General features: G+C 41.2%; 3 protein-coding genes across 7 annotated transcripts; all 3 read right to left on the bottom strand.

The window, feature by feature from the left end:
• Nucleotides 1-20,270: 20,270 nt before the first annotated feature.
• Nucleotides 20,271-22,940, bottom strand: LOC146711516 (peripheral myelin protein 22-like). Its single transcript, XM_085454368.1, has 5 exons — nt 22,781-22,940; nt 21,959-22,052; nt 21,691-21,784; nt 21,442-21,582; nt 20,271-21,316 (listed from the first exon to the last, which is right to left on the bottom strand). The coding sequence occupies exons 2-5, from the start codon at nt 22,034-22,036 to the stop codon at nt 21,159-21,161; spliced, it is 471 nt and encodes a 156-aa protein (XP_085310494.1). The 5' UTR covers nt 22,037-22,052; nt 22,781-22,940; the 3' UTR covers nt 20,271-21,158.
• Nucleotides 22,941-38,028: 15,088 nt separating this feature from the next.
• cdc42ep4a (CDC42 effector protein (Rho GTPase binding) 4a) lies at nt 38,029-50,707 on the bottom strand. Its single transcript, XM_085454366.1, has 2 exons — nt 50,445-50,707; nt 38,029-41,081 (listed from the first exon to the last, which is right to left on the bottom strand). Exon 2 carries the CDS (start codon nt 40,943-40,945, stop codon nt 39,899-39,901), a length of 1,047 nt encoding a protein of 348 aa, XP_085310492.1. The 5' UTR covers nt 40,946-41,081; nt 50,445-50,707; the 3' UTR covers nt 38,029-39,898.
• A 5,118-nt stretch (nt 50,708-55,825) lies between these two features.
• On the bottom strand, nt 55,826-142,756 carry LOC146711514 (protein sidekick-2-like). Of its 5 annotated transcripts, XM_085454365.1 has the most exons (46): nt 142,332-142,756; nt 94,838-94,997; nt 93,285-93,391; nt 92,872-93,019; nt 88,995-89,128; nt 85,247-85,358; nt 84,644-84,834; nt 84,305-84,388; nt 83,973-84,167; nt 83,394-83,510; nt 82,944-83,111; nt 82,329-82,431; nt 81,196-81,372; nt 80,773-80,909; nt 79,911-80,058; nt 78,598-78,738; nt 77,243-77,424; nt 72,305-72,420; nt 71,935-72,130; nt 71,734-71,832; nt 71,419-71,610; nt 71,148-71,269; nt 70,914-71,023; nt 70,493-70,643; nt 68,852-69,089; nt 68,650-68,765; nt 68,338-68,527; nt 68,053-68,151; nt 67,330-67,524; nt 67,029-67,230; nt 66,833-66,936; nt 66,510-66,580; nt 66,265-66,400; nt 66,045-66,101; nt 65,516-65,617; nt 65,281-65,396; nt 65,009-65,195; nt 63,565-63,702; nt 62,877-63,059; nt 62,656-62,781; nt 62,398-62,562; nt 62,178-62,318; nt 60,992-61,160; nt 58,397-58,526; nt 57,282-57,328; nt 55,826-56,993 (listed from the first exon to the last, which is right to left on the bottom strand). In XM_085454365.1, exons 1-46 carry the CDS (start codon nt 142,477-142,479, stop codon nt 56,552-56,554), a joined length of 6,792 nt encoding a protein of 2,263 aa, XP_085310491.1. In that variant the 5' UTR covers nt 142,480-142,756; the 3' UTR covers nt 55,826-56,551. The 5 variants fall into 5 exon arrangements, with proteins under 5 accessions (XP_085310491.1, XP_085310487.1, XP_085310489.1 ...); XM_085454361.1 differs by lacking the exon at nt 57,282-57,328; XM_085454363.1 differs by lacking the exon at nt 57,282-57,328 and having other exon boundaries at nt 60,992-61,136.
• Between the last annotated feature and the right edge of the window lie 1,423 nt (nt 142,757-144,179).

Genomic DNA, 144,179 nt, shown 5'->3' with positions numbered 1-144,179 from the left:
GTTACCTTTATGTTCAGCATTTAAACCTGGGGGTACATTTGTGTCTTCACGGATGGCTCTGGACTTTTACCGTACCCTTTTTTCTGAGAGTGTATCTCAGCAAAACCAGTCCTGACTGGAATACCATTTTGATATTGGAATTGTACCCTAAATTTTCTGAAAGGCAATGTACTATACAATGTACAGCAATGTACTAGAACAACCCTTAGCATGCTTGGCTAATCTAATTCAACCCCACGTCTTTAAAGAAAGAGCTTTTTCCCCCCTCGCTTGTTCAGACTTCACCACCTGTGACCTCGCCCAGCTCAGACATGTCTATGTTTTTTCAGTCTTATCCTGCTTTCTCTGTAATGAGGTGTGTATAGCTCTACTCTCCATGCACCAATGTCACCTTCATAATCCAAGATTTGGACCCAGAGGGATATATAGGACCCTCAGTGGGATTACAAACTGGACTGTCTGTTGCATGGTCTGTTGTCTGTCTGAAATTTGAAGAAAGAGCAGGAGGATATTTATCTTATTGCTAATCTGGAGTGAGAGGCATTGTCTGAGAATTGGCTGGATGTATTTATCTGTACATAAGTGTGTAATGGATAGGAATAATTTTTAAAACAGAGCTCTTAAATATAGAAATGTTCCTTCTGGCAGCAGCAGAGACAAGTCCATGAGGCACTATATTCAATAAAGTTATATTGCAAAACATATTTCAGTATCGTCCTGGACAAGGATAAGCAGTGGGAATTCATGATTTAAAGACTTGTTGGCTTCTACCAGAGAAGCCACAATAAAAATTGCCTAGGGACAATAATATGTCTGCCTTGAGCATCTGAGAAGCACTTCACACAGAGATAATTTTAAGGCTTTTAGGGATTTAATCTGATTTTGCAATTAACTGGTTTGTTAAACTCCTGCTCCTGGGATTAAACAGAAATTAAAGTAATTCGGGAATAGAACAGGGAATTTCCCAAGACGGTCTCTCCAACGCACTCTGGTAATCTTCCATCCACACAATTGCAATCAGTCAATAAGTGTTTTTGGTGCTTATTTTCAGCAGGCCATGTGTTTCTTCTTGGTAAGTCCCTGAAGCAGGCTAAGCACTGCGAATCTGAAATCTCGATTGTTTTTTTATTTCTCATATTCTGATCACATTGAATGCCTAATTAAATGAAAACAATACTTTAGTCGTTGGATCATATTTTTTGATCATTTATACCTCTGGTGGATCCAAGAACGTGAGAGAGAAGTATCAACAGTTTGAACAGAGGGTAACACATCACAAACTCAACATAGTCATTATGAGGCAATACAAACTAAATGGTCATTTTCTGTATTTACAGAAATAATATACAACACCCACGCCATGTGTATAATAACTTTTCTTGATGTACTTTTTTAGATGTTCATAATTCATGATACTGAGCATTTAATTGATTCCCAGTGAGGAGGAAATCCACTCCGGCGATCATATTTCATTGCCTCTATAAAGCTGGTGACCTATTCCTGATCTGAATGAGTTCTGCCCTTGATCTCCCTCCCCCTGTTGTCCTCACTTGGTAAGCAGTGAACATCAAGGTCCTGATTCGTCATGGGTTCTATTGAGCAGAACTGCTTATGTTGCCATGGTATCAGGGGAGCGCTGTCGGTCATTGTCAATAAGATGACAAGCTCTCATTTCTTTTTCCTGTTGCCACATTTGCCCTTTTGAGACATTGGTGCTTCAACTTCAAGCAAAAATGCAAACTATAACATGAGAGGAGCACAGATTTCTGCTACCAATCAAATGGTAATCATTAATTAGCCAAATGTGGCTATCAAACTTGTTTGTAAACAGATCTACCAAACTTCCCCGTACCCTCTGGATCCCATTCTTTCTTTTCATATGGTTGTGATTGTAAGCGTAGGAGAATTACACAACATCAGCATCTTTGCAGCAATTAGCACATTCTAGGTGTCAAACACCTTAATGCTGAATCTGTCCCCTGAGACAGCTGCTCGCCTTGGATTGTGCGTCGCTTATTGCCTTCATGGAGATGCAAGACCTGTGCATCATGTATTTGCCACATTGATACCAAATACTCTCCTTACTTATTACGCAACACAGGTCCAATGTAGCCAACTGCATGACTGAGAAAAAATATGTAAATTGCGGAGGAGTCATTCATAACTCCAGTTTTCCAACACCAAACTATTCCTAGTGTGGTGTAGATGGTCTAAAAAACAAACAAACAACCCTGTTATTTATTTTTAGGACCAAATTATTCCTGATGTCAGGGTTTGCACCTTTAAAGATTTTGTATTCAGCCATGGTTTTACTGCCCCTCCCATAAGATGTTTATGAATCACTACAATGGTAGACGGATGAAGCTAAATGTCTGACCTACAAATGAACTTTTGTCACATATATAATATTGAAATAATTTCAGCAAGTCCCAGGAAACCTTAAACAGACAGCAAAGACTAATGTGGGAATGGAAAGCACCAACTCACAGAAAACAGGCATTTTTCTGAACATAATTGTCATTACAATCATAACAATTGTATCACAGCAGAAATAATTAAATTAGTCTGCCTTGTCTCTCCTAATACAGAGCGTGTCCTAGTCCTCTGAGCTATGGGTCACTGGCTGGTGGAAAGGCTTTACTGAAAAGGAATGCAAAGTGTTTAATGGCGTGAACTTAATAATTTCATGTTGCAGGGTTAATATCTCTGTACTGTAAATTTTACGTGACATTAGCTAGACAGTCTTGCGTGTCAGTATTTAAGCAGTCACGAAGATGAGCCATTCACCCACCCACATCATCATCACCTAGATTTTTTTTTCTTTCTTCCGTGTGCTATAGAAGGTTGAAGCGGTGGCTAAGTCAGGAGAGAAAGAGCCGAACAGAGAGAAGCATTGAGTGGGTGGTCGCCTGCAAGCTCACATAAAACTCTCTGTACTTGAGGTTAGGAAATGTTTTTTGGCCTTCTGTTGAAGGTTTCCATTAAATGTAATATTTCTCAAACATATCCGACTACTCTGCTTGTTTGTTTTAAATCCTGATTGTTGTTTTATGATGCATTTAATATGCCCACTTTAACCATGCAGCACACTTTAGTTCTTCTCATAAACCAGCAGCATTAGCGGCCCTTTGTTTTGTTTATTCAACTTTTTTTTCCACGTCCTTTCAAATGAATTATTTCACAATACCAAACTCCAGGTTAAATAGAAATGCATGTCAAGCAGAAACAGGGTACAAATAAAGTCGCATATTCAGATCAAGCGGCAAATTCAATGAATAAAAAACAAAGCTAGGAAGACTCCACAACTCTCATGTGAAATAAGCAGACCAACAGCTTGATATGAAAAAAGAAATTCGGTCTCTACGTCTAATATTTGCATTTATAACAAAATGGTAGTGGTGAAGCTTTTTTTCTTTTTCTTTCTTTAAAGAAATCACCTCTTCATCTTACCCGGCTGCTTTTAATGACGGGTAGGTTTCCCCAGTTGCCTGCTAAACTTGATCTGCACCAATCTGAGTCACTGAACCTAAATCTGTTAATTGTGTGTGTAGTGTTGACTATATAGAATTAATTAATACACTCATTTCTGACAATTAATATAGCTTGCTGTGTGCCACAAACTATCCAAGAAACGTGCATTTTAATTTGAGTAAATAACATATTTTTTATTTATTTATATGTTATAATTAGTCAGGCAATCCATGTATGCAGGTTATAGCTGCATCCTCGCTTGGGTGGTTTGCCACCCTTTCATCCAAAATTGGGCACTTCTGATTCGTAGTCTTCTTATATTAACAGTCAGTGCTTCAGACACTGAAATATACTCTGTCTATAATGGATACTGACCACTTGCGATCCATACATGTGTGAACCCACGCACACATCTGATTGTCAGCTGCAACATTCATACTGAGCACTAAGATGTTTATGAATCACTTATGGGATTGTAATATCTCTGAATAAAAGAAATACCAGGCTGGGGGTATTTGACTTAAACAAATCTTGATGGGTCTGCAGGCTCACCTTCTAAGACTTGCACAGCAGCCTGGTGTAAATGTGCTCCAAAGACACTCACTAACCCGAAATCTAAATAGGAAGTGACACGTGAAGGAACACAACACAGGAAAAATAGATCGTCTCTATCCTTTACGTAAGATGGATGACCTAGATAAAGATTTGTCCTGCAACTAAAAGCTGAAATTAACACATTTAAATCCACACTGTGACAGGTCTTTTGCCCCATTTGTAAGGCATTGGCTGAAAGAGAGATGTGTTGTAGTCCAATGGCTGTAAAACTGTAGCAGAATTTCTTCTCTGTGCTGCATTGGAGGAAAAAGAAAGCAGATTTGAAGAGCTTCTATAATAGTTTCCCAACATAACTTGGACCAGCTGGTGCACACCCACAGAATGGAACAACTGGCCTTTGGGGTTCAGCCCGTTGTCTCACATAGTGATTTAATGAAAGTCATCAAAGAGAAACACAGGAGAGTAAGGTTTGGATGAATAACCGAATAATTGCTGAGGCTTTTCGATGTGGTGTGATACAGCCAGACTCCGGAAACATAAAGAAAAGAGGGAAGAGAAGAAGGTTTTCCTCAGCATGATTGCCCTCACTCTACATGATGGCGAATGGAGCTGAAAAATTTAAGGAAAACACCTTGACGTGTTTAGCCAGGACCTAATTTCCTTCACCATCATAGGCAAACATCTTTCCTTTGAGTACATTCAGCGCTTGCCTGGATTGATTTGAAGATGGAAAATCTGAACGTGGTATAATTCTCCTTTCAGATCACAGACCATATTTACATTTCTAGACTTTTTTTTCTCAGTTTTATTTCAAACAATCTGCTCATGTTCACTTATCAGTAACACCAGACCCAGGATTGAGGAAGCTCACCTTCCTATTATTATTTCAGTCACTGCTGGAAACACTGAAAAAGCACTGAAATGGCTCTTGTTAAAGGACTCACAACTTTTGAACAATGATTACACTAAACAGATGCTAAACTGGTGCTGCATTTTATTATTTAGACAATTTCCTCGCTCGTTCTTAATATATTTAGAAAGCTTCCACTCAGTCAGTGACAGTGCATATGTGACGTTCCAGGTGTTATACTGATCATGTTTCCAAAGGGTTTAAAAGGACGACCTTTAACTGCAGGTATCACAGTAGTGTAGCACTAAGGTAGATGTGGTGCACTGATTAGTGCTGTTACCGTGGCGCAAGAAAGTCCTGGATTCAAATCCAGTGGTCAGCTGAGACATTTTGATTTTGCATGTTTTCCCTATGCTTGTGTGGGTTCTCTACAGACACTCCAGCTTTCTCCGAAAGTCCAAAGACATATGTGCGCATGGATTAGGTTAATTGGAAAAAACAAGTTTATCCAGGCTATACTATGCCTGTTACTCCATGACAGCTGAAACAGGCTGGATAGATGGATGGACTTCAACTGCATCTCTCAACAACTTCAAGTCTGAAGAATTCCACATTTTCTGAGGTGTTTCATGGGAGTCATCCCTTTGTCCACTGTTATTCAGTCTTTTCGCTTTCTTGGAACCATCATACTGAAACACAATAAATCCCACTATCAATCTGACATACAGCTACATGTGTTACTTTGCTTAGACAACCTGAAAAGCTTGAAAGATGCACTGATGATCTCAAGCACTCAATATTTCAAAACTTTCTCCAACTCCAAGAAATAAATAAATAAATAAAAAAAACTCATGCCGAAAAAGTACAAAGGCAGAAACCTGAGTGTTTTTATTGATGTCCAACTGTACTCACAGCACTCCACCACTGCTATTATGGCAGGGCTCAGTAATCTTTAAAAAAAAAAAAGAATCTAAACATAAGAGTTTCCTGACTCACAAAAAGTGATCCATGTATTCACCTCACAATTAGATTACTGTAATGCACTTTTTGCTCCCCTTGAAGATTATATTTAGGGTCCAATTCATCTTCAGCTGGATGGGTCGAGTATAATAAAGCATATTATAACTCTACTGAGCGCTTTGCTAGCTGCCAGTGCAGAATTTGCCTCAGTATGATAGTGTAGTAGTCAGGATAAGGACATGATATTTTTAAACTATATGTTTATGTGTGTGTGTGTTTCTGTGTGGGTGCTTTAGTGCCTTTCAAACCTGTATATGAATTGTGCTATAGCTATAAATTGACTTTACGATGTTTAGAGTGTATTGTTTTCTGTTTTTGCCATCATCAGCCTGGCTAGCACCAACAGTTGGATAATGGACGGATGCCACTTTCAGGTCAGGATTAGAAGTGCTGTCTTACAACATTTGTCGACTTCCTTCAAACTGAGACAAAGAGGGTATGAAGTTCAGCTGTCTGCTGCAGTTAAAGATACAGAGGGCGCTCACAAAAGTGTTGACAGTTTTATTTTCTTTGCCCTGCAGGCATGGATTTTATTTCTAAAAGCAAATAAAATTAAAGATAATGTTTCCCCATTTCACCTGGAACTTCCTCTGTTTACTGTGGCCTGGTTTGAACTGCAAGGTATTTTGTACACTGCAGTAAATTCTTATGGAAAACACTTCCCAGGAGTATGATAGTCACAAATCACTTATTTAACAAATTCTTTCCCTATTTCTTTATTTTATTTTTTTTTAATCTCTAAAATCTTGGGGGGTAATTTTTCTTTACTTGGTCTTCAAACACATGAAACTAGAGGAAAACAAGTCGTGTTCCCTACTGCACTGGGATGCATTTTTTTTTCTTTTGGAATCGGCTGCATGTTGACGTCTCTCACATTTGGTCTGTCAGCGCTGTGTGACTGTGTAGAGGCAGAATACGAATTCAGGATCAGTGCACATGTATGCGTGTGCGCATCTGTGTGTTTGTGTGTGCGTGGGACGTATCCGCATGAATGAAGGACCAAATTCCACATTAATCAGAAACGAATCATGGCAAACCACAGGATCAAAGACCTGTCAGCTTTAAAGATGGCTTCATGCCCTACAAACTTTGAAAAATTGCTTTTAGCTCATCAGGAACTCCGCTTCCACCCAGAAACAGCATGCCTATGGCTCAGACCGTTCAGTACTTTACTCCTTTCAAAGAGCTTTCTCTCTTTTCACCCTATCTCCTCTTCTCCTCTCTCCTGCTCCATGTCTTTTATCCTCATACAAATAACGAACAAACTAAAATAAAGCCTGATATCTGACCTACATTATAAGAGCCTGGTGTGAAGCAATTCATCTTTTTTTTTTCTTTTTTTTTAAAGAAGCTTTATAATACTTTGATATAATAGCTCTAATAGCTCTAAAAAACATTGAATGTCATGTTTCTTACTAACTTTCCAACACTAAAATTCTCTCTACTCTACCCTCTACTTAATCTCAATCCTAAAACCTTAACTATAAGACACGATTCATTCCAGATATTTAAAAGCCTGACACGAAATCACTCCTACTTCATTGTGAGGTCCTTCCCCGGGTACACGCACTGGAGTTTCCACATTAAATGCTACTTGTTTCCAGAATGGATAAGGACAGTTTTAAGCTTTATAAACGCAAAAAACAGATTTAAGGTGGCCACAGAGAAATGTTCCTCATAAAAGTAAGTCAAACTCTTTGCAAGACAATGAAAAACTTTAGATATGTGCACATCATTTTGGCTGATGAACTCATTCCTTACCATTGGGATGAACTAAAGGGACTCAACTGGCACCTTCCAGGCGTGCAAACTTGATGAGAACATTTCCGATTTGCTAATTTACCATGTTTTAAATTGTCAACACTTATTTCACATCACCCACAAGAGACATGCTGCGACATCATGCCTTGCAGTGTTTTCAGCAGGCTGATCCCTGATCAAACAGAATTTGGTGAGCCACAGTTGTCAGGGTTAGTCAGCTCCACTCACGACTCAAGTTTAACAGTGTCTGAATGGGACCTGTGAACTCTCGCAAGCTTAAGATGAGGCTGCTATGATCTGGTTGCCTGGCTAGGAAATAGCCGCAAGCACTAGACGTGAGCGAAGCAGCTGACTTGGGAGTATTTCTGTTCACTTCACAAGTTATTGTACAGCTCCACGCTTGTTTTTAATTAGAAAGTTATGACGAACATTTCTAAGCAGTTGTATGAGTCGTTTAATTTATAGTCATCTCAGCATGTCACGGTGGAACCGTACAAACAAATACAGATAAAATTGAAAAGGCAAACTAGTGCAAAGGGCTCAAAACTCCTTTCTCAGTTGAGGTGACGTTTTACAGCCAGATTAGATATATGACGCCTCTGTCCTGTGGGAAATAGGATTAGAGGTATGAGCATGTGACATACAGTCCCTTCCTTGCACAGGACTGTATCACACACTGAGGATTAAGAGACCTTTCTGATCGATATTGAAAGAGAAATGACTGCTAATCAATAACATCAACATGTTGTTCTACTTTTTGTCCTTTTTTAAAAAAAAAACTCAATTGTTCAGTGTTTATACGTTTATACATAATGGTAGCATTACTGTGGCGATTATTCATGTCACGCTACAGTGACATGAATAATGGCAACGTGCACCTTTTGAACAAAATCAGAACTTTGATATGCGCCAAGCTCCTAGTGCTTGTAATAGCTCACTGTGATGATGTACAGCTTTGGGTTCCATGTCAAGGCAGTGCTGTGCTCCACCTCCAGCTTTGCATTGAACAAATCCTCATCTTACCCCTGGCTAACCCAGAACTTCTCCTCATGAATCCTGCGTTTTATGATCCAGAGGTTTAGTGTTGACGTTTGCTCTGCTGCTGGTCATATGTCGAGGGTGGGGGATAAACTTGACAAAATGAACATGGTGTGAACTTCAGCACTGTCGAAAGGCTTCTTGACACGCTGACAGGCCCAGACGGAAAAGTCTTGTTAGAGTGCATAAACACACTTGAGGTGTCAATGTAGCTGTAAAAAACACTTGTTACTTCTGTCGAAGACAATATGATATCTACTAGAATAGAGCCTTTTCTGACAGCAAGTTTAGCATATTTGTTTTTCTTTTCCCTTTGAGCTTTTCTATATAATCTTTTTTATTTAGAGCATGGATAAATGCATGGAGGTGTTGTATACTGATGGTTAATTGAAGACATTAATGCCATATAACGTGGCGCTGAGTCATACTGCATCTGCACTGCACAAAGAGCACAGAAAGGTAGCATTTTTCTTGGATAAATCAATAGAAGGTATGCAGACTATTCTTCCTTCAAATGCAGCTAGCGAAAAAGGTCAAGGCTCTGACAGCAATTATTTTCTGCTACTAGCTCAGAAAGAAACAATTACCAAGTTTACCACTGGACAGTTTTCCATACAACCACAGAGAGCTCAAGATGCGTAGTGTAGTAAAGGCTGAGAGGGAAGAATTTCAAAAGCTAGAGGTTTGTCTGTGGTCCAGCCATCAGAAAATCCAAAACAATACCTGAATAGTGCTTCAATAGCACTGCTATTGAAGAAATAACGCAGGTTTCTACGATATTGTGTAATGCCATGCACACACTGAAAGTATACACATATTGTATTTGTGCTTCCTAAATGAATACTTAGTAACAGCATCAAAACAAATCACACATCTCTCCACACAGCTTTGGAAATCTGGTTTGATGGAGGCACCTCAAATTTTCACGCTTGACTTCCCCCCGCTAAGCAGAGGACCTCTGTATACAGGCTGAAAGGTTACCGGGATCATTAGCTGATGCTCTTTATGATACAGCTAATGATCACCATTGTTTGCCTTTACCACTCGAGGCTTTGTGAGAGATCCAGGGAATGAACATTCAAGCTTAGCATGTTTTTGACTTTATGGATTTCATTTATAGAATTTAATTTTTTATGCCTTTTCTTTGATGGATTTATAAACAACGATGCAGATTTAACTTTAAGCCAGTGGTGAATCACAGCTGTGCAAAGTGTGCCCCTGTGTTTGTGAAAGCAACGTGTTGCTGGAAATTTTTTCCTTGCTTAAGCACAACTCACTCATCAGTTCAGACTTTTCCAAAACACATTTAAAGGGTTCACAGCCTTGTGTGTGCCTGGGGCACTTTTGTTTGCCTGACACCATAAATGAGGAATTAAATCAGGGGCACTTTCATAGACATTTCACTCAACCAGGCTTATCATAGATAACTGGTGCTTTCATACAAGAAAGACAACAGAAAGACACTTCTCCAGGGCAAAGAACATTTTTTATTCATTTATTGGAAGCCTTGAACCAGGGTGGATTATAAGCCTAAATAACTTTTGATTATTTTAATAACATATTCATTCTCAATTTTCAAACATACAACATTTATCCGAGATAAAGAGGGAAAATATCATAGACTAGCAGTCTGCATAAGAATGGCCTCTAACATGTTCTGTAAGACCAAAACATCAGTTTATTCAATAGAATTGATTTACATTATCGTCAGATAACATTACATGAGACACTGTATATATTTATCCTCCTGTGTATTCAAGGTCCAGTCTCCAGGTCACTTGTAGTCAGCATGTTGGGATGGACTTTGGATTCAAAATTGTCAAAATTAACAAAGCAACAGATATACAAATACTGTTACAGCTCAGTATGAGCTGCTAACAACAAAGAACCACCTTTCTTTGGAAGACCTGCCTTTCAGTTAGCTACACTGCAGTATACTTGACTGAACAGACTGAATAAACACTGAGAGGCCTGATTGTTTGATGCTGGTGTCTTGGGTTCATCTCCTCTGGATTAATGTGAATGCACCATTGAATAGCTGTGTGTATCTATATAGCTATATTACATATAAACTTCTCTCTACCTGCCTGTGGTGGAATCTGAAAGGGATAGTGAGCCAATACATCACTCCCTTACCAAATTATTTACAAGTGAAGCTTAAATATAAACAGGTTTAATTGCTACCTGAAATGTGAGCCTGATTGAGAGACATAACAGCATTTCACATCTTATATTTATTGTTCATTTGCTCACATGTTTATACCTGCTACCCAATTAGGCTGTGGTCAAACTGAGATTGCATTATTGAAATTATTTATAATATCCCTCCCTGGATGTAATTTCATTACCTTTCAAAGGGATTTAATAGGAGGGCATATTACTACACATATCAAATGATGCATGATAAATGATTATATCTTTACTTTTGCTATTGGGAGTGAACGACTGGCATGAGTCTGGAATACTGCTTAGGCTTATGTTTCAGCTGTGGGCAACCTGGGTAATCATTAGTGATATGGCTCTTTGTACACTGAGACCTGGATTTTCTCATTGTCCAAGTAAGCAATCACAGAACAGCTGTTTGTACTCTGCGGCTGCAAGCAACAAGAAAAGAGGAGAGATCTTCCACGAAGCAGGTCATTACATGAGAACATGGAGTCACTGTCAATATTTGCACTACACAGACATTTAGGGGAACCTATTAACCCCATCTGAACCAGAGGTTCAGTTCGGGTTCTCTCTCTCACTGTTTAGGTATGTGAAGATTCTCACTGGCAGGGTTAACTGTGGGATGACAATATTTAGACTAATCTCTTACGACTGGGGTTCCTTCGTGTTTACAGACATCTTTAAAAAGGTTTTCTGGTCTCTCTGCTGCTTACATCGTCTGGTCTCCATCATATCAACACTCTTTACAACCCTAATTGGGCTTTCTTACTCATACATCCTTGTCTTGGATTTATAAATAAGGATAAATTCCTTCTACGACTGTGGATGTTAAAAATGTTAAACCAGTCAATCAGCCAATCATAATCAGTCATCAGACAGAGGCTATTGAAACAGAGTGTACAAAGCTGGTAGCTTATAGGCCTGATCATTAACATACTTGCAGCTGTAGCATAGCAACAACAGACTTGACCCAAGCTTGTAAAAATACAGTTGTAACAAATGTAGGTGAATTCACACAAACATAACGTAACTTGAAGTTGAAGAACAAGAGGGAGATTATCTTACTTCTATTCAGAGCATGCCGACTATGACTGGGATTTTACTACTATCTGTATGAGCATCATCATTTCGGAACCAGCAACCTCTGAACTCACCTGAGTGAATAGGTCTGAGTATGTGGCGCTTTTATCTGGTGTAAGCGACCGTGCTATCCACCCTTCTATGAACTCTGAGAGGTGAAGTGTTTGCTAAAGGTGTAATTCAAGCTTTCCTTGCTCGAGACCTCAGCAGACATCGAGGCTCAGGTGATCAGTCACTATAGAGAAAAGCGTTCAGATTGGGGAGACAAACAAAGACGCCCACTCCAAACACCTCTAGCTGCTCTGGTCTCAACTCCTCATCCACTCTCAAATCCGCTGGGAAGGCTTAAGCCACTGGCCAGGGTCACTGAGGTTGAAATAACACAGCTACTTCAGTTTGACCCACCAGATCAGGCCATGACTGCCATCCTTCATTTGATCTGCCAGCAGATATCACATCTATGGGCTTATTTAGTCCACTGACCGATTAATGGTTGTAACTGGATCTACCTATGTATGCTTACTATCTGTGTCTGTCTGTCTATTAGTGGCTTTTGGGTATTTTCAAAAGGTGCAAGGTCAGTTGTGAAAATAACTATAACCTAAGTGGCAATACTACGGAAGACTGTTATGTGTAATTCATTGTTTGCTTCAGTAAGGCTTGATAATGAATGACTGGTGTACAACAGGTCACCAGCAGTGAAATACATGTAGGCATCAATTATGGGTTTTGTTTCTTTGTGTATAACCACCCTCTGACTGTCACAGCCAAACATTTCATGGGTGAAATGATCAAATGTGACAAATTCTGTCTTCATGATGAAGATCACCCATTTGTTTCTGTATGAAGAGATTTGAATCTCTTTGGTCTCAACTGTATCATGGTTTCAAATCAATTTTTGTGCCACTTTGTGCGTAATTATCTTCACATGTGCAAGCACTCACAAGCGCTCTCAAATTATCCACATATTTTCATCTACGACTCAAATGTGGGAAGCGCATTTGAAGCACATAAATGGATCAGCAGCCGTCTAACCGCTGTACCATGTTTCCCAACAGCGATGCATCTCGGCACTGTCACACCGCTCTTTAATTTGGAGGATCTCTGCTCAGGCCTGAAACACCAGAAAGCAGCAAACACTCTCCAACTTGCTGCCGTATAATTAAAGAAGACATGTTTGCCTCACTAGTCTTGTCACACCAGTATAGAAACCCTTGTTAGCCACCAGCACTGAATTACAAGGTCTTTGTAGCTGGCCATATAACATTTGAAACTGAATTAAGTGTATGAGTTGTATCTGTGAGAGAAGGACACACACGCAGAAATATGAAGGGAAATTTGACGTATAGGAACCAAATGTAACATCACCCCCCCAAATTCTATTTATGGAGACAATTCCAATGTGCATAAAAATAGCATTCGATAATTGATTTTTTTTTTCCCCCACCACATGTAATCACATCTCTTCTTACACAATGATTATGAATCTTGCTTCTGGGACTAAGTTATTAACAAGATGCTGGTTTAATTAAGTCTCGAGTTGCAGAAGCAATGTTTTGAATCAAATACTATTCTATGTCACTTGAGATTGGTGAACGCACACTGTGACAATTTTTTGAGGCTTAAATACAAAACAGCACTTAAAATGGATTTTTTTATTAAATTCATGATGTTATAGTGTTGCATTTAGTACCTCCGACCCTTTTGCTTCCACACAGCTGACTGCTATTGGAAACAAACCTATAAAGAGCTTGAATGATGGGCAATTTTGTGTTCAAGCTCACAGTTTAGATAGAATATGTTAATGTTTAATGTACTTTACGGATGTGTTTGTATGCTTCACTGTAAGTGTTTGTGTGGGCGTGTGCATCCACATAGTATTTGTAGCCATGAGCATTTGTGGCAATGAGCTTTTTACAGTGCATCTGGAAAATATTCACAGCACTTCACTTTTTCTACATTTTGTCATGTTACAGGCTTATTACAAAATTATACACACAATACACCATGCAGATCAAGTGAAAAAAAATTGTGTCTTTTAGATTTATTTATTTATACAAATAAAAAGCAAAAATATAATATACGTACGTATTCACAGCCTTTGTTTAATACTTGAAGTGCCTTTGGCAGCAATTACAGCGTACAGTGTATAGCACACCTTAAATTGGTGTTCCATCAGGTTGGATGGAGAGCATTGGAGTCCACTTGTAGTAAATTAAGTTAATAGGATATGATTTGGAAAGGGTCACACCTATAAAGGTCCCATACCTGACTATGCAGGTCAGAGCATAAACCAAGTCATGAAATCCAAGGAATTTGAGATAGGAGGTATTGAGGCACAGGTCGAGGGAAGAGTGCAGAAAATCTCTGCAGTACTGAAGGCCTGAATGCACACAGTGGGCTCCATCATCTGTAGATGGAAGACATTTGGAAGTATCAGGACTCTTCCTTGAGCTATCAGGTTAGAAGGGCCTCAGCCAGGGAGGTAACCAAGAACCCAGCACTCCCTTTGACAGAGCTCTAGCATTGCTCTTTGGAAAGAAGAAGACTGTCCAACCATTTCTGTAACGCCCCACCAATCATGTACGGTAGAGTGGCCAGACAGAAACCAGTCCTCAGCAAAAGACACATGACAGCCCGCTTGTCCATGAAAACTATGAAAATATCACAGAAAACAAAATTCTCTGTTCTGATGAAACAAAGATTGAACTCTTTGGCCTGAATGCTAACCATACCTGGCCAATGTCATCCCTACAGTCAAGCAAGGTCGGGGCAGCATCATGCATTGTGAATATTTTTGGCAGCAGGAACTGTGAGACTGAAGTCAATTCAGCAATCTGCAGAGACATCCTTGATGATAACTTGTTTCAGAACACTCTCGACCTCAGACTGGAGCAAAGGCTCTGCACTGACACTCTCCACCCAACCTGATGGAGCGTGAGAGGTTTTGTAAAGAAGAATGAAAGAAACATCCCAAAATAGGTATGCCTAGCTTGTTGCATTATATTCATAAAGCAAACAAAACAAAACAAAACAAAAACTTGAGGCGGTAATTGCTGCTCAAGTTGTGCCAGCAAAATATTGAGCAATACTCAGTGAATACTTGTGTACATATTATATTTTTGTTTTTTATTTTTAATAAATTTGACAGAATTTCAAGCAAACTTCTTTCACTTTTTCATTAAAGGGATTGTATATAGAACTTTGATAGAACTTTGAGGGGGGAAATCTATTTTGGAATATGGCTGTAACATGGCACATGGCACAATGTGGAACAGTTAAAGCCCTGTGAATATTTTCTGGATGCACAGTGTTATATTATATTGCCATATTTGGAATACTGTGTGGAAATTTGGGGAAACACATATAAAACTGCACTTCAACCAATATGTAAAATTCAAAAAAAAGCAATCAGGATGATTAATAAAGCAGGATTTAGAGACCATACTAACATCATGTTTTTGAAATTAAAAATACTGAAGTTTATGGATCTTATAAAATATAAAACTGCAAAAATTATGTACAAGGCCAGATACAATATGTTACCAGGAAATATACAGAGGATGTTCTATGACAGAGAAGGAGACTATGAATTGAGGGGGAAATTGAATCTAAGGATTCTTAAAGCACGGTCAAAGGTTAAAACCTTTTGTGTCACTATTTATGGGGTAAAACTGTGGAATAGTTTTACTATAGATCTACAGCAATGCTCAGGAATTAGTAAGTTCATGAAAATACTTCGAAAACTGATTTTGGAAGAATATGATACCGATAAAGATGATCACCCATTGTATGTATAAAAATATCAAATTATATCCAAATTATATCAGTCACGGTAGCCAAGTTTATATAGGTTCTCCTCGTGTATCGTGTGAAGTATGTGATGATGGGAATTAGGTGAATTAGGTGGGATCAATAAGATGTTGAGCAGGGGTAGGAATTAATAAGTATGTTCATACTTCTTCCTACTCCTTTTCAGACCAAACATTGTTACATTATGTCAGACGATTTTGTTTTATTTCATTATATATTTTTTGTTTATCTGAACACATACGTGTGTGTGTGTGTATATCTACATATATATTCGTATCTGTAAATGAAAATATATGTAGTGTGTATATATTGTTTTTTGTTTTATATGTCTGAAACAAATAAAGATACAATACAATACAATACAGTGTAAAGAAATCAGAAAACTATTATTTTCATCTTTATTCATTGTATCTTCATGCATCCAAGGACAGACATGGCTGGGAGATTGCTGTGCATTTTGAGGGTCTTGTTGCAGGATGTAGCGTCAGAGGTCATGGGCCAAAGGGGAATTTCAGGTTCCACATCTACAACTTTGCCCAGACTGTCAGGGCCGCTGTCAAAGTGGGCAGCCAGCCGCGCTCTAATGTGAATTAGCAAGACAATGGGGGAGTTGAGGGGCGGGTTTAAGATGGGCTTTGATTTCTCAGAGATTTATAGGCGTGATGAAATCAGCTTTGAATAAACAGGGTTTGGCCATTTTCTCTATCGTTTAACTACATCTGAAGGCTCCAGGGTTTGTTACGGGGGACAAATACTTTGGATAAAATGGCAGAAAATCTAAAGAGAAAGAAGAAAGGCGGGCTGCAGCTTCTTCTGAAGTCCACACATGTCCCATTCGGGGACCCATCAGCTGGCTGAGGCCCATTGTATGTTCTGCTTCACGACTATTACTGCCTTTCCAGAGAAATTCCCAACTAAAGACTTAGGGAAATTATTCTGATGTGTTCCTGGGATACCAAGAAAACATTTGGCTGCCAACATGTAAAGGTCCTTGGCTGCTGTTAAACAGTTTAACGCTAAAAAGAGTGAAGAGTGAAGCATCCTGGTCTTTATCAACCAGTTAAACAATTTTGATGTATGTATACCTCAACCACATTACCCAGTGTATAGTGATAAGGGTTGCTTCCTCTCAATCCCCTCTCCTCTATCCTCCATGTCCTGCAGTAAATACTAAGTGCCCCCAGTGACCCTAACAGTGATAAATAACCATTAAGGTTAACTACGTTTCAAATGGAGCAGTGAGGCCATTATAGGCCTCCAGAGTTTTCTTGACATCCTCAATATGTTATCTGTATGCCCAGGGACCTTTACCAGAGTAACATTAACTGAGCTCTCTTTTGTGTCCTGATGAAGTTGGAAGAGCTCTTTTAACCCAAAAACCTGAGAAGAAGTTTTCAATCTTCCGTCTAGATGTTTTTACACATTCTGTAAGCATAATAAGTCTTGGTATAAAACGCATGCATTGTGTGTTGAACGTGACACGTTTTGTGTGTTGTGAATTGACCTGCATTTATTACTGAAGGAGCACACGTGCATACAAGTGTCTGCAGAGATAGTGCTGGGTAATGAATTCATGATAACTGCAAATTGATGTCTTGAAAGCAGCTTTGCATTTATCTTTCTCGGTTACCGAAGTTATCTTTGAAAACGTCTGGAGACTGGAGATGTTGTGATTCATGTCAGAAGTAACATGACATAAAGTGTCACTTCTCCTGTAAATGCTGATGGAAAAAAAAAAAAGACAAATAGACAGCGACGATCAACCACATTAGTCGGGGGGAAAGTGGCTGTCAGGAAGTTCAGCAATCATTTTGTATAAACACCATCTGCACACTGTAGTTTTATGCAATTTAGAGCTTTCACCCATAAACTGATGTGAAGTGCAAGATATCTACAGACTCTTCTAGATCAAAGACAGGAGCCTGTCTCAATACACTGCGGTGGCAACTTCTGAGAGCAAGCACGAGAGAAGATTAGCGTCATATTACCCCAGTACATATGCTTTAAACAGGAAACAGAGTGTCTTCTTCATGATTCGAAAAGCCAGTAATATAACCTACGCCGTATGTATAAAACAATGTACGAACTTCCAGCTACAGCTTTGTTATTTTCTGAAAGCCGTAAAAATAAATCTGGATTATCCTACACCAGGGACATTAAACTCTTTGTAGTCCAACACCTCCAAATTCATCGTCTGCCATTTGTTGGAAAATATATGTACTGAAAATGTGTGTATTGAACCGCTCATTTGCAAAGCAGACAATTAACACCCTGAGTTCTCTCAACACTTGCAATTTCAACAGTATGTCACAGTGAAGCTACAAAAGCACAAAAGCTCCATATGTTACAACTTTGAATAGAAAAAAAAAGATTTGAATTTCCACATATTTACACTTACTGTGTCCTCACAGCAGAAATGGCTGTGAATCTTATTAGATGATGATGAAGAAGAAGCTATTTATGAGTTCACTGAGACACTTTTTACCCTCTGCACATTTAACACCCATGACCTAATGGACAACAAAAGTGTGTTGCAGTCACCACCTAGTGGCATGGCATCATTGTCTGCTGACAGCTTTCTCTTTTTTTGACCATGTTACATTTGTGACAGGTTCTGTCATACACAGCTCTATTGCTAACTATGGACAATGCATGTCTAAGTGCACTTTTGCATCATACGCTGATATGAAATAACTGAGTTCCACCAGCAAAAATCATTAAATATGTCAAGATTTATTTAGAAGTAGTGGTATTTTTTTAATCTGATCAATCTTACAAAACCTGGGAAAATTCTGACCACCCTTGAGACAGTCAACTTTTTTGTGTTATTTTACACAAAGCAGTTAAGCACCCAGACAATTAATGATCATGGAAAAAGAAAAATGTTCTGACCACTGCTTATGATTCCACTAGGTGGTGACTGCAACACACTTTGTTTGTTGGGTCCTTTATTTTTGCTCCTTCAGACTTGTTTTTATGGTAAAATGATTCATTAAGCTTTGGTACTCTTTAGTTTTGTGTTAGCATACAATTTAAAAACAAATGTTGAGACAAAATTAGAGAGGCAAGGCTGAGATGGTGGCTATATCGGACAAAGGATGCTAAAGATGGAGCTGTCAGACACCAGGAACAGAGGAAGACCACAGAAAAGATTTATAAAAAAGTGAGGGGAGACATGCAGTGGATAGTAAAGACAAGGTGAGACAGAGGCAGGCAGTTAGTGTGGCGACCCCTTGAAGCAACCAGGTGAAAGAAGACGAAAAAAGCAATAAAAATGATGATCAATCACATAATTTGTTAATAATTGGCTTATCAATAAATGGCACTCAGACCATTAAATTAATGTAGTAAGCAATGCTATTTGGTTAGGTTTAGGGAAAAAATGTGGGCTTGGGGGTAAAATACATCCATTCATGAGATTAACTCTGTATGTATTTAATAATCTACAACAGAATCACTGATCAGTAATAAAATCTTTATTACAATTGTTTATCATTAGCAAAAAATATATTGCTGTTTAATTGTTTTATGTGCCTCAGTATCATCAGAGTGTAATGTTATCTTATCAGCTCATAAGGACTACAATAAAATACTAATCATAAAGCAATGTGTTGCCCAAACAAACAAAAGTAAATAAAATCATAACTGATCATTTGACATGGTCAAATCATGTTAATAAGTAAAAAGAATCTTAAACTTATTCTTAGCCAAATTGAATTTTTAAAAAAAGATATAGCATATGTAAATCTACTAGTATGCTTTCAATATGTCACATTAAATAGAAATGATGCTGGGGAGAAACTGTCTAAGCAAATTCTAAACAGATCAATGTCTTTTTCTGAGGCACTTTGCACTATTACATTTTTCTTGTATTTTCCCCCTTTTTTTTATTTTGGTTTATCCTCAGAGATGCTGTTGAGACATTCTTTCCTTAACCGCGTTTTAGTGGGATCTTTGATTTATGCTGTTTTGCTGAAATAATGTCTGCATATGGTGCCAAGTTTCCAGAATTTGATAAGCACGTCCTCGAAATGTAGCCAGGTGGAGCTATTTGCATTCATAAAATTGCTTGTTCTCATTTCACCCATACTTGACAATCAATGGAAATTAAATGAAAGCTACATGAAAAACTGCAGATCAGCAGTTTACCTCCATAGAGTTTACTTCCAACTCTATGAATGAACAAGAGAGAGACTCCTAACTTTTCAAAACCTTTGATTTACATGATCGTTTAATCTGCACCATTCTTGCCACACACCATGTAAATATAATGTAGCACCATGCTTACATAGTGAAAGTATTTATCACGGTAGTTTGTGGCTATGGTGAACACTCTTATTCGCAGGCATTTACGTGTTTTGTGTGTCATAGCGCCACCAAGAGGTACAAAAATATGGTGTAAAGACACAATAGTGCCATTTCCTAGTATTCCCTATACTACTAAAAGAGTGCAGATAGCCCATCCTACGGACTTCTGTGAAGCGTGCACATGATTAAACCTTTCAGCGACAAGCAGATTTATTTTCAAAAGGTTTATTTAGAATATTGACAAAAAAAAAGGCAAACTCGAGTTTGTACAAAAGCAAATTAATCACAGGACATGACACACTTGCAACACAAAGTAGGCTATACAGTTCAAGCATAATAATAAAAAAAAAGAAAAGAAAAAAAGCACCATTTTTAAAACTAGGTTACAAAATGCAAAACATTTTTATTTGGTATATCAAGTACAATGATAAGTCAGGAAACAAAACTTCATGAGTATTAACACTTATTTTCAATTTTGAGGGTTTTCTTACTTCCTTCAAGAATTAAACAGATTAAGTAAGGCACATGGATCAAAGCATCTGACAGTTAAGACATAAAAACAATGTTAAAAAAAATAAGAAGCTTGATATTCTGGCTTTTGAAGCGACATCTCTTTGGCACAGCTGCATGACTTGTGAAAGACACAAACTCTATCACATAATTGAGCATGACAATGTTAACTTGACAACATTATGTACACAATGTATGAAAAAATGTTATAAATATGTCTAAAAACCACAGACACTATGTACATCTTTGTACTGAAGCAATGCAATGTTATTCATCTCATCACCGATGATGGATTTGTTGAAATCAAGTGCCAGCATGCATCAAAAATCAATATGTCACCAATGCATTTCCAAACACACACTGATAACACAGCTGTGGTGTTGAAAGAAAAAAAACCTGATGTGATGTTTTCAGAGAAATAATGGATACTGAAATACAGCAACAAAAACAAATTATTTTGTGTTGGTGACACATGCACTTTTGTTGGGATGTCAGTCTATGGTCTGTGGGTAGTAAGCACAGTGCGCTGTTGTAGTAAAGGGCCTCCTAACTACCCTTCCTTATTTCTCCTCCCCTGATTCTTTCATTCTTTCTTCCTCAGGACAATATAAATTAGGCCACTCATGAGACACATAGGGAAAGCCACCCAAGCCAGCACATACGCATACCCGAAGTTTGTATGGGTGCCATCATCTGGACGCATCACAGTGTAGATGATTGCCCCGCACATCACAAACACACCTAGGAAAGATGAGAAGAGAGTTGAGGGGAATCTGAAGGAAATTGGCATGAATGTAGATGATCTCACCACTCCACCCATTTCTTCTCAGGGTGTGACTGTCAGCATGTGATGAAGTCATACTCACTTGCTAAGATCTGGAAGATGGCAGTGAAGAAGAAGCGTCCGCCCTTAACTAGTCTGAACAGCTGATATAAAAACGCAATGAGGGAGAAGAAGCAGAAGAGCACTGACAGGATCATGAGAGCTTGCACTGCTTGGATCCAGTCTAGGAGGCAGACAGAAGAGATGAATAGCATGAAATTTAACTTGTGCATCACTTTTCAGTAACAAAGCACGCTGCATTTTGTTTGTTTTTCTATAAACATGAACAAACCTTCATTGCTGGATGGTTGGCAATGGTAACCTCCATTGTTTGTTGAGCATTTGTACCATAGATCTTTGCCACTGTTGTCAGCTACAGACCAGGCCTGATAAACACAACAACACGGAACCATTTAACCTGTTACTGCTGTACGTCCAGTAGCAATATTACAAAGTAATCAATCACTGAAACAACTCCTTGTCTATTCAGATCACATCCTCATGCTCCATTCTGTATTTTTCGCAATTTAAAAGTTGACAAAAGGTCTCACAGAACTTACACTGGCAGCTGTCGACACGATGAGGAGAATGAGAATGATTACGTGCAAGATAAGCACTCCAAGCAGGATGAGCAGCATTTTTTTTCAAGTAGGTCTGCAGAAAAGAGAAGACATTTCACGTGAATTTGCCATTACACCAACTCTCTTCTAGGTGTGTTCACTAGCCTATCTCCACGCCAGAGGGCGGCATTACCTCACTTATGCATCGACCGCAATGTTTACCTCAATGTGAAAGTATTCCCTTACATTCAAACACAGGGCGAAGAAGGGAGGACCATTGACTATTTCCCGAAGTTAATAATTAATGTCGAGTTTAACGTCGAGCTGCACAAATTAATCTATTTTTGTCAAAGTGAATCAAAGTATTGAACTTTCGATCTATTTAAATATCCAAACGACGTAACTAACTGATGAAAGCAATACGGGTTTGCATAAAAAAAAGTCGTTGGCTAAAAACCTGACCATGAATCAGCTGTCTGTGTGAGTAAGGGAGACGGTTTCTCGACTAATCGGGAGCAGGCTGCTGGAAAACAAACTCAACCCATCTCTATGAAAAACATTCCAGAAAAGTACCGCCATGCGCGAGCCACAACTTTCCCTGTTTGGTAATGTCAAGTACAAAGCACCTAACTTTAAAACTGGGAGAGACGAGCGAGACTCTCAGGCAAAGTCACAGCTTCAAACGGTTTAACGGGTTTTGCGTCATAAAAGTAAAATCCATGGTCGAGTCCTGCTGTATGAGGGTAAAACTCAGTGGGGGAAAAATGAGATCACTGACTATAACAAGAGCATGGAAAAAGCAAATATATTAATCCCACTTACAAAAAAAGGCCAATCAAAAGTTGTTGGAGTTTTTTCTCCGTTTAACGGATCGAGCTGAAGAGAAGAGCTGGGAAAGTATCACCTTGCTTCTGCTTCGCGACTCTCTCTAGATACTATTCCAGATGTAGCTCACACACCCCAGTCTGTGTCTTTCTCCGCCTGAACACCGCCCTGCAGGCCCTGCACGTCACCAGAGGCCTACTCCTTTCTTTTCCCCCTCTGTCTCTCTCTTTCTCTTTCCTCCCGTGGAGGCCCATCAACGAAAGTGAAATCTACAGGACTGTAGTATAACCTGTGGCGCTGCTGAGCAAACCTAAAGACTTCCACAGACACACAAACAGAATTCCACACTTTCCAAAACATTAACATAACCTGCTGATATAAAACTATGTAGAGTTGGTTTATGATCTAATGAGTCATTCATTACATCCACAGTGCTCATTCATTTTCTTATTTGTACAATGACAGTCATGATTCTTGACTTTGTTGCATTTGATTGCAAACAAAACTCATTGATCGTCATAAAACACACGTGTACACGTGTGTGTATGTGTGTGTTTGCACGTGAACCAGCGAGGTGCTCTGGGGGCCCAGAATGCCTGTGTGTGTGTGTTTGTGTGAACTGAGCCTCATGTGTTGTCTCTCCAAGTCTTGGTTTGTCCAGTGCCAAAGGGAATTAAAACAGTGCAGTGTTTTGGTCATGCTACACTGATGGAACGGCTTGACTCGAGGTCCATCGATGGGTTACTAAGATTGCAGATCAAAGCCCGTCAGAGTTCTGTATCGCTCATTACACTGCGGTCTCGTGCCATTTCCTCACAGTGACAGAGCTGTAAACCCAAATTAAGAATGGCAGTGAAAACAGCGATAAAAGAACAAGCGCACACTGCTGCTTTGAAACCATCACAGTCCAAACGTGATAGTCATCACCTGCTGCAGTCAGAGAACACAGCGCGTGCCTGCCCTCTTTCCTCTCCCTTGCTGTTCTTGGCCCATCAGGTGGATTCCTGTGGTCTGTGTTTGTAAACACGCAAAGGGATGAACTGTGGGCTGCTGTACAGCCTCCCTGTGGGATGCCCAGTGAGGCAGCACTGTGTGTCCTGGCAGAGCTGGAGAGGCAAAAAAGAAAAGAAAAAAAAAAGAGACAGCTCTTTGACAACCGCCCAGACCACTGGATGGACGTGCCACTGTTTATGAAGATGTAATTGGTGCAGTGGTCAGTGGGGGCAGGCTTTGCCAGAAGCAGGAGAAGCAGGAGGAAAAGATGAACCTGGCAGTGCAGCTGGAGCAGGTGTGAGAGAAGCTTACAAATCTCACTGGTGTAACACTAGTCTGTGGTCAGGGAGAATTCACAGGCAATACAGTTTTGTTACTTATAAAGAGGATACAGAGCAGGAAGGATAACGCTGGATCTGACTAAAAATAGAGAAAACTTCAAACAATAATAGGACATGAATTATAAAGTTAGATTGTTGCTGCTGCTGTTGTGAAATCTCCTAATGCAGTATAGGTGATGCATTCCTTAGCAAATGAAGCATTATTGCAGTGAGCCTTAATGTGCCCCACCCTTTACTTTTGATTTAATAACCTCTAATAAGAATGCAATAAACATTTCATTAATGAAGCTGTCGGATTTTTAATCATATTTATAAAAACGGACAAAAATTGGTTTTCTAATGAAATTTTTATGTGGCTGTTTGATGTTTTAGTGATGAATATTTTAGTGTGAAACACACACTTGGACTACAACAGAAGAAGAAAAAATCCTCACATACTCTGGAATGCTGTAAAAGCTACTGCTGCTCGCTTTGACTGATTACTTGGTTCGCTCAGTGATGACTCAACTGTAACCCTGTTGAGTTGTGATCTCTGTTACATGGCTGATAGCAAACCCAAAGCCATCACCCCCCCCCCCCCCCCCCCCCCCACACACACACCACCCCCACCCCAAAAAAGAACCAAAACAAAACACAAGGCTCGTCCTTTTGTAGAGAGTGATTACAAAGCAAACAGGCAGAAGCAGCTCAAAACCAGCGACAACAGTGCGAGGTTATTGCGGCTCGGCCGTAGCTGAGTTTAAAACTGGCACACCCTTTTAATTAAGACTTTCACTAAAAGTGAGATATGTTAGATGGCTGTTTAAAATGTCAAAATTGCAAGGTTTTTGGCCATTTACTGCGCATGCTCAGATTTATTCTCTTAAATAAACCTCACTTATTTGTGAGACCTACTCACTTCAGGCAAAACAGCTGACCTGAAACCAAACCACAAAGGCGTCACAATGACTCTACTGTTTGGTTTGTATTTAGTTTTAATACAAGATTAAAGTAACCTCACCACAACATGCAGCATCCCCAGTATGAATGACTTTATTTGCATTGCTGCTGACATCTTTATCTGCATGTATTTAACAATTTCCCCTACCTACCTACCTACCTACCTACCTACCTACCTACCATTTTCTGGATCCAGTGTTAATCTCAGAGCTAGGTGAGCACATTCTGCGTTTTCTTTCATGATGTTACTTTCATTTTCGTTCTTATATTCTCAAAGCAGACATATTGAGACTCAAGTTTAGACTTGTGATGAGCTGGATTAACTGGAACAGTTTGCTATTTTGTGATAAAAATGACTCAGCCTCAGCTCAAGCCCAACCCAGTTTTACAGCACTGGTCTCCACCTGCAGGAGTGGCCAGGGGGCTTTTGGGGCTGCTTCATCTCCAACAGGAAACATATGAGTGAAGGAACAGTGACACAACTGGGGATTAGGGTTTGGTTTTGGATGTGACCATGAATTGGCTGCCTTGAGGACACATTAGTGGGACAGCTAATAATTTTACATGTGGGAATATGAAGGAATGAAGGAAGCCTCTCCACCTACAGTGGGGCAAAAAAGTATTTAGTCAGCCACCGATTGTGCAAGTTCCCCCACCTAAAATGATGACAGAGGTCAGTAATTTGCACCAGAGGTACACTTCAACTGTGAGAGACAGAATGTGAAAAAAAAAATCCATGAATCCACATGGTAGGATTTGTAAAGAATTTATTCGTAAATCAGGGTGGAAAATAAGTATTTGGTCAATAACAAAAATACAACTCAATACTTTGTAACATAACCTTTGTTGGCAATAACAGAGGTCAAACGTTTACTATAGGTCTTTACCAGGTTTGCACACACAGTAGCTGGTATTTTGGCCCATTCCTCCATGCAGATCTTCTCGAGAGCAGTGATGTTTTGGGGCTGTCGCCGAGCAACACGGACTTTCAACTCCCGCCACAGATTTTCTATGGGGTTGAGGTCTGGAGACTGGCTAGGCCACTCCAGGACTTTCAAATGCTTCTTACGGAGCCACTCCTTTGTTGCCCGGGCGGTGTGTTTTGGATCATTGTCATGTTGGAAGACCCAGCCTCGTTTCATCTTCAAAGTTCTCACTGATGGAAGGAGGTTTTGGCTCAAAATCTCACGATACATGGCCCCATTCATTCTGTCCTTAACACGGATCAGTCGTCCTGTCCCCTTGGCAGAAAAACAGCCCCATAGCATGATGTTTCCACCCCCATGCTTCACAGTGGTGTTCTTGGGATGCAACTCAGTATTCTTCTTCCTCCAAACACGACGAGTTGAGTTTATACCAAAAAGTTCTACTTTGGTTTCATCTGACCACATGACATTCTCCCAATCCTCTGCTGTATCATCCATGTGCTCTCTGGCAAACTTCAGACGGGCCTGGACATGCACTGGCTTCAGCAGAGGAACACGTCTGGCACTGCGGGATTTGATTCCCTGCCGTTGTAGTGTGTTACTGATGGTGACCTTTGTTACTTTGGTCCCAGCTCTCTGCAGGTCATTCACCAGGTCCCCCCGTGTGGTTCTGGGATCTTTGCTCACCGTTCTCATGATCATTTTGACCCCACGGGATGAGATCTTGCGTGGAGCCCCAGATCGAGGGAGATTATCAGTGGTCTTGTATGTCTTCCATTTTCTGATGATTGCTCCCACAGTTGATTTTTTCACACCAAGCTGCTTGCCTATTGTAGATTCACTCTTCCCAGTCTGGTGCAGGTCTACAATACTTTTCCTGGTGTCCTTCGAAAGCTCTTTGGTCTTGGCCATGGCGGAGTTTGGAGTCTGACTGTTTGAGGCTGTGGACAGGTGTCTTTTATACAGATGATGAGTTCAAACAGGTGCCATTCATACAGGTAACGAGTGGGGGACAGAAAAGCGTCTTACAGAAGACGTTACAGGTCTGTGAGAGCCAGAGATCTTCCTTGTTTGAGGTGACCAAATACTTATTTTCCACCCTAATTTACGAATAAATTCTTTACAAATCCTACCATGTGAATTCATGGATTTTTTTTTCACATTCTGTCTCTCACAGTTGAAGTGTACCTCTGGTGCAAATTACTGACCTCTGTCATCATTTTAAGTGGGGGAACTTGCACAATCGGTGGCTGACTAAATACTTTTTTGCCCCACTGTATGGGACGTTGAGGAAAAGAAAAAGGGAAAAAAAATCACATCTTTGGCTCATCACAGCTGGAAATCATTGGATGCTTTTCTGCACTATTCACAGAACGTTTTGTTCATTTTCACTGCTCGTTCTGTTGCCTGCTTTAATCGAGATTCATTTCCAAACATATGATACTATGTGAATCCGCTGACAGTGACATTCCTCTTACAGATGCTGTTTATGTTTTCCAGGATGTTCATGACACTTTCTTGTGTTTCTTAACCCTCAGGGCTGAACTGGTCTTACCCTGTGTTCGCTGTTTATGTTTTACACCGCTGAGTGACTATCAAATGACATCCCATAGACAGAAAGAGCTGAAACGGAACGACAAGTTGACCTGTGTTAAAGGTTTGCATGGTAATGTGTTGACACCCAGTGACACCAACAGCAGAATGCATGTTGACAATGATCCTAAATACGCACGTTGAAAATATGGCCAGGCTCTATAATACACACCCCTTGTCGTCTCTTTTGTTTTAAATTTCAAAACTCCAGGAAGACCCATAACTGAGCTGAAGAGATCCATTGGCCGGGTGTTAAATCAGATAAAACAGGCCATGTTTAAAAGTGATTAGGGCTGTTGTTTCCTTCCCTTTAGAAAAGGCTCTGTCCTTCCCTATCAAGAATCAACAACCAAATAAATGAGAGACATACGGCATGACAAAATCCAGATTGTGGCACCCTAGTGATCCTAAACATGTGGTAATCATTAGCCCCTGGCTTCCTGTTGGAGTCGATGTCATCAGGACACACATCCCAACAGGCAAGACTGTAACACAGACTGTTGCTTGGAATCAGAGTGCGACTGGCCTCCGGGGGTTTAGAATGAAGCAATAAAAACTATGAAAGAATTCAATTTGAATTGCTTTGCTCTCCTTTCTACTCGGTTCTCACAGCTCTGATATCTGTGGATAAGAATTTAAGTTGCGTCAGACATGCTCTATTGCTATTTTTTTTAATTACAATCAAATATGTTGCAATAAGCAGCCGTGATCATATGATCCAACTGCTCTGAGATCTGCAGATCTGTAGCTAGAATCCACTACAACTCTCAGAGAAGAAACTAATTCCTGTGTACTTGCTATCAGAAGTTTACTCATTCCAGTTGCTGTGTTATCTTTTCGAAACTGTAGCTGTCCTTCTTTGACAGCTAACATTGCAGCATTTCTTTCACAAGCTGCCAACTGAGATTTTATGAGAATAAAGGTGCTTAGAAGGAAATATTTTCTTTCCTGAAATGCTGCCAGCACTTTTGAAGCTTTTGTAAATCGGGTTTTCCTGGAAGAAGTTGCATCTAACTGGCTATTATCTCACTATTTGTTGCAGCTTTGTAGGAATTATCCGCAGAACTGCTTCTGAGGTCAAATGCCGTGATATACCAGTGTAGAAACTAGAGTTCATTTACTTCTGAAGGAAGATGTGTTTACATAGTTCATCAGACAGGTTTCACACACCCTTACTCTTGGCCGTGACTTTTAATGAATTCTTTACACAAAACAGCAGAGCTCTTTATAGGACAGTTAACAAAGGCCAAGCTATCAACTTGTGTGGAAGAAATGAGGAAAAAGAAAAAAATTCAAGAATACAATCCTCAGCATGCTGTTAAACAGGTATCTCTCCAGATCAGATTCACTGCCTAAGCTATGAGTCATGCCTGCTGAAACATGAAACCAAACTTGATAGTGGAATCCACAATGCACATGGTGCTCAGTTCAGTCTCGGTTTAGAGAGTAGTCTGTCTGATCGAATGTTAGCGAATGCGGTGATACCCATACATATGTGTTGGGTAGCCTAGAGACTGTGGCCTGGCCAAAGGAAACTGTGGCCTTGCTGTAAAGCCTGGCTTGAAGCGGAGATGGTGTATGTGTGTGTTCATCTGTCTGCATCAGTCTGGGCGGCAGCCCAGAGCAGCCACTCATAGAATATCTGCGCCAAACCCACTGACAGCTCCTCTCAGTGGTTGAGTGAATGAGGAGGTGAGGATGGCCTGATAAACTCTGGCAGACACCTCAGTGCATCAGCATGTTCTACAAACATACAATCCACATACTTAAAAACATCAACAAACTCACAGCCAGTCTAGCATTTTTTTCACTTCTTCCCTGACCCCAATATGCCTCACTTTGAACTTGCTACCAGGATAACGCTCAGTCTGCTGGTCAGTTCATCTGTCATTTTATGTAAACGTATTTTAGTCATTTTTCTCTGAATTAAAGTCCCGGATGGACAAATCCTATCATTTTAACCAGAAGGCTCACATTTGTAGCTTTGAGTGAATTGTGCCAATAATAATAAATTGTTTTATAATAGTACATCAAGAAGGCGTTTATGTCGTTTACTGATTATTGTATCTTTCTAACATCAAATAAAACTGCTATATTGGTTTATGCGTGGGAAAATTATTACTTTGGGGCCACAAGTTGGAAGAAATGAAATTGTGACCAAATCTTAACAGGGTACAAGATATTGAATTTGACTTTGGTGAGTATTGGGAACTTACAATAATCTCAAAGCAGCCCTGAGCCTATGCTGCCACATAGGCTCCCTGTAGGATCGATATTTTCAGTGCTGTTTTTCCACAACCAATTCAATCTATGCTGGAAATTGAAAGTATAGTTTTACTAGTGGTGAGTAGTTTAGACCATAACATAATATTGAATTAATATGTGACATGAAAAGCTTACAGGCTATCCACGGGATAGCCCCTGTGTTGTTCTCCAGGACTATTTTGATGGCCAACACACAGATTCACAATATGCCAAACCTTTAATGAGGTTTTAATGAAACCACAAGATTACTTTAAAGAAAAATAATGTCCTCTCCCTGAACTCTGTATGCCTTGCAAATATGTGAAGAAAGTCAGAAAGAACATCTTGATCTATACAGCCTACACCATCATCCTATACTGCTCTGGGAGGATTTAAGTCATAACAGTTCCCGCCCACTCTGTGGGATGTATTGTTGTGCTTTACGCATTCCAGATGAGACCATAGCTTATCCCCCCCCCCCACCCCACCCCACACCCATTTGAGAGTTTCAAAACATCTGTTCTTTCGAGTTCCTCTAAGAAATGAATTTTACCCTTTAAAGACTAAAAGTAGGGTGTGGTCAAGAAAAATGATGCAGAGCTGTGAAGAAAAGTGATTCAGCTTTCCATTTTTAAAAAAACATTTATTTTATTCAATAAAAAATGGAAATGAATGACTGAAAATGTAAACTCAGGCAGTTTCCATGACCCCAAAACTGTGGTTCCGAATGTGCAGCCGGAAAAATTACATTAAATCCCATACTTGGTTATACGGAGCAGGCAAATGGTGAACGGCAGAGAAGAAAATATACATGGCAGCTTGGACGGAACTCCTCACTTTTTCGGGGTTGTGGGGGATGGGGTGGAAAGGCTTAATTGAAGCCAGGGCTTGTTTTTATATTTTTCCATTATAAAGTTACCCTTTCAAAACAATCACCTGGGCTCCCATTACACTGAGCCCACAATGCAGCTTCAGCCTTGTTAAATAAGCTCTGCTCCTGCAAGACAGTCTTTTTAATAACTTGTGTGCTGTACAAATACCACAAGTACAAACATATGTTCACTATATAAACAACAGCAGAGAGATGCAGGCTCGTGGAAAATAGTTCTGTATTTGAAGTTGCAAACAAAATCTCTTTTTTCTCTCGCTCTTTTTGCTCTTTCTTACACTCACACATGGAAAAACTACACATACAATGCAGCTGACAAGCCCGAAATGCCACTTTGGGGATACGGGGGTTTTCCACTGAGAATATTTAATTCTCTGAGGTCATGGTTAGGTTTGTAGATCTCAAGTCTGTAAAAACTACACACATGGTTGTGGGAGGAGGGAGTAGGCAGTGCTAGCCAACCTCTGAGGATCACCGTTGTGCAATGCATAACTTGAAACTTCATGGAAAACTGGAAAACTGTTCCGCTCGCACGATCACTTCCAGTAATTACAGTTAAATATCCTTCATTTTCATTAATGAATACAACTTCAGTGAAGTTCAATGTGAGAAGATCAGTGAAAGTTTAAAAATGACCCATGGATCGTTTTCAAGCAAAATTTCTGGTGACCAGGAAATTCCAAACAATGTGTACAGCTCTTTCCATTGACTAATTCATCCTCTGTGTGCGTGTGTGTGTCTGCTTGAGTCACTGTCTGGCTGGCTCTGCTCCTTAAGTGAGAACCGATGGGACAAGCTGGAGACGACAGGCAGCTGGAGCAACGTTACTACACATACACAAACACATACACGCAAACACACATGGCCACTCTGGTCACACCCAAGGCATTCCAAGCATGCAGGGCCAGGCGCTCACATAGCGGTCTCTAAATACGCCTGGGCCTCTGTGGGTGACTCACTTTCACTACGCACATGTGTGTGTACATGGCTCCACATGTGAAAGAGAGGGTCAGTGTTTGATAGTGTTCAAAATGGCAGCTCTGTGTGGAGTACTGTGTGAAAGAGTCTGAGTATTTCTGATGAACGGTTCAATTAACAGTGCGATCGAAAACAGTTGCAACACTGAGCCAAGTGTCTCCTCTTTCCCCACAGACATCCGTCCAGCCTAGGTCCAACAACAGTGTGACCTCACCCTGCCTCCACCCTGTATCCTGCTCCAACACTTCCTTGCTGGCCTAAAGCTGCAACACAGCTGGATCATGCACCAAGAGAATACATAAATATATATTTATATATATATATATATTTTTTTTTTTTAAAGGAGTGGGGGAGAGATTAATGATCCATTCCCTCCCTATCTGATCCACCCTGCTCTGATTCGCTTTATGACTCTCATCCATATAGCTCACCAAGTCGGTCAAACACCCACATAAGCATTCTTCCATTCCTAAATACACAGAGATATACAAGTCCCACTCACATAAAGATTGATGCGTTTGCTGTCAACACGAGATTTTTCCTGGGATGGCGGTGTGCGAAAGCCAGTGTTTCGCTTGAGATGAATCCTGAACAACTTCCTTTGAGCACTGCAGAGCGGTGCCAATCAAAGTAAACAGCTACAGATGGAGAGGGCGGAGGGAGCTTGAACCAGGCTTAACCATGCTAGCTACTCTGCCAGAAGGCAGTTGTTTGATACAGGAATTTTAGGAGATGGCCTCATGCTCAGCTGGATCTTTTGAGCTGAGAGCCAGACACGCCTCTACATCACATGCAAAGCGTCACGCTGAGTGTTTATGTTTAAAATAAACACTGCCGATTTAAATTTCAAGGCTAAATCTTCCCAGAAAAATAAAGAAAAAAAGTCTCATGACAGATGTGAGAATGTTAAGGTTGTTTAAAAGATCAAATAATTGCACAGTGGTTTTTATCCAGCATTTACATTTATAGCATGAATGCCCGTAGGATCGTAGCGGATGTTTGCCACTGCTGCTTAAGGTTTTTGTGTGACTTCTGTAATTCAGCATAAGGCAGAAATTGTATATGTGTGAATTGAATGCGTGCAAGAGATGATGCACATTATTCCGGGATGCTGAACTCAGATAACATCCTCCTCCTGAGTCAGTATGATGCCTGTTTTGAATTCAAAGTCACACCTTTAATTGCTTTACCAAAGTAAAAAGTAACCCAAGCCTAATTCAATGATCAAATCATAAAAAAAAATAAAATAAACTCAAGTCAACCCAACCCAACAGAGAACACACTAGTACACACAATACATCTGTTTATGGGCTGTCAGCTCTGATTGGCCATGTGAACTTGGAGGAGGAGAGTTAAATCCTGGCCAGTAAGACGATAAAAAGATCCAGCATCTGTTGAAGTTTTCCCCCTCTCCTCTCCAGCTCAATCCTGAGGGGACCATGGCCAAAGGGAGTAGTGCATAAACTGGATGACGAAGTTGTTAAATGGAGGACCAACACCCAGTACAGTGTGTTTTAAAAATCATCTCTACACATGGAGCTCTGGGATTCTTCACCCTAGTGTTGTTTTCTATCTCCAGGCACGCCTTGATTTATAATGCTGCTGAGATTTGAGGAAAGCGAATGAGGCTTTAGGTTGCGGCAGTATTTCCACAAGCAAAAGTAGAGCTTGCGTATAAAGTCGCATGAAAACAGGAAGGTGATTGCTGTGACTGTAATGGAAAGTCTGTCTGGTTGCCCCTGCCAGTGCTGATATTAGTAAGAGCAGTATGAAATGAACAGTGGGCTCTGTGTTTTCTAACTACAGAAGCCTGAACACATCCCCATCCATCCGACCGAGTGATGTGAATGAGAATTAGTTTAAATATCTTTCATCTTAGCTGGGAAATCAAACATTTTTTGAAGCAATACCACAGCTATTGAGCTGCATATTTTTTTTCCACTTCATTGGCCGAAAAGGGAGAAAAAAAACATTAAACATCAAAATCTGCTCATGCAGACTTTAATTTTGAAGTACAGAGATTGATGTGACGGACTGGAATTACTTAGATGCTTATAAATGTGCTTTATGCGGGCTAATAAATATTCAAAATAACTTTAGATTGTTGAATAGAAGAGATGTTTAATGAATGAAATGTGGTGCATGAAAGGATCCATTTATTTCCAGATTAGCGTCAGGCATCAATCTCTGTCGGCCCTTCAGCTCTCTCTGCCCTCGCTGTGAAAGCTGGACAATTATTACTCATATTGTCAGGAGAAAAAAGAAGGGCCGGAAGGTCAAAGTTTAAAGTTGGACAACAGGAAGTGACCCTTTGTGTTCAATTTCCAGGTCAGTTTTTGCCCCACTGTGGACATGCTGTCGCTACCAAACAAGGGGTGCATTGTGTAGACACAGTGCCTCAGTAGAAATGGCGCCAAGTCTCACTGTGTGATCAACACCTGAAGGCTTGTTTTATCAGTCGTAGGTTCCCAGTATATATACATGTATATATTTAAATCTATTAACTTTACATTTAAAGAAGCTGATGAATTGCAAATGTGTGTTGTTTTGCCAATAACTGTCCAAAACTTTATGTGCAAAAGCTTTACATTTGACAGAGACCGAATGTGTGGGTGTCCGGAGGAGTGCAGGAGCCGAGGTATACAGAGTGCTCGCCTTCCTCCAGTTTCAACCAGCTGTAGATGACTGGCATTGGAAGGAAAGCGGCCTCTGGCAGAAATAAGTGTAGAGATCAGCAGAGCCTCCAGCTCTATCTATTGTGGTCATGGGTGCATGAGTGCAGACTAGGCCAGACCTCCTGGGGACACACTCGGCTGCAGGACCTGTGCTCTGCAGCAGAATGAGATGGGGTGAAGGCAGTACCACACAGACAGAAGCAAAGCATGGAAAATGAAGGGTTGAATCATATTTTTTTTTCATCCTGATGGCAAAAATTAGTCCTCCATGTTGAAGTTTAAGTACTACATGTTGGATGCAGAATAAAAATTTAACCACGTATCCTTGTGTTAAATTGTTCCAGTTATTTGATTGTCAACTGATTGCTATAACAGTTATAAAACATAGTGAACAAGTGAGCTACGTCTACAGTGATTTCAGCAAACGTGGTTCGGCTAAAGGGGAAAAACCACATTTTTACCATGAAGATTTGAGCCCAGTCCAAGGAGGCTGTGACAAAGTCTCCACATTTATAACGGAAACTGCTCATTGCACAACAACAGGAGGAGAACGAAAGAGACAGAAGCGGCTTCCTTTCAAATAACCTTTCCATATGGGGAAGCCATACCTACATTCTGAAAAACCTGCAAAAATCCATGACTGGGAAAGCCACACAGATGTCTGGAGTATGGTTTAATTTTTCACAGTCCTCAGTTAAGGCATGTGAAGCTCTTTACAGCAAGAACACCAGAGACTTTTTGCATCCTCTGTACTCCTCCCCCCAGCACGTGTGTGTGGTCTCCTGCTGCTGGTCGTGGAGAGCCAGGTTTTAGAGGTCAAGAGGTCAGTACTGGGTACTGGAGTGTTTATGTTAGCAGCTCCTGTTAATGCCAATATCCCTAGTGCTCCATCTCGCTCTCCTGAAGGGACAACTCAGCTTAAAAAAAAAAAAAAAAGTATTTATGATAATAAATAAGATTGCGATTCTATACATTTTTTTAAAAGCAGATCTTCTCAGCAGAGTTTAGCACACCCTTCTGTACATTGTGTATATATTTGCTCACAGATGTTCGTATCAAAGCATGGGAAAGGATGTCTGGATAGCATCCAGTTTTTTTTTTTTTCATTCTCGCTACCAACCACAAACACACAGTTGGGGCTTTTCAGCCCTGGCACTAGCCTTCCACTTGTGTTCCAGCAAACATCTCCACACACACTCTCTCTCACACACACACACACACACACCACAGTACAGCTATACTGGAGAAACGGCTGTTTGTTTATGACCCATTTAAAAAAAAAAAAAAAGGAATTGCGAAATACTGCTGCAGATATGAAAAAAAATGTTGCATATGTAGCTTCTTGGGGAGTGGTCTGGATTTTTTGGGGGGAGGGGAATGTAGCAGAGACAGGCAAAAGACGGTATATGAGCAATTTTTTATTCTGTTCCTATTTTCCCCCACCTCCCCATTTTTTTTTTTGATTCCCCTCTCTCTTACTCCTTTAGCCACCCCCCACCTCCCCTTCCTCAATCCCCTTCACCAGCAGGTTGTTTAATACTTTCCAGATTTCAGCATGCCTTCAGCCTCCTGGAAGAGTTGCAAGTCTGCTGATGGAATTTGGCGGAAAAGGGCTGTGGGTCCAGGCCGAGGCTCCTAACCTAATAAACCTAAAGGCAATGAGCGCCTCCCATTGGTGGCCCAAGTAAGAAAATACAGCTTTCAAAGAAAGTTGAAAGCGAAGGGGAAATGACATTTGACAGCCTCCGAAGCAGATGAAAAGCTGCATAATGGGCGCTTGAGAGAGGGTAACAGCTGCAAGGCAAGACTCAAATTACAATGATTTTCTATGGGGGAGGGAGGTGGCTTGAGCCCCCTGAACAAATCAGCAGTCTCCAGTGTGGGACAAACAATTGTGCTCACGTCCAAAAGATTACCCACAAGAAAACTCATTTGAATGTTTTCCTTTTGGACTTTGGTTTCTGAATGCATTTTTAAAAACAAGAGCAACATCAGCTAATACGTTCTTGGGTTTACAGTGCCACACAGGTATTTACAACCCTCAAAGTCAAACCAGCCCTTGTCCTGACACACCCATTTTTGCATGAGTTTCGAACAACCATTAGATGGCAGTAAATAACAGCTTTTCGGCTTACAGCAGGCAGCTGTATCGTAATAATAAAACAGATGGGAAACAAATTAAAGGAAAAAAACCTGAGCCCTTGACCCATACAGTAAGGGAAACTGGGGCTCCATTATACTGTGCGGACCTAAACCTGTCATCATTTAGGTGCATCTGTCCACTGTGAGAGAATGGTCTCTTCAAAAAGATCCACCTTTAACCTATGATGGAACATTTATATCCCAATGTGATTTGTCTATTTTAAGCTTTAAAAAAAAGGCTCTGATCCACGAGCCATAAAAGAGTTACTTACTGGCTCAATGAGTATCAAAATTATGCTAAACATATGTGATGGTGTGTACTGCAACTCCTTTTTTGGAAATGACTCTAGATAGAGTCACTATCATCATCATGAAAACGTCAAATGAGCGATTATCCGTCAACGTCCAGTAGAGCTCCAGGGTCTTGGGGAATCAGTGGCAAGGTACACTGAGGTAGTTCTTGGTGACCCCTAAACTTCATTCCAATGCGATTTTCCCTTTACTGTCACCCATTTATATAACCCAGTTATATGAAGTAATTCAAATTGAGATTTTCAGAATCAAATGCCAAAGTGGTGCACAGGGAAGATTTAGTCTCTCTCAAAGAAAAATCCCAACAATCTGAGAGAAGAATAATGACTTTATAAAGGCAGAGAAAAGAAGGATCAATACCACTACTGGTTTGTATTGACCACAACAATCAATATAAATGGGCTGCTTTACCACAAGTGTAAGAATAATGACTTTTTCTAGCCCTCTGGCAGATTGGACACTGGCATAATGTGACTATGAAAAACTCTAAGTGGAAAGAGATTAAACATTCCCTGAAGTGGAGATGAAAGAGTAGAATCGAAATGAGACACCAAAGAGAAGCAGAGCGCTGCTTTCTGAATGCAGTTTTAATGCAGAGGGATGCAGGATAAGACCTTGAACAGTCTGCAGCGAGCGTTAACAAAACAGCGCGCCGGACTTTGCCCGTGCTGCGAGGGGGCTCACCAGGGCAGGAAAAGCCAAAACACTGCCTTTAAAATCAAAAGTGACAGAGCAGCTTTGAGTCAGCGATGATGAGCAGGATCCCGGTCTCAGGTGAGTAAAAAGCTCATCCATCCTCCAATCACCAAGGTAAGAGAAATTGCCCGTCTTCGCTATTTGTCAATGCAGCACTCCTCGGTGATAAACTTTCCCCCCTGAATCCATCTTTCACCCCTCTCACACCTGCACGATCTTTAAAAAAAACTAACCAAAACATTTTTTAAACTAAGCCTTTAAGTTAAGATGCTTTTCTCCTCCACATGCACTGCTTTACTCAAAACTCTTTTTTTATTGTATATTTAAGAAAAGTGTACAACTAAGGCCAATAAGGTCTGAATTGCTTCCTTCCTTCCTCTGCTTGGAGAGATGGTGAATGGCAGGAAACACGAGGCACTCAAGGAATTCCTTTGTTAATGCTGCTGAGTGGATAGCACTTAACACACGCTGCTTTTTGATGTACTCACATAAAAACAAACAATCAAATATGAAACCGTGAAAGTATTCAAGCTTTTATTGAAAAATATAGGTTATTTTGAGCAGTACAGAAAAGAGGCTGTAAATATACAGTGGGGACAAAAATATGGTGTAATATCACACAGAAAACACAAACAACTTCTCATTCGCACCCAATTAACAGTTGGATTTACTTGCGTGTATTTTGTAGTGCATGAGTGATATACATCCAGTTATGCAACCTCTTCAGTTTCAGGACATCACACCTTATAGCACTTATCTTAATTTGCATGCTGAAACTTACACAGTGAATACTGGTAGAGAGAAGGAAGTGAAATGTAAGTGGCAGACTCTCCCAAAAGCAAAGAGAGAGAAAAGAAGAAGAAAAAAAAAAAAATCATAATTTGGCACATCTGTCAGTTTCAGTTAAGGCAGTGAAGTCAATCAGCCCAACTAAGCCTCAATACTTTCTGGCCATGGCTTTTAATGATGCAAGAAAGGCAGTCGAGCTGCAACGACTATGCAACTTGCACAAAAATAGCAATCTTTTCTTAATGCTCTTGCATCCATTGCTGGCTGTCTCTTTTCTTCCCCCCCACGTTTATTTTTCTTTTTCTTTTTTTTTTTTAAATCCACTCTCCAGACATAACAAACACAGTAAAGATTTCTTTCTAACAAAGGTAGAGAAAACAGCAGGTATTTAACACCAAATACTAGTAGTGTCTGATTTACTTGTGCCTCCTGGTACACGTAATTCATCCGTCACATATACACTAAAGCCCTACTCGTACGTAGTGGTGAAAATAGTTTACACATATAGGTAGTCCCCTTGAGTAATGAAAATCTTCTACACAGATCACTTGCACCGCTGCAGTTGCTCGGATGTAACGAAAAAAAGGAAGGAAGTGGTTATTCGGTTTCAACTCGAACTTGACACGACTAAAGGAAAGTCACTTTGTGTTAATTAATGGAGATTATCAGGAAAACTGCATCAGAAAAGATATAAAAGACAACTAAGAGTGGGCTACACTACTCCTCACACCTCCAGTTTGCTGTAGTAACACCTTGCTTTCTATTTAGTTCAGCCCAATGCATCTCCGTTAGCTCTACTTCCTTTTCTACAATTCACAGAGTCTATGTGAAGGAGACAATTTGGTGTTGGCTTTGAGGTCCAGCTTTACAGCAGGAAATTGTACCCTTTAAACAGTGTCACAAAGACCCTGAGATACATAAGTTATACTAAGGGAGAAAGAAATCTGATAGATCTATGGTACTGCTATAATATCTTCAGATGAAAGAGGCTCAGTGCAGGGCCTCACACACCAGTGACAACCACAGCTCCCTTTATTGTGACAAGACACCCACCAGTGATCCTGTTGTGACAGAGGCCTTCTGTTTAGCTCAGGCCTCATGACGTCCCACAGCCAGAGTGAAGAAAAGAGGCGAACCGAATGAAAAAAGCACATGTGACACATCAAGCGAGAGGGGAGAGAGAGGGAAAGAGAAAGGCTGAACTGAGTTTTACTTGTGGAAAGTGTTTTTCCTACAAAAGTTCCTTTCTAACCACTACTCCCTGCTTACTTCTGGAATGTTCCATATTCAGAAAGTGTGTTCCCTTCCATGTCAGTTCCCTCGGTGTTCAAAAGGGAGTCACAGATTGACAGAAAGGGAGTGGAGGGTAAGGCTCTCTGACAGACAGAGTTTGGGCACATCCTAAAGGAGCAGTCACTCTTTCTTTGTAGCCCTTTAAAGGAGGAACCCTCCATCTTCTTCAAAGGGCCATTCGCACAGTTCCTGACTACAGTATCGTCTTCCCATTTAACTGCAAATCCACACTGTCAAAGGACTTGCCAGTTGCGCATAAACCACTTCCACAGCTTATTCTTATTTTTTTTTCTTCCACCAGACTCTCATACATGAATCTCATCATCTTCATCCTCCAAGAAAGAGGAAAAGTTGCTCTCCTCCTCTGGTGGGGCACTGAAGGTGGCGCTATCTGTATCTCCTGCAAAGATCAGGCTGCTGGGTTTCTCATCCAGAGCAGCAGACCCAGAACTGGACATGGAGCAGCTGTCTAGGTGCTGCAAGTGTTTGGGGCGTATCTCAGGAGTGTACTCTGGAGTGTAAGGCCCTCCGTCCTCCTGCCTCAGATCAACAGAGCTGGCTAGATGCATAGATGCCTGGTGCTGCAGCTCTTCTGCTTCTTCATTTGCCTCCACATGCTCCTCATCTTTTTCACCCTCTACATAAACCTCTTCCTCACCATGGGCGCCAAGCAGTGGCGAGGTGCAGCCCTCGCTGCTCTTGCCCTCCTCGTAGCCAAGATCATCATCCTCCTTCTCCATCACACCCAGGATTTCACCCAGCATGGACGGACCCAGGTCAACGTGGAAAGACATAACCGACACTGCATGCTTCATTCCACCTCCGTACTGAATTGAGCTCTCTGGGAGCTCAGTCAGCTCACCAAAACTTTGCTCTTCCAGCTCTAAAGCGCGAGTAGCTGCAACCGCACCTCTCCCATCCAAGTCGCTGTGGAGCTTCAGCGGACTTGAAGACAAACTCTTTGCCACCATGCTGTCGCCTCCGTCTTCATCATTGAGAAAGGGAAGGGACATGGCATTTTTTACATAGGTGGGTGATCCTCCGGGGACCACCAGGGCACCATCTTTCTGTTGGTCCACTCGGTTCACCGACTGAGAGCGCTTGCTGCTCCTAAAGGTGCGTGACAGGAGTCCAGGCCGAGGAGAGCGAGGAAAGGATGTGGACTCGGGAGGGGGTTCCCCTGAGCGTGTGCTGAGAAAGGAGGTGTCACCAAAAGCATCACCGCTGCGGCCTACATGCATGGTGTGGCGAAAGTCACCCAGGGGAGCACTGATCATCTCCCTGGTCAGGTCCATACGGGAGCGACGCTTTGTCTGGGAGGAGGACGACACTAGCTGTTTTAAGATCGGCATGGTGGCTGATCAGGGGTATTGTTGTGCACTAAGAGGTAGCTGGGTGGCAAAAAGATCACCTGAATCTTTGGGAAAGTCCTTCTTTGAAATCTTGGAATGAATATTGATGGTCCTTAAATCCAATCAGCCAGGGAACCTGGAAAAACACACAATAAGTTAGAAACAGACATAATCGAATCAAAATTGTTTGTTTAGTCAAAAAAACAAAACAAAAAAAAAACTTCAAAGTGTGTCCACTCACACAAATTGATTTCAAACAATAAATTGTAACTTGACTCAAAACCAGCAGAAAGCAAAAAGAAAGAATCTATATGGTCCAGCTAAAGTATAGATTTTAAATTATGTTGCCAAGAAAGTCAACATTCAGCCCTTTAATTCTAAGAAAAAAAAAAAAAAAAAAAAAAAAACATATGAAGGAATTCCAAATGTTGCCACTAATTGCAAGAGCTGAAGCTATCAATTATTGAGTCTATAATGACGAGCAAACTCTGTGAGATGAACTCTAAAATACGCTGCAGAAAAAAACCAAAAAAAAAAAAAGTAGACCACCACAGGATTTTACTTAAACAGCGCTATAACTTAGAGGAAAACACCAACCACAGACCAACATGAATCAAGGCAAGATAACTGAGAGCTGCCACAGATTTCTTTTTTTTTTTGCAAAGTATACTTCACTGCAAGACCGAAAACTATCTTCTACTGACAAAAGGACAATTATACATGCATCAAAAACAATGATACCCCTGTCATCTAACTATAGAGCTGGATTATTGCAACAAAGAAATCACAATGTATTCCCCATCTTAGGCAGTGGTGTTTAAGCCCCCGGAGGTTTATGACAGCTGACAAAATTGTGTTTCTACGTTACTGAGAGCTCAGACAGAGGAAACCCCGCCACAGGCAGCCAGCCAGACACCGCTGTTTCCTCAGGTGATGCACTGGAGGGCAGGAGCAGGGTGTCTCATTAACCATCAGTCCAATTATATAAAATACACATGAAAAGAGCACTCTCATGGTGGCCCACAAAGTGAAGTGCAAGCGGTTTCCACACAAAGACATCAAAAACACATGCACAGCTGACTTGTGGATGGAAAATCTCTGTGGTTGTGCATAAGCATGTCTGAAGAAAAGGTTTACCTCGCCGGCTTGAGCGTGCGTCTCTCTAGCTTGCTCATAGTGCCGTTTTCTTTGTTTACTTAACCTAAGACAGGAAGAGGAACACTTAACCTTGACTTTAGCTTTCTTGTAAGAAAGCCCTTTAAAACATATTTAAGTCACTTCTGTTTATGCTGGAAGAGATTTTAGCTGTTTAAAGTGGCAGGCTTTTGCATGCATTGACCTCATTCTTCGGTCTCCACCCCCTGTCTTTGCCAGCTGAGTCTCTTCTCCGCTTCCTGTTAATGCCTTCACCTGCTTCGGTTTCCATAGAAACACCCTCCCTCGTGCAAGCGACAGCGTTTCCTGTCAGAGGCTACGGGCGGCTCCAGGCTTCAAATGCAACATATGGCCTTCTGTCAGCCATAGCCTGTGCTCACTCACCTTGTGTTATTACTTTCTATTGGCCAAAATGGAAATCGATTAAAACTCAGAAATATTCCAGTGCTGTAGAAAAAAAAACAACAACAAAAAAATAAATAAATAAATAAAGCAAGCAAGCTCGATAAACCAGAGGCCGAGTTGTGATGACAAAACATTCCATGAACTCCAAATGATTTCAACAAGATACATAAACAAAGTCCCTTTTTGCTGAAATGTGTTTATTTTTGTAGCTGCCTGTTCTGATTTGTTTCAGGGAAGGCCAAATATTCACACCCAGCCAAAATAACAGCCTTTTCTTTCCTGAATAGTTGCTCCTGGGTGGCACAAACACAGGAAAGAAAAAAACAAAACAAAACAACTACTGGATCAAAAAAGCGGAGATGGTGAAAACCTCCCTCCCACTCCTCTATATTACCCTCTAGGCCAGGATCAAGCTGAAAAGCTCTATGGTGCCCATCGCAGGGATATGGATACAGAAACTTGCTATAGACCACCAGACAGACTTCTCATTGTCAGCTCCAAACCACATCGTACCAGAAAAAACAAAAAACAAAAACCGCTGCAGTTCCACATTTACATCCAACCCAAGACCTTCTATATTTATGGCTTTGTCATATTTGCGGAAGTGCATGCACGCACGAGTAGGGGGTGGGGGAGTGGCAGATATAGATGGAGAGTGGAAAAGGGCCTGAGAAGGCAGCAGTTAGCGTGGGAACCGCTGGATCGCAGCACCAGGGGTGAAGGGGGGAGGATTGACTTTATAAACAAACTTTCACAACACTCATGCTCTAACTGCAACAGAGCCCACTAAAATGCGGGACAGGAACGGGGATGAACAGCAAATGAAGCACATCTGCATTTTTTCAGTTTGACAGTACAGCTTCTTGAAAGCTAGAGCTGTCTAAACTGATGTGTATAGATTATGAGGTTGACTGACCTGCCTTGATGTGGTGTTTGTGAGCTGCTCGGTAAAAGCAGCAGTACATGCACGCACACATACTGCAGTAACCACGAGTACATTGGAATGTTTCCAAACAGTTGTGAGTGCTACTCCACTTCTTCAGTCATCTCATGTTGTTCTTTTTTATAAGCGGTATTATAACCTATTTTGCCAGATGTATTTAGGCTATGGAGTAGTTCTAAACCTGGAGGGGGAAAAAAAAAAAAAAAAAAAAGGAAATCTCTCAGTCAGGAAAAAAAGAGCAAAAGAAAAGAAAAAAAATCTGCTGTTTTACTTCTACTAAAGAGGTCAAAAAGGAGCGCGCTAAATGAAACAGTAACCTCACTAAACCTGCAGTCATTTCTTACAGCTATAAACAAATGCCACACTGGAGGAAGTGGGGAAAGAAAAATAGCTACGAGTTTAACCTACGAGTCAAAATTCACTGAGATAATTAACCCGCATTCAGTAAGTTTTTTACAGCAAACCTTAGACGAGCATAACTTCTCACTTCTTGTCAATATTCTCACACCAAGCCAATCAATACCGAAACACAAGAGATCACTTGCAGACACATAAACCGAGTCTCAACCATGATTTATGGGCCATTTCCGGAACTAAGTATTGATGCGCCTTCTTTGTGCTCTGTGCATTCTGCTGTCTGGAAGACGGGAGGGGTTCAGACTCGCTGTGCACATCATTTGAAGTCACTGACCTGGACGGACAATCGAATGACCAGAGGGTGAACTGACATTAGGGGGAGGAAAAGCCACATGATGCACCCTAAATCTGTGTGGAAATTAAAAAAAAAAAAAAAAAAAAAAAAGGGGTGAAAACTGCTCTGCTTGAAAAATACTCCAATTATCAAGCAATCTGTAAACATTCTGATTGCTTGTGAAAACCCTAATTTATTCCCAAATGTTTAAGTGCGACACCACCAAGAGGTACACAGTTGCTCAGTAACAGGCTAGCACAGACTCTCACACACATACTCTACTAATTACGCAGACAAATGGCCTCCAGTAGATAGGTATCTGCCATGCAGCTCAGTTAGTGGGCCTGAATATCTCATTTAGGAAGGAGCAGCCAAAGGACAAACAGTGGAAATCACATTATCTCTCAATCAAACAAACGGGGGACAACAGACATCAAGCTGATGATGCCCTCTGAGATAAATACAGCAATGAGAAAACACACTGCTCTAATGAGAAATTACAAATAAAGCCCTTTTTCTTACGCTAAAGCCAAATTTAGCCATTGCTTAAATCGCCCATTTGGGGCAATCAACTAGACGTGCCATTCGCTTGTGGTGTTGCAGCTTCAGACGTGTTGACCGAGAGGGTATCTTTGGTACGTTTATACCCTGCCACCCATTTCACCATACAGATCCTATATAGCACGGAAGCTAAAACATTTCAGAACAGACACGATCACACTAAATAAGCCCTGATATGTTTTGTTTGTTTGTTTATATATTTAAAGAAAAACACCAATGGCTGAACAAAACAGGACAATTGGGCACATCACCAAGCACTCCGGGAAACTTCAGTGCACGACAGCCCCAAATGGACATGCAGTCAAATCAGGAAATCGCACACCCCAAGACAACCCATTTTCCAGAAAATGATGAAAAATAACACAGGGACCAGAAGAAAAAATTGTTTCTGGGGGGTTTTTTGTTCTTTTTTCTGTGACCACAAATACCTCACAAGCTGCTGTTAGGAGATATGCTGTGTTAGTGTCACACCTCACCCAGTGGGGCACACCGTTCTGTAGGGATCAAAGAACAAGAGGTTTTTAGAGCCTTCCTGCTAATAAAAGTGCCTGTAGGTTTTGGAATTGGTATTCATGTTGCTGAGTACCAAATCCATTTCTATCCTTAGATAGACAGTGAGGGGAATATTTGAGAGAAGCAGCAAGAACAAACTGACAAGAACTTTTAAGAGTGTTAAAAATATAACATTGCATTGAAAAACCATCGTGTAAACCGAACAAAGCTCACGGGCCAGAATCCGCCCAACAATCCGCCCACTGGAAGGCTTTGCAAACTGAATAAATGCATAGATTTTGGACTTAATTGTATTTTCACAAGTTTTACAGCTTTTGTTTTGTATTGATAAAGACCTTCGTCATGACATCATTCAGTACATGTAAAAAATAAAATAAAAGTGTCATATAGTGCAATATCATATGTTTACGTTTCCTAATGTGCACAACAAGGAGAAGCACGTTTGGGAACAAGAGCTACAAATCGATGACATTTTGTTACCTAAAAAGAGAACGACCTCAAAAACCTCCAGCAAAGTGCAGCACTTTGCAAAATATGTGAGAAAACTCTTCCTGCTAAAGGTGGAAACAACAAACGAGTTACAGACTAGGACGGCACAGGAGGAGGAAATACTAGTAGCTGGCGATGTGCAAAAATAAACAAACTAATCAATCAAGCATCGCTAGCACTCGCTGGTTGCGCGCCGTACGACAGGAAGAGCAAATGATGAATGGAAATTACTTGGATGGATTAAATTATGCGGTAACATGATGGAAAAGCAGGGCTTTTAGCAAGAGGTAGAAAATATCTATTCATTTTTTTTTTTTTTTTTTTTCATGTGACAATATTATGCAGGCTCTGGGTCAATGGACTTTAGGTTTTGTTATACTAAAGTTTTAAGCAGCTATTTTATACTTTTACTTAGAAGTTTAGCTTATATTTAATTTATGCTGTGTCATGACTGTTGCATGCTAATGATGCTGTCATTGCTGGCACCTTGTTTCGATTGAAAATTAGGAAGTGTGACAGTAGTGCCATTGAAAAATATTGGATGGAAAACATCTTTTATTTATATGTATACTTTTTTTCTTTATCATCATAAATATCCTCACAAATTTTCTTGAAATATCAGGATATATAGTGAGGTGACAGATCAATATACAATCCATGATCACTAAAACTAGCCTGAAGTGGGTTACGCTCTACCACAAATATTCATATTTGACATGTGGGGAATGTGCTAGCTAGGTTGCAGACTTGTGGCTTAGGTCTGTTTGCATGACAGACACCAGTGTGTGCCGGTTTCCTGCACAACTGTTTTGTTTTTGCTTATTTACACACATTTGTTCATTTTACGACAAAGCTAGTAGGCGTTTTCTCAACATAAGAGGTGAAAGCGGCTAGCGTGGAACTCTACCAACATTCACGAAGCAACACTTTAAAATTGAAAATGCCACTGTATTCACCATGCAGACTATTCAAGTTGGAGCTATTTACAAGTAAAGCAAATCATCCAGCTGGAAGGAAGAAAAGTGATGAAGACCAGGACAGAAGGTGACACCTCGGCAGTCACTGAAAGGGTTTGTGGCAGAAAACAGGCGTGCTCGACGTGCACCAGCTGAACTCAGATACCCAAGAGGGGATGACTTGTCTCTTTTACATTTACAGCCAACACAGCCTCCAGACATGACACAGCATCTCTTTCTCTCCGTCCTCTGCTGTGATCAAACTGACAGCTTCTATTACAGGCACAATCAGTGGATGGCAAACAATAATGCTGCATTGCGCTTCAAGAATGAAAAGTATTCTTTGGGTTAAACAAGGCTGATAAACATTATTTTCATGGATCTACAATGCCTTTTTATAGACAAACAATGTTATCCATCCCAGCTCTGCTATCATCTCTGATCAGAATAAAAAGTTACTATTACGCTACTGAAAATGGAGCCAATATGGCTGGACACCAACGTCATTTGTGTACTGGGCATGCTGTCTAAATACAAACAGAGGGTGGGAGGCACAACATGCATTTAGAGGCATTTAGAGTGTCTCGGAATAATTACAGGGAATTGACGGAAAGCAGGTTCACGCTGGCAATATCAACGAGTGAGCATGCCAGAGGTAACCACTTAACATTAAGCCAAGAACATCCCAAAAGGACAGGCTGAGAACCTTCACAGACACTTAACATTAAGCTAATACCTTTCCAACTTTTTCCATCCTGTTCCAGCTGGATCTGCAAGATCAACGACCAGTCTTAAGTCATTAACAACTGTCCCCTTCTGTATGCACGAAGACATTTGAGCATTCTTAAAATGTGGATGCACACAGTTGCAAAAGCATAACTTAATTACCACTGAGACACATCACTGAAAACCAGTCTCTTCAAAACAAGCAATTAGCCAAGAACTTCCCAAAAGGACAGGCTGGACATACATAGCTGCACATGATGGAGCCGTTTAATGAAGACACGTGTTGGAGGGTACATCCACAGGAAGGGCAGGGAGAAAATTAGGCAGTAAACCCTCCCATCCCTCCGGAAATCTTCTCAGCCTGCCCTTCCTGATCACTCATAACGTAAACAAGGCTTTTCTCCATAATACTGTGTTACAGACAAGCTAGTCAAACAAACAGCTCATATCTCCATCGACACCCTGTTTTAATAAGCCTGTAGGACATTGTGTGTGTAAAAGCAGACTCCAAATGCAATATGTATCAGTACATGGAGAGCGTCAGGTCCAGGTGACTTTAATCGTTTTCGAAAACGATCACAACCGGATCTTTACAACACCAGGTAGCTGAGTCACAACAGCTGTTGACAGCTCTGGCCTCAGGCCCAGCTGTCTGTGTGGTTGGTGTTTTAAGAGCTGCAGAAGATGAATGAGGTTCTATTTTGAACCATTTGGGAAGAAATCTGTTCTCCTTGATGGAAAGAAAACCAGAAAACATTTTAGAAATCAGAAAAGCAATAGGATTTGGAGACTCCTGTTTGAAAGTGCTGCAGTGCCATAACTATGAGGTCAGACAAGCAAAGGAAAGCACAGGCTGGTGGGACATGGACGAACTCGGTTTATTTTTTTTTTTATTTCTTATTTTAAATAAAATAAATATGCTTGTGTATCTATGGCACAATTGTAATGGACAATGAATGTCACACAAATGCTAAACAACAAATCAAATAGAGTGAAAGAGGACATCTCTGAAAGCATTTGGAGTTTAAACAGAAGTCCCTGTCATTGTCTTTTGGTACAATGACATCAACTCCATGCAATACGTGCATCCAGTAACAAGGAAACAGAACAAACATTTACCTCTTGCTAACAGGCCCCAGCATACAGTGCAACAAAGCAGCATGCAGGATAGGCCAAGAACACAATGCAGCCAAACAAAAGGCAAAAAACCCCAAACAGACACAGCATTCACACACTGTCATATGATAAACTCTCAGTATTTGATATTTGGACAAGGTAATAAAAAGGTAAGTGGCAGAAAACTAATGACAGTTGCCATATGTCAGAAGCCAAACTGGCTAAAATACATCTTTACTGTGTAAGTGTTGAAAGACAAGTTCAAATCCAAGGCTCTTCTCCAAAGTAACCCAGATATTCCCTACTACCATCCTCAGAGGAATTCTGGGAAAAGAAAAGAAAACACAAAAAAAAAAAAAACAGTTTATACTGGTATTTCCTGGAATGTGAAGGGGCTGGACAGGACACACACAGCCTCAAATGAGCACACAAACTGCAAACATGGGTGCAGGACTATTTAGCCAGTAGCCACAAATAACTGAGTTTCCCTTCAGCATTACCGCAGATGTATTTTGGAATATCCACATTAAAAGTGAGCAACTTTGCTTGCTCTTGTAAACAAACTTATTAGCAGGTTGCTCTTCCCAGGATACGAGCCAACAAATCCTGTCTACACTGTGCCTTGCATAATAACAGGGTGCTTGGCACAGTGTCCAACAACACAAGAGGGAAGGATAACTTTCACCTTCGGGCACTAACCACCTCCTGCAGGCAATTAGACACCAACTTTGTAATTTAGTAGTAGTAGTAGTAGTAGTAGTAGTAGTAGTAGTAGTAGTAGAAGAAGAAGAAGAAGAAGAAGAAAAAAAAAAAACAACAACTTGTGGTGCTTGTGCGGGCTGGTTTAAAATCCTGTCACTTTGTATAAAATACAAAGTAAATAGGCTAAAGAAAGCCTAAAACATGTAAATCTGGTCAACTATGCTTGCATGCTTGTAGTGTCATCAACCTGAATCCATCACACCACTTCAAGACAACCTCACATCTCATAAAAGGCCCTTGCACATTTTGAAAAAGGCAGGTCAAATTTCCTAAAAGCCACCGTAACGTCCTCACAAGCACAGACCTCTGATAACATCACCTCTTCAGACAATTGCTGTAAGTTCTTATCAGTGCAGGGTGATGGAGAGATAGCCCGCTGACCTGAGGCCCATTACCTCACACTACCAGTCAGTGACCTCATCAAGTGCCAGCCTTACCAGGAAAACTGTACAAAGACCTGGACAAAGTGAATGTGCACTCCAAGGAGGCAGAAACTGTATAACGTATCTTTCTTTCCCAGCCTTATCTGATCAAGTCAAAGCCACCTCCAACTTCGAGGAAATGTGCCAAATCACGCCCTTCTATCACCTTCCACTCACTCTAGAATTAGTTCCCAGAAGCAAGTCAAAGTGTTTTAAGAAAATATGAAGGACCCCCAATACGCACAGCCATCAAACACGTTACTGGCCTAATTATGAGAATTTTTGAAGTTTATCATGTGTTCTAAAAGTCAGGCCTATGGGAGTTGTCGTTTGTAGTAAAGTCAGGGGTTAAAACAAAAGGAAACATGGTGTATCCGCTTAAACCTGAAAACATCCCCAAATAAACTAACAAACAAAAAAAACACAAACTCAATTTGTTTCTGAGAGGACAAAATGGCTCGTTTCTTTCGACAACAGACACACAAAGAAATAAGCGCTAATTCCGCAGCATTTGATTCACTCTTGCGCTCACTGCCGATCAGCGAGATTGGATCATATACAATAAAGCGCTGATTCTGGGTGGGTCAATAGCAGGAGAACAATAATAGGCCAGCGGACTAGAAGCATGAGCAGCCCCGTGCGCGCAGGTGAACGGGCCGATAAAATGTCGGTTTAAAACGCGTCCTTGAAGTGCACACACAACCCAGAAGATCAGTTTTATGTTAAGTGCAAGTACAAATATTAAAGTACACACGCTTACCGAGCATCCCCATTCATAAAAGCCGGGTGCTGCTCCACTTTTAGGCCCCCAGCAGACCAACAATGGGGGTGCATTCATCAAACGAAACAAGCTGTGAGGCGCTCAGATTAGTTCTTTCTGCTCCAAACAACGCGGATCATGGACCCGTGAGTGTGGCGGTTTTTTTTAGAGAAATATTACAGCTGCTGTCACAACATCCTTACAAACGCTGCTGCTACTCTGAAGCGCATGAACTCACTACAACGCCTGCTGCGGTAGTGCGCTTGAACACGCCCTCTTTACATGGGTCCTTAAAGACACAGGGTGCCAGCATGGGGCCACTCAGACTGCCTTGACGCACTGACACAAAGGAAACCTCGAGGATAATTTATTAAATCTTTAATAATAAATATATAAATAGGTTAGCCAGTTTAAATACTTAATAATTAATGTACCAAGAAAATGTACTTGAAAGACCCAGGAACATATTAAGCCTTTTATTGATGCTATTATATACCAAGGTGTAATAAGCATTTATCAATAAGCAGTGTTGTGCATTCTTTAAAATGATTCTTCATATCCTTTCTAGTATTATACAATACTCATTTGCGTTTGCCTTATTAGATATTTTCGGAGAGCAAGAGTAGAGAATATCTTTGTTCATTTGTCAAAGGGGAAATGATGTCATCGTTTTAGTGCCTAGCATTGCATGTTTTAAGATTTAAGTATTAAATAAATCAGTAAAAATTGGCAAAGATAAATTTATACGGGACTGGTGTTTTCAGAGGGATTTGAAGGCATGACATTGCCAAACTGCTTAAAGGTGAGCTTTGCCCTTCGTTTCTTTTACAGTTCCAATAAGGATGTTAGTCAGAATTATTACACGTCCACACATTTTTCTCTGACAACAGCAAAGACTGTATTGAGTTAACAAACCCTTTGATCTTGTGCATTGATCTTGTGGTTGATGAGCTGACATCGGTCAGTGTCCACTCATTAGTACCTTCTGTAATGCAAATAAGCAGAAATATGCACCCCAGGTTTTACCTCAGGAGAAAGGTATGCATAAATGGCTGATAATTACTAAAGGACACAAGTCATTCTACCCAATGACATGACTATTCGCTTTCGTACTTCACAAGGTATGTAGTGACGCAAGTCTGTCTCTCCACGCTGTTCTCTGAAACCACAATGTTCCATATTTAACTGCATGTCCTGGCGTCCTTTACAAATATTTGAAAGTTATTTCTGCCTTTGCTTTTTTCCGACGATCTGTCCCACCAGCTGATGAGAGAATATGGCTTTTTATGATGAGAGTAAACTTAAACTCCCTTGGTATTTAAGCCTTGTGGGAGTGTTGCTGACCCACTATTGATCATGTGCCTCATCACATGAGCCACATACCTGTGACCCAAACTGAAGAAGCTTCTCAGATAAGAGGTGAAACATCTTCAAGTAACTTAAAGAAGTCTAGTTGTTTTTCTTTCCAAGCTCCTTACATTACTGTGACCTGGATGGCTGAGAACATGGACAGACACTCTATAGTATCCCATCTTCTTGTAACAGCAGCCCGTGGTTTGAATTGAGTGCCACTAACAAGCCATATGTTCATTCTTGTCTTTTGTCCAGAGGTTACAGTGTCCATGTTTTTCAAAAAATAATTTCAAATTTCAATTTACCTGACCACAGAACAGTTTTCCACGTTGCCTCAGTCCATTTACACGAGCTTTGGCTCAGAGAAGATGGTGTTTCTGGATCATGCTCACATATGGCTTCTTCTTTGTGTGACAGAGCTCTAACCTGCATTTGTGGATGACACGTTGAATTGTGTTCAAAGACAGTGATTTCTCAAAGTGTTTTGAATTGGGTAAACTGCTGAACCTCAGCCCATCTTTACTTCCGTGAAACTGTTGCCAGTTAATCTAATTACTTGAAGCTAATATCATTGATAAAACAGTAATATGTCTCAGTTAAAACATTTTATATGAGTTCTGTTTTCTGTTGTAAATTATGGGTTTTTCTGATTTAGAAATCATCACATTCTGTTTTATTAACATTTCATGCTGTACTACTCTTCCTTTTCATTTGGAGTTGTATGAAGTGAGCTTTTTTAAGCAACTGCCAGGTGGATATAAAGGAGAAAAAATCATATTTTCTTTAATAATGGAGGTGATTTCCTTTTTTCTATCCATTTTCTGAACCTCTTATCGCACTTAGGATCGCAGCTCATACTGGGCTAAAGGGTCACATTGGACAGATTGCCAGCACAAGGCCAACGCAGAGAGACAGATAATAACACTCTCACATCCACACCTGCGGTGCGTTTAGAATCACCAGTTAACCTATCTTTGATCCTTGTCTAATGGAACATCAGAAAATGATTTTTTATCCAATATTGTCTGGGCTGCACTCCACCCCATTCTTTAGGTATTCTCGGTTGTTCTCGTTTCTGTCGTTTGACGTTAATTAAAATCATCTGGCTTTTTGCTCTCATTCTCAAACGTTCAATTTAAACTTTATAGTGTTAGCAGACTGGAGTAGGGTGGCTGTGAAGCTACTGGATGCAAGATGACCATTTAGCCATGTCACCGCTCCCCAAAATACATAACTTTGCCCAGTTTGAGATCAATTTAGCTGTTCACTACATATAAGGGCAAGTATAATGGCAAATGTTTATGCAGTTCTGCTTGATTGAACTAGTGCATAAAAATTTCTGCATACTGCAGAGAAATGTTGTGAAAAGAAAACAGTTGGGGGAGCATCTCCTCAGGTTTTTAACTGATCTGGCAGAAGAGGCTTGAGCTAAGTGTATGTAGAGGAAATGCACTATGTGTACTGTGTCTATGAGTGAAATAAGATAAACTAGAAGACTTCTGGTTTAACAATAACTCTCCCCCACATTAAAACAGTTTGAAAGCTGTAACTTCTCATTTTTCTCTTTATCACACACCATAACTTGGCCCCCGCCAGTCAACCAGACAAGTTAACTGTGCTGCCAATGCGGTCTTATGAACTCCAACAAACACAGTCAGAAATAGGACAAATTTTGTTTAAGTCAGTCCCATGAGGAGACGTTTCACTGAAATGTAAAACTGTGCCAGATTTGCAGATCTATCTCTTTCCTGCTCTCTGTCCCCATCTGCGTGAGCGCCTCGCTTTCTGTCTCTGTCTCACTCTCTTTGGCTTGAATGTGTGTGAGCAGAAGATTTGTCTGTGATCTCCTTAGAGTGAAGAGCTCAGTCAAGTCGGAAGAATTACATATTTATATATAATATATCCATGGTGGAAAGATGTTTTCTGATTTCACCTTACCCCTAAACCTTTGAGCCTGATCCTTCTGTTCTTTGGTTAAGATCAGTGTTTTCTGGCCTGAAATAAAGGGATTACCTGTCCAACCATCCCTAAGATTTTCAGCATGCTTGCACTGGATCAGGTTCTTCTTCAAGTTCTTCCCAGTATCTCATGCTGTTTTGCATCCCAATTATGGTTTTGTTTAAGATTCAGGTCATTTGTACACTGTAGGATTAGGTGTCACTTAAAAATGACTTTGCATTCCAGATCATACAAAATGCTCTACTTAAGACTGTCTGTGCAAAATTAATTTCTACAGGTTTTAAAATGGTTTAGATTTCCTTTATAATGAGTTTGTTGCCAATTCTCTTTATGTCAGAATCATAAATCCTGTAATTATTTTCATCAGTGTTCCACCATTTCATTATGATTTATGAGGAAAAGGTCATTACAAAATAGAATGTTTTATTCTAAAGAGTTAGCATTAACATGGCTATTCTGCCTTTTTCTCTTTTTTAATGATGTACACAGAGATGTTCACACTGGAAATTGGACAGATTACATTTTTAGACCTTGAAGACTGAATGCTTTAGTGTGCACACTATAGGTCACACTCCAGCACAGCAATATCCATTCACCTTTTCTAAAGAGACAGCTTTGCAAAAATGTCCTAGAAAATTTCTCACTATAATATATGCCTATGGTACCATGAGCTGTAACACGAATCATGTATTCAGAAATTATATAAATGCAATCACACCTTGTAACATGAACAAAAAAAGTGACAATCCATTCTGACGGATTTCACACATCATCATACTTTTTTCTCCTGCCGCACTGATTTCCTGTTTTCTTCCCAGTACATCAAGAAACACCCCAAAATTTGAGGTAGTTTTGAAAAGTAAAGGTTTTGTGCTATAGGTAAAATCTATTGCATTGTGAAACCCTTAGTGGATATGGATACTCTCCATTCTCTTTTAAACTAACCAAAATGAGTTATTATTTTTCTTTCACTGACAGCTATTAATATATAATGATTCATATGCTTGTTAATAATACATGCATTGGATGCCCATACAAACCTGACAGCATCTCACAGATGGTGAAGATTTTTAAGCTGTACATCAATTATATGAATCTCCTACTCTAACCTATCCCAAATTTGCTGTATTGGATTGAGATCTGGTGACTATGGAGGTCATTTGAGTGCAGTGTAGCGTTCAAGAAACCAGTTTGAGATGAGCTTTCTGATATGGTGTGTAAACCTGGCTGTGCCCTTAAACAATGATCAATTGGTACAAAATGGCCCAAAATATGCCAAGTAAGTACCCCTCATGCCATGGAGCGATCAGGGCTCAAGAGTTGGGAGTTTGCCTTGTAATCGGAAGGTTGCCGGTTCGAGCCCCGGCTTGGACCGTCTCGGTCGTTGTGTCCTTGGGCAAGACGCTTCACCCGTTGCCTACTGGTGGTGGTCAGAGGGCCCGGTGGCGCCAGTGTCTGGCAGCCTTGCCTCTGTCAGTGCGCCCCAGGGTGGCTGTGGCTACAATGTAGCTTGCCATCACCAGTGTGTGGATGGCTGGATGTGTAAAGCGCTTTGGGGTCCTTAGGGACTAGTAAAGCGCTATATAAATACAGACCATTTTGCACCCGCCTAAGACAAAGGCAGGAGGCAGGATAGATCCATATTTATTGTTGTTTACACCAAATCCCGACCCTACCATTGGAACCTTCTATTTTAAATTTTGATGAGGTAGATCAGCAGTTTTTGAAATACTCAACCCACCTGACACCAACAAACATGTCACCTCTCTTCCTCATTCTGATGCTTTCTTTGAACTTTAATCATGATCATATCTACATGCCTAAATACACTGAGTTGCTGCCATGTGACTGGCTGATTAGATGATCGAGTTCAATGAGAAGTTGAACAAGTGTACCTACTAAAGCGGCCGATAAGTGTATGTATCTAATGAACCAAGGGGATTTGTGCTTTTGGGTCTTAGTAATTTTCTGTGAATAACATTAAAGCAAACAAATACACATTATAAAGCTTGCCTTTGCTTGTATATCTACTGACATGAGCACACAATCAACATCCTCAGACTACTATAAAGGTGCCACAATGCTTTAATGTGATTCATAACATTTTCACTAGTGATGCTCTGAAAATATTGAGCTTGAAGCTGCTTGATATAAATATCTGGTAAACAAGATGAGACAAGTACATATAGTAAATACACAATGCATTTCCAACAATGATTAGGCAGAGTGAGAAACTTAAAGGCAGCTGAGGGCTACAGTGACCGCAAGTGCCTCTCTCCAACTCAGAGTCATTTTCTCACAACATTTTGTCCTTTGTTAGGCATCGCTTGTTCCATAAGAGTCAGTTTTTCCATTGTCCAGTCTCAGCAATGCAAGTGGTCCATACTCTATATGGTTCTAAGGTGGTTGTTTTCAATAAAGCTCTCATGTTAAACAATAATACAGGGGTTTGAAAACAAGGATTTCTTTTTCAGAACTTCAGGTCCTGTTCTCTCTTGTTTACATCGATGATCGTTCAAATGAATTTGCTAACGCAACACAAAAACTTTCAAATGATTGTCTTTTCATAAAATACATATTACACAGATTGACCAACCGTACACACTCAGCACAATCATACATACACTCTTCACAGAGGAGAAAGCACTATTTAAGATGCCTGCAATGCTTAATATTGAGCAACAACTCTGTCGGTAAGACAGAACTAAAGATCAAAAAAAAGAAGAAGAAAAGGAGCAAAATACAAATAAACCAACAACAACAAAAATCAAAGTTTCGTCCTCAGGGTCCTGTTGTTATTGGAAGGAGAGCTGTGTGTCAAACAAAAGAGGAGAAGCCCGCGGTAGGTGCCTGAGCGGCACAGCCGAGGCTGCTGGGGGGCCGGTACAGGGTGCTGTGCTGGCTGGGGGGGTCGGAGGACAGCAGGGAGGGGGTGGGAGTCCGGCTTCCCTTAGGCCTGAAGAGGGTGCCCTGGCCTTGGCACTGGGGCTGTGGTGACTGGGCGCTCTGGGGGAGGAGAGGGGGAAGAGGGGGCAGGGGGGGTACGGGTGGTGGGTGTTGTCGTGACTCTTGCTCCACCAGGGGCTCGGGCTGGGAGTAGCCGTATGCCGGTGGACGAGTGACGCCCTTCTGTTGTCGCCGCCAGGAGTTGTAGTAGGTGGGGTCGCTGATGTAGTGGTTAACAAAGGAGTGGGTCTTCTGCCGACTCTGATCCATTTCGTATTCGCTGTCGCTGCCCTGTCAGTCAACAGTTCAAAGTCACTTTGGCAAAAAATGAGGACAGTAAGCAGAACACGTGCTACGACGCTTACTACAGAGTATAATGACAGCTACATTTTCATGGTCTCAAATCAAGGCTAATTCTATTTCCAGTATTGTACAGCTGGTTGACAAACAACACAGTAGCTACTGAGTCACGGCACAGCAGGACATATCTATTGACAATGGGAAATCTATGAATCCATGTGCATTTCTATGGGCCAGATAATCACTTCTATTGAGAATCTTTGAGATGTAGAAGCTCACCGATAGCTGTATGGAGTACAAACATGATACATGTAAACAAGTGTGTCCTAGAATTAGAGAAAGATAATGTTTACAGAATTAATCTCCTTTTCTTGTAACACAAAACCATCAGGCAAAAGCTTGTCTGAGTGAATCCTCTTGTTATTCTGCTACATGTATTTGTTTAAAAAAAAAATAGTAAAAGCCTCCCACAGAAAGCATTACACATTTGGCACATTTGTGTGCCTGATGAGCACTTGCTCATCTACTGCTCTATTGAGACACTGTAGCTCAACAGATGTTGAAGCACCATTTATTTGCACAAGTGTCAGGTAAACAGTGGGAGGCTACGCAGAGGAAAAGAATAACACCAGCCTGCGTCTCCTGGGAGATCTGTTTTTTCTCAAACTGGGATGAACAATGTTTTGCCTGTGCAGGTACCAGACAAATTGGCCAGGGAGACACAGCGCGGGTGTGGGAAGACAAATGTTCAGAATCTGCTACAATCGGCTTCTCTGCCAGTTGTAGGTACCATCCCTCATCACTTCAAGCCTCCCATCTCCTCACTGGGCCAAACTATTCTATGCACACACTCATCATATTGCGAGCTGAGACATGGAAGCCAAGATTAACAATTTCTATTTGACAAAAATGAATTAGTTGTGAAGATATTTCAGCACACGCGAGGCACGGGAACCGGCTGTGTATTCCCCTGCCATGAAAGAAATCAGTATTAAAAGATCCAGAAACGTCAGCCATCACTGCACGACGCTAACAGAGGGTATTTAATTTTGAGGTGATCCACTTGAGGCAGATATTGCTGCAGAATGTCATTAATTTATCATCACAAATGCTGCTTCATAATTAGACAGCTGTCTTGCTTCTGCATCTAGCAAAGCGGTGACTGTGACAAGCTGAATTGAGTTTATCAAGAGGATAGTTGCCAAATGTAACAAAAGAACAGAAAGTTGAACCAGAGAAGTTTTTTTTTTTTTACTTTAAAAAGGTTACAGCTTTGCCCTGAGGATTTTCTCCGTGAGAAATTTAAACAGTTGAATTTGACTTTTTAATTTAAGTTCATTGCTTATTCCAGACGCAGGGTCGGGCATAGACTGTAAGCCTGGGTCAGCGCTTACCTGCGAGTCAGATATCTCCGAGGGTTTTTCAGTCAGACTGCTGCTTTCTGCTGGGATCAGGTCATTATACTTAGTGCTGACATCCTCATCTGAGTAGTGCAGACTTCCAGGACTTGGTCTTGGAGGAGAGCTGAATTTAAAAAAAAGAAATAAAATACATTAAGAAAAGTAGAGAGTTAAGAAGGAGAGTTATAAAAGCAAGAAGATGATAAAGAGCTAATGTTATATAAGAAAAAAGAAGTTTCTTTTGATCATAATTGCATTCTCCGAACTGATTTTCTTAAGCTCTTACTTTTTTTTTTTCATTCAGGAGTAAAAAGCTGTGTCAATCCTGTGACTGACACCACAGAGACAACTAAAGAAAGCCACCAAAACAGTTCTAAAAATGAAGCTTCAGAAGCCACAGGGTGTTCAGTGGGAACAACATGAATAGATCCAGCACAGACTTATTGATTATGAAAAAAAATGATTCAGACAAGCACAGCATGGGTTATTTGTGCATTCCTGGAAGCCACTACATTAGGCAGGACAGAGATTAGAATTGATCTTATACTTTTGCTATTCTTTTCTAATCTTTCAAAGTGTTTGTGGAAATTTGGCAGTGGACTTGTGCCAACCTCATGAACAGAATTTATGCAAAAAAGAAAAAAGATCATGAAGATCATGAAAGCACTCTGTGGCGATTAGAGCTGAATTAATACACAGAGCGACTCAATCAGAGTTTTAGACTTCCTGCAGAAAAGCTGGGTAACTAAGCGTGGACTTGAGCTTTGTGAGCATTAAGAAGTTCTCATACAGTATGAATGCAAGTCAAGTAAAAAAAGAACTCCTTAACTTCTTTCGGCTCCAGTCATTAAGTCCATGAAGTGAAGCAGAGAGAAACATCTGTGCAGACAATTATTTTTCTCCTTCTGCTGTAATGACTACTGCTGCGTTCAAGGTCTGCTGAGATTGAATTGGATGGTCTGAAAGCCAAAACTGGACCACTACCCTCGCATCACTGCGCTACATCAGTGGGCTCAGTATGCATCTCAGGCTAATACATTAAAAGAAGGGTTTGCTCAGTTGGTTTCAGAAAAAGAGACTAACGAATTGCATAAACTAGACACTGCATGAAAGTAAATGTTTAACTGATCTGAAATGGAAAATGTATGTGGGGGCAGAATAGACAAGCATAAAATGCTGTGATGTCAAGTGGAATATTAAGGCATAAAGAAGACAACCTTGACAACCTCTCCAAAAAAAAAAAGTTAATATGTACACACAGGCGCTAAATCACCGGGAATGCCAAGAACAGGCTTAGAAGACACAACATGACAACGGCCATGAAAAGGTTGACACAACAAAGGGATATCTCCTCTGGGTTAAAGGGGATGCCGTGAGGGGGTGGACTGTGGAAAAAAAAAAACTACATTAAGACAAGGTTGAACCAGACATAAAAAGGATGGAGCCATGTGAGTGTAGGGGAGGAGGGGCAATAGATTCTGAGCTTTGAATTATTTAGGAGCACTGTATTTATCCCCCTCGCCTTATCTGTCTAATTCATCCTTCTTTCCTTCACCCTTTCAAATATCCCACAGGGAGCTCTTCTGCTCTTCCTCCCTTAGTCTACAGATCATTAACAAACAGTACGGTACCAGTTTGGAGCTCTTCAAAGAGAGGGAGCTACTCAAGGCTCTTTGATCCCCTTGGCCTCCTTGGTCAAGGAGAAAATAACAGATTCCTCTGCCCTTTAGTGCACCCCTAACACATTCCACCACAATGTGCACACTAATGTGCAAAAAAACAACATCTATTTTAGTGCTGTGACAAGAAGCAGACGCTGAAGCACCATCCCCCAAACACAACCAACTGACCATTCCTCCAGCCCTGACCTATGTCTACACACGTGCTTATCATGCTGCAGCGTTTGGGAAATTCTATTTATCTCATGTTTGCATAATCATTACCAAAGACACAGCCTACCAAAGTCCTGCTGACATTATTCTGCGTTGTGATAGCCTGCGTAGCACTGCGTGTAAGAGAACCTCTGCACTCATGCCCAAAAATAAATAGTCGGTTCTGTCTCATAAGTCCTCTTTGTGTTATTTCCTGCTGTCTTTTGGATTACCTGGAATAACAATTACATTTTTTGTTTACAAAGTCTGTTTCAGAACTCTGCATTTGGGTCTGCAGCCCGCGATCCATGACAGTCCTTGCCTAAAGCTTTGATGAACAGACAAAGAGGTTTTGAATGTTAATTAGCCAGTATTGTGCTGTCCCCCAATATGTATTTTTGCACCACTCAAACACTGAATGTCAATGAGAGGAGATGAAGGAGGCTCAAATCACCAGCTGGTGCCCTCAAGGTTCAGTTGTTTTCACTCGCAACTGTTGAACTGTTGTTAAGGGAAGAGGGGAACACACAACAACAAATACTAATTCTTGTATATATTGTAAGTAATACAAAAACACTTGAAAAGGAAACGTGACAAAACTGACAGAGCAATATATCTGAGAAATGGAATATCTGCTTGCAAGCTTTAAAAGCAGTGGCCAGCTGAATACCGTCGGTCATAATGCACACAGGAGGTATTTACGGTGATGCTGACTGACCGGGTATAGATGCCGTTTTTACGGCAAAAAGAGTTCTTCACAGAGAGGCGTCGGTTGTTCAGCTCCAGGGCTGGGAAGCGTCCCTCATCGAGCCGCACCATCTCTCCGTGCGTCAGAGGCAGCGACGTGCAGTTGGAGTGGTTGCCTGGACGGGGGTATGAGGATGACACTGTGTGGGTTGTGGAATGGAATAAATGAATCAAATCTAAAATACATTTCAATACCTTGGATTATTTTATCACTGTATTCGGAAAACACAATTTTTGACACACAAAAAAAGACTTGCACGGTCATTCTGTTAATGGTTTCTCCTTAATTTATATTTGCAAAACCTTGCTAAAGGTCAAAATGCTGTTTAAGTACAGGACAAGCTGAGGTAAATACCACTTAGTCAGGCCCAATGTTTAATACTGATTCCAGATAAAACAGCCTCCAGTTGGCAGTACAGGTTCACAGCTAGGAAAGCTGGGAAATGTTTGGGAGGGACTAAGAGGTCATCTTTGTGTCCTCACACACATACAGTCCTTGTCTGAGCTGGCCAACCCTGATAACCTTGGCACCATGCTGAACACTGGCTAAGCTAAAAAGTCAGTAGTAGGAGGCATTAGGAAGGCTTGCCCTGACTTTCACTTCTCCCCCAAACATTGCTCCCATCTGTTTAATGCGACTCTTGCGTGTCAGTCATAATGTATTAATAATAATACCAACAATACGGCTACTTACAATGATTAACTTCCTGTACCGTACCCTTGCGTTTAAAGAAAATAATTGACTTGTTGATACAGTGATACAGGAGCAACCTTTGCTGTTGTTAAATAATTACTCTCAGTCTATCTAATGACCTGAGCATTAAATCACTGCCAAGCCATTTATTCCAGTATTGATCCTTGCTGCAGTAAAATACGAACAATAATATTTATTCATCTGCCAATTTCTGCTGTTCACTGATAACATTAACCCTCATCTTTCCCCTGTCAGCCAAACAACGGAGGGAAATCAAGGCCATTTGTCTAACTGTGTGAGCCTTTTTGCTCCCGTTTAACAAGATAGACTTTGGATGCTGCAGTCATTAAAATGCAGCGCTCAGCAGACCTGTCTAAGAGGAAGACAAATTCCACTTGATTGCCTGGGTTGCAAACAGAGAGAGAGCCTGAGATATTAGCAGAGTTTAAGGTGTGTTTCATACCTGAGTCTGCTTTTTTGGTATACTTTTTACTCTGGCCTCGGATGATGAGAATGAAAATAAGGAGGAGGATAAAGATGAGTCCCACAAGAGCAATGACTACCAAGAACCACCACTCCTCATAGAAGGGAGACACTTTCTGGGCTGAAACCAAAATAATAGATATTAATATCTGATATTTAGCACAACACTGCGTAAGTCTTCATTTTATATTACAACCGACCTGATATGGAAGGGGACGGGGCACTGGGGGACCCGTAGCCATAGTCGTTGACGGCAATTACTCGAAAGTCGTAGGTGACCCCTTCTCGTAGCATGTCCATATTAAGCGTGTAGGATGTCACTTCTCTGGGAATGTCTTTGATGAGAATGTCCCACAATCCTTCATCTAAAGGCAAAATAAGAAAATCTGTGAATAAAATTAAAGTGTACGGTGGACAGATTAAAACTCAAACAACATGTATGTTTGTAATTGGCCCACCAGATGGTCTGGCCTCTATGACGTATCGCGTGATGGGTGCACGGCCTTGATCGCCACTTGTCCAATGCAGTGTGAGAGCTGTGCCATATCGAGAAATAAAGGGTTCTCCTGGAGGGCCTGGAGCTCCTGAGGAAACAAGAACGGTGGATAAAAAATGACAAGGGAGTCCTCAAAGGATTTGATTACTGACACTGTAATAAAGAAAAGCTATAGCATCCCACCTTCTCCGGGTCCAGTGGTGATGTTGGCCTCAACCTCGGGGCCGTAAGTGAGAGTTTTGGCCCGGATGCGAAAGTTGTATGTGACACCATCGGCCAGGTCTTTGATCTTCATCCACTGGGGAGCACTGCCCTTCACATCTACTGTCACTATCTTACTGACACCTGGAGTGCGAGGAGAGGAGTCTGTACAGGAAACACTAAGACTCTAGATACTGCTTTCTACAAGCGACAAAGAGCCAAGCTTTGTGCATAAGCGCAGACATACAGTCACACACAAGACCAGATAAACTCACTGTCAGAGACCAGGAAAATATATTTATTGCTTTATCTAGCTTAACTCTTGGTCGATTAGCAGATAGCCACAGGACCACAGCAGCTCAGCGTTCCACCTCTGCTCCCAATTACTCGACAATCTGGTTCAGGCAACTGCATTTAGCTGGCTGTTAACCATGTTGCTCTCACTGAGGGTAAAAACTGTACAACACTCCAACATATTTTATCAGCCATGCCATATATGTTACTGCAGGGCCTACACTCATCTGTAACAAATTAGAGCATAAGCTTAAGCAGCGCAGGTCAAAAAAAAGAGTATGGTTAAGAGGCTTGAGGTCGTAAATCACTGCGTGAGAAAAGCAAGCTGAGGAATGTCAAGCAATGGCAGAGTTGTTAGGTTCCAGGAGTTTCTCACCATCAACTGGAGTGCAGGGCTCATAAACCAGGCGGTAGCCCTCAATGATACCATTGGCCTGCTTCGGCTCTCCCCAGGACACGTTGACCGAAGTGGTGGTCAACTCGCTGAAGTGCACGTAGCTCGGAGCACTTGGCGCTTTTGTCAAAGAAAGTGGGAAAAGTTGAGATGTTAATATAACAGTCGTGAGATGAAACCATGTATACAATGAAGACTTGGTCACAACACTGCAAAGTACTGACCAAGAGATGTCGGTGAAGTAAATATGAATAGTTTTCTTTAAAAACATTTTTTATTAGTTACTTGTGCTTTTTCCTTCAAAGCTACACTGGCAACAAAAAGTTTTGGTTTTTGGATCAGCAAATCAGTGAAATCCATGGGCAGTGCTTAGTGTCTACAGCCAAGAAGAACATTTGCCAAATTCATAAAAGACAAGCTATGCAAATTAACACAGAAATTGAATACTAGGACAGTTCAGAAAAAAAATAAATAAAAAGAATAATCAGCAGAAATTAAATGTTGCATGTAATTCAAAAATTTGGGTACCGTGAAAGAGGACCAAACAAAGTCCTGCACAGCAGTATAGGCAACTAATTCCCCCAAACCCAAAAGAAGACACTGAAGTGACACTAAAATTCATTCTGTGACCTTGAACAACAGCTTTGAGAAATTTGAGTGCTGAACCAACCCAGATCCAGCTAAGTGTCAGGATTTAGACACAATTCTGCATAAAAATCACAAAAGCTTGTGTTGGCTCACTTCCCAGTACCCTGTTGTGTGAGGAGCCAAAATTCCTGCCTGTGTTTTTAAGTTCTCAGCACTTTGTAACCCTTGCCAATGTCACAGCCTTCAAGGGGGTGGGAGAGACGTGAGAAATATACACTGTAAACCATTCTCTGCAGAAATCGCAGAGGAGGGACTTTCACTAGCTCGTAAACACAGACATCTTTGTGCAGTTGTAGCCAAAAAATACTAATCTACATATGTCCCCCCGCACTTTGTATTCTTTTCTCCCCTGCTGTCATTAGGCTGCTTCCCCCATGGCTTGTCCAGTAGGATGTGCCAAAAAGATCTCTAATACTACATCTCACAGGACAAAACTAAACTGTTCAGTGAGAATGTTTCCTGCTGAATAGGAGGGAAAGCTTTTATGTTATTTGTCTTAAAGCTATAGAAACACAATGAGTCAATATGAAAACACCTTTTGTATCGCTCTACTCTTCAAAAGCTTTGAAAACCATGTATCCACCGAACGATGTGGTTAAATAATGAGCCGTCTCGTTGTGCAGATGACAGGGGGAGGGGGGATTAACGAAAGATAAAGAGGAATAACATATATAGATCCAAAGACTGCAAAAAGCACGATGCTGCAAGATAAATCCCTCTGGTCTTTTGAAGGATCACTGTAATCTTTCTGTCCACGTCTGGATTTTGCGTGACTCACCTGCTTGCTGAGTGCGCCCTCTGGTGGGCAGGGAGCGGGGCCCATCCCCTGCAGCGTTGAAGGCTGCCACACTGATCATGTAGGTGGTGTATCCTGTTAGATTTTTAAGCTTCACCCCAAGCTCTGGCAGGAACAGGGTACGCAGGCGCTCTGTCTCATTTTGGAGCTGAAACTCCCAAAAATAGATCTGGAAAGAAAATGACAGAGTTTGGGATTCATAAGGTTTTCAATGAAAAAATATAAACATGGACATAAATACACATTATTGATACCTTGTAGCCCTGTATGTCTCCATTCTGGGCATCCAGAGGAGGTGGGTCCCAAGTAACATCCAGCTGTGTTGCTGTTGAGGACTGGACCGCCACATTTTGCGGAGGGGCTGTTGGGACTAGATAAGGGCAGGATTTAAGTAATTGAGCTATTATGTGATATAACTGCTAAAAATTGAATAAAGATAAAGGGTAAGTAGTCTTGCAAACTTGCTGCACAGAGAGAAAAGAAACATACCCGCCTCTCCAACAAACACTTCCTGTGGTGCACTGCTAGGACCCTCCCCCACTGCATTATACACACTGAGACGAATCTCATAGCGTTTGTGTTTACTCAAATCTGCAAGCAGAGAACCCATAGCAGTATTTTAATAGAACAGTTAGGATGAAAGAGTAATAAGAAGTTACTCCGGTGAGAGACAGTCACAGTGATGCCCGTGGCAGAACAATGGAGTGTGAGAATTAAGAAGCATACTGATAAAAAGATGAGGTTCTTGTGGGGACGTGGAAGATTTGTCAGTGATTAAAAAGACAGAACGCATGCTGAAATAATGACAGGGAAGCTTGGAGAGATTAAAGTCATTTGCACACAGTAAGAAACCGCGGTGGTCCCTTAGTGGCTACAGATGAGTGGGAGGATGGAAGGCACACTTGCTGTAAATTAGTATACAAATGGCATATTTTGTGCAAATAAACTTTCACAGATGACATGCAAACAGATGGAGGGTAATGGAAGAGAGGGGCATAAAGAGAGATACGCGACTTACTATCGAGTTCATACTGGGTGAGCGAGGATTCACTCAAGTTCCTGACGCTGTAGGGAGCTGGAGTTTAAATAGGAAAATAGGGAGGAATAAAAGCGGGTTTAGAAAAATGGCAAAGAGCGCATTTCTGTTTATATTTTTTGGATCGCCTGCAGCATTCGGTGATGCTAAAGTGAAGGTATTTAAATAACAGGCAAAAGCTTTCAAAAAGTAGCTAACTCACCAGTAAGATCAGCCCAGTTGGTTGAGGGACTGTTGACTGTGCGGACAGTGAAGCTGCGTACTCTGTCATAGTGTAGCTCCCTGTACCTGACTCTGAACCCCAACAAGACTCCATTTATATGGTCCTCAGGAGGAGGCTAGGAGGAGAGGAAGTCTGCTTAATGATGGCCAATTAATATTAGTTTCTATTCTATTATCCTTTGCAAAATAAAAGAAAGGAAAAGCATTTTCAAGCTACCAACCTACCTGCCATCTGACCAGTACAGAGGTGGTGGTGTGGGGTGTAACAGACAATATTGTTGGTGCTTTGTCTGGAGCTAGAAAAGATAAAAAACCAACAACATTGTGTTACCAGTTCAGCATAGCTGTGGAAAGCGATACGGCGTTCAAACAGTGTGGTGGAGAACAGCTCGACAGTAAATACACATACTGTTGACGTAAAGTATTCACTGCGATAATTCAAAGTCAAAGCTTAAATGTAAAGGCATGCTTTTGCAGTTAGAAACTCAATGGAAAAATCAATAGATAATGTCTCTGTGGTGCGTGCTGGGTTAGTCACAAATTCTTACCATCCTGTAGCGTAGTGATGGCTTCACTCTCCTCACAGTATTCACTGTCTCCAATGTCATTGGTGGCTTTAACACGGAACTGGTAAGAAGTAAATGGCTTTAACCTTGAGGGAGAGAAGAAGGCATGTATATGTCACACAGAGCTACTAACAATAATAAGGGTAATGCAGTTATTAAAGCAGACTTTTATGTTTACCTGTCCACTATATAGGAGTTTGTTTCATGACTGACTGATGCAGAGTGAACAGTCCAGTTGCTGTCTGGAAGCTCTCTGTACTGGACTGTATAGTAACGAACTGGGGACAAGCCATCGCTGCCTGGTTCCCATGACAACAGCACTCTACGAGCCTGGACTTCCTCTTGAGGCACTGTGGGACGGCTCGTGGGCTGGGGTCGAGCTAAAGGGCACAGACAGACACACACGGTCCCTCTCAGCCCCAATATTTAGAGGTGGATCATTTAAATAATACATTTTAGCTGCAGCATTTTACACTAACCTCTCTTCTCTGTTGTGACCACCAGAGCCTCAGCAGCCTCCCCCCAACCCTTGCGTGTTTGAGCAGTGAGCCGGAATACATAAACCATCTCTGGTTTCAGTCCTGCTGCTGTGTACTGTCGTGCACTGGGGCTCAGCACATCTACGGTGGCAGCATTGCTATTTGAAGAGTTTCTTCTGAATGTGATCTGATAAGCTAAGAAGACAAACTCATATCAAAATAAAGTCGTGCATAAAAAGGGATAAGCAAGAAGAACTGGCTGCAGTGCAAAATTGGCTCCAGTGCAAAATCAAACCAGAGGAGATGGGGAAATTTGAAGGGAAATTCCACTCTTGGTCAAAAAATTTTTTTTTAATCATGGCTTAAGACTTAAGGCTCTTTTTCCCCCCTCATTTTTATGAAATTTAATTTGGGACACTCCAGAACTGAAGCTGAGCTGTAAGTTTTTATTTTTCTGTTTAATTTGTCTTTTTTATTTTAACTGATTTTCATCTTCTCGTATATTTTACTCATTTTACATCCCATTAATTTGTGTCTTTTTATTGCCTTCTATGTCTTTTATACCTTTGCTTAATGTCTTTAATATATCATTCACTGCCCTTTATAACTCCTACATATTGAAAGCTGTTATAAAAATAAAATTCCACTGCCTTGACCAGCCTTGACTTTCTCTCCCAATGCTATCAAAGTCTATAGTAGAAGTTCTGCTTATTGTAAACTCACCCAGTATAATTCCATTAGGCTGTGCAGGAGGTTGCCAGATAAGCCTAACAGAGGTGGTTCTGACTTCTGGGAACAAGATGCCAACTGGAGGGCCTGGTACTGTCACAGCAAATGAAAAATCATTAGGCAAGAATATCATACATAACAGAAATCCAGTGATTTAAGAAAAGCAAATGTATACATTTGAAAAAAGAACATTATTGATATTACATTTGTTTAGAGATGAAACATGAAGAGCTTCAGCTACAGCAGAAAGGTTAAAGTTGCTTGGAAAAGTTAATTTACCATCATCCAAAGTCCTCTCTAGAATGGACGGTGAGCTGCACCTTCCGTCTCCGATTCGTGTGAAGGCTAATACCTGGATCTCATAGAGCACATACTTGCCCAGACCAGTTAGCTGGACACTATGACTGGTGTTTCCCTCTACTGTCCAGAAATCTGGAGCTGTGTCTGAGTCCTTCTCCTTATAAACAACCTGAAAGATGCAGAATATTTTACATAATGACTTTAGGAGTATTAGCACTTAGAAGCACATTATTTATATGAATTTTACTCTGAAATCTGTTTCAATTTCAGACAAACAGTCAGAGCTGTTACCTTATAGCCCAAGATGAGTCCATTGCGGTCAGTCTCTTGGACCTCTCCCCACCGCACCAATATGCTGCTGGAGGTGGTGGCGAATGCTGAGACATTGGTGGGGCCGCTGGAGGGGACTGCAGCAGAAGATAAAGGAGGACATTTAAAAGACTTCAATGACATTTATGTGATTTATGTTGCCATAGGATATTTATTTTCTCACCAGACTCCCTTGTCCTGCAGTGGACTGGCTGACTCCATGGTCCAGAGCCAATACCGTTGATGGCCTGAACTCTGACCTCATACTCTGTCCATTCTTCCAAGTCCTCTATGGTGAACTCCCTCTCTAGGCGGTCCATTATGACGTGAGAAAGGACCCCCCCTTTAGTTCCGGCTTTGGCGTACTGGATGCGATACCCAACCAGATCTGGATTGCCATTGTACTCCCACTCTGGAAGAGGCTAAGATGATTTTTTGTTGTTGCTGTTTTTATATCCACAGTTCAAGCAAGATCAATAGAAATTTCATCATAATTGACAGTAGGTACAAAGTGTTGCCAGAACAAGAAGAATTCGTTTGAATTGCAGGGATTAGCTTAGATTTTAAAATGCGATAATGTTTTAAGAAAACTGTAGAACTTTAAATCAGGAACTACAGGTTCATATTTAGGCTACAAGTCTTGAAAAGCAATTAAAATGTAGTTGCTTAGCAGGGCATAAATATAGCTTTTCGGATTTTTAAAAATATATTATTACTGAAATGCAACAATATTCTTCCAATCAAATCAAATCAAATCACTTTTATTGTCACATCACATGTGCAGGTACATTGGTACAGCACATGTGAGTGAAATTCTTGTGTGCAAGCTTCACAAGCAACAGTTGTGCACTTTCACTTTCACTTAACTTTGTCTGTCAGTACTAATAAGATTAACATAGATCAATTATTTGAGAATAGTAGCTATCACCAGCACTTGCAAACAATTGATGTTTGCAAGTGCTTAAGTGCACTGAACATAAGGAGCTGTAGTTTTTAAATTAGCGCAGTCCTGATTCATAGATGCTTCTATGCCACAGCCATGAAGTGAGCCACAAAATTTTTACGACAGTTTAACACTCAGCTTGTGAAAGGAGGTCACGATCAGTGAGCTATGTCATCAATTTGTAGAGCCTATTACCCAGCTGACACCTATTTGCTGGTATATCTACCTTTTTTAATCCTTTTAAGGAGCTGCAGGAATGCCACGAGTCTCTGTGTCTCGGTGCTTAGTTGACACCGCGGTGACGCAAAGAGAACCTTGCTGACACAGAAATTAGCCATAACCAAGGACATAGTGCATGTGGCTTTCTGAACCATCGTAAATATCATCTCCTTTATTTATTCATCATATAAGAGAATCCAGAGAAGAGCAGCAAATTTGCAGAAGCAAAAAAAAACAACATAAAAAAGGTTTCTAAACTAAGGCTTTTGAAAACAGGTTTATTTATTTTAAACTGTCAAAGTAATCATTTTATTGCAAACTTTTTATTATGTGATTTTTTCCCCACGATTTTTATGGGACCGTAAAATGTAAATGGATGGATGAATTTTTATGTCCTTCACCAAAATCAGATTTTTACAAAGCTTATCTTAATAATTTTAACAACCCAAGGGCATTTTCCCAATTCTGTCTTATCCCAACCATACTTTCCAACATTTCCAGAAGAAAAAAAAGTAATTTAAAAATAGCCTTTACATGGTGCATGCAAAAACATGCTAAAATCTACATATCCAAAATTGAGTCCTGACCTAATAATATCTGATGAAACTCAATAAACTTCAGACTAACTGAATTGGGACCAATGTGAAATGAAGGGTGGCTTACCACCCAGCGAAGCCACAGGCTGGTCTCACTAGCTGTGCGCAGGGTGACATTTGCTGGGGCGATGTCTGGAGGGGCCTGCAGGGTCTGGATCTTTCTGGACGGCTGACTTGGAGGACTTGTGCCCACGATGTTTACCTGACGCATTCGGAACCTGCAACAAAGGAAGCCAGATAACTGTGGATAACATTGTGGATAAACTGGTGTTGATCATGATACAGAGGATTAGAACTGATCTGTTACAGGTCTGATGAAATGGGGCTTTAATGATGTCCAAAAACAAAGTCGGTCAATGTAGCAAAAGGGAACAGGATCTTTTTATGAGCAGAGTTAAAGGCTAAAATAATTCCTAATCTAACATTACACAGGAGAGACAGTTTCTGTGTGTGGAGGGTGCGCAGTGGTTTGATGCGTGTGCACTCACCTGTAGTAAGTATAAGGGTTCAGGTCCAGAACCTCCAGTGATCTAGCATCAGGTTCATTAGCCAGCTGGTGAACCATTAGCCACTCTTCATTCTCTCCAATTATACCAATCTAAAATGCATAGGGAAATGGAGTGGTATCAGCAGCTGAACAAATGAAACAAAAATGACAGTTCAACCTAAGCATGAAAATAAAGATAAATACAATAATCTTAAAATGTCTAACTAAATCATACCTGAGCTTCAACCTGCCAACGGGAAATGGATGTTTTGCCATCATAACCAGGTTTGAACTGGAGAGTGACAGAGCGGGGGCCGATGTTGGAGATGGCTAAATTGGTTGGAGGGCCAGGTAGCTCTGTAGTAAAGAATTGAATGAACACTTGAATAGTAGTAATTGAATTGTTCATAGAATTTAGAGGTTGCTGAACAGAAATCCGCTCAGTAAAATTACTATTCTAGTGTCTACCGAGTACTAATCGTTAAACTACTCAGTAAAGGCCTGACCTGGGGGTACACCAGAGGAAATAGTGGAAGCAGAGAGCTGGCCTTGGCCCTTGGAGGTCATGGCTGCCACCTGGATGGTGTAAGTAGTGAGAGGAGTGAGCCCCGTAACCTTGTACTCCTGAGTCAGGTTGGGCAAATAATGGGTTACTCTGGTATTTGTCCTGTTGAACTCCTCCCAGGAGATGCGATAACCTGAAAGTGGTGGGGAATTACCAAACAGTTACGCAGTAATTTCAGTTTTATGTCTTGGTGACTTAAAACAGTGGACAACGCAAAGGGACATAATCATGTTATATAGTCATCTTTAATGGTTACCTGTGAGAATACCATTTTTCTCTTGTGGCTCCTTCCAACTAACTTTTAGAGAGGTGTCCAATATGTCAGTGAAACTAAGGTGTCCCACTGCACCAGGGGCTATAAAAACATAATAAAAACAAATAGCGTATGAGTAGGACAACAGCCTGGCACATAATGATCTTTAAATACCAACATAACTTCCTGAACAGGGACACATACTATCCTCATGTGTGCGTAACCGCTGAGGCGGACTGCGGGGACCGTCTCCCGGGGTAGTGAAGCATAATACTGAAGTGTAGTATTCTGTGAACCTTTTAAGGCCTGCTATATAGCCAATGTGAACGCTGTCCTGAAAGTTGGGGCGCACTGTAACCACAGCGACTTCGTTGGGCCGACTTGGTTCCCAGGCCAAAAGCTGGAAATTGAATAACAGGAGATGTTATTGTGGACATTTTGGGTACCAAAGATTTTTTTAGGATTTATCAAGTGAGTTAAAAAAAAAAATCTGACTGATAGTGCTTGTATACTGTAACAACAATGCCCTTCTTGACCACCAGAGTGCACCAGTTTACAGAAAGGAGCTGCTCACCTTATATCCCTGGTTGATTCCATTGATAAACTGCGGGCTCGGGGCAGTCCAGGTAAAGCGCACAGTAGTGGAGTTGACAGCCTCGGCTTGTACATTTCCTGGTGGCACAGTGGGCACTGATCCAGAGGAAGTAAAAAAAAAAACATTATGAGGTGCAGGCAGAGTGAAAGATTAAGGTAGAGGGAGAGAGGGGCAGACAGATAAGCAAAGGAAGAGAGAAAAATGGGAATAGTGATGAGACATGGAAGGAAAAGCCTTCAAGAGGCGCTTTCAGACCAACCTCATTTAGAGCGTGAGAATCAGGCTCAGGGAATTTTTTATTTTTGCTCATTTGGGGAGGTAAGAACATGCCAATCACACCGGGTGTGAAAGCAGTTGCCTCAGGCAGCTTCCAGGTGAACCCTGCAGCAGTTTGTTTGAAGCGAGCATGCCACTCTGATGTAACACCGGAAAACAGTCAGGGAGTTGCACATTAATGAAGCTGACTGGCCGGTACTGGTCCTCCTGTCCTTGTGCATTTCTTAATTCTCTTGTATTGAAATTCAGAGCATAACCTGCTCTTCTGCTCTTCTGTCTTTAATGGCACGAATGATGGAAACATCCAATTAACGAGAGCTCAGCTAAACATGTTCACTGCTCGTGTTCACTAACAATGACACAGATGATGAAACCATTTTTACATTTTTTGCAAGTGAAGAGAAAAGGGAAATAAAATTGCGACATATGCTATACTTTCCAGGTTTCATAGTTTTGCTAATTCGCCACAGCACGGTTGTGCTTCTCCACACATTTGTTTAATTGCAGATGCAATGGATTCTGAGCTGGAATCGATCATTAACTGGCTAATTGATCAGACATTACACAAAATGTGTGCACAAATTTCCAAGGTTTTAAGATTAGTTGTGCCAGACAGATTCCCTCATTTCAAAATAAAAGTTTGTCGTTAGACAAAACAAAGCGTTCAAAGAGACAGCTTGTATTCATCTCAAAGACACATGTAGGGCTCATTACACAAATGAACAATATTTATACAAAGGGCTATGTATGGAAGAATGCAAAGAGGAAACTGAGGGAGAAATGAGAAAGCACTCGAAGAGCAGTGTTTCTTAAAATAAACAAAAGGCATGTGCTGCTGAAGCTGCGCAATTATAATCATAACTAAGACAGACACAAGAGCTCTGTGTATTTATTTCCATACTATAGGAACAAACTAAGAGCCTGCTCTCACTCTCTTTTACGCTACCTGACATTTAGACTTGAAAAGAGTGTAACAGACTAGTAATGCAAAAACCCGAGCGCCTGTAAAATCCAAAGAAGTCAAAAATAACTTCTGAATTTTCCTTGGATAACTGTTTCTTAGCAGGAAATGGAACATATGATGAAATGTGAACCCTCCCAGTTTTCTTATGGATGCTCAAGGGAATATTTATTGAGTATGGTGCAGAGATCTCTGTTCATGTAATGGATTTACCACGACAGGCATCCAGAGATATGTGTTAAGCCTGTCAGAGCTTTATATACAAGTTAAAGGAATTTAAAATCACATTCAACGTCAGCACAGTGCATCTGAATCAGAAGGCATTTGGTAAAGTATAGAAGGAAGATTTCTAGACATACTGTCATCTATGGATTGACCTTGACTGGCAGCAATGATGACATCTTTAAATCTTAAAGTAAAAACTCAGATTAACCTTTCAACACGCTAACACAAAAGCTGGAATCTACAAAAAGTCAGCATGTTACTGTGTTACAACGTCACGTTGGAAAAAAATATGAAGCCAGATTTCCGAAAGCTAAATATCTAAAAGCTTGTTCCCTTCAGATCTGCTGCCACAAAGGCAAAAACAGATTTTGCTAATTTGACTTTTATCCTCTGAAGATTTTGAACAGACAGGGAAACAAGAAGCCTAAGGTGTTGGAATCAGTAGGCGTGTCGAAATATGTAGCTGTATGACACCGGGGAAAGTTCACAATATGTGTTCTAATTACACTACTCAGCATGTACAATGAGAAAAGAAGCCAACCGAGACAGGTTCTCTCTGCAAAAATCAAAAGATATGTCACATATCTGACACTCATCATCACTCGATAGTTTATATGCAGAAACAATTAAATCTGTGCTGAGAAAAACAACCAAAGTCTTTGGGCTGTCAAAATAAAGGTTATACTTATGGAGTCTGGGATGTCTGTAATCAGTTAACCTAATCTCACTAACTGCATGTCTTTGGATTGTAGGAGGAAGTTTAAGTCCCTGGAGACAACCTATGCAGACATGAGGAGAACAAGCAAACTACCCATAGAAACGTTGCCGATTCAAAACTACAACCCTCTTTGGACCTTGTTGTGAGGCAACAGTGCTAATCATAGCGCTGTTCCTGCTGCCACTACTGTATAACATATTATTATTATAATAAAAACCAACCAACCAGCCAACCAACAAACAAACAAACAAAAACATTCTAAAATAAAAAAAATAAGGACAAATGCAAAAATCTGGAAACTATGAAACTATGAAAGTCTGAACAACAGCATGCATTTTAATGGGGCACTCAGTAAAAAAGACACACATTTTCAAAGAAAAACATATATATTTAAAAGGTAGTAAGCATGTGTTATGCATAACCATACAGAGATATGTGATAAAAATAAGCAAGGACAAAATTAATGAATCTAGATAAATCTCAAACCCCAAACTAAAAGTTAAGTAAAAGCCTGGGCTGAAGTATATGATGACGCTTATGGGCTCATAGCTGTATACTGTGTTTATCGCAGCATTTATTAAGACTAAAAATAAGCAGCGTTGAAAGGAAAATAGCACTTACTTATGACTTGTCATGCCTTTTACAGACCTTTTTGCTGCTCTGTGCTGAATGCTGATTTCTCTACTGCCTCAATTCTCAAAAATTCTAGAAAAACTTTTTAATTCAAGATTAGAAAAATTCCTTGAAAAACATCAAATAATAAATGTTGGTCAGTATGGTTTCAGAACGCAAAGAACCACTTCAATGGCGATAATTGAGGCAGTAGAAGAAATTACTGATACACTGGATAAAAATAAATATGCAGTTGGTATTTTTGTTGACCTCAAAAAGGCCTTCGACACAATCAATCACTCAATTTTACTGGATAAATTGGAAAGATATGGTATTTGAGGGAAAGCTGGTAACTGGTTAAAAAGTTACCTAACAGGTCGGGAACAATATGTTAGCATAGGGCATTACCATTCAGAGAAACTTGGTATTACATGTGGTGTTCCCCAAGGGTCAGTGTTGGGACCAAAACTTTTCAATGTATACATAAATGATATTTTTGATGTTTCTCAAGTACTTAAACTCATACTGTTCGCAGATGACACCAACATATTTTTCAGTAGCGATGATTATACTGATCTTGTAATGACTGTAAACAGGGAGCTAAAATTAATAAAAAAATGGATGGACATAAATAAATTATCATTAAATATAAATAAAACTAAAGCAATGTTTTTTGGTAATTTAAAATATAATATAGAATTACCAATTATCATTGAAGGTGTACCAATTGATAATGTGAGTGAAAACAAATTTTTGGGAGTTATAATTGATAACAAAATTTCATGGAAACCCCACGTCAGACACATAAAAACCAAAATTTCCAGAAGCCTCGCAGTTTTGAACAAAGTGAAACAATTCCTTGATAAAGATGCACTTCGTACTCTGTACTGTACCCTGGTTCTTCCATATCTTACATATTGTGTGGAAGTGTGGGGAAATACATATAAAAATACAACTAATCCATTAGTCACAGTACAGAAACGAGCACTGCGTATTATTCACAAGGCTGGTTATCTAGATCATACTCACAAATTCTTTCTTCAGGCAAAGTTACTTAAATTCCAGGATCTGGTTAATTACAATACATCCATAATTTTGTATAAAGCTTTTACTAAACTTTTACCGGCAAATTTACAAACTAGATTTGAAATTCGAGAAAAGGTTTATAATGTGAGAGGCTTTGGAGAATTCAAATTACCCAGAACTCGAACAACCCGTAAAGGCTTTTGTGTGTCTGTATGTGGTGTGAAAATCTGGAACAGTCTGAGTTTACAATTGAAACAATGCAAAAATATTCATAGATTTAAATTTCTCTACAAACAGTTGGTCTGGTCACAGTATACTCAATGATGGGTTTTAGTGTGCTCTGTAATGTCTGTCCTCTTACCATTGCTGGTATGGATTCCAAAATAAAAAATAAAAAATAAAGTGTGCGTATGTATGTACATATATGTACTTGTGTGTGTAGATATATATGTATGTATATGTATGTGTGTCTGTTACTTGTAGTTATTACTGCCTGTTACCTGTGGTAATGCAATTTATAATTTATATATTCTGTATTCAGTTATGAAGGCTCTAATTGTTGGTTGCGAGCTGCCGCTTAGATGCTTGTATCTGCCCGGGGCTGTTGATGGGTCTGTATGCAATGATGGGCGTAGCTGCGGGAAGTTTATTGTTTTTTTTTGTTGATGAGTGAGTATAGGGGTGGGATTTAATAAGTTTTCTTCGTCCCACTCCTTTTTCAGGCAAGTTTTGTTTTTTGTTTTGTGTATTTTATGTTCAATATAGGTATTTGTTGTGCCTGAAAATGAATAAATAAATGAAATGAATGAAATGAAATGAAATGATTCAAGATAGGAAACAGAAATAAAAAATGTAGTGGCTGTACTCTTTAAAATGTGTACATATCACCATTTCAGTGGTAAATAAAAAAATGAAAACATGATTGCATGATTGATAACTCTTAATTTGACATTAAAGAAAGATAAATGTGTCAAGTTTCACGTTTCAAGCTTAATTTTAAGTAAAAAGGGAAACTTTGAAACCCACAGCGTGATGCCTGCAGACAACGATTAACTTGAGCCCTGCTTTTACTATAATATTGTCTGTTTGCTACTCTCACCTCCTTGCAGAGTCCACTCAGTGACTTTGTGGCTGTAGGTGCCCCGGCCTGCTCCATTGTACGCTGCCACCTCAATCTCGTAGTTGGTCCAGATGATGAGGTCCTCCAGGAGCAAACTTGTTTGGTCTGGGTTTGTGATGTTTTTCATCTGACAATCAACTGGAAGCCCAGACAGACAGTACCTGAGAGCAGAGTAATTGAAGGATAGAGAAAGACAGAAAGACAAGGACCGCACAGACCATTCAATTCAGTTCAGTTTTATTTATACAGCAACCAAATCACAACAACAGTCGCCTCAAGGCACTTTACATTGTAAAGACCTTACAATAATAGAGAGAAAACCCAAAAAATCAGACCACCCTGTGACCAAGCACTTGGTGACAGTGGAAATGAAAAAAAAAAAAACCTTTTAAAAGGAAGAAACCTCTGGCAGAGCCATGCTCAGAGAGGGACAGCCATCTGCTGTGACTAGTTGGGGGTGAGGAAAAAAGGAGATTAATAACTAATAATTAAACATAAAGTGTTATATAAACAAATAGAAAGTGAAAAGAGGTGAGAAGAAGAAGAAATACTGAATCCATAATGGAAACCCCACAGTAGCCTAGGCTTATTGGAAGCATTCAGGCTCACCTGATCCAGTCCTAAGTCTAATCTTAAAAAAAGAGAGGATGTCTCCTATATCCAAACTGGGAGCTGGTTCCACAGAAGAGGGGCCTGAAACATGAAGGCTCTCTCCCATTTTACTTTTAAATATCCACAAGTGTGTTAGGGAATATGAAGTAAACCAGCAGTCTGAGAGGGAAGTGGTTTTTCAAGGCGATATAGTTTTTAGAATAAGATGGGGCCTGACTATTCAAGACTTTATATGTGAAAAAAGGTTTTTAAATCAGATTCTGGATTTAGCAAGGACAACATGAAGACAAGCTAAAATGGGAGAAAAATGGTCTCTCTTTCTAGCCCTGTCAGTCCTCATGCTCCAGCATTCTGGATCAACCGAAGGCTTTCGGGGAGTAGACAGAACACAATAAACATATATTAGGATTTTACTGGCATTTTTTTGCCAATAGCGAGGGACTGAGAGCAGTAAGAGTACGAAAAAAAAAAATCATGCAGAGCAGTTATAAAATGGCTACAAAAAGAGAGGTGACAACAGATGGATGTAGAAGAAGGTATTTAATTTGCACCAATTATTCTACAGACACAATGAGCAAGAATGAAGCAAAATGGAAAGGGAGAAAAGGGACTGGCATAACAGTTATTATCGCATCTGAATGGCACAGGGCCAGACAGGCACCTATCCCTGGATAAAAAAAAAGAGAGAGAGAGAAACAGGCAGGTTGTCATGGTCTTTTTACCTGATGATGTAGCCCTGGAGTGGACCATTTTGATGACTCTCAGGGGGTGGCTGCCATTGGATCATGATGGACTGATTTGTGCGGCCACTTGCGATGACTGTCTGAGGGGGGGCGCTGGGAGGTTCTTCGGGGAGAGTTAGTCTGCAGCGAGGAGCAAGGAGAAAAGAAAGAATAAAGGAGAGGTAAAAGCAGAGACAAAGTGAAGCCGTGCATTAATTATCCTGGGTTTCTGCATATTTCTATTCCATTTCATCATAGACATCAAAACATAATAAAGACAGCTTTTTGTGTTTTTTTCAGAACACCATAAAGGAAAGTTGGGTTAAGTGTTGCTGTGTCTTTGTCCAAAACATATTCTCTATAATACTGTCCGCAGAGGGACAGCTTGCTGTGGCATGAAAAAAGATCAAAGAGGCCTTGGTAAAAAATGGAGCAGCACAATGGAGAGACAGGGCGAGTGAGCGAAAGATATAAAAGAACAAGAAAGAGAGATCCAGGCAGACTTTTCCCTTAAGTCAATTTAAGATGACATCTTGATTTCTTCCCAGTGCACCGGAGCACTGCTCTGGAGGAGATAAAGCAGAGTGTTTAGGATCAAAGAGGTGTGCCTCAGAAAAGCCCTGCACTCACTGACGCTCAGTCACCCTCCTGTGGTGCATTCTTGTCTGGGCAGATTCACACTGGAATTTGGCTCCGCGAAAGTGTGTGGTTTGAGGAGGGTCTTTCTGCAGTTAGAAAAAAACATCCAATGGGTTGTGTTGATGCGCGCAAGGTCAGACAGTAGTGTGCATAGGTGAATAGTGATGAGCTAAGAATGTGTGTGAGAGTGCGCGGAGGTGGGCCTGCATGTTTATGACAGCTTCTTCTTCCTAGTCAAGAAAATTCACTTGAGATTTGAGTCTGTGTTGAGCTCTGCCACTTTCAAGCCTCTCTGTATTTTACTCATGAAGTATGGCAAAGGAAGTTAATAGGAGGGAGCGAGACGAAGCTGGGTCAGCGCACCCATCAAGTCTTCACAAAGCGCAATTTCAGCTCATTCACAGTTTTATCTTGAAAAGGCCCATCCTGAAGCCGGCTCATCTCTCCCTCACTCCCAGAGGAATGAAGACCAAAAAGTGGACTTACAGGAAATAATCACAGGATTTTCTATTGAACTGCCAAGACGAGCGGGGAAGAACGGCTTGTTCCAGAACAGTAAAAGCCCTCCAAAGTGCAACGCTTGTCTCGCGGCCAGTGTACACATTAAAAAACACAGTCTACGAGCAATATTTTTAACATTCAGCAGATGCATAACAGCTAAGTGCAGCACCCACCGGTCAGTCTCTTTGCTGAACTGGCCTCTGCCCACGTCATTTACGGCACACAGGCGGAACTGGTATGAACGCGCCGGGATGAGGCCACCAACAGTAACCCCAGTAGACTCTGGCTCAATGTTGGCCAGCAGCACTGTCCAAGGCGCATCTGAGATAGAGAGGACACACATAAAGATAAAGCTGTGAGCAGTAGCTAGAGAATGATGAATGACCTTGTGAGGTCATTAAGACTCTTGAGAAAAAAAAAACCTCTCTCCACCACTTGCGAACTTAAATTTAAATTCATTGTTATTTCTGACTATCCCTGCACACCACTGTTTCGTTTTTTCAGTAATAATAGTGCAGCTACTGATAGGAGACAAATAATTTATTTTGCATAAAGTCCCTCTAAATATCAAATTGCAATTCAATTATCCAAAACCCAGATCCCATCTGCATCCTCAGATTCATTTTCCTTATAATGAGTTGTCATCTACTCAGTTAGCCTGAGCTTCGATGAGAAATGGTTGAGCAATTTAGTCTCAGTGGGTGAAAACATTCCCACTTCTTTGATTTTATCAAGTGAAAGGAAGATAAGAGTATTGGACAGCAAAACAATTTGGTCTCCCTGTTCATTTGTAAGGAAACGCACAAGTGAGGCAATTGAGTTATACAGATTGAGGAATGTATGAGAGTGTGCAACTGCCAATTTTAGATACACAATTGAAATGTAATATAATAGGAGGGATTGCAAATTAGTGTCCCCTTTGAGAACAAACTAGCAATATCACTTTTGAAATTACTAATAAAACTATTACATTTGTGAGTTTGCATTAGGTGTGCATGGTTAAAGGTGATAGAGGTGCTTGGTAGAAAAACTCACTGTTTTCTGAGACCTCCAGGATGTAGCGGATAAGGGGGCTGTTGCCATCGAAGGCCTGGGCCCACGTTAGGTTGATGGCCCTCTTCTCAGTGGTACTCAGAACTGCTACTGGGTTTTCTGGAGCATGAGGTAACTGCCTGTACGTGTAAATGTGGGTGAGAGGGAACAAGTGATAAGAGAAATAGAATCAGACAAGAAGGCAGAAAATAACAGAGCTGAACAGTTAGAGTGAGAGCGAGGCATTGTAAATATTCGAGGGGTTTGATGGATTAGAGAGGAGAGCAGTGATAAACCACAACAGTGGAGGAAACATCCATCCATCATGTCCTGGTTGCATGTAAAAGAAAAAAAAAAACACAGAGGAAAAAAACCAACTAAAAACAGCACGATAAGACTGGGGAGACATTGGGTAAATATGCAAACCTGACTCGGAGGTGGGCGCTGCGAGAGTCATTGCCACCCACCGAGGTCACCCTGCAGGTATATGTTCCAATGTCACCCGACCACGTTTGGGAGATGTGCAGGGTCCCGTCAGGATCCAGACGCAAACGCGGGGACGTGTTCACGTCAATCACAGTGCCGCTCTTCTCCCACACATGTCTGAAAGCACGTGCGTGACAACGTAACTATGTTACTCACGAAAAAACAGACACACGCAAATTTGTTTGCCCTTTATGAGTTCATGCGCCAAACACAGAAGGTGCTAGCAACAACGAAAAGCGCAACAAAGCTGGCAGCAAAGTGTTTGGATCAGAAAAATCTCTCTCTGTGTCACAACTTATCATCCGCGGATTTCGCTCCTCGTTATTTAACCCACCCACACATATGGACACCCCCCATTACATGCGCACATGCATGCAGACATGCAAATATTAGGAGCTCCCGTGATTAATAGCGACTATTCGCGCTCTGCAGCTAATCTCCTCTGTGTTGCGTTTAATTAAAGGCGCTGTCTGAAGTTATTACTCTGTTTACATATTCATCTGTTTACCCTGCAATCTGATCAATGTCGTAGGCCCACAGGTGACAGGCTCTCTAATCACTGGGCTCCATAGACATCATTTCACTCCCTCTGAGACAGATGCCTGTACACACACTCTGTCATGCTCAAGACTGTCTAAAGAATGAGGGAAGGCAATGGACTAATTCCTAAATCTGACTCCAAGCATTTCGAATGCTTCCCATAGGAAGTCTTCTAAGGGTGGATAAACACTATGAGATCTCATGCAGATTTCATAAACTAATTAAGTACAACACTGATGCCCAAGCTTGTTCGCAAGGCTGGGAGTGATTAAAAAATATGGGATGGCCTTGGCTCAGGTAGTAGAACAGGTTGTCTACAGTTCCCATTGTTGACATGATGTCTGTCAACTCCATAAGCCAAAGTGTCCTTGGGCAAGAAACTAAAATCCAAGGTGATCCTAAGGGCACGTTACTGGTAAGTGAACATATACTGCTCTTTTTGAAAAGTGCTACTTAATTGCACAACATTTACTTACATAAAAAGAATGAGGAGTAAGACCAACAAGAAAAGAGAGCATATTCCAAAAAATTACCTTACAGTGACACTGGGATCATGGGTTACACCACAGGTCATAACAGCCTTAGTCCCTTTGATGACACTCTGGTCTTGTGGCGGTTTAGTGATGCGGGTACGTGCTGTGAAAATGCCCAAAGGCTGTTATTCAGAGACTGTTTGATCAGTGAACCGAACAGAGATTACAGGAATTGGTCTCATCTTTCACTCAATATCTCTCTGAAATAGCATAAATTATATTCTATTTTCAGTGGGCAAAGTATTTTGCAAGGTTACAGAGACTTGTAATGTGAATTTAGTCACAAAAATGAGTTCACGTGCAAGTCCAACTGTCTTGACAATGACCTCTAGGAGAAAAAAAAGCATGTAATTCTTCTAGAATTTAACACGTCATGTATTTAATAATAACAATACCAAAAAAGACATTTTCTCCTTTTATTTTTTCTCATATTCCAAAGGTCTAGAGTAGGTCTCATCATTTTCAGCAAGTTATACAAGTGTTGAACAATGTAAAAAATAAAGAGAGAGATTAAAATAGAATAGCTTAAATAGCTTAGATCACACAGTCTTATGGTGTGCTCCAAAAAACTTCTATTCTGTTCTACAGAGGGTGTCCAGTTGCTGTTACGCTTACCCCAGACCAACAGGTCAGCTGAAGCCTCGTCAATGCCCCTCGAGTTACTGGCCATGCAGGTGTATGTTCCAGCGTCAGACAGGTGGGAGGGGCTGATTAGTAAGCTGCCCGATTCCAGCAGGGTGAACCTGGGCAGCTGGACCGATCCACTGGCCAAGACACGTTCACCTGCAGGGAAGGGTGGAAGTGATCGATGATATGGGAGAAAGGACGGGGAACAAAAAAAGGGGGGGGGGGGGGGGTGTGTGGGGAAAGAACAAGAGAGATTAAAGTATTGGAGAAATGTCAGGGAAAACAAACAGAAGGGAAAGCAGCACAGCAACAGTAAAGAAATACAGCTTGTTTGGAGAAAATATATATTCTGGATCTTTTTCATAGCTCTTGTCTAACTGACGAGTCAAAATGCAGCATAATAATCTCCCCAATACCTCATGCTGTTAGCCCACGCACCTTTCTGCCAGGTGATGGCTGGCCGCGGGGCTCCCGAGGTTTCACAGTGTAGGATGACTGACATGCTGTCAATCACTGCACTGTCAGAGGGGCCAGCGGTTATGTTAGGAGCAATACCTGGATGGGGAGGGGTCAGGCACATGAGACACACGCACAGACACAGAGAAAAACGCATAGGTTCAAGCAAAATCAGGTAAGACAGAGGTGATAATGAGAGACATAAACAGCTTTCTCCCTAATAAAGCAGGTAGCAGCTGAGAGCTTAATGGACTTGACAAAAGGGGCAGCTGTCAAGTCTCATTCTCAGAGACAGCTCTGAGAATCTGACAAGGCGCCTCTGTCTCTCTGCTTCTCCTGCTCATTCTCTCATTCAAAAATAGGCAATAATTGCCCGAGCATCCAAGGCTGACAAATCTGTCACTGCAAAGAGATATATAGATAGATGGGTGTAGAAAGGGAAGACAGAGAGTGGGACAAGAGAGGATTAGGAAAGAGAAGAGAGGAAGGAGCTGAAAGACAAACAGAATGAATCAGCAGACGTGTGGATAACTTTGAAAAGAAATTTCAAGGGGGACATACTAGTAACGGCAAGGTAGGTGTTTGTCTGGATTTCTCCTGCTAGATTGCGAGCAAAGCACTGAAACATCCCTGTGTCATCTGGCAGGAGACCGTTGATCTGTAGACTGCCTCCTACCAACACCCTGTACCTGGGGATCTTCACCGGGCTGATGGGCACTGCATCTTTATACCACACTATCTCTGGCTGTGGTGTGCCTGCAGAGGGAGGAAAGGATTTACTTATTTTTTGTCTCTGGTCACTGTGACCCTGTAGTCCATTTTCTTTTCTTTTTTACTGCTTTTTTTAGTCTTTCACACATGCAGGAGCATAGTGGAAAAAAAACACCACAAACCTCGAGCCTGACAGGGGATATCCACTACCTTCTCCATTTCTGCGCTGATGTGACTCGGCGGCTCTTTTACAAACAGAGGATATTCTGTTCCGAAGAAGAAAAGTGATTGTTCGCTAATAGCCTTTAAAAACAGCTACAAAACTAATGCGTGCTTTTTATCATCACCGTCATCTGGCAATAGCGCATTTACACGACTTTATATAACAGTATTAGCGTTAATACTGAAATATAAACTTTGAATGGAGACTCTGAAAAGTATCTCAGCTTGAAGATTAGCACTGATCATTTAGGCTAAGCTGCTTTCTGTAGGGTCAAAATGTATGTTGTAACGTTGTTTACCAAGAACATGCAGGTAGGCCCCGGCCGTGACGGAGGGGACACTGCTGCTCCGAAGTGACGCTTCACACTCATAGTAGCCACTATCGCTAACTGCAGGCAAGCTGATGACCAATCTACGGCCAAAATCGCGAATCCCTGTATTGACCACTGCCCCGTCTTTTCTCCAAGTGATACTCATTTTGACAAGAGGCCTGAAAAAGAAAAAGATGAAAAAGAGAAAAAGAGAGCAAGAGACCGAGAGCGTGGTTTTTAATATAGATTTATATTCTGTTTCAAGGTTACAGAGCACTGGGGGAGCAATGGGATACATCTGTCATTCTGATTAAGTCTTTGAATTTGAGATAATAGTCAGATTGTGCAAGATTGGAAGAACAGAGTGAAGCCCTGAATCAAAGGGAAGAATGGAGGAGAGGTACAAAATGAGAGATGTGCAAAACACTTTTTATTATGTTCAAACAAAAGATTCCAAGATTCATTTAAATCACAAAATATCAGATGCGGGGGTGGGAGAAGGTGGTGGTGTTTTGATAATGTGTGAATGCCTGACTGTGTGTATTTGCAGTCTCCTCCTCAGGATCTGCATGTCTCTTTGTGAACATTTACCTTGCATTGGCAACACACTCCATGATAGCTTCGTTTCTCCCGACTGTTACACTGGTGTTCTTTGGGGGGATGATGATGGAGGGGGCAATGGGGTCTGCGGGTCCTCCCACATCTATCACACACACAGAAACGCACAAAAGTGAAAGAAATCTTTAAATTGCATGCCAGTCTCAGATTAAGCCTGTGCCTCTGCCTGATATAGCCAACTGAGCATGACTAGATCCTTACACAGAGACTGACAATTTGTCACCATCACAACCAAGTAGCCAGCATGCTATCAACCAACTATTAACGCCCCTGTCTTTACTTTAGATCCTCTTTCTAGTGCACACGGCATTTACTGAGCATGGTGTTAGCCCAGGTGTTAAGAAGCCATTATGTAACATAATTGAGACAAACAGAAAAGGCGATTAAATGCGGCACCATCACTCACGGGTTTCACAGAGCCTCCAGCCAACCATCGATTCACTGCCCTCAATCAGTGATCTCTCTCTGAATCTGATCTCATTTTCCCCCCACCTCCCCGGAGTACGGGTATGGGCCTGTGAACTTGTATATGTCTGAGTGATTGGACATTTACAGTGTGCTGTGTGCATGCATCGCTTTGAAGTTTGTTTCCGGATGTCCGTGTGAGACCATCTCAGGTTAATAAGGGCTCTAATTAAGTTTTTATTATTGTTGTTGTTATTTTGCAGCACCTGATTATAAATCTCAACCTTTTCTTGCTCAGTCCTGTAGAATCTCTACAGTACTGTAGCAATGCTTCCTCTACAAACACTGACTAAAAATAGACCTGTGAGTTATTACCACTTTGACTCTACTCGCCATGTGATTACTGCATAGTTTCCTGATCATCAGTCAAATAAATACCTAAAAAAAAAAAAAAAAAAAAAAAAAATATATATATATATATATATATATATATATATATATATATATATATATATATAAAACAAATTAAAATGCAGTATCCAAGTATCTTCAAATTCTTTCCAGAACATAACATGGAAGGAAACAACAAACAACACGAAATTAACATGCTGCTGACATTTCTTCAGAACGAATTAAACATTTCAAAAATAAACAATTAAAGTTAACGCCAAAGAATTCCCAAATATCCAAAGATTTTCTTCATGGCAGCACAGAGATTTAAAAACACACACACACACACACACACACACACACACACACACACAAAAGAGAAAGCAAAAATCATTTGTAGGACGCTTGACAGACGGAAATGAACAGATAGAAATGTTTTGCAGTCATCATCTCGGAAATTTGATGAGAGATCGAGATGAGCAGTTAAATGCTTTGCTCGTTTGAACCTTATTCAAAATTACTTTTATATTTCTAGGCAACAAAGGCAACAAATTACCTATTGATTAACTGGTAAATACATAGAATTGGTGGTACTGCATCAGTCTGAAGGCTTGGTATTATTAATTAAATCCTTTCATCAACGTATCAAGTATCATTTTGAGTACATTGTTGACATTATTAATAATCAGCATAATGAAGACCAATCAATCCATCTATAATAGCTGCCTTTTAGTCCCTAGAAAGCTAAAAAAAAAAACCACACAAAAAGAAATAAACATGCTACAATGATTTGCCTTTGTCCAAGAGCTTAGTGAGGAAAAATCGTAGTTACTTGGTTCTGCAGTTACTGGCTATACTTCTGTGAGATTACAGAATTTGGCAGATCCGTGTAAATTTTGCGACTAATTAACAAGCAAGACTTTGCGTAAGGTTTGATTGGCATAGGTTTCAGTCGACAAGTAAGTGTGAAAGTGAAAAATGAGAAGAAAGAAACTGATGGAAAAGAGTCACTCAAACAGCATTAATATTAATCTTCTACAAAGAAGATTTAAAGCTGAAAATCACCAAGATCACATATAATTTATGAATGATATATTAAATAGAACTCTTGACAGAGTCATGCTGAAGCTGCTGAAAATGTGATGATTGGCATGTTGTGTGAAGTACTCGCCTTTACACAGAGTGGCTGTTAACACTTTAATTTCGATTTGAGTTTTACTAAATGTTTTACAAATCTGTGTAAACACGGAAATTGAACAGTTTTGTTTAATTAAGTGAAATGCACCACATATTTGGCTGGAAATGTAGCCCGTGTTTGCCAACAACGCAGCAAAAAGTGGGATTCCATTTGACTTATCAAAGAACTCATTTAATTTTCCAGTAGACACGACTGGTTCCTCGGCACACGGTAATTAATGCATTGCAGTTCATGAACTCCCAGTGTTGAGGATACCTCAAGTGTGTAATGCAAAAATTTATGCGGTGACTTGCATAGCAAATTCTCACTACTAAGGGTGCCACCCTGTTTACATCTGTCTGTATCTAAAAACAACTGTAAATCCAAGTCAACTACAGAGCACTTCACAATCTAAGGAATATTAAAAAGGATGCCTGAATGTCTGCGTGCATGGAGCTTTATCCGACTCCAGTTCGCCTTTCACTATTACACCCAGCTCTGTCTCATTTGTATGCTCCCTTAGGAAGATGGTGCTCCCTCTACTGCATATTGTTTAGTCTTTTATCCAGAGAATTGCTACAACGAACAAATGCAGTTGTAAAATTAAATAAACTTATTGGCTTTCAGATGCAAACTACAACGGTGTTATCTGCAAGGTCAGACTGGGTGATATCCAGTGATATCTGATCCCCGGGGATTGCTGTACCGTGCGTGTTGAGCACTGAATTACAAATGCTGCATTAAAGATATGATGAGCAGATGCTGGCGCGAGAAGGAAGCTGCCATTAAAAGTGCGCAGAACAAAGAGTTTTTAATTTTCAATATTACAGTTAACATCCCACTGTTAACCCTATGGTGACTTTTATCATGTGGATACTATCATGTGGAATTCTGTCCAGATAGCTAGAAAAATACACTGAGTGACTCCTTTAATTGGGTCGTCGAGGTAGGCGAAGAAAGACTGATGTTGTTGAGATGAAAGTAAATAAGAGGCGCGAGCATTTGTGTGACTTTGTTTAGATAAGAAACGGTGACAGTAGGTGGGAGGATAAGGAAGCGGCAGGTTCAGTTAAACTACATAATCATTTGACTTAAAACCATGCTTCTGCCGCCAATGCCGAACTTTATTTGAAATTGTGCACATGTGGGTTTTATAATTGAGGCCGACCTTCTGCTTTGATTTGTGTGTTGATGTAGGCGTGTGTATGCTTAATCATTCCCTGTGTGCTCAGCGTCATTTTCAGAATTCATTTTTGGTTTTTTTGTTAGGAGGATTTCAACCAAAGTTGTACTCCATGGGGCCTTTCTGCCTTTTCACAGAGGTCCTGCTGGAGTTCCACCTAAAACATTGTAATTCGCTATTGAAGCCAGAGGTTGGAGTAGGCCTTGGAGAATAAGAGGACATCTATTATGCTGCAGGTAATGAGTATGATAAGCATGTATTTTTTAGAAAGAGAAATCGGGAAATAAAGAAAGCACCTGTCAGTAGAGGGCGCTATCTCTGTTTCTACTGTTTTTGGCTGAGCAACCTGTTGTGTTGCCACTGTGTTAAATAAAATGTGTATCTAAGTGATGCGCCAAGAGGAAATACACAAATTTAAAAAAAAAAAAAACACAACCCAAAACTACATTTTCATCTGCAACAACATGTTGACACAAACAACCTGCTGTGTCTTTACTCTGTGGGCGAAGAAGTCTGTTTCCTGTGTATACGCATGTACACATGTATGCGCACGTGTGAGTACTTACTCTCCACTGTGAGAGTGATGGGCTGACTGGTTTTGTTCTCCCCGTTTTTATCATTAACTGCCTGGGCATAATAACGTCCTGCGTCAGGGGCCACGGTGGACAGGATGACGAGCGTGTTGTCCAGGGCGATGGCACTGAGTATCCATGCAAATAAAAACACGCATTAGTTTTAAGGACAGTGCATTAGTGAATAATAATTCCTGCAACAATCACCCTAGTCTCAGAAAGCTACAAACTGGTAGTGTGCAGCTGCACCAAATTAAGGCCACCAATTTGGCTTCCAATTAAAAGGTGCAAAGAGTGGTAGAAATTTCCAGTCCATTTCATTTCAGCCAACTGCTGTACATTGCAAAATTCATCCTCAAACAAACTCAAAACCGTACATTCGCACACAGAAACACTCAAATCATTAAACCAGTGAGTAGTTGTTTCACACAGTCAATAAATCTGAAGGGTAAACTGACACACATACGCATACATATCACATAAATTACCACTGAAAAGAAGCAGAGAGAGACAATTTTATGAGCACTTCTCTCTACAATATACACAGTGTGTTTAGGAAATAACTCAGAACATGTCTTGCTTTTTATTATCTGCTTAATATATAAAGTACTTCATTAAAGGGTTCACTGTCATTTTAATTGTTATAGATCCCAGAGGGTTTCTACAGAAACACACTTGCGGCCAGTCTGAGTTTTGTCCATGGAAGCAGTTGCTTGGCTGGCTATCGACGCTGTTGGCTATTTCTCTTAATAGTTTAAGACAGCTTGGTGCAACTAATGAACTTTGATTTCAACATATTTGAGGTATACAAGAGACATCAGGATTCATCTTTATGCAGTTCTTCCTGGTTGATGGAGATTTGAAAAGAAAGTTAAAAAGCAGTAAAGTAGTATGTAAGGTTTAGGCTCTCACGACCAATACTGATGTTGATATTTGGTTAAAAAGCCGTTGATTCAGACATATTTCCTTAACATTTGCTGGTTGTGACATCTATGCTTAGTAAGGACTCAAATAAGATGATATGATAATGCAGTTTAAAAAATAATGAGTTTTTATTGTTTCAAGTGGATTACTCATTTTTAGATGTCCCATTTTGGCTGGTTGTTGTATTTGTGGCGTTCCCTATTTTTTGAATGAGGGAAGCGAGCGTAAGAGGGAGAATACCTTCTGATTGACAAACTATGCAACATCATCAGTCATGGGTGTTTCTCTTCTTTACTTTTTAAATTTGTATATTTCTTTAAATTTGTATATTTCTTGGACTGAAATATAGGCAAATATCAAATATTGGCTCTATTTCACAATAAATCTAACAACCGCTCGAGTAGTTATTTATGCACTTAAAATGGATTTTTCTCACGGTAATTGCATTTGTAGTATTTATGACAATTTTCAGAAAATACACACACATATAAAAACCATGAATGTGTAAAAGGTGCAGTTTTCAAGTCCAATCTTTTCTGTCACTGCTGTGGCCCAGCACCCTCTTGAATGACTAAATGTAGGTTAGGCTGATGGTTTGGTGAAAATGAGAGCTGACGCCAAGCATGGGGCCAGATTAGGCTCATTGTATCTGCCAGCATCCACCTGATTGGTGCAGGATAAACAGACAGACTCCTGGACAATTAGGAGCTGAGGCTCTTACAGATTCAACAGACACTTAAAGAAACGCACATTGATACACAGACACACACCTGTGAATATCAATGTGGCCTGACACAAAGCGAGCAAACAAGCGGTAAATGTAGAGTATCCTGTCAGTGACTCACATTGTCACGGTGCAAAGTTTCACTGCTTTGCTTCTAATAAGATTCACCTCTAAACAACACGATAACTAGCTCTGGGATTGGTTGGACATTCATGGAAAGGACTGAGATTTTTCTTACAATATTCCTCAGTGCTTCTACTGCAACTTTTACAGCTGGACTCAGAAAGTACTTTCACCAAATCTATGCTTTAACCAACAACATGCAGCCCAGGGTAAATGTCTTCATGTCAGCTATGACATGATGGTGATCATAGATAAGGAGGTGCTTTCTGTGACATTATAGACAGCCTACATCTCTTTTCTGGATAACAGATATTAATTTCACAGTATTTATTAAGGAATATTGGATATTTCCACATAATTCAAAAAACAGAAACAGATAAATAAAGAAAAATTCACTACACAGACCGGCACTTGGAAATGTGTTTCCAATTGGAACTGTCCCTGTGTGAAATGTGTCCTCTGAACCTAATAACTGGTTGTGGCAGCAAGAACTGCAGTCAAGCATTTGTGATAACTGGCAATAAATCTTTGAGATCGCTGAGGAGGATTTTTGTCCTACTCTTCCTTGCAGAATTGTTTTAAATCCACAACAGTGGATGGTTTTCAAGCATGAACAGCCTGTTTAAGGTCATGCCAAAGCATCGAAATTTGACTGAAGTCTGGACTTTGATTGACATTTATTTTGTTTTTTGTAGCCATTCATAGGTGGGCCTCTTGTCCTGCTGCACTACCCAAGTGCGCTAGAGCTTAAGACGTTCTCCTTCAAGATTTTCTGGTAAAGAGCAGAATGCATAGTTTCATCAAGTAGGGAAAGGCCTTAAAGTCCAGGTCTTAAAGCTGCAAAGCAGCCTCAGACCACCACGCTGCCACCACTATGTTTGATTGCTGGTATGATGTTTGTTTAAAACTAGACATATCAGAACCCGAACCTTCCAGATAGTTCTGTATTGATAGTCCACAGAGTATTTTCCTAAAAGTACTGGAAATTATCAAGACATTTTTTGCAAATGTGAGACGGGCCTTTGTGTTTGTCAGCAACGGTTTTCATCTTGAAACTCTTAATGATGCCATTTTTGTCCACTGTTTTTTCTACTGTGGAATCATAAACACTAACCTTAAATTAGGCGAGTGAGGCCTGCAGTTCTTTAGATGTTGTTCTCGGTCTTTTTTTTGGGACCTCCTGGATGAGTTGTTGATGTGCTTTTGCAGTAATTTTGGTTGGCCTACCACTTCTAGGAAGGTTGACCACTGTTACAAATGTTCTCCAATTGTGGATAATGGCGATCACTGTGGTTTGCTGAAATCCCAAAGCCTTAGAAATGGTTTTATAACCCTTTCCAGAATGATGGCAGTTGGTGAACTGGTGGCATGGTGGTTTTTTGAGATCTTTTAACCTACTTCACTTTTACTTGATTTAGTAGGTCTGGCAGTAATCAGGCCTGCTTGTGGTTAGTGAATTATTGATTTAACAAGGGGGGGAAATACTTTTTCAGTTATGTTTGGATAGCCTTTTCCCCCTTAATAAATGAAATCATCATTTAAAAACTGTTTGAAATACATAAACATAACAAATGTCTGCAAGATATGCAAACACACACATACACACACACACACACACACACACACACATAGACCCTTCAAGACAGAAATCTAACCAGGGGTGAGTGCTGTCAGTCAAACCTATCATCAATTGAGGCCTTTTGTCCAATTTTGTCTAATTGGTTCCTCTGCTGCCTGCTCTATCTCTACCCTTCAATCATTCTGCCTGCAAAGTCAATAGGGCCAATATAATAACCCGCTTTATCACTGAGAGGCGATTCAATGATGAACACAAGGCCTGTGCCAACATTCGTTCATCAACTATTCTGCTCAACTTCACTCATGGTGTGTGGGGGGATTGGAAAAAAAAAAAAATCTGTGAGCAGTATTGAACCTCTTAGAGTTCTCTGAAGTGAAAGATATTCTATTTCAACAGCTCTGCATTCATCTACAGCTCATATATGAGAGAACTTTCTGAGACAGGCACAGAAAAACACAAGTAAGATGCATAAATGCTTTGTCTAAACTAAAGCAATCAAATTGGGGTGAATGGAGGCTTACATGCGACTGCTGGAGGGAATCTTACGCCCATCTCTGAACCAGGTAATCTGGGGCCTGGGGAAACTGTGTATACGTGGTGCACGGATTAGAGCACCCTCGCCCTGGGACACAGTTTGAGACCTCTCACCTTCCACAAAACCCCCCATATCTAGGAGACATAAAAAGTGAGTTAACAAGAGGGAGACAGAGAAAAGATACTAGAACAGAAAATGCTGAAAATGCCTGCCAGCAAAAAGGATGGAAATAAACAATTGCCATTATTAGCATTAATGTTATGTACCTTTTTCAAAAGCTAAGCGCCTTAAAACAAAGTGACTCATCCACATAGTGTGCATGACGAGCTTTTCACAAAAACAGTGTCTTGCCCTTAATCTGCCAGAATGGAGGATGTATAGAAAGAATCCTTTACTCACAGGCAACCTGCACTTCAGTGCTGCACTGCATTATAGCACCAACTCGGTTTCTCACAATACAGCGGTAATGGCCAGCGTGCGATCGGTCCAGCGAGGGGATCAGGTACCTAATGGGCACACGCAACACAACTGCAATTAGTCATCATCAGCATGACAGACAGCAACATTTGTCATCTTGCTGCTATTATCACCCACACTCAAGATGCTAAATTAATTGACATGTTTCAGTGGGCACCTGAAACGGTGCCTTAATGACATTCCTCTTTGTAATAAGACATAAATGGTCTAAAAAAAGGAAAATAACAGCGCATCTTTGAAGTGTTATTTGCTGCTGATGTAATCCTGGACAGTGGATAGTAAACCAGAGAAGGAAGAATGAAATTTTAATGTAGAGCGCAGGTCCTGACTGGCAGGACTCACAAAACGCGATTCCTCCATCCAGATGGTGCATGTGAAATACTAGCAAAATAACCTAAGCAGTTACTCCCGTTTGCTACAGCCACTTAGGAGTGTAGCTTCCACCCCAGCCATGTTCCCCCCTGCACTGCAATTCGGGGGGTAAGGGGGGGTGGGGGGTCTGATTAAATGGATTCCAGTTCTCCTCTTTGATCAGGGCTGGTGAAGAATAACAAGCAGAGGGCTGGCCTGCAAGGCAGACCCAGAGACTAAGCCACGTGAGAGCGCAGCCAAATGCTTAGGAAAGACAAGGAGAGAAGAAAAAGATGAAGGGGAGAGAGAGGATGTGTGAAAGAAGGTAGGTATAACAGGCAGCGAAGGGATGGTGGGGAGGGGGGCAGCGATAGCAATCAGACACTACCACCTTAGCGTGTCTGTCCATGTCTAGGGTTTTGGTATGACTGTGAGTGGAGTCTAGGAAACTGTGCTAAAATTGGATTGAAAGTGACTTCCACTGTGGACTGCATCTGTCACCTGTTAACTCGCATGCAGGCATAATGCTACACAAGCATACTGTACATGTAGAAGTGGGCACACACGCACACGTGCACAGAGGACTTGTTAGCGCAGGGTGAACACTTCTTTTACCACGCTGAGTTGTTCCAATAATTCAACATTGTGTTTAGAGGCTGAAATATGTAATACGAGGTGTCCAGAACATCTCCAAAATAAGTGAAAAAGCATACTACAGCTCACAGATCAAAGTGGCCCATCCACACCATATAAGCTGATAAAAAAGAATTTGCATTGTCTGATTTTATTACGGCAGTGATAGTTTCAGCAAACCGCAAGAGAGGGGAGAGTAAAGAATATTTATCTGCACACACCATCTCGGAATGTTGAATGCAGTGTGAGATACAAATCGGAATAAATTTGATAATCCCTTGAACACAAGAAGCTATGTTTCAAGGGAGATATGCAGCCAAATCAGTCCTGAATAAATCCATAGAAATGAGTTTGGAATATGAATAAAAATGAGCAATTGTGCTATTAGTTACAATTAAATGCCTCTAAAATGTCCTCATGTAGTAAGATACTTAGGGTTAAGATAAGGGAAAAAAAGAATTATTGCAGGCAAGCAAGGTTGCATTCCTCACCTGTATTCCAAGGAGAAACGTGTAAGCTCAGTACCATTGTAGATCCATTTGAATTCCAGGGGCCAGCTGCCCTCAGCCATGCAAGTAAGTACTAAGCGATTTCCCTCCAGGTGAACCTGGGTTTGAGGAGGCTCCATCTTAAAATAAGGTGGGACATCATCTATTAGAAAAAGAAAGAGAAGAAGAAGAAGAAGGAAAACTGAGTCATACAAAACATAAAGGAAAAGATGAGTAAAAAGGAAGAAAAAGAAGGAAAAAGCGAAGCAGCTGAGTGAGGGTAGTAAAAATGGCAGTGATTCAGTAACCTCTGCGAGGAGACACAACACAATTTGAGCAATTCACAGGGAAAAAAAGAGGACTCAGAACAAGCTATTTCCATTTTTCTTCTGCACTGATTGGGAACTTGAAGGTCAACAGAAAAGCTTGCCAAAAAGCACACGGAATAAGTTGTTACCGCGAAAGCAGCTTACTCCTTTATTTCAAATTGAAATGTGCTGGCATAGAGGTAGAAGAGCAATTTGTGCAGCAGAAGAAGTGTAAATGAACACTTCCATACCTCTACATCAGTAAAAGAGGATGGGGAGGGAGACAGGCAAGAAGAGGGAGATGGAGGGAAGGGGGAAGAGGAATAGGCCAAAAGCAGATGGAGAAAAATACTGCGAAAAACAAGCATGCTAGAGGTGGAGAGAGTGAGAAATTAGGAAGCGTTGGGGGGTAGGGGTGATAGGGGCTGCTTTAGAAAACACAAAGTTTCCCCGTCTTAAAATCCTTTCTGTGACAGGATGAGTTATACTCTGTGCCTCCCTTCATTTATCTTTATAGTTCCCTAATGCAACCAGATTATACAGGCCTCATCCGCAACACTGCACACAGCCAGTACAGCCACAAAAAGACTTTAAGGTGATATGCAAGGTCCAGGGCTGAGCTTGGAGACAAAGTGCTTTCATTTGAGCTGATGAAAAAGGCATGATCAGACCTATTGATCTGTCTGCCTCACGAGCCATGGGCGACACTGAGCTGATTGTGCCAGTGTTTGTGGCGGGCTAATTAAAGTCTGTATTAATAGCTGCAGTATGCCGCTGTGGCCTGGAGCATGCCTGGTACTGTGTCTACTAGGTGAGTCACTCTCATGGCTGATTACTGGAGCCACCCTTGCTCTCCGCACCCATATGCAAGTTCACAGCCAAGATTTATGGCAGTAAATGCAGAGGATGGTGTGGCGGAACTGGGTGAACGTGAGGGCAGCCTTCGCTGGGCAGAGAAGGGGATACAGCAAATTGGACCTGATTGAAACAGAAAATAAAAGAACGACTATGCACCTTTGTGTTTCACGTCGGCAATCATGCTTGCCACAAATCACACACTATGCTTAGCTGCAGCTTAGTCCATTTTCTATCATACAAAAAGATCAAAACTTGCAATTTTTTTTCTTCTTTTTTTGATAAAACTACCTGGGTAATCCATTCTTTCTACCACCCTTACATGAACTTTTCAAAAACAAACACTGTTAAACCCAACAGCCACTTGAAACTGATCTTTGTCTGAGCCCAAATGGAGAAGCCGTCCCTATTTTTCCCCAGACACTAGCTGCTGAGTGGTGGCTTTGCTATAATTCTGTCCTCTAGTAAATGCATTTGTACTTGACACACACACACATATCTGCACATACACACACAGAAAATCCCAAAACATACACTTATGGCTGAATAAACACACACCCAACCACTTCCAGCTGGTTTGGGGTTTTGGTGGCTATGTGCACTTAGCGGTATGGCTCTATCAAAAAGCCACCATTAGAGACCTGCACATGAAAAAACCTAAACTCACACATCGATCGTCTGGGGCAATACATAATACCAACTTACTGTTGTGAAATTGTGGACTGCGGAATTGAGTGCCCTGTAATCACCACCGCAGTTACCTGTTTCAGCACCATTCATGCATTCACATTTTTTCTGCCTCATATGACACATTCACACAAGCTCTAATAATGACTCCCCGAACAGTGGTTATCTGTGGCACTTGTGACCAATTTCACATCTAGAGCAAAGTGTATATTTTCAGGACCAAAGCCAGCACGAACAGGAAATAAGTCTTGCATGACATAAGTGTGCAGAATTTCTGCTGCGTACCCCAAGAAATGATTGCTATCCACACAAGACCCAGCTGAAGTGATCTTCTTTTTGAGACTCTGTAAGAACTTAAATGACCTGTGACCGCCAACAGTTCTTAATGCTGACAGAAGACAAGGTCAGCTCCTCCGAAGACTGGCCTCTGGGATCTAATGAGTTTCCAGTGGAGAACCTCTTGTCGGATGCGGATTTCTCTCTCCCTCACTGTGCTTTCTGAACTTCACAGTGAAACACTGAGGACACACGCTGCTGATCCATGTTGGTGTCAGTGGTAGGCTCTGCATGTGTGGTGTCAATGGCAGGATTACATTTTCAAGTGTGTTTCTTTTTTTTTCATGGCAGAAAAATACACAAGTGTGAATAGATGCACTGTCATTGCATAAGTCAAAGTTAGGATAACTTTTTCTTTGCATGCGAAAATTGACACGCATGCTCTTACAGGAGCACAAAGTTCTGTCAATACAGAGTGTGCACATGTCAGGACTCAATGAAAAGTATTCTTCTTAATTTTTATTGTTTAGCAAGACAAATGTGCTTTGGCTTTGACATATCAGCACGATCTACTTCTCATCATCAGTCTAAATAGGTTCGTCTTGCCCAGCAATGAATACTAAAAAGAATACTTAGCAGCGAGTGCGGGTTTTCTGTTTGTTTTCACATTTGATAGGCACAATAGAGCTTTAAGATTTGGGGGTCAGTGTACCGCACCTGTGTATTATATCTTACAACACTCTGGTGTCACAGGTAATATTTCTCTTAGGGGTCATCTCTTTTTAAACCACTGTGGCCTTGTGGAGCAAATTCTACAGTATAATAGACTTGCACTAGGGCTGCCACGATTAGTCGACTAGTCACGATTACGTCGACTATCAAAATCGTCGACGACTAATTTAATAGTCGACGCGTCGTTTGAAGCTTTGTAAGATCACAAAAGACGCAGGAATCAGTAGTAGGATTTAAGAGTGTAATAATGGACTGAAACAGAAGATGGCAGCACTGCATGTCCAAGGATGCCAGCTGCCGTTAAACCCCGAAGAAGAAGAAACTGTGTCCCAGAATTCATAGCGCGGCCCATCGCGGCCCTGCTTAGTTTCCAACAATGGCGGCAGCTGGTTAGTTTTAATATTATTCTTATTATTCTTTCTGGGTCACAAAATAAACGTTTAACATATTTTCAGGCGAGAATGTAGCTGTGTAAACCTCAAATATCTGCTCAGTTTATCAAGACACCACATATTTTCAAAAGCGCTCCGACGTTTTCTGAGACGTCTGTTACCCACTAGCTCAATAGCTAGCCGGGGGCTAGGCTAACTAGAGCCGTGAGAACACGGACTCCCGGCAGATCGTTTTCAAACCCACCGCCGTCTTTTGCTACTCAGGTTAAACATGATATATGAGTCACTTAGATAACTTCAAAATGTTGTTTGGCTTTTTTCAGTGTTTTATTTGTTCCTGAGTAAATCGGTTTGGATGAGATTAAAGTTATAGTTTTTACACAGCTGAATAAACGTCAAGCAGACAGCTGATCATCAGAAGTGTGAGATGCTGGAGAATATACTCCGGTGTCCTGTTATATTTTAGATAGCAAGGAGTTTATTAAACTCCACCGAAACACTCTGCAAATGTCATTAAAATTTAATAAACTATCATCTTGTCTTTATTTTTAGTTAGCACATACCTTAAACACTTAAAGCTGAAAGCTAATGATAGTTATATAAGAGCAGATGCTGCTGGTGCAATAAGCTGTATGCTGTATGTTCAATGGATGATGATCTGATTAGTCGACTAATCGCAAAAGTAATCGCTGACTAGTCGACTATCAAAATAATCGTTTGTGGCAGCCCTAACTTGCACACACATATTATATCCACTGCATTCAGAAAGTGTTCAGCTTTCTTATAGCTCAATGCTAAAATTTCTTCATGCCCAATCTGTTTTTTTATCACTCCACACAAATCACCCAGAAAGACAACGAGAACTTTAAAAGCGTTCTTAAAACATTAAAAGAAAAAGCACAGGAAACCATTATAGACCCCTTGCTATGACAAAGGATGTGAATTAGGTTTGGGTTTGGCATGTGCATAAAATTTAACTTCAATCTCTCATTTTTTTTGCTTGATTCTCTGTGCTTCAGTGAAAAATTCCAGGAGTGGCCTTCAAAAGACCTAAACATAAGACATCAGTAGAATATATGATATTTCCCAGAACTTGGCCAAGCTAAACTGAGTAATCAAGGAAGAACCCTCGGAGGAGAGGTGACAAAGAACCCCAACATCTACTTCTTAGGTCCAGTGTGAAGGTGGGAGAAACAACACTGCACTGATTTTGGGGTTTTGGTTTTTTTTATGGTAGTGTGAGGAGACAGATGAAGTCTCTTCTTGTTGAAAAACATAACAGCAAGCTTTGATGTTGCAAAAGATTACCTAAGGGAGTCTCAGGACGTGATAAACAAGATTCTCTGGTCAGATAAAACCAGAACTTTTTTAGCCTCAGTTCCTAACGTTACATTCTGAGGACACCAGACACATTACCGGCTAGGCTCATTACCTGCTTGATACCATCCCAACAGTGAAGAATAATGGGGGCAGCATCGTGTTGGTCATGGCTGATGAGACGCTATGGAAAACAAGTCAGTGTCCTTTATGCAAACCTGTTCCAGAGGATCGCAGAATATAAGTGTTTAAGGAAGCTGAAAAGTTCTTTTCTTCCAGAGACTGGAATTAACCAGAGAACAGTTCCCTTCCTATGAAGCATGAAGTGATAGTGCAGTGTTTGGCAGGTGCACAACATTGTTACCTGCAGGTTTCATGTCTAGATGGAAAGCTAGGGGAAATTCCTTATAGAGGAACAATTCTTACACCACTATGACCAGAGGTAAAAGCTAACTGAAGCAAGCAGGTCTATGGATGACCGAAAACTGGCATGGAAGGACCAGGAGGGCTTTTATAATGTGGCTGCTGTGCAGAGCAGCTGCCCCTAACAGTCAGTCTGCACCACCACAGCCCATTCACCACAGATATAAAAACACCTTATTCTAACCTGACAGCTGAGGTTGAATGGTGGCATGGCTCCAGCCGGGTCCCCCGCTGCATACACAGAATTTTAATGGCAGTGAGACAAAGACCACAGGCACTGGGGTAGCTTTATAAACCAAAGGCCATTGTGCTCCCCATTGCACCATGCTGGCATGCAATCACACAAACGGTGTTCACATTCAGCTTTTGTCTTATATTCATTCTCTAGCTTTTTTTTTTGCCTAACCTTCTTACCCCAGCTCCACACCAGCAGCAGGGAGCTCTTCTGACCTCTGTTTAATCCTCAGCCACCTGCATTTGAGCTGACGTAACAGCATCCTAGCTGGCACTTGGCTCAAATGCATCTCTGATATTTAGCTATAGTGGTTAGCGGTGCCTGTTTCCTTTGAAGGTCCATTTGTATTCATTTCTCACTCTACCTTGGAAGCTCAACACAAATGCACTCATACTGTATATGTGTGTATAACTTCCCACCTTCAGTCCACCCATGGTGCATCATGTCATACTGGAAAATTTAGAGCTGTCATTTAGGCTCTTGAATTGGACCTTAAGATACGAAATGGGCCATGGTTACCCTCTGATGGGGGTTATGCAACTGTCATGGCTATGACCTTGGCCTAGTAATGGGATGGTGTAAGGGTGTGGGTTGCGGGGTTGATGGAGAGGGGTTAAAAGCATTTTGAAAGCTGATGAAGCTCTTCCCTTATGAATTCGCACATACAGAAGAACACTGACACACATGTATAATAGATCGTCTTAACATGGTGCTTCACGAGTTGAGATAAGAATGCTGGAGTGAGGATACAGAGCTCTTTAGAAGTCACATAAGCGCACACTAAAAAGTGTATATACCCCTCAGCGTCCCACCCCCACCATCACCACCACCCCGCCCACCTGCCCTTCGGAACATGGTTGGTTCTGAAGGTGAGGTTGCGTCACCGTGACAGCAGGTACCTTGTCGATTTACACTCTATCACCTAGTCGAGTCAGAAAGCAGACCGACACTAAAGGAAGAATTAAGCAAGCGATTGAGTGGGAGAATACAGAGAGAAGGAAGCGAGAGCGGCATTGAAACAGATGGTAAAAAGAAACACAGTGCTTAATGATAATGTCAAAGACACATTGAGAATTGGTGTAAAGAAATGATGAGATGAGGAAAGTGATAGTAGGGAGGAGAGCAATGAAAAGATTGAGGAGTGTGTCCTCCAACACAAGGCACCAAGGTGAAGTGACCCATTACAGTAGAAGTCAAGCAAGCACGCCAGACCTGAAACAGGAAGACGAGATGAAGAGCCTTCATTTAGGGAAATGGCCCATAGTTCAACATCTGTATGTGGTATTTGATAGGTTGATGTCCACCCACAACTCCTGCTTATGCTCTTTTGTTCGCAATCCAGAATGAACAAGCCCCCTATGAGATCTTATGCTGTGGAAATATAGAACCCGTGACATGCTATTTAAAGCTCATATACTCCTATAATTATGCTCTCTGCTTGGAGGAGGAAATGAAAAGGGACTATGGATTTTTCATGTTAAGTTGATCTGAATTTTTGAATTTTTTTTTCTTTTTGATGCAGCGCCTGCTTTGATGTTGCAGAAAGAGTCCTCAGGTTGCTACAGATGAAATGCTGCCTGCATCCCAGCTGTGTTTAGTGGATTGCCATGGGTTAATTGATGTGTAATTGATGTGATTAATTGAGGTGTAATGTACCGCGGTGACGTGTCTGGGATCCTACCCACTGCAGGGCCCGTGTGTGTGTGTGTGTGTTGAGGTGTGCCTGTGTGTCTACAGGAGGCTAGAGCAACACAATTAGAAGCAGTAGCATCCAGCCAACAAATGGAGATTTAATTAGGAGTGAAGACGGAGCGGGAGCCCAGTCAATGGGCAGCAGATTGAATTATCTGGACACACACTCCAGCCGGCAGCGTGGACAAATTCACAGTCACACACACACTCAAACGCACACACCCTTTCTGTTTGGAATTCTTCCCTGTTTGCCTCACTGCTCCGCTGAGTGCTTTCCTCTACCTCTCTGCTATGCTCTGCCTGTCTCAAACTATCTTCCTCTTTTTGATTTCCTCCTCCTTTTTTCTCTTCCCATCTTAAGTTTCTTTTCTTTTTTTTCTCCCCCCTTTCCCCACAATAACAGTTTCCTTTCTGCATGTTGTGACTATCTCTCCGTCTCGGCAGCCTTGATCTCTCCCAGTACAGTCGTTTTCCTACTTTCTTTCCCTGGCCTCTCATCAGTTGTCATCTCTCACACACTCTTACTCTCCATGTCCCTTCCTTCTGAGCTCTCTGCCAAGATGTCTCTCCATCTTTTTATGTCTCTTTGCACCCCTCCTCACTCTGTATCCTCTATCCTTTAGTCCCACTCTCTCTCACTTTCCTTACCAGTGTTACTGAGTCACTAGCAGTATATTGTATGGCGTACCGAGGGACATGTCTGTGATATCCAGGAGCCTAATTAGCAAGTCCAGCTCCTGGCAGAGAACACGGCACGCAGAGGAGCATAGGCACAAGGCCCGGCATCAATTAATGAGACCTCGCACACCCACAACCACCATTACACACCCTCTGCAGCATTGAGTCTCTAGTCAGCTCAACCTTGTCCGATGAGCAGTAGAGGAAACCGCAGATGAACAACTGTAGCTAGATTTAAGAAAGTTGTGTCTTTAATCATGAAGGGATAGTCATAGCGCTGTACAAGATAAAGCTGGGAATCCTCCCTGACTTTGTGGCACTCAAACAAGATTTATGCACTGCAGCAGCGAGCTGTGAACATAGCCTTGCATCCAACAAATCAATGTATCATAGAAATGTACGCTAGACACAAGGCAATTTCTTCCTTTCAAAGGACAAAATGTATGAAACTGTTTTGGTCTTAAGGAAGTGAGGTTTGGAGAACTCTTTTGGGTTCAGTGCAATGGGAAATGATCCAGACTTCCCACCTGGTGTAGTGTGACTGACATCACAGTATTATTTCCCAGCTGTGACAGACAGCCTCTACAGTTTGGGGGAAGAAGTGAGCCTTTGTGCGCAAGATCACATACACGTATCGTTATGACTTTCCCTTTTTTTTTCCTACCCACTAGAGAGAAGGCAGGTGGTTGTAGGTGGCAGAAATAGGTACACATTTTTACTTGATCTTTGTGAGATCTAATTGATATTTTTCAAAAATAAACCCAGAGAAATAGATAAATGCCAGTAAGTGAAACAAGGAGCAAATACAAGAAGAAAAAAAAGGACTGTAAGAGCATCATTGGGAACAGGAAGAGGGGTAGTCTTTTCTCGGGGAATGAGAAGGTTGAAAACAGGCCTAAGTGAATTGAAAAAAAGAAAGTAGGCTAATGGAATAAATAAATAAAATAAGCAAGTGCGTTGAAATGTGAATTCTACAGGGCCCCGGGTCATTAGAGTTAATACTGTGCATAATGCCATCTGCTGTGATTGTTTACACTAGGCTGGATAATTAGATCCTAATTAGTAGATGGTATGGTGGGGGAAACATTATTTCACACGCACTGAGACAGAGATAATCAGATCCACCTGCAATGCTGCCTTGCCTGTCCATCTTGGGACCCGTGGGCAGCTCAGCAAAGATGCAGCTATTAGACAAGTCTTGATTTAATTGCTTGATGCGTTAAACAAATCTGGGCCAGTTCCCCTCATCATTAACATACAGATAAACTTGTACGCTTTTGGACTCACTCTCTTAACAATCTGAAAACCTGTGTGGTACTTGTTCGCCTCTGTCCCTCACGCTCCCGTGTGTACAGGTGTGTCCCTGTGCATAAAAATGTGTGCTCACATTTTCAACCTCGCGCGCTTGTGACAGTGTGTCTTTAAGATAAAGACACCAGAATTTTTATGAGGCTAAATGCGTGGACTCAAACTGCCATGTCCCATCCGTGCTTTTCTCCCCAACCAAACCCTTTGAACCTCTGAATGGGAGCGATGCAACTGGCATGCTAATAGTGTTTTGCTAAGTGCAAGGTATCACGGTGCCTGCCATTATAATATATGCGCGTGGAATAGCTGGTGATTGTGATTCTTATCAGTGTGGCAGAGTGCATGGGCGCCAAGCAGTGAACGGCAGGGGCTGGCAGTAAATGTTAATGGCAGAGAGCAGCTGACAGAAAAAAGAATTATTATCTCCCTTCATTACATTTACACGGCCTGCCTGTCTGTCTCCCTTCCTTCCGCTGAGCCTAGGAGTGAACAGCAATCAGTGTTGGCAATGCTTTATTTACCTGTTTTGCAGAGAACAAACACCTTCTTTGGTGTGAATGCATAATCCACTCAGGGACTAGGAGTTTCTCACACTTACGATAGGTCAAACAGACTCGATTACTTGTGAGCAATAACGGGTCTTTGACGGGAAAGAGTCACAGATATTATATTAGAAGAGCCAGAGAGTTAGGGGTGGGTTTTTATAATCGATTCATCGATTAAAATCGATTCTGGCTTGGATAACGTGAAATCGATTCATTAAAATCCTGAATCGATTTTTTTAATATAAATTTATTTTGCCCGAAATGCCAGAATCTCTGGTGACATCTCACAAAATTTCAAGAACCACCAAACAGGTAAATGAGAGCAGGAACACGGATTCTGCACATAGACTTAAACACACAGCGCGACCCGCGGATCAGAATCAGTGAGATGTCGCCTTTCTCACCCGACGGCAAGGACACGGTCGGGGCTGAAAGCCGACAGCTCGCTGATCCTGATGTTTCGGCGGGTCCAAGCTTTGTGTTCACGCCCTTTATGCGCCGATTCTAAAGCTGTTAGTTTGATCTCTCTCCAAACAATATTGACCGAACCAGCAGCAAAAGAAGATTCACATAAACATCGTCATGTATTCACTCTGACTTTTACTGTTTTGCTTCCACCGCGATGCACAGCTCTCTCTCTCTCTCTCTCTCTCCCTCCCCCCCCCCTCTCTCTCTGTACTTCAAGAACAGTTTCCCTTTCTTCATTATTCGCTTGCTTGTTACGCACAAGTCTACTGTTGTTTACAGCGCTGTCAGCCGCTGTTTTTTTCCCTTTTACATTCTTCCGAAAAGAAAACCTCATTTCTGCTGTTCAATACTGAACAAATTTAAACTTTTTAAAATTATTCAAAATGCAAAACGCTTAACCGTGTCTCTAATAAAACCGCTGTAACTTCAGAGGTAATGTTCATATGTTGATTAATGGTTTTCTTTCGTTTTTGATGTACTGCAGAATATTTTTATAAAATCCCAGGCCAGGAAAATCACCTTCATGTTTTTCTGTGTTTTATCTTCAGCTACTTTGACACAAAGGTATCTGCTGTGACGCTCACACCTTTGATAAAGTCTTGCGTGTGTCAGCTTCCTTTTTATTGATACAAAAATATGTAAATGTACTGATCTGAATTATAATATTTCTGACTGTCAAAATATCCCAGATTTAAATCGAATCGAATCGAATTAAATCGAATTAAATCGAATCGTGGATCGAATCAATTCGGGACCTTGTGAATCGGAATTGAATCGATTCTAGAAATCAGTGACGATACCCAGCCCTACAGAGAGTGTATGGAAGGTGGAATACATGCTTGTTTTCATGTTTTCTAATTTTGGTAAGTCTGACGTGTACCAGATGCTCCCACGGGGTGCCCTGTGCTCCTACTAGGCAGTCTGTGGGAGCACAGAGCCCCTGTTCCTAATTGAGACCTCTGGAATGTAAGAGCTGACAGAACGGAGCTTGTCACATCACTCCCTGCCCAGAACACATTAAAGAGAGGCCCACGACCATTATTTTCTTCCAACATCCAAGCTGCTGTAGACCACCAAGTACTTCTCTGTGTGGTGTGACAGCTAACCCCTCCCCCCCAATTTTGAGTTCCTTCAGATGGCCACTCAAAACTGCCAGCCTCCATGCAGGTCACTCATCTGACCTTTGAGACATCAACACAGTTCTCTTCGCCGGTTCTTTTCTCTGAAGTGCACGCGCACCTCAAGCAGGAGCGAACACAGAGGAGAAACACAGCTCTGTGGCACTGTCTGAAGACAGGCAGCCAGCACTACGCCAGCAGGCAGACAAAGATCTGAACGCACTGACATTATGCTAATGGTAGCGTTTGGCTGGTTCGTACATGACTTCACACCACATTGCTCATCTCAATTACCCGATACAGTAACGGGTGCTGAGTGGGAAGCGTGCAACTTGAACAAAGCAGGAAAAATTCGCAGTCAGAAATACTAATTGTTTCGCGCTCTTCTTGACAATCCTTTAAACAATCCTTCTTAAAACTGCTGCGCATAACAACGTCCTATGTGAATACTATAAATGTGTGCGTGCTTGCGAGTGAAAATAATGAATAATGATTAAACGCTTAATTTTTACAGACCGCACAAGAAGATTAAAGGTGTGATTTTAATTGAGGTAATTTAAGGTAAGAAAGCGGAATATCTGTCCTCTAAATTTGATTACATACAGCATTTGTTACACACACACACACACATATCTTTGTACCTTACCACCCATCTCCTTCAAAAATGCCTGTCATCGCTTCTCCTCATGATTAATGCAACAAGCCAGCATTTCTACTTGAAAAGACTGTGTCATTTTGATCTATAAATTGCAATCTACCTCACAGGAAAACCATACCCCTTAATCAATAGCTTTTTTATAACACTCACAACATAACTACAGCTTTGAGCCCGGTGCCAACAATGCTATCTAATATATGAGGCTGATGATGTTTTTCTAATTATACACTTAAACCCGCACTCACAACATCGCTCCAAGTGCTGCAGTGATATTGGCAAGGATGTTTTCTTCCATTTTGGAAAACAGCAAAGATTAAGAACCAGAATCCAGCCTGTCCCATCCTAAACCTTTAACTCTCTGCACTGCAACATATCCAGTTCCCATGCAAAGGAATGTTGAGTGGAAAGGTGCTAGGAAGTTTTAAATTTCTGAAAGTAAAAACCAAGGTTAGCTCTATTTGTGGCACAGTCTTATACATATGCAAGTAGCACTTTATGTACAAAAAGGAATTACAACCACAGCAATTTTAGTCTTCACACAATGTCATGTATATCCTGAAGGTTATCGTTAGAAATTACATAAATTTAAATAGCAACACCATCTTTCATCAGGTTAATGTATTCAGTGAGCTTTTTTTTTTCAACGCTGTGTTATTGAAATGTTCCCACCAGTGCTCTTAACACGCCAGTGTAAAAAAAATCATGTTGGCAATTCTCTGAACTTTCTCCGCCTCTAAGGACCTACAAAGTGGAGGGATTGACTGCTGTTGGCTGCAATAGCACACTGAAATATGTGCAGACGATCAAGCAGATATGGCATAATGTTACTGGCGCCTAAGCAAAGGCATGAGTGATTTGAAGGCTTAATGTGGCCCTCCACACCACACAGAGTTATAGCTTGTGATTTGCATCATAAACGTCTGTTAAATTTCCACTTTTGGGAATGAATATCGTTAAATGACAACCTGACAGGGAGCCAGATGGGGGAGGTAGGAGTGACACTTTTTTTGCATTCATATTTTCCACTCATGATGGGACCTAATTCCATATTACTACATCTATAAGCCGTGCATAAATACACATCAAATAGTGCATTTTTCAAACCTCATAATCCCTGGATAATCTTCATCTACAATATGAGCAGCACTAAATTGGAGAGAAGATTTGCAAATGAACATATTTACATCAGTCCCATTAGTGAGACACTGAGGAGATACTGCACAGAGATCTGCTGCTGCTTTGAAATGCCTGTAGGGACTTAAGAATTTTATTAGAAGCACTTTAACTTATCATGCCATGGTAAGTAATGCGCTTTAATACACATATAATGCTGTGGATTACAACTCTGGATATTAATAAATCATCAGTTTTTTTATTTAGTATTGCTCTTTTAACATATTGAGTAAATGAAGTGCTTTAATGAGTAGCATGGATTCAAGGACTTTTTGTGCTTCACTGCATGTGTGTCTGTGTGTGTGCGAGAGAGATGTGGCAGTAATACTAGAAGTGTTCACCTTCATTTGAGTTTTAGATCATATCTGCTCAGCCAATCACATGGACGCATTTGGACATGAAAACTGTAGACATGTTCAAGATGACCTGTTTAAGTTCAGACCGAGCATCATAATGAGGAACAAAGGTGATTTAAATTACTTTCAATATCGGATAGCTGTTAGTGGGCTGGCCTGAGCAGTTCAGAAACTGCTGATCTACTGGGATTTTCCCACACAGCCGTCTGAAGTGTTTATACAGAATAGTGTGAAAAAGAGAAAAAGGTATGCTGTGTTGGGGGTCCAACCCACTTTTAGCAAGGTGCACCTAATAAAGTGTCCAGTAAGTGTATAGAAGCTGTGACAGTGCGTGTATGTACATATCTTTCTATAAGGTGCTAATGTATATTTGAATTGCTGATCAGACTAAAGGGATGTGCAAGTAGTCGACAGCTCTTTAATGACAGACAGATCAAAGCCTATCATGCTCCGCTTTGAGATGAAAGGGATCATTAGCTGCGGGTCAACAAGTCATTATCAATGAGCAAGCTACCCATACTCTGCTTTGTGTGCACATGCGTGTGCATGTGTTCATGTGCCTTCAGATGCCCATCACAAACATCCATATTGCTCTCTGATCTCTGCACAGCATGTGGGAGGTTCACTGGTCTCTCCTGGGGCCCATTTCCCCACAGACAAATGCCGCTCCAGCAGTGAGAGCTAGCCTCATCTATTGTACCTCCTGCCTCCATCAACTCACTTTCCATCTATTACGACCCAACAGTCCGATCTTCATGGCTGAAGCTCATTGTAAAACCCTAGCCTTGCTGATTCAATAGGCTCTGGAGGGTTCTGACAATGACCAATTCACTCATGACTATTATTCATCACAAAACCTTTCCAGCTCTCCAATAAAATCCACCACCCACCTTTCCTACTCTGTTTGGTATGCTGTAACAATCCATCACTTCCAAATGTTCTGTTGCCCCTGTCGGATGTAGCATGCACACACAAACACACGTTTACACACGCACATAACTTTTCTCATACAACTCCACTGAACAAACTCTTTCTCACCTCAGAAATTGCTATTTTGGTGCAGGGCTATTCCTTCCCTCAGCAGTTTCACATAAATTCTTTCTTCCTTTACAAACATTCGCTCCTGGCTTCTTTCTATCATCCACCCTTCTCAACCGCAAACTGCTCTTTTCCACTGCCAACCCTGTCTCTCACCCTCCCTCTCACCTTCAGATGCCACCCATCCACTGCCTCTATGCCTGACTGCTTTGACAGGCCTAAGACTCAAGCGGGGGAGATTTGATCCCTTCCAGAAGTGAAGCTCTGGCAGTGGGGTCCACTCTCCAACCGCTGGACGTAGAGCCCTGAGCCACCAATTAAAAAGTCATGAAGGCTTTTAGGGCCATGCAGGACTGTATTTTGCCACTCTGCTGAGGATTGGCTGCCTGAAAATAGTCTTTGTGTTCCTGAGACAACAGTAGAATATGCAGGGGGTGGGGGTTGAGTAGATGCGGGTTAACAGAGCAGCAGTGCGTGGGCCACTTCGCTCTCCCTTGTGCTCTTAAGCAGCACTCTCCCGGCCCTTCATTTCCTCAGATTGGATGAAACACCCACTGTTTATATGTATGGTTCATCACGGACCCCTATATGAGCGCTGCATATAGGTTTCTAGTGGTGTGAGAGTACAATTGCCTTAACTCATGAGGGTCCCCACTTCCTTTCCATCACATCAACAACAGACTGAGCTACAAGAGGTTACATCCAAGGTTTATGCCTTATAACAACATACATTTTTTCTGATAGTAACTAGCGTACTATGGCATTCTTTTAAGATGAATAATATGCACAAAGAAAATGTAAGCTTGTATGTCTTCCAATCGTTTGTTTTAAAAATGAGCTCACAAATTAAGCAGGTGACCATTTGTGTCACACTTTTCCGCAAAAACCGGCTATATGCAACATTACACGTGTGAAACAAGATGTTAATGCACTGCGAAAAAACCAACTGGCCTTCCACAATTAGTTTAGTCTCACCAACAGCAACCATCCATACCACTGTCACAAACAGCAGCCAGCTGTTAATGGAATCAATAAAGCTTTGCAAATATTTACAGGACAAGAGAGCCTCAAGGCAATCAATTCCAATCTATAGAACGATGGAAGGTTCTTCCGTGGCTATGTTTCAGGTTAGAGAAATCAATAAAGTCAGCTTTGGATAAAAAACAGGAAAACAAAAATAAAGAAATAACACCTGTAGTTATGACTGTGCCCTTCAGTCTTCCACTCCTAGGTCCTGTTCTTCCTTTCATCATCCTGACCCTTGTGTTGGTTCTTCTTTATTCCTCCAAAGTTGTCCAAGTTTGACATCAGCGGGTGTGACTCCCAGCAGGTAGCGGGAGCCGCGGGGAGTGCACACAGTGAGGTATTGGGAGACAGCTTTTGAAGAAGGAAGCAGGTAGTGGATGTGACAGGCTGTTGAAAGCCAGGAAGATAACAGCATCTGCTTCCGGAAGTCTTAACAGGTAGAAAGTAAATTATAGGGTGGTGGCAGGATGTATTGGAGGGGTGAGAAGGCCAGGCGAATTCTCTGGATAATGGGATATAAAAACAATGTTGCTCGGTTTCTGCATACATTCACAGCCAACAAGGATGGCAGGCTGAGTGACAGAAGTGCAGAAACGCTGCAGAGAATGAGAAAGAAGGGTATATTAAAAACAGATTGCTTCCATTTCTCTCCGGGGGCAGATTTTTTTATGCACAAGGTTGTAATCCCTACTTTATGTTCTGTAGTAACTAGCTCGATAAAATACATCAACCCAGCACATTAAAAGTGAATAAAATGGAGTATATAAAAGGGTGGCAGGGTGGCAGGAATCTATAGAAGTCAAAACCCCCAGGGTGATTGCTGATTTATTGATGCATTGATGCCTGCTAATACACTGACGAGTTCAGCAACTTCAACAAAATAGGCAATAATGTCAGGATTTCCTTTGCTAGGCATCCGGTTATCAAGTCTCATGCAGCTCCCTGATCTTCAGCCTAACGATCAGGTAGTTGGAGGCAAAGGATGAACTGATCATAAAGAGACTGTTTCCCTCTGATGCCACTCTGTTTTTACTCTCTCGCACACAACAATCCTCGAGAGAAGGAGTGAGGTTCACAGGGAGCTACGGCGTCTGCCAGCGGCCAGCAGCATCTGTTTAACAAATCCAACCTCCCTTTCCGGTAACATGCATGTGGGGAAAGTGAGTGTACATTAAATAGCCACACAAAAACCCTCTGGTGGCCAGATTTAACATAAATGGATCATTCTCAGAGCAGCTGGAAGGCTGTACAAACAGTGCTTCTCAAGGGCATACTGTACAACAAGTGCACGGATAACAGTGGAGCAGCATGTGACTGTACATATTACAAAGCATCCCACTGCCCCAGGGCTTGAAAACCTGGTTGAATGCTTCATCACATAAAGTGAATGCTTTACCGTGTGTATGCGAGTTACCGTACAGATAAATCAGGCAGATATGTGCATAAATCAAATGTTACCAACAGTTTATATTTTGCACTGTGTGTGTCAAGGAGATATGAATACTGCATGGTTCGCACTCTGAAAAATGACTGCATCCTCATCTGATAGATATTTCACAGCATGGCTCAATTAATCGGATTTTTCAACTGAGCTGCAAGAGAAATCCATAAAACAGATCAAACTGAAAATGCACCGGACAGAAAGCGCGTGTATGTGTGTGCACAGGAAAGCAGAGAGACACTGACCACACAAACTTGAGGGTCCACTTGGCAAAGCACATGTGGTTATGACTGCCAACTTGTGAGAAATGTCAATTACTTTCTCTACATCTGAAACTTTTATGAATGCTTCTAGGCTGTATCAAAGCCTTCCACCTCACCAGCTCGCTCAAAAATGTTTTCTCTCAGAGAAAATCAGCTTTAATTATTAAAAGCGTGGCTTCAAGTTTATTAGTGTTTTTCAGGACTTCCTTCAAAATGCCGTCCAAGGAGATGTCGTGCATATCAAAACGATTCTATTGATTCTAACCTCCTTTCTTTGTTGCAAACAGACAGACTGTCAAAATCCTCAGATCTCCTGCCTTCAGTCAAAGGCTTGTGATGCATTACAAAGACAACTGTTTGCAGACACACAAGTCATAATAATAAGGAATGATGCCAGTGATCAAAGCTTGGAAATAGCAGGTGGTCTTTTAGTTGGCCACACAGGGATTCCAATCTTTTGACCCCACCGTGACTTGACCCAGCCTCATAGCCTTCTCTACAGCAGAGAGCTGTATAGCTTTCCCAGCAATGCATCAGATAGACAGAGAAACAGACAGGCATGATCTTTCTACTTGTATAAGCAAGACTGTTTTAATCCCTTCAGGATCAAAGGCAGCTGCAAACCTTGCCTCCCTTTCATTAGGGTGTGACAGAAACCCTCCCTTTTATTCAGGACTGAACGGCCAGGTTTGATCAATCAATAGCAGTCCACTAACTTCAGCTTAAGTGGCCCTGGTCTAATCATTCCTTTCTGAAAAATGGAGGATGAGGTGGTGTGATCAGACACACTCCTGCACTGTTTCATCAAAACAGCCTCTGGTCTGGGAATGAGTCAAATTACACCATGCTTTGTTATGTTCTGTTTCAGCAGAAAATCTGCTGCCTGACAAGCAGAACCTAAGACTTTAAGTCCCATAACTCATAAAAATGAAACTCAGAATTCTGGTGAAAGGACAGAATAGGGATCAGCCAGGCTGTTAGAGTGGCTAACAACTGGGCTGCTGTCTGACTTTGCTATTGTTACTCACTGGAGGAATGTAATCTTCTTAATCACAATCTAAACCTGCAGAACAATTGACCCATTTTCATATGCAGCTTCTTATCTCTCAATGCATGCCCATATCTCATTTAGAAGTGTTAGAAATCCCTTTTCAATCTAGGTGATCTCTTCTCACCAACCTGCCTCCACATTCCTCTAATCCACTCTGATATACTCTAATGCATATCAGCCAAACAGTGTCATGTTTATATACTGAGTAGCAGGTTCTGCTTTGCTATGCTATTCTGTCTATTCCTATCCGCACTCATCAGAAAAAAATGCAGGTTTTTCACTACTTTTTTCTATATACTTGTATTTAATTAAAGTGTAATATGTCATTCCTTTCATTGCTTACTCACTGGGTCCTTTTTTATACAAACGTGCCTAATACATTCCATAAATGTAAGCTAGACTTCACAGGATGTATTTCAAACTCTGAAAACAAATTCAAGTATTACAGAAGGCTGGAAATAGATTTAATTTCCAGTTTTAATTAAAGTTTAAATTTTGAAAAAATTGTGAGTTATTGTGATACGCACCAGAGTCATAGATTTAAACTCACTTTTGAAACAGGATTAAAAAGTCGCAATATAAAACAAAAAAAGAACGCAATAGCATTAATCTGGACGAACCACACACCCGCATTTGAACGCGATGAATGTGTGCATGTGTCTCAGTATAGTGCATATAACATAAATCAGTCATGATTTTTTGACAGGTTTCCAGTGGAGTGAGTTTGACATATTTTCTGCTCATATCGCACAAGGCAAAAAGCAAATGTCTAATGATTTTAGGTGCAAACAAGCAGCTGTGCTGAAATAGTAACCACATTGACATTTGAAGACATTTGAGGAGTATTTTGCTGACATCAAACACTTCCATGTACATATGTGCAAATGAGGTGATTTTAGACACAACAAATCTCCTGCTCATTCTTCTTCCTGGGGAAAACAATGACCTTTTGTCAAAGCAGCTGGCGTGTCTCAGTTAAACACACGGTGTCCTTTTGTTATGTTGCCCGATGCACTGGGTTATGGCTACTGGGTTATGGTCTGTCACTCCCAATGTGTCATTTTTCATTGTGCAGGGTTACTATTATAAAGAAGCGCATTGTAACAGCGATCAGTCTTTTTCTAAGCAAATCCTAGTTTTTAGTGACGAAGGAGTCCCGTAAACTCCCTAAAAAAGAACCCATTACTTTTAAATACCTAAACCGAATACTTTCTATGGCCCAAACTTAAACAGTCAGTGAAACTAAGTGAAAAGGAAATAAATCTGCTGGTGAAACAAAGCATAAAAAAAGAGACAAAGTGCAAAACAGAAGAATCCAAAGTGGACATCCAGTCCTGGTTGATAAACCAACAGGAGAGGTCTATAAAACATGATCATAATCATAAACATAATCTCTTGGTGTCTAATATTGCAGCGGCTGATGCATCAAGGTACCAAAGAGATGCAGGTGGCGTCTAACAAAACAGCATTAAGTGACATCCTGGGAGAACAGTGCATTGACTGCTCCTACTAGAACCAGCTCAGTGTTCAAAGCAAATTAAAATCTCCAACCTTCATAAAAATTAAAAGACCTCCAAGCTTAGTTGGTCATCATTAACAATGCCTGTTTTTTTGTTGTGCAGTGTTTAGATTTGATTATTATAATAATTAATTAATTTCCATTGGTACTTGTTTATCTATTACTAAAAGTGTTATCATATATACAAGTCGACTATGTGTGCACAAGCCTGGTTTATATAATCCACGCATGTGTTTTTCAATCTGACAGCCGAAGAAGGGTGTTGCTGAAGGATTACCATAGTGGTGGCAGACCGTCTGGAGATCAAAAAACTGTCTTTTGCCTTGACTGGATGCCAGTCTGTCTCCCCCTTCTTTCCCAATACTCAATTTCTTTCCCCCTCTCCCTCTCTGCATTCCTTCTCAATGGAATGAAAGGGGACGGGCTCTCTTCAGCGTGAGCAACGGTGGCATTATTGTCAGCGTGAGCTGCCTATCGTTGTCATGCGTCTGGCTGGACCCCTCCTGTCGGGCTGTCACCACGGTGTGAAGATGAGACATGAAAACTTTGGTAAATTTGTCGAGGGGGAAATAAAGCATGGCAGCCCACTGATCTGACACCCTTATCTTCATGGTATCAGTCCCCTCAGACATAGACAAGTCAGTCAGCTGAATCAAATGTAAGTAATACACACAGGCACACAGATACACATGCAAAATCAATATAAAGTACATCAAAGATTGCCCATCTACTAGTCCATATGAAATTAATATGACATAAGCAGCTGATGCCAAGTCAGGGAGTATCAGAGAGAAACAAAGCCTGCTGCAAAGAAAGCTCTGACCTACATGAAACTGCTTCGGCTATATAGTAGACTGGACAGTACCAGAAATAAACTTTCCTCTATTGCTTTCAGTATTGATCCAAGTTTAGAAATCTGTAAAACTGTCTGGAGGAAAAAGGGGGTTTCAAGAAATCATACCGTCTATAAAAATGCAGTTTCTAAAAAAAATCTGCTAACCATTCTGCATAGGTATGTATGTGTATATATATATATATATATATATATATATATATATATATATATATATATATATATATATATATGGGGTGCAATATCGATATTGAACCGTTCGATACAGTGCTTTCGGTTCGGTACGCATATGTATCAAACAATACAAAATTTGTAATTTATTTTATCAGCTTTCCTTCTGACGATGCTGTCTGTGTTGAGCGCTCAGTGAATCTGCGTTCGACTACTCCGCCTAGGCTGCACTGTCGAGCAGAGATCCACTGAGCGCTCAACACAGACAGCATCGTCAGAAGGAAGAGAGCAGGGCAAGCCAGCGAGACAGAAGTTAAGGTCTCCTTGTAACATGGCAAATTGAACCTCCCCCACCCTCATTCAGATCTGGCATTTGGAATTATTTTGGTTTTCATGTGACGTATGACCCTGAAGGTATATATATATATATATATATATATATATATATATATATATATATATATATATATATATATATATATATATATATATATATAGTAAGGCTGTTGTAAATAGGAGTGAAGCCACCAGCTGCTGACCTTTCCTAGGATCACAAAACTGCAGGGGGTGCCTTGGTTTACCTGGCTTACAGCTTGAAAACAGCTCATCAAAAGGTCTCTAATGGGTTACCTACCACCTGTGTGTGTTTGTGTGTGTTTGTCCATTTACTGATGTGTCTCTATTTATATACCAGGTCATAATGTGTGGAAGTATGTCTCCGCATGCATAATTCTGCTATGCATATGCTCATGTCATCTTTTGATTATAAGTCAAGAAGGAAAAGAAAATTACCTTTTTTGATCCACTAGAAAGTGGATGTGGGCTGTGCTGTGAAGGCCCTCAAAGTCAATGTGAGTCAGTAGACTTTAATAAATCTGAGTTTCACGCTCATCCTTTAATTTGTGATTACCAAGACTGTTCCCAGCACTTTTGCATTTCAACAACAAAACCACTCATTAAAAAGTTGCAAAGGTCAGATAAGGTCACAGTCTGTTCAGCATGGACTAAATAATTTTAAATAAAACTACATCTCATTTACAGTTCTGCTTTCATTAGGCAAAGCCATCTTAATATTTGACACCGTCTTTGCGAGACTTGCTATTAATTAGCTGTGAAAGTTTGTACTTGCTGCTGAAGTTTTCTTGTTTTTAACCACTGGAACTGAGCAGTCATTCCAGCAATGAAAATCAAAATGAAATCAGAGAAAAGTGTCAGCATCCACTGGTACATGCAAACTGTTTCTAATTTTGGCTTAATTCTCCTTCAATGCTAAGGACGAAAGTACTGCAAGAGAGAGGAGTGCAATTAGGCTGAATAAATCCCCTTTCCCACAACCTACCCTACTTCTGAGAATTATTTTGTCCTTTTCCCCAGCAAAAGAATCCATTCCACCTCGTGACTCTTCTAGCAAACCTCCTCAAAATCTCTCATAATCATCAAGTGTTCCTTGACAGAGTGTCCCTGCGGCTGCTAAGGCTGTCCTGATAAAGGTGTGACTCACCTCAATAAGCCAGGTTACACTCTACAAGTAGCCACTTATCAATTACATCAAAATGAACCAAAGAAATCAGCTTGCTTTTAATTTATATTTTCCACACTGTGAGAAGAGATAATGCATGAAGGGGGAAGAGAAGATAGGCAGGGAGGGAAAAAGAAGGATGTGATCACTGAGGAATAAAATCTCACTTGTGTTAAAACGTAAAACCCTCGCATGAGAGAGAACTCCATGAAGACTGGTGAAAACGGAGCATGGACGTGGGGTAAAACGGGTTGGGGGGGGGAATGTCTCGGCTGCTATTATAGCTCCCAGAAAGCAGGAACTCAATCAGCGGCCAGGCGAGAGGCCCATTGTGCTGGAGTGTAATGGGAACTGTGAGATTTTATTAAGAGAGAGCAATTGCATGTGCTCCTCATCAGGGTTTTCATTGTGACACTGGTGGTCACAATGACGTCTGGGAAAGATAGAAACAAGGTATTTACAGTCTTATATTCAGGAGAATAGACAGCTCCCAGAAATAGGGTTCCACTTTGACGTAAGGGGCTCTGTTACCTATAATTGTCATGGCATCCTCTTGTTAGGACTGTTTTCTTTTTTTTTTATTCCTTTCCTATTCAGCTTAGTCTATTTTTCCTAAACTCTTTGTCTGTCTTAGTTCCACTCTTCTCTGTTTCTCAGTATTTCATTTCGATGCATTTTAATTTGTCTATCACTTTCCCGAATCCTCCTCTCTGCATTGTAGCAGAAGTATACTGCAGAAAGTCGACCTTAGCAAGTTGTGTCTTTACAGTAATTGCATGCATTGCAAGGCCCTATGTAGATGAGACAATTGGAAGGAGTGGAGAGAAAGGTGTGGGAGGACAGCACTGAGAGAAGGTGTGTCAGCTTGACTAGTGATGGGTGGATGCTGTCAAAGCTGGGCTCTACAAAATCTGTTCATTCTCCCTTGGTGAGTATTGCCAGCTGGAAAAAGGGCATGTTGTTGACTAGCCTTTACTTGCATACAGCTTCATGGTTGGAATATAATGAATTTTCCGGCCATTCAATTATGAATTCCTTCAAATCCTAATATGCTCTTTGTTGAGAATTGTCAGACATTCAACAAACATGTGATTGATATTAAAAAATCCAATGCCTTGTGTTCTTTTAGATGATATTTCTGTTTGCTTTTGTGGCATTTTTTCAGTCTGAGCTTTTATGTACATACTTATATTACTCACAGTGGGTTTCACCAAATCGCTGGAGACAAGAGTTTCCTGTGTTTTGTGCTTTCAGGACTGGGCGCATTTGATACCGTGTGCTTGAACATGTCACCTGAATCATTTCTTTGCTATACATGACCAATTACTCTGAAGACTGGACTGTCTCCCCCCCATAAAGTCACTTTGCTTGTTCTAAAACACAGTAACGTGAGATTAGATAAATTGCTGCGGTTATCCGATCAACAAGCAATTTATTCTCGCTTTATAAAAAAAGATTATTCTAACATTGCTTTTGAGGTTAGACTTTGCAGGCAGTCATCTCATTTGACTGTGAGATGATATTCTATTAAATACCAAGCCTCACTCATCACTCTCTGTCCTTATCCTAGCGCTGTCCAAATGAATTCAAACCTACTCCTCCCTGGTCCCATGCAGCCACGACTGCCACTCCATCACGGCCAATCTGATAAAGGGATGAGAGAGGATATCATGTGTTCCTCACACAAATCCTGCCTGTAATCCGTACATTGTTGTTGTTCTGCTTCCCTCACTGTAATCTCCTTGCAAGTCCTTTCTGTCCACCAAATATAGTATATCAAACATCTCGGTCAGCCACAATTTGAGGGAGCTAAAAAAAGAGAAAGGAGACAGTTAACTGAAAAAACCCTTTATGAAGTACCAGGTTCCCCTCGCTGTATTGCTGATAGTGCCAGTATTTGGCATAATACTGCTACAAATGCTGGCCATCTGATAATGAGGCAGGGCAGAAGGGGGTGGGGGGTGGGATTACATTCCCCAACAGAGATAGGGACCAGCACAGGCCGTATGTGGTCCAGTCCCTCATAATCCCATTTGACCACAATTCATTTAAAGAGGAAGACAGCTAAAGAGTAGAAAGCAGAGTGAGTGATGGAAAGATGTGTTTGATATGAGTGGATCGCACGGTTACTTTAATAAACAGATTAACTCTCTACCTTAATTCCATCAACATAATCAGCAGTTCCGAACAAAGCGTGCCAAATGTTGTTTTCTCTATTACTTTTCTGCTCTTCCCCCCACAAAGGTGGCTTGATTTTACCAGTGCTATTCACCAGTGAGATTATTTCACTGTATAGCACGCTCCATCTGTTAAGGTCTGAGAATGCAAAGTGATTGCTGTCGCATATTATTTTTCTGATGTGACTGTATTTGTTGCAAGTGAGGTCTCAAAATGAGCCACCCGAAGCCTAGGTAAAGTTGCATGCACGCACACTCACAGATAGACGTTTGCTTCCAAATACACACCTGCAGAAGCACACATGAAAACACATTCTCCATCTTCAACTGGCCTTTATTTTTATCCTGATGGTGACAGTCTGGATTGTGTATGGCATCTAAGCCCATTAGCATCAATAATATGGTTTGACAAAGGGAACAAAAACCTGAAAATGGATACAGACACGGTGAGAAGCACAGTGAATTAGACTAACCCGTGAAAAGGCGCATTGCAGCACAGCCGACACGGACTGCAAACCTTTAGACATGAACCACAAGAACTGTTTCCGAAGCCTAAAATATGTAGAACCGTGGTTTAAGTTAGACATGTAATGCAATGAGTACACAGACATTAGTGTTTGGATTGGATCCTTGCCTGTGATTAACAAGGGAAGAGCCAGGTGTTGTAGAGCCTGAGGGTCAGTTTGGGGCTCTGCTGGCTGGTTGATAGTGGCAAAGCTCCACTGAACACTGTAAACTTGACTGTATGCCACAGGATTCAATTTACAAGCTGCTGGTTTAAGCTGGCACGAAGAACCACCCCGTTGTTTGCACCAGGACACGCTGTCTGTTTTGGAGGCTTTTTGTCCTGCAGTTAACGAGAACTCTAGCGGGAGAGAAACCGTAATGGTCGATTATGGCTGTGATAATGGCAGACTCTTTTGTGTGCTCACAATGGTAGAAAACCTGTCCTCACTGAGAGGAAGGAAAACAAATGAGGAAAAAAATAAACTCTCAGTTTGCAATCCTGCAAAGCCTGCTGCTTTTATGTGATGTGCTGACTGAGGGCTCAGTGCTCTCTGCCTCTGGATCTGGATTCCAGTCAAGGGGATCACGCATGCCCACACCCCACCAAACCTTGTCTCATCCATTTTCCTCTTTCCTCCACAAACACACATTTGTCACACATTTTCTCACTTACAAAGGTGTTCTTACAGGTACACCAGAGCACTGCTCTGTATTCCTGCTATATTCTATGATTTCAAATTCATAAAAGATGCTTCAGGCATTTTCTTGCATTTGAGCAAAAAAAAGAAAAAAGAAAAAAGAAAAAGAAAAAATGCTGATTGAATACATTAAATAAATATACAGAGTTGACTGCTTAACTTTGAAGCACTGGATAAGTAAACAGTTTCAAAACCAGCATATGGTAAGTGAGCAGGTGCAATCACAGACTGTAAAGTAATCAGAATAGTCTTCAGGAACAAACACAAAGGCTGCTTGTTATTAGAGATTTTAGAGCAATTTATGTTGCGTATGTGAACATTAGTTTCTTATAATAACACACACTGCAGGATGTACCATAGAGAAGAAGATTATTATGCATTTGGCATGAGTTTTAAAAGGGCTAGAATAAAAATATCAACTAAAATCTTACTCAAAGAAAGCTAAAAGAGCGAGAGCGTTCACATGGTGAATGAACCCAAAGCAGAAAATTAAAGTTTAACACAGCAACTCTAATAAGCAAAGCAAATTCATGGCGTGTCAAACAACGGGTGCACACAATCAATCCTAAATCTGTTAGAGATTAGAACCCCTAGAGATAAAAGGGTTTGAAGAGGACCACATAGATTTTTCACAATCACAAAGAGTTCACAGGTGTCTGGGGTGAAGAACCATCTTTCACCGACAATGCTGAGATGACAGTCTCAGTTAGAGAACTGCAATGAGAGTTCAGCACAATTAATCTCTGCCTGGGGCCCTTTAGCAGCAACTACAGTGTCAAGCTGTTGATGAGGTTGTCCAGAGTGACCATGCTCTGTCTTCAGCTGATTAGTCAAGAGTGTTTACAAAGCCACCACAACTGTGGGCCGCCATTTGTCAGATGCCCTGTAATTAATCCATTTCCATGGGAGCCTGTTGGGAATCTGTAGGGATCACTAAGGAGGCCCTTGAAAGGCAATTATTAGACACACAAAAACTCAGCTCTGAGACACACACACACACACACACACATGCTCGACAAAGAGATACAGACGTGTTTTGAGTGACACTGGACTCTGACGTGTTCCTAACCCTTTGACTGAGTAAGAGGTTTGATTAGAAAAAGACCACAGATCAGAGCCTGAAGCAGCTGCTGCTACAAAAGAGGCAGTTGGGAAAGTGATACAGAAGATGGAAAAAAAAATGCATTGTTGTCAGAACCATTTTAAGGCAAGATATGCAACAGCTACACTGGTAGCTTCATTAGTGTGTTAAAGTGACATTAAAGTGCTGTGAATGTTCCTCGAGGCTTTATTTAGAAATACCCACAACAGTGATGGAAAAAGCCATAGTACACAAGAAAGAATTGCCAAAAGCGTGAGACTGGACAAAAAGCGGGTGCCAAGACTTGCGTGCAGGACAAATGCGGAACATCATTTTTCATCATTCAACACACTTTAATTATAATCCCACATCTCTTACTAAACAAAATTAAGCTTTTTTTTTGATTTTTTGATGAACACATAAAACTCAAAAAAGGCACAAGAGAAATATAATCACAATGTTCCTTGAATCTATCCATTATTGTGACTGCATGTGGTTCGCTCGTGTGATACATTAATATTACTAGGTTTGAACTACCTTGATTGCTGTTACCGGGGTGCTCATTCAGACATGAAGCCAACATATTCAGATGCCATCAGATTAACAGAAAAAGGAGTGCATGACTGAAAGGGGCTTAAGTAGGCTCATTTATCCAGACACTTTAAGGTCAGCTGGTCTTTTCGCCATGACAGATAATATTTGAGTATAAATGGCTGACATTTTCAGGAGGGTGTCTTGAAGATACCTTACAGAGGACTGCGATGATGGGAAAGGCAATTCACAAGCAGTATCTACAGGAGTGAAAAAGGCCCGTTGCCTAGAGAGACAGCAAAATGGTCAAGAATGTTTGAACCAATGTGAAGCTATGCCACGCTAATAGATATATCCTCTGATGATAGCATCAGTTGATTTATGCTTAATAATGGGGAAAACGTTTCTTCAATCACTCAGGTGTTTGAGACCATGCCTGAGTGCACAATGCTATCTCCTAGCCAAGCAGAGAAAACAGATGTCCACTGTCTCCCTATAGTGCAGTATCCAGCTCCCACGGGGCATGCACAAAGTCACCCAGTCACCCATCCATTAAAGAGAGGCAGCTGCCAGAGTGTAAGTGTCCAAAAACTCAGTAAGAGACAGATATAAACAAGCATGCCAGTTGGTTTTGGGGATGCGAAGAACACTGATTGACAGAGCTCTGTCGGCCGGATTAGAGACGTTCATTTCGTCCTGAACTCAATTATATTTTACAAAGGCTGACATCCCCAGTTAATTGCAGCCTTTCCACATGAGGGAATTATTTGCACTTCTCAATTCCCTGGCCATGTGTACTCTGTTCCGCGTGTACAGGCTTCATCTAATATGTGGAAATATTGCAAATTAGATCAGTAAAAAAAAAAAAAAGTAAAAAAGAAAAAAAAGATGGGTAAAGAAAAAACTTAGGGAAGTGTCGAGGGGCAGAAAGCAGTGAAGTACTAGTACAAGTTCAAGAGAGACGCATCTGGGTGAGTCGTCTGCCTCAGTCTCTCAAGTGTGTCTGGATCTTAACTCTGAGACAGCTTAGTTCAGAGACAGATGTAGAGTGACAGCGCTGAGATGATTGACACGGTGATGAAGAGACGAGGAAGAGAGGAGAAAAAGGTTGTGCAGCGCCACTGGCTCCGCCGTAATGAAAATGTGAGTCTTGCCCAAGGAAGGATGTGACAGGAATCCCAGGCTGGATTTGTGCTGAGGAGGTAATGTCAGGGTGGTAATGTCAAGAAAGCCCACAGGCCCAGCACAGGAATTTCTGCATATGTGTGCCCAAATGCCTCCGTACCTGTGTGTACGTGTGCGTTTTTGCGCATCCAGGGTGTGGGAATACAGGAGAAAAAAAACTCCAGGGTGGTATATCCTGGATTAGCCAGCCATTTCTAACTTACCCTCACTGCTCTCAGCAGACATCCCATGGCTGACATGTGTCACCACACACAGCCAGATTATCAGGACTCTAATCCACCTCTGAGGCTGACTGGGTGGGTGAGAGGGCTTCAGAGGATCTGCCGCACCAAGAGTAATCCAGGACCTAGCATTTCAGGAGTGAAAGGGAGGGGGGACATGTTGTTGCTCCCCTTACTGTCACTGTCGATGTATGTTTGAGGTGCCATGTGGCCTTGGATTAGATTTGTTGCTCTTGCTGACATTTGGACAGACAGCTGTCAGCAAACCCAAAACACTATGGAGGCCTATGTATCTCTGCTGTCCTTGGGCTATCCCTGATTGTGGGGAAGCTAATCCTGTATCGATGTTTTCGCGGTCTCCTTTGTTACAATGGGTATCAATGACATCACACGTGCTGACATTGCCTCGCCAGCAAACAACACCATTGTTTGTCTGTGAAATACTGGGTCGAAAACATTTCCAAATGGGAGCAATGTACTGCCAATGATGTACCAGAGTAAACAAGTAGACAGGAAATATTTACTGATAATAATCTCATCAAACAGATGAATGAAGCTTTTCTGAGGAGTAAACATCTTTTGTGTGTTAGATTTGTGGAGATACGACATGGTATAATATATTCTGCAGCTATCCTCGGAGCGCAGCCTCATAGACTCCTGAAAAAAAACAAAACAAAACAAAAAAATGCTCCTTAAATGGTAAAATAATGATTCATGTTTACATTTAATGGTAATGAAGCTGAATGGAGGCACAATAAAAGTGCCTGGTCTGTTTAGCTCTTGTCACTTGACACTGATCCTTCATTTGGTCGCAGGGGCGTTGGTAAGTGGAGCTGCAGGAGTATATCAGTGTCACACTACACAACCGTGTGAGAAATTAAGAGGATGATATCATGCAAATGTATCTATAGTTTTTTGTTCCAGGCAGAAATGCATGCCACTTATTTTTCATGTTAAATATTGGACAAACTTGTCACTTCACATACAAACATAATCAAATGAATGTATGTATGAACAAAAAGTGTTTTTTATGAAACATTTTTCAATCTATTTTCTTAGTGTGTGGAAGTTTGTCTCATACGATTTATGTTTTTATTTATTTATTTAATTTAACTTGGGTATCACTAGTACTGAAATTAGCTTCCAGCAAACAACATGAACATTGATCGTTATCTTCCCAGTTTTCGAATCCTAATAAAACATTTGTGTAAGTAAAAATGTAAATAAATGTACGTATCCTTGGCTAAATAGTTACGCGGACAATACATATGACTTTGTACAAATAAATAACCTTGACTATTGTATACTGAGGGCTACTTGTGGATTCCCACATGTTTCAGTGCTGGGTCCTAAACTGTTTATAGCATATTGTTTAGAAATAACATGTTTAAATTGTTAAAATTCACTTTGTTTGCTGATGATGCTGGAAAAATCTTGGAAAAGCTTGTGAATAAAGTCAAACTGAAAGCCAAACTGAAAGTTTGGGACTGGTTTGACTTTCATAAATGATCAAATTTACCAAATTATTAACAAATTACAGCAAAAACAAATACTGAAAAGGAAGCAATAGAATAAAAAGTACAACAAAAAGGATCATCTTGAGCAGGATAAGTGATCATAAATTATGTTGGAAAGCTCAAATAAACAATGAAATATTGAAAAATGTCTAAGACTATTGTACTATTACATAGAATGAGATCATTGTTATTATTATTTTATTATCATAAAAAGAGATCTTAAATTTAAAAAATGATGAATGGCTCTGACAAGGAATTAAGATAGGAAAAATCTAATAATATCCAGGAGTAAGCAAATATGAAATTTAAGAATAATTATCACTGTTTATGAAACAACATTTTTTCCCTTTGTTTATTTATTTATTCTTAATTTGTCATTTCCTTTGTTCTCTGTTTTGATTAAATCTGTTCTTAAAAATATTGACATTTAGAATATGCAATATAAATAATAGAGGTGTAATAAAGAAAAGATTCAGCCCGCTCCTTTTCCATCAATAATTTCTGTTATTCTGTTTCATTATTATTATTTTGTTTTTCATCAGCATTTATTTTTATAGGGATTTGTGACTTAAAAAAAATCTTTAGCATCCTTAATTGTAGCATTATTGTGCTGTAAAAACAAACAAAAAAAAAACCTGCTGTGATACCACATGGTGACTTTTTGTGGAATGAACTGCCTAAATGGCATCAAGTCTTAGCGAATAAAAAAACGCTACTGTTCACCACAGCTTTTAGCTTCACATGCTTGGTTTTGATAGAGTGTTACACTGGAAGCCCTTCCTGATAGAACCCCAAAGACAACTTTTATCTCCAGCTGGAATCAAACCTGCGATCTTTCACTTGCCCAGGTAACGTGTTAACCACCACACTATAAAATATTTATTTTTAGCATTTCGGATTATAGCTGTCTCTTCCAGTAGTTAAACTTGACTGAGAAATTGCAAACACCCTCTTACTCAAGGGAAGTCACAAATTGAGTTGGGCAGCAGGGCAGTGGGGCAGGTTAGGTGTGCGCCAAGGACAGGGACTCCCTGCTGCTGCAAGGCACTCCACTGATTAAGAGAAGCCAATCACTCTTAGTGTCAGGTCTGCTAAGGACACAGCCTTTCTCTCACCTCATAGAAGATGAGTGGCTTGCCAGAGCACCAACACCAGTTCATCCAACTCCCCATTAGTTGTAGCAAATCAGTGAAATTTGACCTCTGGAGACCCCTGACTCAATACTGCCAGCTTATTAAGCTTGGGCAGTTTCAGGTTAGACAATAGTGCTGTTGCTGTAATGATGTAAACAATTCATAGTGGTAATACTGTGAGACAATTATTTTGCAAGTTATTGTTCTGTCATTGTTTTGAGTGTGGGTGTTGCATTCCATCTGGGAGATAGGGAAGTCATTAACTCTGCACAGACCGTTTCCAATCACTGAATTGTTGGAAATTGCATAAAACTAGCATCCATGCAGCAATACTTATAACCTTCCTGCCCATATTTTGTTTAAGGTCAGATGTCATATAATAGAGCTCAAAGACTGTGTCCAGTGACTAACTTTCACACATGTAAGACAATTAAATGCAAAAGAGAAGAAAAATAACACCTGAAAACTACTTTTGCCGTGCCTCTGTGGTTACCGGGATGCATGAATGATGTGGAGACAATCATACTGTAGTCATGGCATGGCTGCAGTGGTGATGCAGGAGATGTAATGTATTCTATGTGTCCGGACTGAGCTGTTGCAATACTATCTTTATGGTTAAATGTGTCCCCGGAGACAGCAGTGCAGAGGTTAGAGCGCAGAAACACACACTGAAGACTGCCCACCTCTCTGCTTGAGGGCCTGGCCACCAACCTCACAGATTTTTTAATAGCACACTAAAATGCTGCGTAAAGACTAAATTGCTGCCCTCAATGGGCAACAGATGATGGAATTAAAGAGATTTAGAGCTGTGGGGGAAACAGGCTGCGGAATGAGGGAAGAGAGGAAAGAGGGCAGCAGAGCTCACCAAGGCAGCATCTGGCCCTTGTAGGGGCAACACAGCTCTCTGGGAAGTCTCTATGGAGCGAGAAAGGGTCTGACTGATAGCTCTTTCTAACACCCACTATGTGCACAGACTGGCACACACCTACTAGTAACACCTGCTGCACCCATATGGCGCTACAATATCACCTTATCACCTAAACAAAACTAGAACATGTGAGGCGTAAAAAAAAAGTTCTTACCGTGAAATTGTGAGGGCATCGCACAAAAAAACACTCATTCCAACCCTACCCCTACTCAGGGTAACCATAGCAACCCATCACCTGTCGTCTCCTTGACAAGAATAAGCACAGAGCCAGGTCAGAGTGACACATTTTCTCTAACTCACAAACATGCAGGGTGATTTTTCATGTGCTGTGCAGTTACTCATAATCTCTCTTATTCCTACCAGAACATGAGCAGACACATACAGCCTACTCTATGCACACCAGATTTATCATCTGTCTTTTCTCATACCCTCCCTTTGTTCTCTGCTGTGCTCTCCACTCTCTGTTTGCCTCTCATTAACTAACACTTGTACTGTCACCGACATACACATAGACACGTGCACACAATGACACATTTCAGCATTACTACTCGTGCCAGAGGAAGCTGGTAAAAATGGCAACATTTATCCTGACCTGGCATATTCCGAGCCCAAGTGGAAATCTGGCCCACTATAAAGGGCCGGTGGGCTGCAGCGGCCTCTCTATTCACTGGAGACAAAACCTGGATCTGTTGCATGGTCTGGCTGGCTGGACTTATGAATAGATCCAACAATCCAGCAATGGCAGACCCCGTTAACCTTTTTACTGTGAGGTTCTGCCTTGACGTATATGTGCCATAGTTTGAAAGAGGTGACGCACGTGTTTTGTACTAGAGACAGGGTAGGTATTTAAGAAAAAATGAACCCACTGATGACAGCTTCGTGCTGCTTAATGTGCGCTCATGATATGGCCACACACAGTACAACAGCTGCAATATACTGAGCGACAAGTCAGGGAGAACTCCAGCAAAAATTTACTAACTGCAGCCTCATCCCTGACTACTCTCCCACACAAACTTGTGCTTTTATCTCATCCCAAGTGTGAAGGAAAGTTAAAAATAATTCAGAGTAGAAAGAGGGGGCTAGCAAACTGACACACTCCAACAAGCTCTGGTGTAAAGGATGAAGCGAAAGCACAGTGCTGTTGATATGTTAGGATGGGACAGGCTTTGTCCCAGGTGATAAGAGGGGGATGGGTCTCACCACCTTGGCTCTTATTTTCCCATTGCTTTCATCTTGCTGAACAGCGTAGACCCAGTGAGTCACCCAGTGAGCAAAACACAGCCAAAACCAATAGCCAGCAGATAGCATCTCTTACGCTAACAAGCTTTTCACTTGGGGATACCATCAGCTCCCTGGTTTTCTCGTACAGCTAATTAGGGATGACTGAGAAGCAAACCTGCAGCTATCTATACACCCTGTTTTTTTATTCTCTGTTCTCTCAATCCTTTTCAAAAGTGATGCTTTTCTGTCTCCATCCTGCCCCTCTTTGTCTCACTCTCTTTCTGTCTCCCTCTCTTCCTCACATGCTCACTCTTCGAAGGATATCGCTCCCTCAATTCCATCCACACTTCATTCACTTTATATGCCCCTATCTAGCATCTTCCAATCCACTACCAACGCTGCCATCACTGCCACTATGTCCAGCCCAAGGCCACTACTGCCTCTTAATCCCATTAGACCAAACACAATCAATTATCCAGCCAGCCATAAGGATCTGAGAGCATTAAAAGGTTAGCTCAGGAGATTTAAAGCCATTGATGTCTATGACAGCAATGCACCCTACACCTCCTCCTTCAAGTACTCTCTGCTTACCAATGTAGTAGTGTGTGTGTGTGTGTGTGTGTGTGTGTGTACGCGTGTATGTATGTCAGCATGTGTTCATCAACATGACACCCTGGCACCAACTTGAGCCACCATGCATCGCTAGCGGATCTTTAATCATGTCCCTGCAAGTCCTGGCAAATTACTGCCTTGTGATGGTAATCGATAAAGCGATAAACACAGCCGGGGACCGAAGCTGCTGGAGCGAAGAAATACCACTGCGGCCACTGGTTGAGGTTTTTTTCCCCCCTCTCATAATCTGATCCGTCTCTTGCAAAGAGTAAAAGAAAAAAAGTAAAGGAGAAAGATCCCCTTCTTCCAAGGGGACTCTTGTAGGTGAGAGAATAATGCACCCTGATACACTCTACTTGCATTAAGAGTTAGGAAAGTTATGAGATGCAGGTGTAGGTCAATTTAATGCAGGCAGGTAGAGTGACATAATCATATTGTAATCTGTAGACTCATCTCACCTCCCTCCATATGTCCCAAACTCAATGCCCCAGTGCTGCTCCATTCATCGCTTGATCTAATTCTCCTTCTCCCTCGCCTTTATCTTTCCCATACACTCTTCTCCTACGCTCTCTCCTCACTGACTTGTTCCTTCTCAGGCGAGAAAATTAAATATGATCATTCCTCTTCAAAGGCTCCACTATTAGCCACATAATGAATATTCAGTTAATGTAGCAGAGAGGAGAGTGTGTGAGGAACAGAAATAAGTGACAGCAAAAGGTAAATCTCTTCAGATGGTGCCACAGCACAACTACTAAAATCTCTTGAATGCACATAGCATTCCATACATGACTTTATAGCCAATAAATTTAAAGCACAAATTAATACATGTATCTTATTGCCATGAACAGACAGCTCTGTGGCATTTAACGGTGTGATTGTACATCTACATCATCAGAATCTAATACATCACTTATGGCTTAATAACATTTTGAATGATGAATCACTGATTATGATGCTATTATGAAAGACTTCCTCAAATCACGTGTCCCTGAAGCAATCTCCACTGAAAAATGATTTTTCTATGGCTTGCGAGGAACCGAAGCACTTGTGGCTCCACCTTAAACTCCCCATGCTAAGAACTTGTCCGCTTGTGTTCCAGATGCAGCTGCCAAGCACCTTCTCCACTGGGATTCAAATGTGTTTCCTCATGCAGACACGATAGCCACTTTCCAATTTCAACTTCATCCTAAAGCACCAATTTCTACTGCCGTGCTGGTGATTGAAATATGAAACCCTGCATATATACAGGCCATTACAGAGAATACAAGGCTCCAGCTGCTGTCTATCCGCCCAGGGAAGCGAGAGGAGAAGAAACAACAGGGATCAGCTACGACCGGAACACATTTCTATTTATTTATTATTCAATAAGGCTGAATTGGCCCCTGACCCCCAGTAGCAGCTCACGCCAAACTACCCTCAGAAGAAAATCGCAGCATTGCTGAATCGAGAGGAAATCAAACAGAATCCCTGGGGCTCATTGGTATGAGAGTTCAAATCTGACAGAATTTGATGAGTCTCCCTTTTGAGTAATTCCTTTTTTGCTGTTTTTGATTTATGTGAACATGTTTCAGAAGCACAAACATTCACTTTCTAGGGCAGTACCATCAACACAGACATGCCGACATAGAAATAACAAGTAAATAAGTGAGTCGCCCCAATAAGCAGAGTCGTTGTAGGCATCCTAAGTGATGAGCATTTCTCTAAGATTGGTTTTGCATCTGCTCTTTTCTTCGCTCTCTTTACAACCCTGCAAACCAATGTGTGTGGTTTTTTTTCTGGGACAACAGATATTGTTTTTTTTCTTCTTTCTGTTATGATCCTCCAATTTTCAGCAGAAAGAATGTGATGAAAAAGAACTTCTAACCTTATTTCAGCTGATGAGAGAGAAACAGAAAGAAGTAACTGTTGCTCAAGAGCAAAAAGGAATGAACTGAGTAGCACAACACCTAAAACATACAGCAGAAAATATTTGGGGAATGAATGTAGAAGGGTGAGCAAATGCTGCAATTACACTGTTGTTTGCAGCTCCCAAGGTTGTTTTGGCTGTTAATTAGTTCAACTTGATGGCTTGCATCCATTGGTGCAGTCTAACCCAGTTAAGTCAGTTGCTCAATGAGTTTTTTCTGGGCCTTAAATACTGAACCACTTCTCTACAGGAACCTGGCCCAAGGTTAGCACCATGGTGTCAGTCATGCCCAGTGTCCGACACTGAAAGCCTGCCATGCTCCTCAAGTGCTTGCCAAAGAACACTCACCAAGGTTACGTCTGTCAATGGCAATGAATATCCTACTTATCTCAATCAAAGTCCTTCACAAATCTTTGAGGAATCAGTTCTGCCTGTGCTTCAAAAATGGAAAAAAATAAGGACATTAACTCTTATTGATGAGGGGGAAACAGTCACGCTGTTGCATCTAAATTGAACAGCTTGACAGATAACATCTTGAATTATTAAGCCGCAACCAATCAAATAAACATCTTCAATTAATCAATTAAAATAGTTGCCAACCAAGTGAAACAGATGAAAGCATTTGCATATCCTTGTTTGTCATACCTCTCATCTGTGTAAAGGGAAGCACACACTATTCAGTTTCTCTTATGTGTTTAGGATGGGAAGACTGACAGACAGAGCTTTTGATAGTGATGAAAAGAAAAATAAAATACATTTCATACTGAGAATTAAAAAAAAATCTGCTTCAAGCAGCTGCAGCAAAAAAGCCAAGTGCAGAACTGAAAGCCTTTCTCCTTGCTTTATATACTGGATGCAATATGAACGCTCATGTTGAGTTAACAGTGGTTCATTATTAATGGGCATGTACGGTAATGACTGTGCTTAAATGCCAAACCACAGAGAGATAAATTAACATATCTTCATGTCCCCAAAGTCAATCTCAAAGAAATGAATCGTGCAGTAATGACAATAAATTGCTGCACTTTGTTTCCACAGGATATAATCTATAAGTTGGTTGACAGGCAATGTAAATGTGTTGTTTGTGCAGCATAAATCACAAGCTAACAATGCAACACCTGTGGATTTTCAAAAGTAAAAGAAATCCTCTTTCAAGCCTCCCAACTGCTCAATATTTCACACATAATATTAACCGATCTTTTGTGCAGTGACATCGTGCACAAATGGAGGCATAAGCTATGATGGATGCTGTGATAATTATAATTTCAGTGATATAACAGCGAGGTAGAGAGATGCTTGATACATGGGTTTGTTTGCATCCAGTGAGTAAACACTATCGTGAAATAACAATGAAATGACAAGCGTGTCTTTCTTAAATGTTGGAGCCTTTTTAAGTATGATCATGCCGGGGCATTCACCTGTGTGTGTGTGTGTGTGTGGCTGTTTGTCTGATCCCTGCAACATCTTCCATCTCCAGGGGCACCGGTTCCCTCTCTCATCAACCATGCCCAGCCAATGTGACTGTCACTCCCAATCTGCAATGAGAGGGGAGCCTGTGCCTATTTTTATAAATGTATTCATATTCATTAGTCCTGAGTGTCATTCATAGCAGCAGTTCTATGCGGTGCGTAACCATCAGAGGCTGGAGGAGCCTGCCTCCTCTCATCGCACAAATTAATAACACAGGCAATCACTGCAAAGGTGCCTACTGTCAAACAACAATGGCTACTGATTTCCATCACCTATGCACACTTCCTCACTTCCAGATGACACAAAAAAAAACCACTCAGTGGTTTTCCCTCAGGGAATCACACCAAAAAATGCTATTGTAAAAGCCTTTGAAATATGAAATCATTAATTTAAGTGAGAATTAATTACAGCCTTTTTTTCCCCTTGACCCACCGCAATATTCTGCGTCATGACATCTTTGTGGCAGCCGGTTAATTGTGCAGAATAACTGTGTGAACGCTGGCTGCTAATGAGAGCAATTAGGCATTAGGCTCGCACAAAACTTCAAACGCTTGCTCAAAGACTCCACACTTTGGCTTGATTGGCTTGTATGCGCCACATAGGGCACATGATGAGCGCATGATCCTTCGCTGCACTAGCTGGGAAAATCGGCTCTCCCGGTTAGACCGACACGACTGTACTTTTTGAAATAAAATAAAGTTTACATGAAGACTCATTTGCGGATGCTCTTCTGTATGCCGCCCATGCATTTTTTTCTTGCACCATTATGGGCACTGTGCATTCCTAAGTGATGGAAGTGGGCTGCTTCTCACAGCCTTGCCATGTTTTTTTCATGGCCATTGTTTCTGCTCCACCTTGCTTTAAATCAACAGCACAATGCACCCCCCCCCCCCCACACCCATCCCCCCACACCCCCCATTACTCCACTGTACTTCACTCTGGACAACATAAATAAAACAGGCTTTCAATGATGCAGCGAGGAACGCCACATTGGGCTCTGAGCAGTGGTGTGATTAAAGCTTTTAAACACCGCCACCCTTTGAGTTTGCATATGTCAGCTCTGCAGTCTGTTTGCAAGAAGGCTGGTAGGGTAAATGTTCCCTCTGTAGTTTCCCTTATCATGTCTTTTTTTTCCTTTTTCCCTATTTCTCACTAATGCAGTAAGGCCAAGACTAGGTCCACTTTAACATACACAGTAATAAAGCAACATTCAGTAATAAAATTGGAACATCAAGAGCAAAGCCCACAAAGGAACATAAAAGCAGAAAGGTACTTGCTGTGCAACAGTGATGGATACGGTTCTAGCAGCTCTACATCCTGTACTCATGTATCATGCAAACCTATTGTTACAATACCTTTGTTCCTTTCTGTTTCTTTGCTTGACAATTAAGTTGCAGCTTTCCTCCCCTAACAGAGCAAGCATATTCATTCTAAAGCATCTGGAGATTGGTGTAACAAAGACTAAGAGAACACATTTTTGACTGGTCATTTCTTCTCACAATTTGCTCACTGTAATCTAATAATGACAACCACTTGAGTGATCACAGAAATGGAAATCAAGACTACTTACTGAATTCCATGTTGGCCAGAGCAACTTCATTTAACTGATACAATCCAGCTGACTTCCCCATTTTTGTAGGTGCCACAGGCAAGGAGCATGTCCAGTATTGTTACAATAAAATATGTGCTCAAACATTTTTTTCACCGAATGAGGAAGTTATTCTTTGAAAGCACACCCACCCCACCACCACTTACAAATTCAAACAGCTTGACCAGCAGTTTGACAAAAGATTTGGGGACAGTGATGTGGAAATGTAGCCCGAGGCCTCCACGTGTACAATCTACTCACTAAGAGGGACAACAATAGCCAGCCCTTCTTTTGTTGCTGCAGTAATGCTTTCGGTTAATTCGGGCATCACAAATCAGTTTTGAGCTATCATATGTGTCGTATGTGATGCAAATCTGATTTGGCTTTACTCTCTTGAGTGAAGCTCTGTCTCAGCCCATAGTGCATACAAGAGGTTGCAGAGTCTCCAGTGTAGAGACAGACGTCCAATTTTGTCAGAAGACCTGCTGGTGCAGTACAGTGCATGTCCCCAATAGGGCACACTGGGGCCCATTTGTTTAGCTACTTCACTCTGGCTTTGAGACAAGAGGAGACAGTGACCGAGGCATCTGGGATATGGTAGTCCCCTGCAGAATTAAACAGGCTGCGTCTCAAGCCCCAGTGACAGGAAATCTCACTCAGATCACAAAAGGCAGCACTGATTGCGTCTGACATGTGCATCCTTTTCCTTCAGATGCAATGTCTTTGTTTTGTCTGGATTACTTGCGTGTAGGCATTTGTATTTTAGTGTAGCCTCTTTCTGTTTGTGTGTTTATGTCTATGGATGTGCATGTGCATGCGTGTGCAAGAGTCCATTCAGCCTGCTCCTCATCTAAAATTGAAACCGTGACCTTTTCATAAATATTAGCTGTCTGTGAGAGTACGCAAAACCTAAAGAGTGTGTAAAAGGGTGATTCCAAATTAAAAAATTAGACTCATGGGGGATAACCAGAAATTGGTTGTGTCTAATCAGCCGAGTAAAGGGCTGAAATACAACAGTAAATGTATAAAAAGGCTGGCAGTAGGAGAAGTGGAAGGGTTACTGTTTGGGCTCAAACTGGGCACACTAATCCCTTTGATCCCCCCATTTTACTGTCAGCTGTTTCCTAGCTACCGTCGGATCTGCACAGAATTTAGGATTTGTGCTACTGTACACCACAGCAATCTCTGCCCCACTGATGCAGCGCTCTCCTTTCTTTCCTCCATCAATACCCCACCCAGCATCAACATCCGTAGTAATATTCATTTCTCTCTCTGTTCCTCTTTCTCCTCCACCTCACTGCAGCTGGCAGTGACTGCGACATGGCAACGAGACAGGTTAAATTGGAAAGTATTTTGCACAGAGGACCATCAGAACATGACGCCTCACACTGAAAAAGCTGATTCTGATTTTGTCTATTCACACGAGACACCATGGCTGTGCCCCACTTTCATTAGTTGTGCCGAAAGTAGCATTCAAATACTGGTCTTTTGAGAAAGCTCTATTTAGCGATAATGAAACAATCTACATGTATTTGTGTCAATGCATGTGTTTGAATAAGGAAATGTGTTTGGTTATTAGCATACTTGCACACTTTTGCCGTGTGCATGCTTGTGCATCTGCTAACATGCATTAAAGCAATAAAGACACTTTATTGGATTCCTCTTTCAAGCTGCCTTTGAAATTAAAATAAATAGGCAAATGTATCTACGCAGGATCTCTTTCATCCTTGTCAGTATTGGTTGCTTTTAGAGGTGCAGTGCACCACAGACTTCCCACTTAACCTCTGAGGAGCTCTCCCAAACTGATCCTAAATCATTCCAGGCAGAAACACATGGCCAACTCGATTTGCGTATTGGCAGATTCATGCTTCATTGTCAAACACTGGCTCTCCATGGCTCTGCGCCCATTAATCCTGTAAGCATGTAAAAGAATGAATACCACAAGTTTCTCAATTTGCCAATTTCAATAGGAGCTGCCAGACTGTATTGATTTTGTATGTACGGTACACTTGCATAATTTGTATCATTCACACAGTCAAACTCTCAGGCCACCTTTTTTTCCGGAGGCTTTGTTCATTGTGTGTATTTTGATTAAGTACTGTAAGGTTTTACCAGGCATTGCTTGCCTTGGCAGATAAATGAAAAAGCAATGATCAAGGACATGGTCAAACACAATATCACTTAATACATTCAGGAAAAATGGCAGAAAAAACATATTTATCCAGGACTTGATCACGTTGAAGTTTGTATTTTAGGTGTGACTATATCTACCTACATGCAACCTTCCTTAAAAGGAGTAAACAGCATTTGTCTCAGCTTTCATCTGAAGTTGAACCCCTTCTTATGCTTTTAGTCTTGCACCTGAAGCGCTTTTGTGGCTTGTACTGAGGGGCCAAGAAAAGAGAATCCAGATGTGACACAAGCCATAGAGAAGAAGCCAGCAGTACCACTGTCAGTGCCTGTCACCATCACACTTCTTATGAGACACTCTGCTGATGTCACAGGCAAGGACGCCGATCAAAGATATATGTACATTAAAGTGCCGTCATACTACAATGACAACCTGCTCCACTCTGCCATGCCTACCAGCTCAGAATTCCTTATCAGCAAACACAAAAGCTCTGCTGGATGTGATGGTAGGTATGAGTTTCTGTAGATTTATCTCAGTTGATGCCTTTGGCTGTTCCATGCTTTAACATCTGCAATGATACCCCTGATGCAAGAGAGATACTCTCTAGCACACCATTTGTTTTTTAGTGAAGGTGGAGTACTGTCAAGCCATGACATGAGAGGGGGGGGAGGGGGGAGGACCTGATGTTGAGCTCCCTACTATCTTGGAGAAGTGCAAAATGGCAGGTGTAAGAAAAAAGAAAAATCAGCCACAAAGTGAAATCCCATGTGTCAAAGAACGGGACAATGGCGAATGAGGAGCAGCTCTGGCCCTAATCAATAATGAGCACAAGGCATGAAGATACATTTTCTCAGCCCACCAGTGGGTCTGGTAAGACTGCTGCGAAGCAGAGCAGCAAACTCAGCCCTGCGATTGGGGAACACTGAGACTCCTTCTTTACAGACAAAACCTTGCCTTGGACTAGTCTGCCCAACCAGTTCAATTCACTTTTATTTATATAGCCCCAAGTCACAAAAGCAGCTGCCTCAAAGCACTTCATATTGCAAAGTAAAGACCCTACAATAATACAAAGAAAATTCCAACAATCAAATGACACCCCCCAACTCCTTGTCGACAGTGGGAAAGAAAAACTCCCTTTTAACAGGAAAAACCTCCAGCAGAGTCAGACTCAGGGAGGGGAAGCCATTTGCCCCTCCGGAAAAGAGCCAGAGATTAATAATAACTAATGATTAAATGCAAAGTGGTGTATAAACACAGAGAGTGGGAAAAGGTGAGTGAAAAAGAAACACTCAATGCATCATGGGAATCCCCCAATAATCTAGACCTACTGTAGTGTAACTTAGGGAGGATACGCTTTATCAAAAACAAAAACGTTTTAAGCCTAATCTTAAAAGCTACCAACTGACCCTGCATTCATACATGGTCGAAGCAAGAAGAATAAAAGGAAAGGTGCCTATATCACCTGAAAAACACAGCTTTCATTGGAAACAAAAAAATGCACTGGAAGCAAAGACAGGAATATACACACTCTTTCGGACCTCTTTAGCTTCATATGTTGAGGAGCTTGTTGTTCAGCAGACTCTGGGTGTCTGTACCAAGTTTAACAGCAATATCGGCGTGCCTATTCATGTCATCACTTACTGCAGGGACTCACAGCTGGTAGTAGCGCCGTTATTGGCTTGGTTTGAAGTCAGGACAAGAATGGAGCAGAATGTCAAGATGTGAAGTCGTTCATGTGAACGGACACAGAAAATAGATACTTGTACCGCCAGTTGTTTTTATGAGGACAGGAGGAAAAAAATGTACCCGCCACCCCCGCCTCGCCACAGTTTTTTTCCTCCATTTCTCTATGTCTTTGTCTCTTTTGCCATTTTATTCACAACACAAGAATACACTCACCAGTCCCCAGGAGGGGCACGCTGGATGAGAGCAGAGATTCAGTGAGCACATTATGCTGTAAAAAGCATTGTTTCTCACCATGGTTTTCCTTGAGTTGCCTTTGTGTTTTTTAAATGTTTACATGGAACAGCTTGGGGGCTTGAAGGCAGATGTATGGTCCAAGAATAGTCGGTAAGTACAATCTCTCTTTTCCCTGGACAAAAGTATTGACACAATTTTAAAGGCTTTCATATGGCTCCTTACAATAATACTTTGATGAAGACGCATGCACAACATCCTGCTGCCTTTTCAAAATGATATTACACAAATTAACCAAAAAGTGCCCCTTCACATTCCCCTCCCTTTAGCATTCAAGGTCACATCCTCTTTGAGCTTATGTCCCAGCTCAGGGCCTTTTTTGAGACATTTTTGGTTGTTGTTGTTGATAGTTGAGGTGCCTTTCAGCCTTGTGTCAAATTGATTAGACGTTTAGCCAGGAGAATTAATATGTGAAGAATTTGCCTGTTTTCCCCTGCAGCACTCCACCCTCCAAGTCTCATTTGTAAACAAGGAGACATGGAAGTGAAACTACTCTCAGCTATGTGATTAAAATGGGCCCCAAAAGAAGAGCTTGCCTCCAGATCAATGCCGTTATTATTGAAAAATTTAATTTGAGTACCCTATACCTTGCCCAAACGGTATTTTTGACTCAGTAAGACAAGAAGGACTCTCTGTGGGTAACGAATCAATCTGGATAACACAATTTTGTTGAGTGAAGATCCCACAGGTTCTTCCACATCTTGTATTCTCAGGCTCACACTAAGTCCCAAACATTCACAAAGCAAAAAAAAGCAAAAAAACCCAAAAACCTTCATTCTTCATAGAAAGTATTGATTTCTGCTATGCTGATAGGCAGACATCAGCATAGCACACACATGGAAGGAGATAAGACTATTTCCTGCATGCAAATAGCCATTTCCATAGCCCTTTGGGCAAATGGCAATTACTGGGCAAGGGGCGAATGCCAAAACCCTGCAGTACAAGTTAATTTGATTACATTTCCTTTATGAACTATAAACACAGTTTTGCTGCTCGACTGAGCCAATTAAAGGCTTCCTGAAGCTAAAAAGCGTTGACAGCACAACAGCCCCATTGTTCTTCAACAATAAACTTGATTGTAATCATTTGTCACACTTAAACCCATTTGAGGCATTTGTATTTCCTTTTTTTCTTTTTTGGGGGAAAATATTACCCTTAATTTAGAAGGAAAAAAGTCTGTCTTTTTCATTCAGTCATTCGAAAGCACCATTTCATTCCCCCCCCCCCCCCCCCCCCAGTTAAGCTGTGATATGTTCTATCTTGGAGGATAAAGCCTCCTGTGGCAACAGAAACAAAAAGCACCCCCACCCAAAAAAAACCAAAAAAAAAACAGAGATGAAGGCAAGAAAAAAAAGGCAGCTGTTTGATTTGGAAGTCGTAAGGCTGCCGCCACATTTCACCTGAGGCTGTGCAAGCCACTAGCAGGTCTCTCCTGGCATGAGCCAAATTGAGAAGTAAACAAGCATTTAGTCCAAATTTCAGCAGCTGTTAGCTCTCAGGAGCAGTCAACATGTTTAATTAACTGCATTTCACCAAACAGGGAGATACATATGTCATAAATATGTACACCGTGCAATTATGCAATGGCAGCTGAGAAGTTACAGCACTCCCAAATCACCAAGCCACATATAGGACTCCCAACACAATCCAAAGAGCTTCAGGTTTTGGAATATGCTGTGATTTTGTCACCGATAGATCTCATGATCTATTGTCATATCACAAAATCAGATGCCAGAGGCCAATGTCGAAACAATGGGACTATGCAGGTCTACTGTTATGGAGCTACATGCGAAACAGATTGAGCTTTCTATTATTTGTGATGGAGGGTTGTATGTGTGGGTGCAGACGAACAGGTCTGTCATCCGTCTTTGTGGGAAGATGACTTTGATTCCATTAAAACTGTATTATATTTCTCTTGATGGAGTTGTGTAATCTTGTACATATAGATTTTTGTATCTTTCTGTGGATGCACTTTGCATGCATGCATGCGTAGTTGTGTGTCACTGATGTAGATGAATTATGATCTGGTGCCCGCATTAGAGCAGGGAGTTTTAATCACACGAGGATTCAGAGTGTTTTAAACAAACGCTTTTTTTGTAAGCATGGTGGATTATCATAAGATTTAAAGATTTGGAAATGGCTGACAGCTGTCAAGCTGCATAATAACGTACGTCCAGAAAATTATAGCAGCTGCCGGTTGGCAGAATGTCAATGCTGCTATCTAGATTAAAGCTCAATAGACAGGAACATGAGCACCACTAAGCATACACACGCACACACACACTTTTACAAATGCACGACAAGATGCACATAAAAAACACAATCACTTGCAAGAAAGATTTCAGCAGAAGGGGCTTTGAGGAGAAAATGAGGAGATACAGAGGGGAAGACAAAAACTCACATCAATTTACTTGGTATTTTGATGAGGGGCTCTAAATGAGTCTTAAAATGGCTTGCTGAGAGCAGCCTGTAGAAAGGTTCCCCCATGGATCTATCATGTATCCTCTTGTGCACTGAAGCAACCAGCTTTTATAACACAGCTGGAGCCTTGCTAGGAACTTGCTGAAAAACAAGTTCACACCACCTATGGCTCCCTGGGGAAAAGCACGTGCATCTATGTCACCTAATTTATGACATCCTCAGAGGTTCTCCCCTCTCAGGGAATGACTACAGCATGTCTAACTTTATCCAGAGGCACTGTTGCACTGCCACTCATTTGCAAACAAGGATTCCCCATGAGGAGGAGATCTGCTTCCAGCTTCAGAAAAACAAGACCTCTCTGGATGCTGAGATGACCCCCTGCAAAGACTGCGACTGCATCTTCACTAAAGAACCAAAAGCAGCAATTGTGCGCAATAGAGGAGGCCCTTCTCAATTGAAAGAGTAGGCAGACTGAAGAGTGAATCTCTCACCAATGCTAATGCACACCCGGGAACATTCAAGGGGCCAGAATACCAACAGCAAAGATGAGAAAAAGGTCTATTTGGGGAGAAAAGGTATGGCCCTGTCAAGTAGCCTAGAAGCGCTCAACAGATCCTCACAGACTCCAGGCATGTTAGTTTGAGAAAAGGATGCTAATAACTGTTAGAGGAACTGTGCTCTGCATAATAAGAGACGCCTGAGACTCTTTTCAGATAAGGTTGGAAGCACTTTAGAGCAATGCGACCTGTTCAAAGACAAACAAGCAAAGGGATTATGCTGCTTTTAGCACTTTGATTCACTGAGCATTGTGATTATAAGATGGCGCGCGCATAGGAGAGCCACTTCTCATATGAACTAACTTCCAAAACAAGACTTTCTTCATCCTTTGGGATCTATAGAAGTAAATTCTTCACGGCTCTGTATGTCAAACATTAATCTTTCTGCGAGACCTGCTGTCCAAAAAAAGATCCTGTGTTTGAATTCCAACAGTAAGGTTAAACACGATTCAATACAAATATACTCAGATTACTAATGAAATTCAAAGTCAAGTGAGCCCACAAAGTACATTTTATTATTTAGAAACTTATCTTCTGTTCTTGTGATAACTGGCTTTTCCATTTGTGAAATTAGAAAGCAAGGTGGAAATGCTCTCTCTGATTTTCTGTCTTTATTTAGTTTTTACTATAGATCTCATTATCTTCTCACTGGCCAAGAGGACATCCACGAACAGATGTAAAGTGAGAAGTCATACCAGTTCACAGTAATTGTTTAATTAGTGCAGATATAGTCTCCCTGCCTCCTTACATCTTTAACTGTGCAAGGAAGAAATGAACACCACATATTTTGTAATGGATTCATTTTGCGTCAAGCCCGTTACTTTCACACACTCTCTAAGTGGGAGACTACAAAGGACCAAAAGAGGCACAGCACAGCAGCACAGCCTTCAAACAAAGGCCTTGCATTACTGTCCCATAGCCATATTCATGCACGTTAATAACAGCATCTGCTGAACTACCTATAGGCGGATGGGGAAGATCAAACTTCAGCAACGGTGAAATGTTCTGAGGTTTTCAGGACCGATTGATTTTATGAGGCTTAATCTTATAAATAATACATTGTAAAGCAGTTATAGCATGGAATACAACACGTTATGACATGAATATTAAGTCAGACACCTGGTGTTTTTCAGCTATTATGACACAAAGACAAAACATATCTACATTACACTCTAAATATTAGCGACTTTTTTATTCTTTCTTTTTCTTTTTGAGAAGCCAGGCGGTTCTCCTTGAGCGTTTGGAGCAGTCGAGTGGCCCCGTGGTCACAGTGGGGGTACGTTGTGGAGAAGAAACCCCGACAGTTTACGCGTTGTCTGAAGCAATTAATTTAACGAGTGACGAATTGAAGTGTGGTTGTCCTGTAACAAATGTGACTTTTTCAACTGAAAACGCACACAGTTTTGCCACAGTTTTTGTTTGACTGACATTAGTCACATACCTACATCTCCCACAGACTTTCCTGCGCGCTTCTTTGCTTTTATTAACAGCAGCAGTCCGGTGTGAATAAAAACCACTGACTTGCGCGTCTTACCTTGCGCCTTGGCGCCGAGGACACAAGTCGTCAGCAGCAGAACCCAGCAGGACACCCACACCGGTTCAGTCCGTCCAGCTGTAGTCATGGTCCGCAGTGGTACCGTCGAGCTCCCGGTGCGGTTTCCCCGTCTCCACGCTGGGAACATGTTGCTCCGTGGGCACACACTCCCGGGAAGAGTCCTGTTTGCCGTTGGTCCTGTGCGTCAGAATGCTCCTCACTGGTGATGAGGTTGAGTGACTGGAGGAGAACGGGGAGACTTCGTCAGAGAGCACCAGGCGTGCATCAGATAGGCACGCGGTAGTATGAAAAGCCTGTGGACAAGTCCCGCATGAGCAAGGCGGAGTCAGTCCAATTGAATTTGCTCGGCTGTCAAGTGTGCGAGACAGAGTATTGACATCATCTTCTTACTGCTCCGAATAGCCTCTGAATATATCACAGAGAGCAGTGAAATAAATAACAGGGAATGACGGGACTGACGAAACTGCACACAGCCTCCCAAGTTCTTGTGATACAATGGACAGTTTTTAGCCCCTCCTAACTAAAATAAACAAACAACAACAACATAAAAAAACAGGTATTTGTTTATTTGTTTTCTAAACAGCCTCAATTCTCACTACAGCTGTCCTTAAGCAAGGCACTTTAGCGACCGGTGGCAGGCAGTAAGGTTTCACACTAACTCGCTTGTACGTGTGCTCTTGTGTATGAGCTGTTGACAGTGGGAATAGACTAAATATAGGTTAACAAGATTTCTTTGCATCTTAAACACTGAAAAGAAAAAAAGACCCATATGCTGCCCAGAGTTTGCCATTAAGGAAGGCCTCTGACAGGACAGTCATTTTTTAAATGAATTGCCCATCACATAGACTATAGCAGTGCACCCAACCCGAGCCAAGTATTGCCAGGCCAAGTGCTCTGTGCGCTATTGCCACCTTGCGGCAAAAAGCGGTAGGGGATTTCTATTTGGACAGCTATGATTGATTGTTGACATATTAAAACCTAAAGCACGGATTACAAAACTACCTGATGGCAACTAAAGCTTTTTCCAAATAGCTCTGTTTGGATGTTTTCTTTTTTACTGCCAAGCAGGAAGAATAAACTGGGTCACAGTCTAAAAGTGGTATGGGTGCCGCTCAGTAAATCTCTTTACTTTGCATTGGTCCCAGTTAAATCTGGCTTGATGGTGAGGTTAAAAGCAGCCAAGGCGTTAAAGAATAGCACAAGAAATAGCTAACAAAAACACCTGAGCAATTAAATGTGATTCAGGAATTAGTCTGAGATCAAAAAGAATGGCAGGCTGTTGCCATCTGTGAATTCTCAGCCCACCAGAATGCTTCCTCCATCACCAGACAAAGGATTAAAGGCAAGTTTGAGTACACAGAAATGGTGGGCACTTTTGGAAACAGAGAAGAGTACATATGGGCTGTGATATCAGCTTTTGTTGTCCTTGCTCCTTTTGAACTCACTGAAAAATGCATGCAGGTCAAGGTAAGCTTTAAAGAGCTGTCACAATATATCTGTATGTGTCCCATTAGATTTTGTGAGTTTTGAAGACCAGCACTAATACTCACTAACTGAAAATCCCAGCTACGGTGAGCTAAGTAAAGCCCGCTGCTGCTTTTCAAAGAGCCCAGCTGAAGTGTAAACAGAGGTGGTACTCTCTGCTTTATATAGTCTTGCTGTGAATCTGCTTCACTGTCCTTTATTCTAATGCTTCTAAAATTCTCTATTTCCCCCCCGTATGTAATACCATGTCTCATTGCTACCACAGGCTCATTTTGTGTCATCCATTGCTCCCTCCCTTTATTTCCTCTCTCCTCCACTGCCACCCCATGCACCAACCCCCTC

The sequence above is a fragment of the Copadichromis virginalis genome, linkage group LG4, assembly GCF_057382275.1.
Source record: "Copadichromis virginalis isolate Kocher_CV1m ecotype Utaka linkage group LG4, C_Virginalis_male_GT1.1, whole genome shotgun sequence".
Classification (NCBI taxonomy): Eukaryota; Metazoa; Chordata; class Actinopteri; order Cichliformes; family Cichlidae; genus Copadichromis; species Copadichromis virginalis.
Note: the sequence above shows the minus strand (reverse complement) of the source record. Positions and strands in the feature narration are given on the sequence as shown.

Bases quoted from the DNA above. Each gene is read 5' to 3' on its own strand.
- cdc42ep4a (XM_085454366.1), bottom strand. From the start codon at position 40,945: ATGCCGATCTTAAAACAGCTAGTGTCGTCCTCCTCCCAGACAAAGCGT.
- LOC146711516 (XM_085454368.1), bottom strand. From the start codon at position 22,036: ATGCTGCTCATCCTGCTTGGAGTGCTTATCTTGCACGTAATCATTCTC. The intron at 21,583-21,690 runs GTTTGTTCATGT...TCTGCCTCCTAG, and splicing joins CCAACCATCCAGCAATGAAG to ACTGGATCCAAGCAGTGCAA. The intron at 21,317-21,441 runs GTGAGTATGACT...CATCTTTCCTAG, and splicing joins CATCTTCCAGATCTTAGCAA to GTGTGTTTGTGATGTGCGGG.
- LOC146711514 (XM_085454365.1), bottom strand. From the start codon at position 142,479: ATGTTCCCAGCGTGGAGACGGGGAAACCGCACCGGGAGCTCGACGGTA. The intron at 68,528-68,649 runs GTAACAGCTCTG...TGCATCTTTCAG, and splicing joins GACTCATCTTGGGCTATAAG to GTTGTTTATAAGGAGAAGGA. The intron at 67,231-67,329 runs GTTAGTGTAAAA...TGTGCCCTTTAG, and splicing joins GGTCACAACAGAGAAGAGAG to CTCGACCCCAGCCCACGAGC.